The 144179-nt window shown below is 38.8% G+C and overlaps 1 protein-coding gene across 1 annotated transcript; it reads right to left on the bottom strand.

Annotated features, from left to right (window-relative positions):
- Window positions 1-37299: 37299 nt before the first annotated feature.
- On the bottom strand, window positions 37300-124537 carry LOC126183275 (protein BCL9 homolog). Its single transcript, XM_049925098.1, has 9 exons — window positions 124437-124537; window positions 116320-116656; window positions 103294-103461; window positions 102947-103209; window positions 95532-95669; window positions 72105-72543; window positions 57537-58259; window positions 49308-49542; window positions 37300-40838 (listed from the first exon to the last, which is right to left on the bottom strand). The coding sequence occupies exons 2-9, from the start codon at window positions 116615-116617 to the stop codon at window positions 39155-39157; spliced, it is 3948 nt and encodes a 1315-aa protein (XP_049781055.1). The 5' UTR covers window positions 116618-116656; window positions 124437-124537; the 3' UTR covers window positions 37300-39154.
- Between the last annotated feature and the right edge of the window lie 19642 nt (window positions 124538-144179).

The raw sequence follows: 144179 nt of genomic DNA, 5'->3' as shown, positions 1-144179 counted from the left end.
ACACGAAAGAATACATCGCAAAATGTTTATATTCGTATCATTCTTATGGCGAGGAGAATACTGCATGTGATTCACAATTCATAAAAGTTCCTATTAGCAACCATCTCTTCTCACAGGTAGAAAAAATTCAGAACATAGAGTTAGCCATATTGACAAAAAACCCAAACAGTCTTGCCAGTCGGATTTTCGTAGTACATTGGAATGCTGCTACATTTGGAGATGAACAATACGGAATTTGTATTTACTTCGTTGTTTCGTTGGATAATGTATGAAAATGCAGTGGTCGAATCTGTTTTTTTTTTTTTTTTTTTTTTTTTTTTTTTTTACGCAGAGGTTTTGGCACCAGTATTTATCTTTGTGCCTGCAAAGCAAGCCTGTGTAGCGCTACATATTTTTGATGGCAGAAGCTAGTTGTGGCGGCACCTACCAACATTTTTCAGAACTTCCGCTTACTTTGCACTCGATTCTAAGCCGCAGGCGGTTTTTTGGATTACAAAAATCGGAAAAAAAGTGCGGCTTAGATTCGAGTAAATATGGTAAAAAGTTGTGCAGAAATACAGGAGCACTTGAATATGATATGACTGCTTCTGCAGGCAGACACGCTCCTAATAGGATAGAGTAAGTTAGTGATGGAACTGGAGTAGGATGTACTGGATGGGTGCAGTGGACAGGTCTTGTACCTAGGTCTCCCATGGGTGTATGGCCCATGTGGCAAGGGTTTATGAGCAGATGTAGTGTAAGGATGAACTAAAGACAACTATATTGAAAAACAACATCTGCAATATTAAATGCATGGAAGTACAGTAGAAATCTGCAATGGAAGCTGCCCTGGCCATTTTCCTCACATCTGAAGGAAGAACGGTAGGTAGGTGATTGCTGTGCTGGGGGAGGGGGGGCACTTGTGCTAGTTGCTCCAAAATAGATCATTTTGTGTCTTTTAGCTCAATATGTTGCTGCAGATGCAGCTGCCATAGTGTCTAAAATTCTGGCACTAGGTGTCAACAGGCAGAGTCCAGAGCTCAAGTTTAGTCAATGCACTAAATAGAGTCCTTGTCACCACAGAGTATTTGGAACAGAAACGGATGAACATACTGATTTACTAAACACAGTAACAGGACAAAAAGTGAAATATTTTGTACTTGTCTGTGGACAGTTATCATCCATTAGGGCCCAAAACAAAACAAGATGGCTACCCCTAATGTCCAATGGCACAAAATCCAAGTTGTCACATGCAATAACAAAGTCCTCCAGTGTAGTAATACAGTATATATCAATGTACACAGGCAACAGCACCTTTCCCCGACCAATTTGGGTGATGTCACTAGTTGCTTGATGAACCAAAGTGATTTTGCATAGACAATTCTGGTTCCTGTAAACTAATCAAGTGCCATAGTTGAGGACACCAATTGTGTTGTGAGAGTCCCCTAGTGCACCCACAGTGTCTAGTAAGAGCCTCCTAGTCTGGGCCACTTATTGATGTCTGAGTCAGAGTCTGAGTTTCTGATAGTCTGGCATTAGTATGGTATATAAGAGCTATGACTTCCTACACTTGCACTTATGACTGAGAACTGTAGGATCTCCCTAAGGTCAGGTGAACATTATGCAGAGACATTGGGGTGCATACAATGGTTTGTTTCAGATGGTTCAGATGGCTCTGAGCACTATGGGACTTAATATCCGAGGTCATCAGTCCCCTAGAACTTAGAACTACTTAAATCTAATTAACCTATGGACATCACACACATCCATGCCCGAGGCAGGATTTGAACCTGCGACCGTAGCTGTCGCGCGGTTCCAGACTGAAGCGCCTAGAACTGCTCGGCCACAGCGGCCATCCGGGTTTGTTTCCCCTCCGGATGAATCAGAGTGGTGTGTTCATAGGTTTACTCCTGGAGATGCCAAGATGATACTTCAACATTGAAAATATTAGATCACTTTATTACAACTTGGACAAAATGAAATACTTAACTTTTTCACAGTCCATGTTCAGAAATATCTCAAGAGTATTTATTACTGTCATTGAATATTACCATATCACTTGATCCAGACAAAAGTCTAGTCTCTTCTCACAGAATCCAACTGACAATAGCCTTTTATGCAGAGTCCTGTATAACATAATTGTCACTCTGCTGGCTCAATAGAGAGACAATGCTGTCATCTTTAGTGATGATTGTTGACTGGCTGAGCAGTACTGTATTCATTCATAAGTAATTGAGCTTACATAGTGCTGTATGGAAACTCTTCTGGACATGTCAATGCCACCATCTCTCAGGCATCATTGTCTCTGGCAGTTACTATATTTACTTTCGGTTTCCTCATGAGGCCCCAACATTGCCTTTGCATTTTTCTTTTCAGATGACCTGCTAGCCTCCATACCACTATTGTGAAGTGCTGTGTCATGTGACTACAGTGGGGCAGAGGGCAGAATGCAGATGAAGATGAGGTGACAGGGAGTGGAACTATACCCAGTTGTAGCTCCTTGTCCATGCCCCAGTATCCACTTTGTGAGTGACTGGGAACACCAGCTGAAAAGCCAGTCATTGAATGCATGCCCGTGTCCAGTGACTTAGACACTGTGATCAAGCTGACAGCAAGGGGACATTCTGGGGTGGTGCGATGGCTGTCTGGGGCAGCACCCCATAGACATTAGCACTGGATGCAGAACGGGTGCTGATGTCAGTGACATCAGTGATGTTAGGTACACCACTCTGGACAGTGCTGGCCATGACTGATGGAGAAACGGAGATAACCACTGCAACAGTGGCATGACACAACAGTCATGGGCACTGCTCTGGATGGGCGGTTTGTAGAGAGGTGGAGGTAACTGCTGTTGCAGACCCCAGTGGCATACTGGGTCTGTGGGCAAAAAATCTGCAGCATATTTGTAAGAGTGCCACAGCTGGTTCTGGTGATGCTGATGCAGCCCAGCAGGACCTTGTATGTGATGTAAGAAGAATGTCTTAAGGCTCCTGTTATGACACCATGCTCCCAACACTGTTTCTCGAGAAAAACTTTAAAGAAAACTTCACCTTATGGTTGACACTTCATCTGACCTAGCAGAATGTATCGATTCTGCTGTGGCTGCAAAGGATGCAACAGGGTATGGTAGCGATGACTGTGTAACAATTCTGCTGACAACTTCCCATCACATGGCAAGGAATGGTAGAAGGAAAGAAAAATCTTTAAGGCTTGATCCCATGTGTTGGAGGAACAGAATTTCTCCATGTGACTTTTGAATGTTCGAACAAGCCAGTCAGCTTCACCATTAGACTCAAGGCGAAAAGGTGAAGTAGTCACATGGTGTATGCCACTGGCAGCACAAAACTGTTGAAAATCGACTGATATGAATTGCAGTCTGTTACCCAAGACAAGGACATCAGGAAGACCTTTGAGACAAAAAATAGAATACAAAGGTCATACCGTACTTGCAGAAGTGGTGGATGTCTTGGGGACAACAAAATGAAGTCTACCACCAACAACCATCATGTGTTCCAGAATGGACCCGTAAAATCAATATGAATCCACTGTCATGGTCCAGACAGGCGTGGCCACTCAAAAAAGCGCTGTGTCAGAGCTAGCTGATGTTCTGCACAAACAATGGAAAGAGAGGTCTTTTGCTCTGTCTGAGCATTCTGAGTCTATTTGAAAATAAAATTTCTACAAATTGCTAACAATTTTGTGACACGCCATCAGCTATTATCTTAAACAGGAAAAAAGAAATAATTCATAGTAATCTTCTTGTGAAAGTTGTCTGTAACACTGTTTATACTGGTCAAAAATATCTATATTTAAAAGTTTCAAATATAACAGAGTCCTAATTACTGAATATGCCTTGTAACTGCCCCATCATTGTGTCACATACAGGATGTTTAGTTACTGGTTCATCCATATGTTGGTCATGAATGAGTCTTTTCCAATTTATTTCAAATCTGTCATGTTTAGTTTTCTACATGTTAGAATTTATTGATTTTTGTTACACATTAGTGAATGTAGTAAGCTCTGGCTTGCCTTATATCAACTATTTCCAAGTATACATTTTGAAGGGACTTGTTTGAAATGCATACTTGCAACTATGCATCTTACAAAAGGCCATTGCTCACAGCAACATTTAAAGCCTGTGTATCTTCAAATCTTCAATAGTCCACACAACACAAAATGGACAGTGGCAGACTAGAGGCAGGTAATATTGTCCGATCAGTCACAATTGTCCCTATATTTGAATGATGCAATTGATGGAGTTTGTCAATAGCCCAACAAGAAATTTAATACACAGTGTGTGGAGGATGTAGTCCAGGACAGAACTGGTTCTATAATGATTTCATATGATGATTTTGGCCCACTCATTCAGATTACCACAAACATGAATCAGGATATTTATTTTCTACTTCTTCATGAAGAGTCTGTTGTGCTCCCATCTTTCAAGACAACAACCATAGTGTTTAGTGTTCACAGAGCTGCATATAAAGGTTCATGGTTTTGCCATCACTCACTTCTCAACTGCCACACTAATTTACTAGACCTTAATCCCATATAAAATGTCTGGAATTATTTGGAACAGCTGGTATTATGTCTCACGAAGTGAAACAGTAGTGTTTTGTAAACACTCGAAAATGTGTGTGGGGAACAATGACGTGTGGCGCCCATGAACAAACACTAAGTGTCAACCCAATCTGCTATCAGAGAGTCTGGGAACATGGCCAGGGACAAACATGGAAGTAAGAAAGCTTGACAGTTTGAAGAGTTCACACACGAAAAGCCACCAAGTTGAAGCCAAGTAAAAGAGAAGAAAGGCTGATGCTAGCAAGCGACTAATACCAAACTTGGCATGGCCGAACCAGGAAAGTTACAATTCCAAAGGCACTGCCCACTCTATGACACCCATGCTGCTCACAGTGCAGTAACACATCACTCAGACTTTTGAATCTGAATAATTCCTCATCTGACATGCCTGTGTCTGGCGAGGGTACGAAATCCCCTCCAGCTTTAAAAGGCATGCAGGACCCAAAATGCCTGGGTCTGGACCAGAGTTGTTGAGTCAAGGGACAACAGATGATGAAGACCTCTGCCATAGGGTCTGTTTGGGCAGTTTCACATGGAACATCAAGGGTGATGCTCAGGGTGGCAATGGGCTGATGCTCCATCTGAGGCTGGTGGTTGAGGAGCAATGAAGACTTTGTGGCAACCTCTGCCAACTGCTCTGATGACGGTGAGAGGTACTCCAACTCCATCTGCTCCCCCTCCCCCCCAACCAAAGCAAATCATTCTCCTGGGTGGCAGGTTTCACAGGGAAAGGGTGTTAACTATATGGCAAGTTGTGTACAGGTAATGGGAATTCTGGAAAGTGCCACTCATTGCTTGGAGCAAGGTGTGGATTTCACTGGCATGACTGTGTTGTGGCACCTGTTGCTCAGTGTGACGGAGACGTAGGTGGTTAGCATGGTGCGTCAAGTGCTGCTTTGACCCACTACCTAGATAGAACTTAGAACTACTTAAACCTAACTAACCTAAGGACATCACACACATCCATGCCCGAGGCAGTATTCGAACCTGTGACCGTAGCAGGCGCGCGGTTCCTGACTGAAATACCTAGAACCGCTCGGCCACCGCGGCTGGCTGTGAGAGAGAATAGCACAGAGTCCCATGTTGGGACACATCAGCAACCAGAGTCAAAGTTTTACTGGGTGTGAGCAGGACCAAAGATGGAATGGAGCAGAAATGTTACTTTAGTTTCTGCAGTATTGACTGACATGCCTCCAACCACATAAACTTCACTCCTTTCCTACAAAACTGATTCAACTTATGACAAATGTGAGCAGTCTCTGGAATGAATTTTACATAGTAATTTACCTTCCCTGAAAATAACTAGTACTCTCTAATGTTCTTAGGAACTGGTAATTTGTCAATAGCTGCAAACATGCTCTGCCAAATGTCATCCAGATAGTTGATGTTACATGGAATGCCACTGATAAGTTGCTCATGAAAATAGTGAAATATTCTAGGAGCTGAGGCTATTCCAAACAGCAACTGGTTAAACTGGTACAGCCCAAAGGGGTGTATTTAAAGTCAAAATTCACCAAGAGTCAGTGTTCAATGTCAATTGCAAGTATGCATCACAGAAGTCAATCTTGAAAAAATGCTGACCATTGGCCAATTCAGCCGACAACTCCTTGGGACATGGTAGGGGATAAACACCTGTTTCACATTGGTGCACTGATTGTGTGTGTGAAATTGCCATTACATGTGAGAGCAAGTTCACTTTATCGACTACTTCAAATCAAAAAATAGTGAATGTATAAAGTCGGAAAACATTTTCTGCTAACTGAAAATTCATGACCACATGCAAGAGTTGGCATTCCACATTTTTGTATTTTCCCATGACTAGAAGTTGTACTCACAATGGAATCTGCTGGCCACTGTACGATACTACTTAGAGTTGAGAGAGCTGTAGGAGGAGGGGGGGGGGGGGGGGAGGGGTGAGGGGAGACACCCCAGCAGGTGGTAAGTATCCACACTGCTCGTTGGATTGCACAAAGCTCCTGTGTCTAATCAAAACTTTTTACAACATGGAGCTGTCTCTCAATCTACCATCACAATATAGTATGGGTGTTGACACGCCTGTGGACTTATGTGCGAACACTGAGATGTTGTGCCAAGGTGCAGCTTTACCGTACACAGCCACTAAGTGTCCTGCATACGGCAGGTGCAACAGGTTTCAAAGAAATAAGGACATTGTCTTCTCTCATGTAATGAGCAGCAATCTGGGCAAGACTGCTTCATCTGTGGGTGCAAGTCCAGGACTATTGAAGTGCACGACACTGCACCCACCGTGAAGTCAGTAAAAGACTCATGCACCAGAGACTGAGGGTGGTCCAGTGCGGCCACCGCCCTTGTAGCAGACCTCCACTGGGACACTGGAGACCCCATCCCCACACTATGCCCATATGACCAACTCAACAACATGGTCACTAAAGACATCAAGCTTCTCCACCTACCAATTATCTGAAAATACTGTTTGCCCTGAAGATATCAACTCCAGCGACTCTGCAATTTATACTACCTTGTGTGATACTGGATCAGAATGCAGTAATGTTTCAGACTGTACAGACCTGTTGTGCAGCAGCCACATCACTATATCATAATTAACAGTCTACATAGGAAATTCGGTAATACCTACATGCTAACTCCACAAGTCCGCTGTCCATACCACATTTGATTGCCTGGGATGCAGGTGGGCAGCTACCATGTGGACTGCTGGTCACAGTAGTGCACTAGTAATTGACACAACACTGAAAATTGGGGTTTTTCAGGGTCTTTAAGGGACTGCAGTTTCTGCACCACCTCATACAGACTACTGCCACTCAACAGGAACAGAGCACTCTGATCTACACACTTGCTGATGTGCCTCACTGGCAGTACAGCTTAAAGTGGCATCCATATTTTCCCATCTTTCTGTGGTCTCATCAAAACCTGCAAATGGGGCTAGTGGCATTGGCAATGGTGGCTGCTCCACCTGTTCTCACTGGTTGTGTGGCCAGCAATCGAATGAGCTGCTGCATTTGCTCCTAATGCTGCTTTAACTGGTGTCAGTGCAACTGTTACTGCTGCTCTTGCAACTGTTATTGTTGTTGTTTCAGCTGCTCCTCCTGCAGCTGCATCTGTTGCTGCAAACATTCCAATAATACTGGGTCCATTATGGCCACAACAAACACAATATTGCGAAAATGAACATACATCTACATCTACATCATACTCTGCAAGCCACCTAATGGTGTGTGGCGGAGGGTACTTTTGGTACCACTATCTTATCCCTCCAAACCTCTTCCACTCGTGAATAGTGCGTAGGAAGAATGACTGTCAGTAAGCCTCTGTATTGGCTCTAATTTCTCTAAATTTCTCCTCGTGGTCAATACACAAGATGTATGTGGGGGGAAATAATATGTTGTCAGACTCCTCCTGAAAAGTGCTGTCCCGAAATTTCAATAGTAAATCTATCCATGATGCACAATGTCTCTCTTGTAACGTCTGCCAGTGGAGTTTGTTTAGCATCTCCATAACGCTCTCTTGCCAGCTGAACGATCCCGTGACGAAACGCCCGCACTTTGTTGGAACTTCTCTCTCTCTTCTACCAGTCCTACCTGATAAGGGTCCCAGATAAATGAACAATACTCAAGAAACTGGCAAACAAGAGCCTTATAACTCACTTCTTTCATGGATGAGTTACATTTCCTTAAGATTCTTCTGATGAATCTGAGTCTGCTTTTCCCACTATCTGTTTTACATGATCATTCCACTTAAGGTCACTCTGGATAATTACTCCTAGATATTTTATGGCAGAAATTGTCTCCAGCTGTTTGTCATCAATAGTGAAGCTGTACAGTAGTGGATTTCTTTCCCTATGTATGTGCAATATGTTACATTTATTTACGTTCAGGGTCAACTGCCAGAGTTGTTCTGCAAATTCTTACTATCTTCTGGCATTGCTACTTTGGTATATACAACTGCGTCATCTGTGAATAGCCTTAAAGAGTATTTGATGCTTTCTACTATATCATTTATATATATTGTGAACAGCAATGGTCCTATCACACTTCCCTGTGGTACTGCGGATATTACCTTTACATCTGTCCATTTAGTTCTGTTAAGAGTGACGTGTTGAGTTTTATCTGTGAGAAAGTCTTGAATCCACTCGCAGCTCTGCTCCAATACTCTGTAAGCTTGTATTTCCCCCCCCCCCCCCATTAAACAGCAATACGGGATGGTGTCAAATGCCTTACTGAAATCAAGGAACATGGCATCAACCTGAGCACTGTTGTCCACTGCGCTGTGGATCTCATGGAGGAACAGAGTGAGCTGAGTTTCACAGGATCTCTGTTTGCAGAATCCATGTTGATTTTTATAGAGAAGCTGTTCATTTTCCAAGAACGTCATAATTCTTGAACATAAAACATGTTCCATAATTCTACAACAGATTGATGTCAACGATATAAGTCTATAATTGTGTGGATCTGTGTTATAGCCTTTCTTAAAAATGGGAATGACCTGGGCTGTTTCCAGTCATTAGGTACCTTTTGTAGCTCAAGCGATCTATGATAAATTACTGCCAGAAATGGAGAAAGTTCTTTTGCATACCCTCCATAGAACAGGCATCTCATCTGGTCCTGAAGCCTTTCCGCTACTAAGCAATTGTAACTGATTTTCAATTCGGTGGTCGGTTATCTCAATATCTGCCATTTCGACGTTCGCACAATGGTCAAAAGGAGGGACAGTGTTACGATCTTCTGCAGTGAAACAACTCCAGAAGACCGAATTCAGTATTTTGGGCTTCTCTCTGTTATCTTCCGTTTTGGTGCCAGTGAGAGCAAGTTATCATTGCCAACAGCTACATTTGTAGCATTTCATAACGCCTGAAAATGAGTGCATGGAATCATGACATGTGGTGCCTGTGAACAAACACCAAGTGTCAACTTACTCACAAGCAGAGAGTCTAAAAGTGTGACCAGGGACAAACAAGGAAGTAAGAAAGAGTAACAGCTCAAAGAATTCACCCATGAAAGTCAGCAAGTGTAAGCTGAGTAAACAAGAACACAGGCTGAAGCTAGAAAGTGACTAATACCAGATTTGATGTGGCCAAAGCAGGAAAGTAATGATGCCAGAAGCACTGCCCAATGTATACGACACTCACACTGCTCATAACAGAGTCACAAATGATTCCTTGTCTGACATGCCTGAGTCTGGTGGGGATACCAAAGCAGGTGAAATGGAGCGATCAATATTCCCACACCGAGACTTGAACTCGGGACCTTTGCCTTTCGCGGGCAAGTGCTCTACCATCTGAGCTACCGAAGCACGACTCACGCCCGGTACTCACAGCTTTACTTCTGCCAGTACCTCGCCTCCTACCTTCCAAACTTTTAATCTGCCAGGAAGTTTCATATCAGCGCACACTCCGCTGCAGAGTGAAAATCTCATTCTGGAAAATTCCCACAATTTGGTGACTCTACAAGATATAATCATCAGTGGGTGGCTTCAGCTGGATATAACATACTTGATGCAGCTCTTCCTGCTAGAGGTGGTGTTATGCCATATTATTGCAGTGTATCCTAGCAGTGATTAATTTTTGTCTAGTGTCCTTATATAAACTGAACTCAACAAGGAATTTTCTACTGATCTGCAAAAGATTCAGTAGTCACCCTTCAAGCAAAAATGTGTACTCTGCTTTTGTATCAGAATAAATGATGTGCAGTAATTTACTGGTTGAGGACAATCAACTTAGAAAGAGTGTTTACAGTATCTGAGACTCACAAACATAGCAAGTTGTGCTTACTTAATATGATTTTAAATGAACAGCAACATGGGTACAGCAAATTATACCCTTTTAAGAAAATAACCTATCAGTCTGCTCCAGAAGTTGGAAACAAGGTGTATGTACTATGAACTATATCACAATTTGGCCCATACCACATATAACCCAAATAGGCCGACAGATAAAATATGATGACTTATTGTTATACTGTGAGAGCTATACCTGAACGTACATTATGTACATATCCATTAAATATAAATATTATTACTATGTGAAACAATGGCTAAAGTGAATGTCAATTTAATATTATACAGCAACACATTATTTCTGAACTGCTGAGCAATTCGTTGGAAAGTGTACTAATGTAACCCCAGTGAATAAAACATTTCTTCTTCGTCATCTTCTTCTTGTTTTCCTTGTTCCTTTGTCCAACTGTTTTGCAGGTCGGCACAGTTAAGGTCAGATTTGGCAGGGTTAATTTAACGAGTGGCCGGATGCCCTTCCTGTCGCCAGCCCATGACGCAAATGATGAGGATGATGATGAAACGATCAGGACAACACAAACACCCAGTCCCCGGGCACAGAAAATCCCCAACCTCGCCGGGAATCAAACCCGGGATCCACAGGTAGCAATGATAGCCGCTAGACAACAAGCTGTGGATGCAGTGAATAAAATATTTCTCACATGAATAATGTTTCACAACAAAGTAGCCCATGTGGAAGAAGTATTTGGAGATGGAATCAATAGGATTCTGCACTGACACATATCTTTGCCACAGCAAGTGTATATCACATTGGCTGAATATATTTCTGAGTCACAAGTTAAGAAAAACTGTCCCGAATGCCAGCAGCCTGATGGTTGAACTCTGTTGGGGGGAGGGGAGAAACATGAGAACAAAACAGATGCTGATGCTGAATAAGTGTTTAAGGAGACAAAACCAGTGAATTGAATGTGAATGTCATCAGTCTGTCTACTGCTCACCCCCCCCCCCCCCCCCCACACACACACACACAAGAGAAGCAGTGTGCCCCCTCTGTCTGGGTGCAGGGTAAATTCTGTGTGCAAGTGTGAGAAGTCTTATGAATTTTTGTATAGCATGTATCTGAGGTGGAACATTGGAGAGCGAGTGTGTGTGTGTGTGTGCGCAGTTGGAGTTTACAGGCACTCATCAGTAAGGTTATCAGTACCCTGGAACCAGTTCACTCCTTTCCTACAAAACTGATTCAACTTATGACAAATGTGAGCAGTCTCTGGAATGAATTTTACATAGTAATTTACCTTCCCTGAAAATAACTAGTACTCTCTAATGTTCTTAGGAACTGGTAATTTGTCAATAGCTGCAAACATGCTCTGCCAAATGTCATCCAGATAGTTGATGTTACATGGAATGCCACTGATAAGTTGCTCATGAAAATAGTGAAATATTCTAGGAGCTGAGGCTATTCCAAACAGCAACTGGTTAAACTGGTACAGCCCAAAGGGGTGTATTTAAAGTCAAAATTCACCAAGAGTCAGTGTTCAATGTCAATTGCAAGTATGCATCACAGAAGTCAATCTTGAAAAAATGCTGACCATTGGCCAATTCAGCCGACAACTCCTTGGGACATGGTAGGGGATAAACACCTGTTTCACATTGGTGCACTGATTGTGTGTGTGAAATTGCCATTACATGTGAGAGCAAGTTCACTTTATCGACTACTTCAAATCAAAAAATAGTGAATGTATAAAGTCGGAAAACATTTTCTGCTAACTGAAAATTCATGACCACATGCAAGAGTTGGCATTCCACATTTTTGTATTTTCCCATGACTAGAAGTTGTACTCACAATGGAATCTGCTGGCCACTGTACGATACTACTTAGAGTTGAGAGAGCTGTAGGAGGAGGGGGGGGGGGGGGGAGGGGTGAGGGGAGACACCCCAGCAGGTGGTAAGTATCCACACTGCTCGTTGGATTGCACAAAGCTCCTGTGTCTAATCAAAACTTTTTACAACATGGAGCTGTCTCTCAATCTACCATCACAATATAGTATGGGTGTTGACACGCCTGTGGACTTATGTGCGAACACTGAGATGTTGTGCCAAGGTGCAGCTTTACCGTACACAGCCACTAAGTGTCCTGCATACGGCAGGTGCAACAGGTTTCAAAGAAATAAGGACATTGTCTTCTCTCATGTAATGAGCAGCAATCTGGGCAAGACTGCTTCATCTGTGGGTGCAAGTCCAGGACTATTGAAGTGCACGACACTGCACCCACCGTGAAGTCAGTAAAAGACTCATGCACCAGAGACTGAGGGTGGTCCAGTGCGGCCACCGCCCTTGTAGCAGACCTCCACTGGGACACTGGAGACCCCATCCCCACACTATGCCCATATGACCAACTCAACAACATGGTCACTAAAGACATCAAGCTTCTCCACCTACCAATTATCTGAAAATACTGTTTGCCCTGAAGATATCAACTCCAGCGACTCTGCAATTTATACTACCTTGTGTGATACTGGATCAGAATGCAGTAATGTTTCAGACTGTACAGACCTGTTGTGCAGCAGCCACATCACTATATCATAATTAACAGTCTACATAGGAAATTCGGTAATACCTACATGCTAACTCCACAAGTCCGCTGTCCATACCACATTTGATTGCCTGGGATGCAGGTGGGCAGCTACCATGTGGACTGCTGGTCACAGTAGTGCACTAGTAATTGACACAACACTGAAAATTGGGGTTTTTCAGGGTCTTTAAGGGACTGCAGTTTCTGCACCACCTCATACAGACTACTGCCACTCAACAGGAACAGAGCACTCTGATCTACACACTTGCTGATGTGCCTCACTGGCAGTACAGCTTAAAGTGGCATCCATATTTTCCCATCTTTCTGTGGTCTCATCAAAACCTGCAAATGGGGCTAGTGGCATTGGCAATGGTGGCTGCTCCACCTGTTCTCACTGGTTGTGTGGCCAGCAATCGAATGAGCTGCTGCATTTGCTCCTAATGCTGCTTTAACTGGTGTCAGTGCAACTGTTACTGCTGCTCTTGCAACTGTTATTGTTGTTGTTTCAGCTGCTCCTCCTGCAGCTGCATCTGTTGCTGCAAACATTCCAATAATACTGGGTCCATTATGGCCACAACAAACACAATATTGCGAAAATGAACATACATCTACATCTACATCATACTCTGCAAGCCACCTAATGGTGTGTGGCGGAGGGTACTTTTGGTACCACTATCTTATCCCTCCAAACCTCTTCCACTCGTGAATAGTGCGTAGGAAGAATGACTGTCAGTAAGCCTCTGTATTGGCTCTAATTTCTCTAAATTTCTCCTCGTGGTCAATACACAAGATGTATGTGGGGGGAAATAATATGTTGTCAGACTCCTCCTGAAAAGTGCTGTCCCGAAATTTCAATAGTAAATCTATCCATGATGCACAATGTCTCTCTTGTAACGTCTGCCAGTGGAGTTTGTTTAGCATCTCCATAACGCTCTCTTGCCAGCTGAACGATCCCGTGACGAAACGCCCGCACTTTGTTGGAACTTCTCTCTCTCTTCTACCAGTCCTACCTGATAAGGGTCCCAGATAAATGAACAATACTCAAGAAACTGGCAAACAAGAGCCTTATAACTCACTTCTTTCATGGATGAGTTACATTTCCTTAAGATTCTTCTGATGAATCTGAGTCTGCTTTTCCCACTATCTGTTTTACATGATCATTCCACTTAAGGTCACTCTGGATAATTACTCCTAGATATTTTATGGCAGAAATTGTCTCCAGCTGTTTGTCATCAATAGTGAAGCTGTACAGTAGTGGATTTCTTTCCCTATGTATGTGCAATATGTTACATTTATTTACGTTCAGGGTCAACTGCCAGAGTTGTTCTGCAAATTCTTACTATCTTCTGGCATTGCTACTTTGGTATATACAACTGCGTCATCTGTGAATAGCCTTAAAGAGTATTTGATGCTTTCTACTATATCATTTATATATATTGTGAACAGCAATGGTCCTATCACACTTCCCTGTGGTACTGCGGATATTACCTTTACATCTGTCCATTTAGTTCTGTTAAGAGTGACGTGTTGAGTTTTATCTGTGAGAAAGTCTTGAATCCACTCGCAGCTCTGCTCCAATACTCTGTAAGCTTGTATTTCCCCCCCCCCCCCATTAAACAGCAATACGGGATGGTGTCAAATGCCTTACTGAAATCAAGGAACATGGCATCAACCTGAGCACTGTTGTCCACTGCGCTGTGGATCTCATGGAGGAACAGAGTGAGCTGAGTTTCACAGGATCTCTGTTTGCAGAATCCATGTTGATTTTTATAGAGAAGCTGTTCATTTTCCAAGAACGTCATAATTCTTGAACATAAAACATGTTCCATAATTCTACAACAGATTGATGTCAACGATATAAGTCTATAATTGTGTGGATCTGTGTTATAGCCTTTCTTAAAAATGGGAATGACCTGGGCTGTTTCCAGTCATTAGGTACCTTTTGTAGCTCAAGCGATCTATGATAAATTACTGCCAGAAATGGAGAAAGTTCTTTTGCATACCCTCCATAGAACAGGCATCTCATCTGGTCCTGAAGCCTTTCCGCTACTAAGCAATTGTAACTGATTTTCAATTCGGTGGTCGGTTATCTCAATATCTGCCATTTCGACGTTCGCACAATGGTCAAAAGGAGGGACAGTGTTACGATCTTCTGCAGTGAAACAACTCCAGAAGACCGAATTCAGTATTTTGGGCTTCTCTCTGTTATCTTCCGTTTTGGTGCCAGTGAGAGCAAGTTATCATTGCCAACAGCTACATTTGTAGCATTTCATAACGCCTGAAAATGAGTGCATGGAATCATGACATGTGGTGCCTGTGAACAAACACCAAGTGTCAACTTACTCACAAGCAGAGAGTCTAAAAGTGTGACCAGGGACAAACAAGGAAGTAAGAAAGAGTAACAGCTCAAAGAATTCACCCATGAAAGTCAGCAAGTGTAAGCTGAGTAAACAAGAACACAGGCTGAAGCTAGAAAGTGACTAATACCAGATTTGATGTGGCCAAAGCAGGAAAGTAATGATGCCAGAAGCACTGCCCAATGTATACGACACTCACACTGCTCATAACAGAGTCACAAATGATTCCTTGTCTGACATGCCTGAGTCTGGTGGGGATACCAAAGCAGGTGAAATGGAGCGATCAATATTCCCACACCGAGACTCGAACTCGGGACCTTTGCCTTTCGCGGGCAAGTGCTCTACCATCTGAGCTACCGAAGCACGACTCACGCCCGGTACTCACAGCTTTACTTCTGCCAGTACCTCGCCTCCTACCTTCCAAACTTTTAATCTGCCAGGAAGTTTCATATCAGCGCACACTCCGCTGCAGAGTGAAAATCTCATTCTGGAATATTCCCACAATTTGGTGGCTCTACAAGATATAATCATCAGTGGGTGGCTTCAGCTGGATATAACATACTTGATGCAGCTCTTCCTGCTAGAGGTGGTGTTATGCCATATTATTGCAGTGTATCCTAGCAGTGATTAATTTTTGTCTAGTGTCCTTATATAAACTGAACTCAACAAGGAATTTTCTACTGATCTGCAAAAGATTCAGTAGTCACCCTTCAAGCAAAAATGTGTACTCTGCTTTTGTATCAGAATAAATGATGTGCAGTAATTTACTGGTTGAGGACACTCAACTTAGAAAGAGTGTTTACAGTATCTGAGACTCACAAACATAGCAAGTTGTGCTTACTTAATATGATTTTAAATGAACAGCAACATGGGTACAGCAAATTATACCCTTTTAAGAAAATAACCTATCAGTCTGCTCCAGAAGTTGGAAACAAGGTGTATGTACTATGAACTATATCACAATTTGGCCCATACCACATATAACCCAAATAGGCCGACAGATAAAATATGATGACTTATTGTTATACTGTGAGAGCTATACCTGAACGTACATTATGTACATATCCATTAAATATAAATATTATTACTATGTGAAACAATGGCTAAAGTGAATGTCAATTTAATATTATACAGCAACACATTATTTCTGAACTGCTGAGCAATTCGTTGGAAAGTGTACTAATGTAACCCCAGTGAATAAAACATTTCTTCTTCGTCGTCTTCTTCTTGTTTTCCTTGTTCCTTTGTCCAACTGTTTTGCAGGTCGGCACAGTTAAGGTCAGATTTGGCAGGGTTAATTTAACGAGTGGCCGGATGCCCTTCCTGTCGCCAGCCCATGACGCAAATGATGAGGATGATGATGAAACGATCAGGACAACACAAACACCCAGTCCCCGGGCACAGAAAATCCCCAACCTCGCCGGGAATCAAACCCGGGATCCACAGGTAGCAATGATAGCCGCTAGACAACAAGCTGTGGATGCAGTGAATAAAATATTTCTCACATGAATAATGTTTCACAACAAAGTAGCCCATGTGGAAGAAGTATTTGGAGATGGAATCAATAGGATTCTGCACTGACACATATCTTTGCCACAGCAAGTGTATATCACATTGGCTGAATATATTTCTGAGTCACAAGTTAAGAAAAACTGTCCCGAATGCCAGCAGCCTGATGGTTGAACTCTGTTGGGGGGAGGGGAGAAACATGAGAACAAAACAGATGCTGATGCTGAATAAGTGTTTAAGGAGACAAAACCAGTGAATTGAATGTGAATGTCATCAGTCTGTCTACTGCTCACCCCCCCCCCCCCCCCCACACACACACACACACAAGAGAAGCAGTGTGCCCCCTCTGTCTGGGTGCAGGGTAAATTCTGTGTGCAAGTGTGAGAAGTCTTATGAATTTTTGTATAGCATGTATCTGAGGTGGAACATTGGAGAGCGAGTGTGTGTGTGTGTGCGCAGTTGGAGTTTACAGGCACTCATCAGTAAGGTTATCAGTACCCTGGAACCAGTTCTGTATTCACCCAATGGGATGTGGGGAAACTGCCTAAAAAAACACAACCAGGCTTGCCAGCATACCGACCCCTTGTCACTAATCTGTCAGGTGGATTTGGCCTGGGGACAGCATACCTCCTCATCCCCTAAGCAGTCTCATTAACATATGTGGCTAGGGGAGGAAAAAAGTGTTTTAGAGTACACAGTGAACCTAGGTTGACTCTCTGGCCCAACACACCAATGATACAGTAGTCAGCATCTCACCAGTGCTTAACTTGTAAAATAAGAGGTTCTGGTACTGTGACCTATCAGGGGGTTGTTTTTTAAATTTAGACTTCTTCTGGGGTTCTGAATTTTTTCGTCAAGCTTCAGATATGGGGTACTGGAGCATACTGTCACAAATTGAGCACTGTGCCTCTGCTAATCAATAATGCAGATTCCATTATTTCACCATGTAGAAATCAAGCTGGGAATCTATTTCTCACCCTTCCCCCATTTTGCAAAATTATACAAAAATATCTACCTGTTCTCAACAAAAAGAGCCTTTTGGTACATATTCATAATGGACTGCTCTTTGCTTCAAGTTGCTTTTGGCTATAACCTAGGGAACATAACTCACTAAATGTATACCGATCACAAGTGAACACAAATATTGTGTTACTAATCAACAAAGCTTTATTTTTCTTATGTTTGTTGAAATTGTACCACACAAGCCAAGTGCATACTTGACTTACAGTATAGTTTCGTTTATAATACTTTCTAAAGTCATCATAAAATTTAGACAGATCATTTTTACAAGAAGTTATCCATCATGATGAAGTGGCCATGACAATCTGAACTCCAGCCCTGGATTCAGTCGCGGGTAGGAGCGGCGACTTTTTGTTGTTTCTGAGCCAATAGGGCACTCCCAGATACACCCAACCTGTTGGGGATCATTACCAGGGGTTAAAAAGTGGCCAGAGCAATGAGCCCACCACATTCCCCTCCTAGTTCTGTGGCAAAGAAAGTCTATACTCATCCTACAGTGAGTCCAGTGGGCCTGTCACGGGCTGTGCACCAAAAACTTGACTAATTTTTTTTCATGACAAAAGGAGACTGATGCCTACTTTAAATAGTTAAGAAATGGGAAACTGAATTTAAACATGGTGGGCTCGAGCTGGTCGCCTTGCACCAAAATGGCTAAGTCAATTACATCTGTGAGAATGGTTACCGGCCAGTGTTTTCTGAATGTTCATTTCTGCCAGCTTCTTGTTTTTTAGTTTTCCTATAAAATCGAATGCTTTGTTTCCAATTCCCTCACAATGTTTCTTAATTTTAGTAAGTAGGTGTTAATAAAATTTGGCAGTTTGAGTGACTAGTCATTTTTCTGTTGATGCACTAAGCAATTTTAAGATGGTCTAGCTTCAATGTTCTCATTTCCCTCGATTTCAGCTCACATCACTGTGCCATATCTAACTCATTTTGTTGGCCTGAAGTTCTATTTGTCAATAACTATAAAACATAGTTTACCTGATATGTGCACAAGGTTTTGTGATATTTGCTCTATGAACCCATCATTACTTTTTAACCTTCCGTCAGGTGCGGGTGTTCAAATTGATACACGTTGATATTTGCTGTAAATTATTTGTCAGTAATTGGCAGCACTGGTGCTTTCTCGCTAGTAGCTTCCCTTCTCTGAACACTTTCCATTGTTGTGTACTTCAGTATCAACGTGACTGCTCTGTTGTTGAGATATTTGCTGATTGCTCAGTTTGATACTCCATGCCCATTCCCATTACATTTCAACAGGTAATTTCTTTGATTATCAACATAACTTAGTAAGTAGTACAAAGCTAATTTAGAATGCAAAATGCACTTATATTCTTTTTGGAACATTTAGTCGTCTTTTACAGTGGTCTGAATATCAGGTATCAAATTCATACACCGCGCCTGATTGTGTTTTTAATACGAATTTTATGTTTTTAGGTGGGATATACTTCATGGTGGCAGGCGACAGTAAGACATATAACCTCCTTGATCCAAATCGTGTTGCAGAAATCCAAAAGATGCTATTCAAAGAGGATAATAATGAATTTCAAGAGAATTTTGAAGACGAAGTGGACACAGATGGTGATGACATAGTTGAAGTCCAGCTGGAAGATTCAGTGAAGATAACGAGGAAGTACTTGAGGAAAACAGCCATTACTATATTGGAAGTGACAAAGAGACAAAATGGAACAAAGTTCCATCATCGCAAAAAGTACAATTTAGGGCTCTCAGTATTATTTGGAAGTTACCTGGACCTATAGGTGTGGCAAAAGCAACAAGAACACCTTTGGAATGCTGGAATTGCCTCATAGATGGCGAAATTTTGTCTATTATAGATTTGTGTACAAATCAGTATACTGAGAGCATCAAACCTTCATTCCATCATGAGAGAGAGACATAAAACACATAGACATTATTGAACTGAAAGCCTTCTCGGTCTCTCTAGTTTTAGCTGGAGTAAACAAAAGTAACAGACAAAGCTTAGAGAAACTATGGGGAACTGATGGGGACGGCATTGAGAAATTTCACCTTGTAATGAACATAAAACGTTTCAAATTCATTATGCAGCGTCTTAGATTTGACAATCATGCAACTCGTGGTGAAAGGAGATGATTAGAAAAGATAACAACGATTTGGGAAATATTTTCCATATTTGTACAGAACTGTCAGACATCCTATACCCTTGGAGAAAATGTTACAGTGGATGAGAAACTGCAATAATTCTGTGGAAGGTGCAGTTTTCGCGAATATATACTTAGTAAACCAAATAAATATGGGATTAAGATATATGCTCTTGTGGATTCCAAAATATTTTACCAGTATAAGTTGGAAATATAGGCTGGGTTGCAACCAGAAGGATTATATCACATAATCAATAAACTTCTGATGTTGTTCTGTGACTACGTGAACCTATTTATCAGTCAGGTCAAAATGTGACCGCAGACAACTGGTTTACTAGTATTGGCTTGATAGAAGAGTTATGAAGGAAAAATCTTTCTTTTGTTGGAACTATGCAGAAAAACAAGTGTGAGATGCCTCCAGAGTTTGCTACCAGTAAAGGAAGGGCTACCAACAGTTCATTTTTTGGCTTCAAGGAAGGATGTACGCTAGTTTCCTATGTTCCTAGAAAGGGGAAGTGTGTGATCCTAGTATCAAGTTCGCATGATGATAATTCAATAGATGCTAACACTGGAGATAAACTAAAGCCCTTGATTGTAACATTTTATAATAGCACCAAAGGTGCAGTCGACACTACGGACAAATTGACCTCTTCATACAATGTTCAAAGGGATCTTCATCTGAGGCTACAACATTATAGAAGATGAAGCAGAAGATGAAAGCAGGAAAAACAACTGCAAGCAAGAGGAAAAGGTGTAATAACTACACAGTAAAGAAAAGACTGACAAAATATTGTTGCAAAATGTGACAAAGCCAATCTGTTTGATGCACATCGAACCTTTTTGTTCTGGCTGTGGTAATGCTCCTCAAATGTTACCGCAGTCCAAAAGTGACACTGATACAACTGAATAAGCAATTTTGCCATTGTTTTTATGCTATAATGTCATCTTTGCCGTTCTGTAAAGATATTTGTCATTTATAATTAGTTTAATTAGTGAAATGTAATAAAGAAGCAAGCAAAAAAAGGCAAAAGGCAATGTTATCATTTATTACCACACTCCAACACTGACGAAAATAAATCTGCATGAATAATATTTCTATTGCTGTTGTCCTCTTATGTCTTCCTTTAAACATATTTTTAATTTATTGTGTGTTTTGTTAATGAAATGTAATAAATAATCACGTGAATAAGCGATATGATCAATTTGATACACTGCACCCAATCTCATTGCGAAGAACACAGTGCCTGACAGAAGGTTAAAGGGATTGTCTACTTTGTTTCCTTAATATTGGATAAAAAATTGAAAAGCGACATTTTTATTTTATTTTTTATTTTTGTGACCATGCCATCAACAAAGGTGCCATGAATGGGAGATCAAAACGGAACATGAACTTTATCATCATTAGGATACAAAAAATGTTCCTGAAAGACAACTTTCATTATCCATGTTATGTGTCACACTTGCACTTTTATGGATTCCAAACACTGTTTGGCAGATTTCTTGCACCAATTACAGTTCATGGGAGTTGACCAAATCATCAAATAAACTGTTTACTTAATTACTTAATGTACTTATTTATCAAGTTACCAAATTACACGAGGTGATATTTTGTGTCATGATATGTTATTTGTCAATAACCCAACACATTGTTGTGGTCAGCTGTCCAAAGACTTAGTGCGACACAGCTCTAAAACTAGTCTGTCTTGTGCAATTCTGTTCATATCTGCATAACCACTGTACCCTACAGCCAGTTGACTCTGTTTACTGTAGTCAATCTTTGGTGTTCCCATACAATTTTTAACCGCACACTTCCGTCCATTACAAAATTTTCAGGTTGGGTCATTTTCAACCTATTCCTTCTTTTAGTCAAAGTTGTGCCACAAAGCTCTTTCTCTCCAATTTGATTCAGAATCTCCTTTTTAGTTACTTGATCTAACCACCTAATATTCAGTATTTTTCTGTAGTACCACATTTCACAAACGTCTACTCTCTTTTTGTCTGAAATGTTTAAAACGCTCGTTCCACTTTCGTGCCAGGCTACAGTCCACACAGACACCTTCAGAAGAGACTTCCTAACAGCTTTCTCTTCTCAGCAACATTTTCTTGTTATTGCCAGTCTGAATTTTATATCTTCTCTACTTTGGCCATCATCCATTATTTCACTGGTGAAATACCATAACTCACCTACTTCTTCTAGAGTATCTTAGATAATTTATTTTTTCTTTTAGAACAGTAATTTCCTTTACAAATATTTGCATAGCTTTATTTATGTAGAGTCTGATTAATATGGGGGGATAGGCCACAATTCTATGTTGCACTCTTCTCGGTTACTGCCACTCCTTCATATCCTTTCACTCACGTTAACTGCAGTCTGGTTTCTGTATGCGTTAACATAACCTTTTGCTCTACGTATTTCACAACTGATAACTACAGAATTCCAATGAGTGTGTTCCACTCAACATAAGCCTTTTATAAATCTACAAATGAGGGTTCCCTTTTCTTCACCTTTAGCTAGAGATGGTACTTTTTTAATGAACTTGATTTAACTCAGTGTGTGTGCATTCTTTTATCAGACATTATCAGAACCACTTTTGCCAACAAACACAGGGTCAAAAAAGTTGTCTCTGTAGAAGTCATACTTGGACAAACCTAAGATGGATGCAAATTGTAAATGGCCCAAAGAGCCAAATCTTTCCTCTGTTTGTTAACTACCTTATTATAACGAGCTGTCTTTAAAAGGGCAGGTTCAGATTCATGTCAACATTTTTATTTAGTATGCGCAGTCTTCCATAATTGTGAAATTCCAGAGTCAGTCTCCAAGTTAAATCTCACTGTTCCCTCAGGTACCATATTTTTTGTGTAGAAAAGTGAATCAAGTATCTGCGGACGAGTACATTTGTCTCTAAATTCATTACATTTTATGGACTACAGCTCTTTTCCTTCCTTCCTGCTAAACAGTACAAATGACTTCAGAACATAACATGTGAACTTATGAGATGTGCAGTTAACTGCTGGCTACCTGGACATTGTCCAGTCTGTGTGTTGTCGTAGTCTTTGGTCTGAAGACTGGTTTCATGCAATTCTCCATGCTACTCTATCCTGTGCAAGCCTCATCCTCTCCGAGTAACTGCTGTAACATACATACATTTAAACCTGCTTACTGTATCCATCTATTGGTCTCCCTGTACGATTTTTACCTCTCCCCAACACACTTGCCTCCAGTACTAAAGTGATGATTCCTTGATGTCTCAAAATGTGTCCAATCATCTGATCCTTTCTTTTGGGACAAGCTGAGCCACAAATTTCTTTTCTCCCCAATTCTATTCAGTACTTCCTCATTTTTTTATTTGATGTACCCATCTAATCTTCAGCATTCTTCTGAAGCACCGCATTCCAAACGCTTCTATTCTCCTTGTCTGAATTGCTTATCATTCACATTTCACTTCTGTACAAGGCTACACTCCAGTCACATACCTTCAGAAAAGACTTCCTAACACTTAAATCTGTATTCACTGTTAATGAATTTATCTTCTTCAGAAGTGCTTTTATTAACATTGCCACTCTACATTTTATATCCACTCTAGTTCAGCTATCATCAGTTATTCCACTGGCCCAAATAGTAAAAATCATCTACCATTTTTAATGTCTTGTTTCCTCATCTAATTCACCCTGCTCTGCCTATTTAATTTGACTACATTTTAATACCCTTGTTTATCTTTTGTTGATGTTCATTTTATAGCCTCCTTTCAGTACATTGTCCACTCCAGTCAACTGCTCTTCCACGTCCTTTGCTGTCTCTGACAGGTGTGATGTCATTGGCAAAGTTCAAAGTTTTTATTTCTTCTCCCTGAACTATAATACCTTTTCCAAAATTTTCTGTAGGTTGTTCAGTGGAGATATGGATTAACAAGGGTGATAACACAATTCTGTCTCTCACTGTCCTCAGTTACTGCCACCCTTCATGTCCTTTGACTTTTATAACTGTCGTCTGGTCTCTTTAAAAGAAGTAAATAACCTTTCTTCCTCGTACTTTATCCCTAACAATGTGTGTATTCCAGTCTACACTGTCAAATGCTTTCTCAAAGTCTACAAAGGCTATAAATATACATTTGCCTTTCTTCAACCTATTTTATAAGGTAAGTCATAGTCACAATTTTTGTACGTCTCCAGAGGCCAAACTGATCTTCCCTAAGATCAGCTTCTACTAGATGTTTCTTCTTCCATAAGTAATTCTTCTCATTATTTTTGTAACCATGACTTATTAAACTGACAGTTCAGTGTAATATTTACATTCTTCTTTAAGTCTGAGGGTATTTCACCTGTCTCATACAACTTTCGCACCAGGTGGAATAGTTTTGTCACGGTTGGCTCTCCCAGGAAATTGATAGTTTTGAGGGAATGTTGTCTGCTCCAGATATAGTGCTTTGACTTAGGTCTTTCACTGCTCCATCTACTTGTCCTCATACTCATATTTCCCATCTAATCTTCATACAGTTTCACTTACTTTTCCAAAATATTGTCTTCAAGTATGTTCCCCCTGCACAGTACTTCTTTAAATTTATTCACTCTTTCATCTTTCCCTTCTCTGCTTAATACTGGCTTACATCTGAGATTGATATCCTTAAACCTCATTCTCTTTCCTCCAAACGCCTCTTTAATTTAACTATGGGCAGTATCTATCTTTCCTCTAGTTATACATGGTTCTGCAGCCTTGCATTTGTTCTCCAGGCATTTCTATTTAGAAAATTTGCACTTAATGTCAATCTAATTTTTTTAGACACCTTTATTCCCTTTTGCCTGTTTAATATTTTTTCTTTCATCAATTAGTTTCAATGTGGCCCACAATATCCAAGGATTTCTACTAGGCCTTCTCTTTTTACCTATTTGATCCATTCCCTTTTCTTTCTTGTTAATAGCTGTAGGTGAGTGTGTGTTGACATTAAATTGTTTACAAACTCTGGATGTGCTCAACAGTAAAAAATATACACATGTATAACTTGCTGGCACAGACAGGCTGTAGAGTTTGACTGAGGGCCATTGACAGCTGAATAACAAATTATGAGGATCCACACATGTATTCTCTATTACAAATAGCTATGTTACACAGGGCAGTACAGATGCCATACACATCCAGCAAAAGTGTTTATGACAGTGTGATATTTCTTGTGATGGAAGGGAGGAATCTAAACAAAATATGATAAAAAGGACAGGCAAAGGAAAACATTGTGACATTTTCTGTCCTAAGGTCTCATATTCCAGGCACTGGCACTCTGTTTTCATCTCCCCGATCTTTGCCATTTGCCATGCTGATTTCTATGTCTGAGTATGATACTTATAATGTGTCATACATTAGTCTATTTACAGTTAATTTCTCTTGTTGAAAGTAAACTGAAGTGCTGTACAAGCAAGAATTAAGATACATGCATTTAAGTACCACTTCCGTTCCAGCTGAAATGTGCACAATATTACTATCACTGTTAATAGAATGCTAAAAAGAAATATGCCTCCAAACATACTTTTTCATTCCCTTTTCTTTCTTGTTAATAGCTGTAGGTGAGTGTGTGTTGACATTAAATTGTTTACAAACTCTGGATGTGCTCAACAGTAAAAAATATATTAGAAAATCACTTGCCTCCTGAGATTCAGTCATTTGTTAATGTTGACAGTGGTCTACAGCAGATACAAGGGATATCATGAAGTTTTAATTATCACCTCAGTAAAAATGTTACATTACTATTTTTTTAAACAGTGGAAAGTGCAAGATGGAACAACAACAATATGGAAAAGATTCATTGCAACTTACCACACAGAGGAGGCATTGAGTAGAACGCATGAAAAGACTGCTAAACATTTAAGCTTTTGGACAAAAAAAGTCCTTCTTATGAAATAGAAAATGTGTGTGGTTTTCTATTTGTCCAAAAGCTTGGCATTTAGCAGTCTTTTCATTGTGCCTGTCTGTGACTCGGTGCCTCCGCTATGCAATGAGTAGCAAACTATGCTTTTCATATTGTTGTTAATCCATCTCCCACTTCCCTTTCTTTGTTACAATTCTCTAATGCATTACATTAGTCGATGTCAGTCCTTTCCTTTCCCTTCTTTCCTGTTTTACTGCCGCCTTCACGTTGTGAATGTGTGCATGTTTCTATTTCAGAAGATGGACATTTTTGTCCGAAAGCTTAAATGTTTAGCAGTCTTTTCATTGTGTATGTCTGCGGCTCAGTGCCTCCTCTATGTGGCGAGTAACAATCTGTCCTTTTCACATTGTTGTTATTACTATTTTGTTTATTTGCCTGCAGGTGCATGGCTCCAGTCCTGGCACACATTGAAATCCGTGCGTCACAATACTGTAGCATGCCACTAGAGGAGCCAAAATAAAGTAGTGCAGAATGTTGATAAAGTAAAGTATCATGTGGTAATACATTTTTGGCACCAGCAGAAATTTAGCAACTGTGTCAGGCTAGTTCTTTAGTAGTTTGGACTCGGCTGACACAGCTGCAACAGTTGTGGTGCTGCAAAATACAAATCACTGCACAACACTCCAGTTTATAATGGGCTGCACCATTCTGTTTAGGCTTATCTTGCTCTGTGCTACAGTACTGTGGCAGGGGACTTTCTATCTGTACCAAGAGCGCAGACGTGTACCTGCAAACAAACAAAAAATAAATTACAAAATTTTATAGGTATCTCTTGTGTCTGCAAGTCAGATATATACATGGTCCAGTCACATTAATGTGACTACCACTTACATTTCGCATCAGTGTGAAACAACCCCATACATATGGCAGCACTAGCAGTGGAGGTTATATAAAGTGCATCAGGAGCATGTGGTTATTGTTGTAATGTGGAAATGGAGAAACTATCTGACATCCAAAAGGGCAAGATCATTGGCTTTCAGGCCAAGGGTGGAAGCATTTCCAAAACGCCTATGTTGATAAACTATTCGAATGCTGCCGTGGTTGAACTATATCGTGCATGGCACAATGGAGCTATCCAAAACCGGTGCGAGGCAACTGTGGTGCACCATAGGCCATACATGACATGGGTGAATGACAGATTTCGAGATATACAAGGACAAACAGAGATGCAACTGTTGAGCAACTGAGCACCCAGATGACCCAAAGGGCTACCAACAGTGTCTCCTCAGTGACCATTCAGCAAACATTGCTATGTATGGGCCTCCGCAGCAGGTACCTGGTTCATGCTCCCATACTGACTGCTGTTTGTCAGTGATGGTAACAGGAATTTGCAAGCCAATAACACAACAGGACAATTCACTGAGCGGCAACAGGAGGCCTTTTCAGATGAATCACGTTTTATGCTCCATCAGACAGATGGTCATTAGCATGCACAGCGTGAAACATTTGAAAGGAAACAGAAGATGGAGTGTTATGGTCTGGGGAATGTTTTTGTGGAATTCCCTGGGGTGATCTCGTCATTCTGAAAGGCACAGTGGATCAACACTAGTATGCATATATCTTTGGGGACCACGTCCATTCCTACATGCTGTTTGTTTTTCCTCGGTATGATGGCATTTACCAACAAGACAATCCAACCTGTCACATGGATCAGAGTGTACATGTGTGGTTTGAAGACCACCAGGATGAGTTTACCATACTACCCTGGCCAAACTCACCGAATTTAAACTCAATTGAGAATCTGTGGGACCACCTCAATTGGGCTTCTTGCGCCATGGAGTCTTAAACGAGAAACGTAGCGCAGCTGGCCACAGAACAGGATTCGACAAGGCTCCACATCCCTGTCAGTACCTTCCACAACCTTACTGACACTCTTTCCACACATCTCACAGTGGTCTCCGCTGCAAAACTTGCGTTATTCAGGCTTGTTATAGCTGCTCACATTAATGTGTCTCAACAGTGTCAAACAAAAAGAGCACGGCAAAAACCAACAGTAAAAATTTCATGGCATTTTTAAAATTACAATTAAATGTCACACAATTTGTAGAATTCAAAATCCACTAATGGTGAGTGTCTTGAGCATACCCAGGTAAGAATATCACTGATCAAACCTCATAAAGATTGAAAAATTTAACTTAAAATGTCAATATGTATTTAACACTCAAAAAGAAAACTGGGACAGATAGCAACAGCAATGAATTAGATGATAAAACAGTTATATTCATTACATATACACAATGCATTTCACTTCAAATACACTCATCTCATTTTGCAATATTTATTTAGTATTTACATACATAGTCAAGTATTTCTGTTTTCATTTGTACACTATTAAAATAGCTGTATTAAAAATAATCTCAATTGTATTCTGAAAATTTGTACATAAAATTTTTTTCCAATGCTTTGCACTGTCATTTTTGAACAACAAATCTAAACATCATAATATTGAAAGCGCAACATCAAAATCAGTTCACAAATTTTAAGTACTTAAGCAGTACAAATTACTGCTTTGTTTCAAACATTACTTCAAATATAACACTTTGTTTTCATCAAAGAAATCAAACCACAGTTGAATAAGGAAGAGAGAGGAGTTCATCATGTGCCCTATATTGTTTGAACAATTACTTACATGAAGTGTAAATGGGTGTTTCGACAGTATAGCTATATTACAAAGCTTTCTCAAGTTTTAAGTCTTGTAGTGTTGATGATGAAACTGCCAACAAAAAATTGCACTTTTTTTAGCAAATATTAGTGGCATGAGTCATCTTAAAAAACCTGGGACAGTTTTGTTACATTACTCTCACAAATCTACCAAGATGACACCAAGATGTGGTATGTTCCCTTGTTCCTTCTTGTCTGACTAGATAAAATTTAAGTATTACAACATACAGCACCAGAGTTGCAGTAAAATGAAATAAGGAATAAAAGGAGCACATCTCAAATGGCAACACAGAGGTAGAGAACAGTCAGTATGTGCAGTTGTAACAGAAATAACATCCACATATCACAAATATACTGAATTTTTTTACATTTTTTGCAATTTATAATTATTGCTTATGTCATTTAATGTATATTAATGAGCAGCATTCATATTCCACCATCAAGTTGTCTCTAAGCATTTCAGAGCCACATAAAAAAGAACTAATATAAAAATAAATTGTGTTAGCATTTCTTATGGACTTGCATAACACTGTACATATATGACAAAACATTGTTCCTACTGTGCATATTTCAAGCAGAAATTCCTATACATGAGTAACAAGATAAATGAAGTTAATATTGGTAATAACAGTGCCCTACCAATGAAGAATATATGTGCAATGAATCAAATATTTGGAAAATGGAAGTTTTGTTTCTCATGTTCCTCATTTTGTGCAATGATAGCAATTTTGTCACAATGTATAAATAATCTTGAAGATCAAATTTAACATCTATTACACTCTTACTGAAACATGGTTCTCTAAAGCAAGCTTGAATCACATGTTTACTTTTGTAGAAGGCTGACAAAAATATATGTTGGTAGGTAAACTTGGGTCATGAGGTTCTCTATCAAGAACCTAGAGAAAATACCAAGAATCTAAGAATCAGTATTAACAGAATACCTGTAAGGGAAACAACCCTGGCTCCGTAAAAGAACCATTACAAATTTTCCAGTAATAACTTGGCATAAGTTCATATGTTAAAAGCGTAACCAATTTTGTCAAACTGATTATCAAAGAACTAATTTTGAACACAAGGCATGCTGCCATAATTTTACATCACAGAGCATTTATCTTGAAATTCTAGGAATAACATTACATAAATATCAAAACAAAAAGCTGACAATACACTGAGGTTCTCCTCAAGTTTACAAAATATATTTTTAGGCAATGTGTGCATGAAATAGAAATTTTAGTTAAGTATGTTTTGAATATACCTTACATTAAAGGGACCGAGACTATGCACTGGAGAATGGATTATGCATATAAAAATGCCAACGTCAGGTAATGTAACAATGACTGCTGAGAAAATGTAGACAATGAGAAAAATAGTTCAAAGTACACACTACTACAGGAGAGGAGAATGGATGGAGGGTGGAAAGGGAGGGAGGAAGGAAGGAAGGAAGAGAGAATAGCATCTACAGCAAGGAAGCTGGGCAGGAGAGCAGGATGTTGTAACAGAGGCAGTGTCGGAGTGTATGAGGAATGGTGAGATGGAGATCAGGGGAGGGGGGGGGGGGGTGAAGAAGTGGAGAGGGAGAAGCAATGAGAGGGAGGGATAAAGTTACAGAGAAGGAAGGATTGAGAGGGAGAAGTGGAGAAGAAAGGGATACAGGAAGAGAGTAGAAGGGATAGTGGAAGAGGAAGTGAATGTTACAGAAGAAGAGAGGGAGGGTGAAAAAGAGGAGAGATGAAATGGGGTGGGACAACAAACATGTCTATTATGGAGAATTTACAAGTCTGAAATTCAGTAACAAGAAAATTTAATTTCTTGAATGATATGAGATTAATGTACATACACATATTTATGTATGCAGGGAAACATTCTCATGTTATCGACTTAGTTTCTGTACATAAAATTCAAAATGCAATATGTATATAGGAATGCCACACAGTCGGCCATAAAAAAATAATTTTTTTCAATGTAACATATGAAAACACTTGTTCTAGATCCCATGTAGTGCACTATAATAAACTCCAGTTGTTGGGCCTATATGTACAAACCCGTCAAATTTCCCATAAATTTGGACAATTTGTAACGGTGATAGTAACATGAAAAATCCAATAGGGAGCTCTGTACATTTTAGAGCAGAGTACAAATATTTTTTGTAGCTAGATCTGTATTTATATATGTTGTAATCTGTGTATGATCAATTCCATTAATGCCAGTATATGAACCTATTCTCATTATCTATCAACATGAGATTATCACTAACAAGTTTCCTCATCTGAATAGCTGTAATGGAATACATGACACTGCCATCGAGTGGAGACAAAGCTTCTACAGATCACATTTGTAGATTCTTCCCACTTTGCACTGATAGGCAAATATTTGCCTTATATCAAAAAGTTGGTACACTAGAGAGTTTGAACTATTTCATAAATATCATGTTTTGTCTAACAGTAGAGTTCACAATTGTGTTAATGTCAATGAGCTGGAGGCCAGCTGGTCTGTGGAAAAACACAGGCAAAACTATGCTAGTCAGGAAACAAAGTAAGGTTAATCATTTTAACTCATAGTGCAGTTAAAAAATGCACGGCAATAGAATGTAGTACTCAGCATCGCTTGCTCACTCAAATTTGCTAAAAACTGGTATTGGTTGGCAAACATCCATTATAAAATTTCAAATAGCTACAAAGTGGTGATTTCATCTCTCTTTAAAGCTTCATAATGGATGCTTGCAATCCAAAAACCAGACATTAATCAATTTTAATGCGTAACTGAGAGTGAGTAGTGCAAACTATATTCTGATCGCTTGTTGTTGCTCTTTACCACCAATACAAAAAACAACTCAGCTTGGAAACTAACAATTCCAAACATTACATCAAAGAGCTTCAGTTGATACACACAGATATTTATTTAATATTGTGTCATTTTTTATGTGCAGCCTTTCACTGTCAATCAACAGGTACAACTGCTCACACAGTATGTTTTGAGTCATACGACTTTCTCCAGTGCAGTTAAATACTCTACAAAACTCATTTTCTGGTAATTAAATTTTAATTAACTTGTAAGTAAGAAATCTGACCTACACAATAACAGAAATCTGTTTCAGAATTGCACACTGAAAACTTTTACGTACAGGGGAAGAGGAAATGTCCACTTACACAATAATGGTGCTGGATTCCCTGCCTACCTACAATAACAGCTTCTGTAGGCCCTATGGTCATACAAAGTTATGCAGATGTAATCCAAGACACTCATAGAGCCCACAAAATTTTTGGGGCAAACCACAACAGTGTATCAGCAGTTCCATAAAAGTGGAACCTTTTAAATAAATTCAAAGAATTGTGTAACTTTTGGGATTACAATTAACAATATGTTCCTAATATACACACATTTCACATCAGTGACCAAAGTTGGACAAGCGAAAGGACACGAATTATTTTTCTGACTGATCCACATAATTAATGTAATTGTGGCAGAATAATGTTTGTATTTTACTTTATTTTTCTTTTTTGAAGAATTTCTTTGCTACAAAACAGATTCAAATTCACACTTCTTGTCTCTTTCTATGTTCATAACGATACCACAGCGCTCTAACCAATCAGCAAACCATCATGCTCCCAGGTCCTAAGCACCTTCATGTAACTGATAACCAGCTGGATCATACCAGTATCAGTTCTCATAAAAGAGTTCATCTCAAAGATAAACTAAAATTGTTACAATCTGAATGGAAACATTAACGTAATTATTATAAATAGTAACAGTCTCTGAATTAATCCTACCATAAAATTTTCCACTTCATATGTTTTTTTAGGGTACAATTATTAGGCTGTGATTGACTACTTTATTTCCCCTCCCCTGCAGATCTAGTGACAGTTCAAGAATTTAGAGAGAAAGAGCATCACTTTTCTTTTTACCTCTCACAAACTTCAGCATTATTCATAATATAATGCACAACACTACACAAAAACCACTAATAATTACTATTTCTTCTACACACCCTCTACGTCATTAGATAAAATCGACAAACAGGGAGGATATACAATGGAAAGAAAGATATTTTCCCACTGCAATTTCAACAGTATTTTACAGCTCTGATATTTCACATATTGGTTTTTAATGCGTGGTACCAAACAGGAAAAATTAGAAAACGTGAAAGCCGAAGTTTGCTATATATTCTTCATGGTTACTATTCATGATACAATATACAATCTAGAATATGTATAACACATTTTGTTTTCTTCTATGTTAGACATTTCATTAAAGGTGATGATGTCACTGTTGTTTTGTATAACAAGAATCTGGACAAAAATTTCCTCTTATCTTATGCAAAATGGCATGCTGTTGGGAAACGTTACATGTCATTTGTCTTTAAGTTTAACATAAATAAAGATTACAAAAGAACAGAAATGTTTAATCACCACCTAAAGGACTAACTGTTATGTCACTGTTCATCAATCAGCTTCAGTTCCTGATGTTGACAATTTTCATTTTCCTTGTCACTGAATCCACATGAATTATGAAGGAATGAGGAACATATCGTAGTGCATTGTTCCAAAGCCTATTCCTTTGTACATGGAATCCATCAAAAATTTGACAGACACAAAAAGTTACACCAAAAGCCATAAATATCCTCTCCCTTGTATGAGTTACATATTTCAAATTACATGATACCAATTTTACTCAAATATAGCCAAAATATCGTAATCCAACATGCAATGCGAATACTGTCCAGAAACACAAAACTGCCACATAATATTCAGAGGGTACATTAATCAGCTTCCATATTCCTGAGAAACAGTCTCAACTGAAAGCAGATTTTGTTGCATAAGTTTTCACTTATAAAGACAAAACATACAAAAAATCATTATTAAATACACAAAATCCTTATCAAACTGAACTACATTAACTGTTATGGTACGAATTGAGGCACTGAGGCTCAACACGACTGTATTTGTATTCAAAATGTGCATCACAAATGAAATTGAAAACAAGTAACTGACAACACTGTTACATTAATTTTCCTGTGTCTAAGGTCATTTTCTCAGTATGTTAGGTTTTATGGAACAAAATATTAAGGACATAATAAGCCTAGTAAATTCCAGAACATTCTCCTCATGTAATTAATTACCCCTTGCTGTTAAAAGAATAAGTCAAAAATATCAATTAAAATTTCAAGGAATTTTTAATGACTGACGATTCTTGAAAATTTCAGCATAAAATCATATTTTCTCAAGTGAAATCACAGAATGATGTGATCACTGAGTGCATGGAAGTAAAACTATCCAGAGCTTTACGTACAATTATAAAAATCAACTTTCCTTTTGTATGAATCCAGTACAACATTGAATCCAAACACATTTCATCATATCACTTTCAAAAAAGATAAAGACAACCAAAAGCAAGCAAGCCATTTGGATGGGTTGTTTCAAAGCACATTTAATAGTTCTTTTGTCATGTGTGTGTGAACAACTTCAGTATCTTTACCACACTCGTTTTTCTTTTTTGTTCATAAATGAAGGGGACAAATACCCAACATCTTACTGACAGTGAGATTACTACAACCTGAATAAATGATCAGATCCAGTCAGAAATGAAAAGAAATGGATAATCCTCCACAAGAAATTCTTCACTCACTTCACAAAATTCTTTGAAAATTCAAATCAAAATGGCTGATCTGTAAAATTGCATTGTGGTTCTGCTCATTACATTACTACTGTTCCACCCCACTCATTATTAGCTGTCTAACCATGTTCTTTAAGTGCTACACATAAGTTTGTTTAATGTAAACTGCCTATCCATTAATTATTTACTCAACAACGTTGTTTTGAAGTTAAAAATTTTTTACAGAAGACTGAATTGTGTGTGTGTGTTTTGTAAAATTATTGAAGCATCATAAAAGTAACCACAGGGAAAGTGGAAAGCTTCACCAAACATCTGGAAAATTATTAAAAAGCACATAGTTTGTTCATGTAGGTACATGAAGTCTGTCTCAAATATTTCTTAGTCATAGTTCTAAAAATAACACCTAGTAAATTAATTGCTTTTTTTTTACAAATAAAATAACTGCTCTTTAAAAATATTTCCTACATCAGTTGTGAAGACATGCACCGAGAGTATAAGCTTTGTTTCACAATGAAACAGCTGTTTACGATTTATTAGAAAATGCTCAAAACACTAGTGACACATAGGAAAAGGGAAAGTAACAAATCATGTTACGAGCAAATTTCTTACTTAAGAGGGACAAACATTCGATGAAGGCATTTTTTCACTTAGTAAAAGAAGAAACAGCTTCTTAGCGATTGAATATTGTGTTCTTTGAGTGAAAAAGAAACCGTGTTGTGAGAATAAGAAAAATCTGGAAAGAATTGTGGAGCATCTCTAAATCTTCAAGATCAAATTAGGATATTTATTCGGGTTCCCACAGGTCAAGCATAACTGATCCTTAATGTCAATATATAAATATCTAAAATAAAAAATAGAAAGTATGGCCAAATAACTACCACCGTTAAGCAGATGTTTATTTTACTGGTCACTTAACACTCTTTACAGAAGCTGGCAGAAAATTCCTCTACAATAACGATCTAGTGAATCATAAAATCATCCTCACTTCTACAAATTAGGTATTTTTCCCCCCCTTCTTCCGTGTTTTACTGACAGTCATACCCAAGAACATCCTCATAGTCATAAGGTTGCACGTATAAAAAAAAAAAACACTTTTCATAGTGTGTTAAAGTGAATAACATTACTATCCAAAAATAATACACAAGGAAATGGCCTATTAGAAAAAGTTTTATCATATGCAAAAAATTTTGATAAGCAATTTCTGTAATTTGTTCGATTTTCTGGGTTAGTTGCACTCTTAAAACAAATTTTCACATGGGGTAAAAAAGTTGAAACACACTGACTCAACCCATTACGTAAAGTTGTGCAGCAAAAATAAAGGAGAGAGAAGAACTGGTAATTACTGCAGCAGCTGTCTTTGTTATGAAATATTGATATTCTGCATTGAAACTGCATCACATGTTTTCTGTGTTGACAAGAGAATCATTATTGCCAGAATTTTCTTAACCACAGCTGAAGAAATTAACAAAATGAGCTGGATAGAAAATAAGCCACCTCAGGAGATTTTAAAGTAAAACAAGATGTAGAAGAAACTTGAGCAACATTTACTGTACCAAAATAATCATCTCAAGTAAGTTTACATCAAACTTACAGTGTTCATAAAAAAAACTTACACGAACTTTCAAATAGGCCACTGTGTTGGAATATTGTTACTCAGATCATATGATATTAAAGTGGTAGCAAAGATGTTATAACAGTGGCCATGTTCACATCCCCTTGAAGATAAGACAATGTATAGTGAAATTTTTGTTAGAAGAGAAAGAACAAGAACAAAGGAACTTCCACCTGTTTAAGAACCACTTAAGAAATATAGGGCAGAAAGAAATACAGGAAATGAGGAGGAGGTATGAATGTAACAAATAACAGCTCAACAAATGCAACTATTTTACTGAAAACAGATGTGCTTAATGATTAACTACAAGAAAAGGCTAACTGGTACATTTACTGCTAGACCTGTCCATATTCTCTAACGATGTACTCTCATGGACAAAATACAATGTCTCATTCTTATCATTCAGAAAGAGCTGTAGCAATACATTACACTTTCTATGCATGTGTGAATTTTATAAGATGGAAATGGCTGAAGATGTGAACATGCAATGGAAATAATAACATAGGTGACAACAGCATCATGAGAGATGAGAGGAAATTTACGGAGTATACCCAAAGGAAATGTTTGATAATTTCCACAACTTATTAGACACAAATAGAAAATAATTGGAGTAAATGAACACAAAATGAAATCATACATAAACACAAAAAAGGACCAGCTTGAATAACAATAAAAAGGAATCTCACACAAAACAGAAATAACATGGCATCTGGGCAACCAAAAAGGAGCTCAGAGGGCAAAATCTGATCACAGATAACAAAGAGGTAGTGACAGGATGAAACACAAAAACATGTACTGTTATAATGAAGAAAGGTAGGCAGACAGAAAGGAAAATGGACAAAAAGTGAAGAAGAGAAAAACACCAAAACCTAGAGGAAGATGAGAGCATGAATGTGGATGGGTACACGGCTCAACAATTGAACATTGAGAATAAATCATGTCAAACTGACTGACAAGAGTGACTGACAAGAGGCTAGATGGGAGAAGAGCCTTGAAACAAATTATATGAATGCTATAGGGTTTAAAAGAATAATGAAGGATGAAAGGGGCTGATGATACTAATGTTAAAGTTATGGTCATGGAGCCTATAAGATACAAGTAGGACCTGCAAGACAATTTCCAATAGTTTATATTCTGTGGTTGGCAGCATATGATTCTTGACCCCCTTTTTCTTCTCTCTACCTTCTTTTCTTCATTTTCTTTCTGAAGCTATAGTCATTCTCTTGTTGCAATTAACTGTCTCATTATTCACTTTTTCCATTTTTTGTCCATCATTGTAATTTTTTATACATTTTGTTCAACTATTTATTTTCTTTGCAAATTCTCATTTTTTAAAATAATAATCAATACCTGGAACTGTACTGTTATTTCTTTACTATCCCCCATCTTCCCAAATTTCATTCATCACCTAAGTTTTTGCATGAAATTTGCCTTGTAATGGGTACTCCATGACTAAACAGTTAAGTTCCTAAGCACTGAATTTTCACATATTATTACATCTGTTACCTGACAACCAATATTTTATCAAGGTCTCCCACCAGTGACCCACTGTTTGAGTTTTCTCTATTTGGAGTCTGTCCTGCTATTTTGTTACTTACTGCCCCCCCCCCCCCCCCTCTCTCTCTCTCTGTTACTCTCAGCATAATTCTAGTTCCTTCTAAGGGTCATGCATAACTGCTGAACTGAAATAACCACATTCAATTGTGCTGTAGCCCATTATAGTCTACTTGGAGAATATTGTGCACTCTCAACATGCAGTTTTTGTGACTTGATATAGTCAACATTTAAAGATTTTTTATTTATATCGTGGTAACAAACTATTTTTAACATAATTAAAATTTGAACAATATATGAAAAGGATTGCTACCAATTCCATATTTTTTAATGGGAACAGAGCAGATAGTAGCTGCAACGAAACTGTTAGCCTATGTAAGCTTAAAAGTATCAAAATAAATGTGTGAAATTAAACTGTTACCAAAATAAATGAGAAAAATGTCTAAAAAACCAAATACAAATTCTATATTCAAATCTATAAATATTCTGCCATGTTTCAACTATAGGTTGTACAACTTAGGCTGAAATTTTCTTCATCCTGTCCACCACTAATGTCCACTTGAATTAAAAGTCACTATTTCATCCAGAAGAGACTTTTTGTAACATTCATCATTTTTGTTCAGATGAAGCAAAGTGAAAGTACAATGGACAGAAGTCTAAATTAATATTGTCAAATAGACTATAATGATAGTCACAAGTATAAGAATCTTTTTACATTATACATCCAAGTAACTGGTTCCTTCATGACATAATTTATACATATATACAAAAACCACATATCATCCATGTCACATAGCCACTAACATTCCCTGAGAAGTGAGAAGCGATAGATGCCTTTCAAAAGCCAGCTGCACTTATGAAAGTATGTCATAAATGGTTTGTTACCATATTACAAACATTCAAAGTCATCAGTCTTCATTACTAAAAAGAAAGATACAACTGCTAAATCATACTTTTGATGTAACAGTCACAGCTTAGGACGCAAATGGGAGCCATAAAATTAAAAACAAAATGGAAGACACTCAATCACAAATGATTTTTTTCCCATTTTAAGTACAATGAGTGGTGCAATTCCTTCAGTGTCTCTTTTTCTTTCCCACGAAGTTTCAGTCCCCAAACTTCGTAGTTACCACAACCATTCTCTGTGGCAATAATCTCTATAGTGAACTACACTGTGCAACTCACTAAACTGCTACCACAGTTCAAATAGGAAGGAACACAAAAAGATATGTAGTGGAGTGCAAAAACACTATTAAAAGACTGGGTGGAATATGAATGACAAACTGCATGTACTGGTTTACAAATCTGGTATTTACAAGACACAAAAACATTAACTCTTGATTTATGGAACAACACGGAAATCATTTAATTTACACATGAAGTTCATGTGTTTGAAGATAAATGTATGAAATACAATTGATATGACAGTTTTCAAGATACGTATCTAGTGTTTCACAAAACTGCTAAGTAAAACAAACCAGTTGTTTTCAAATACATTCTCAAACTTTAAACAAAAATAAAGAGATTTTCACCATCTTTTTTCAAAGAGAACTGCAAATGTCTAAGCTCAACACGGTTAGTGATTTTGCCCTCTGTAAATAAACAAAGATACAACTGTGACATACTGTAAATCAGTACGAATATTCTGTAAAACACCAGACAAAATTTACGGACAGACATCATGTTCTAATTTTTACAATGTTTAAATTAATATGATAAGTTGTTTAACATGGCAATTAAACAAATATTAATATCACTTTTACAGACCAATGGGATCCATATTGCTTTCGTTGATCACTGTTCCAGGTTGAAACAGTGAGATTATCTTTCTTACACCACACACGCATATTCACAACGGATGTGCTGGTATTTTTATCATTCAAATACACAATCCAAAATGGCAACACACTGTGAATTACTTCACACAATCCAAACGCTCATTTTGGAACAAAAAATGATTGATTTGGACCAAGAGTCTGATTGCTCATCTGACTTCTAGTGTTGGTAGCATACAACTGTTGCTGAAAATTATGGAACTGTTGGGCATAATTAGGGTCAGCTGTTGTAGGACCCATGAATGGAGAATTCTTGAAATTGTTTGCTTGTCCCATTGAAGGTGGTAATGGCTGACTTGCATCTGGTGCACCACCTAATCCCATAGGTGAGGACTTTGGTCCAGGAACAAATACCTGTGAGCCAGGGCCCGGACCCGGCACAAATGGATGTTCACCACCGGGACAAGGCCCAACTCCCAGCATTCCACCACTCATCCTCATCATTCCACTTGGACGCAGGCCTCCACGCAGTGGGACTGCTCCCATTCCTGGCCCTCCAGGGCCCACAACCATTCCACCTGACATTGGTAGATTCACACCAACAACAGGACTACTGGGACCGACTACTGGGCCACCTACATTTCCACAGCCAGGGCCAGAATGGGGCACATTGCCCATTCGCACTCCATTACCATTTGGCTGACCAGTTCCAGGAAAATACTGCAGGTTATGGACAGGAACACTGCCATCTAAGCTGGATAGAGGATTGGCAAATCGCTGCAGGAAGTCAAGACTCGGTGGTCCTCTCGGCCCTGGGGCTCCTGTCTGTGGCTTTGCTGGTAAGTACTGTATTGTATTAGGGGTACTTGCTTTTACCTGAACATTTGTGTGACCATACGTTCCTGGAGCTGGGGGTCTTCCAGGAGCACGTTGTGGGCAGGGATTTCCCATGTAAGGAGAAGGTCCCCTTGGTGGACCTAACCCCAACATGTTGCCAGACTTGGGAGAACCAACAGTTCCAGGATGCTGCACACTGCACGGAACTGCTCCTCCTTGCCCTGAAACACCACTGGGGCTATATGAGTGTGGTGGCACACCTTGCACTTGGAGACTCACGAAACCCCCACCAGGTCCACCATCCTGGCAAGGTCCCACATCTCCAGGATGGGCCGGTGACTGCTGAAAACCCATCACACCCGGTCCGCCTACCATTACAGGATTCTGTGGATTTGGTGAGTTTGACACACTGCTCGTCAACTGCTGACTCATTTGCGCCATTGATGTGATAGGGTCAAAGTGAGCCATCTTACCATCACAAGAAACACTGCCACTCACATTTGGATTCAGAGGCACATTTTCTGATCGCAGACATGGGAAGTTGCCTCCAGTTGTTGGTGAAATGTCAACAGGTGGTCCTCCACCAGATGGCGAAACATCTAAAAAGTGAGATGTCACTTTTACACCACCCACACCCGGCTGTGCCTGTTGTGGTACAAATCCTGGTACCTGGCTACACATTGATGGAGAACTTCCTGGTGGTCCATTGGGATTCTGAAACCTTAGCGCACCCATTCCATCATTCAATGGACTGGAGCTAAGGAAATGTGCTCCATCCTCAGGTCGCGGTGCTTTCACAGGTCCATCCATTCCTGGTGTTCGACGTGGAGCCTTGTTATCAGATCCTGGCGTGTGTGGACTTGGTAAAGGAAATCTAGTATCACCAGAACCACTTGGGTACCTTAACTCCACAGACGTTGGTGTAAGAGGAGTGGCAGGCCCAGACATACGAGTGTTCATATCTGAGGACGAGCCTTGTAAGTTTCCATCCAAATTTGGTGGAGGTAAGCTGCCAAAATAAAAAAAACACAGGTAATTAATGAAAATAGAGAACAATAGGAGAAACACATACTAAAAACTAAACAATTGTGTCCCACATACTGAGAACGAAGTACAATAACAGAAATAATTTGTATTTTTCTTAATGTGGGGAAAAGGATTTAGGCAAGCAATTCTGAGTAAAATCCCATAGACCCTATTCATATATTACTTGTCAATGGTTTGGTACATTTATACTCTGCAGTCTATTCAGAATAAATTTCAGTTTATTCTAATACATAATCTATTAAATTACGATTTTCTGCTACATCGATAATACATCAAAAGTGTGCAACTCTGACATGCTTACATGACACTAAAACACAATGAACCACTTGTGAAAACTAATGGTAATTCTCATCCAAGTGGTAGCGAGTTAGAAAAACCAAGCTGAGAAACATCTGCAGTTTGGTGAGTTACAGCGTATCTCTCATTTTTTTAAATCAAATTCTAATTTCAATGAAGTTATTCTTGCTATTAAAATAGTAACTAGTCTCTCTGCACGAGATTTTGCTCTTACTATCATTATTCTTTGGTCTGATCATCCAGTATCATATTTTTCAACTTTTGCAATTTCTTTAATACTTTAATGAATACTATAGTCCTCCTTACATAGAGCAGATGATGAAGTATCTATTCCGCATTACATTATTGCTTCCTCCCATTCCTCCCTAGTTTTATTTCTCCTGAAGTTACTTCACTTCTACAAAAATGTTAAATTTCAGATGTTCGTAGCTGCAGAGTGAAGCAAAAAAGGGGCAAACAGCTTCCTGATGCTTAGTAACTATAAACTCTTGTTCAGATAAAAAGCTTTAACACTACTGTGTTTACAAACATTTGATCCCTTAGTGAGTCATGTCACACATCAGAAGTGTGACAACCTATGAAGAGAATTGGAAAGCTTAAGAAAACAGTCGGACACACAATATTTATCAGCCACATAATGTACCATTTTTAAGTTGCATGGTAGCCTCCCTGGTAATCACTGATTTATACTGTGATTAAATTCCTAAACTCCATAAGGTATTTTGCAGTAACTCAAAATTTAATTTCAGCAGTGATGGACATGTCAACAAAATCCCCCCCCCCCCCCCCCCCCGATATACTGAGAGTAGCTCTTGCTGTCTGCAGATGCTTTTTTTCTTCATTTAATGGTAGCTCTTTATGGATGGAATGTTGGTAACCACCATGGGAATATTCTTCTCTCATCTTAGTTGATATGTTCAGACACTCTTGAAGATTCTTCACCCACAAAACTCTTCTCCATCCACAAACACTTCAATTACAAGTTGCTTGAATGTTTACTTTTCACTTAAAAAATGTATATGAAACATGCTGTTTCTCTATGCGTGATAATACACACATGAAAAAAAGTTTTTGCTTTACCCCGTTTCCCAGAACTCCTGAAGACACACATTGACTGTGGATATTGTAGCACAGATACAGTCCCTTTGAGTGTTCAGAAATGTCACTAAACCCGCCCAAAGATGTAAACAACAATGTGTGAGCAGTGCCTATTAAACGGAGGAGGTCCGACAGCCCATCAGTTCCAGTCATTCCAGAAGGAAGGAGGTGCATGGCTTGTGTTGTTTGTAGTTCAAATATGCCTGGACAGTCAGTACCACGGTTTGATTGCGTCCGCATTGTTACTTTGTGCCAGGAAGGACTCTCAACAAGGGAAGTATCCAGACGTTTTGGAGGGAACCAAAGCAATGTTGTTCGGACATGGAGGAGATACAGAGAGAAAGGAACTGTCGATGACATGCCTCGTTCACGCCGCCCAGGGGCTACTACTTGAGTGGATAACCACTACCTATGGATTATGGCTCCGAGGAACCCTGACAGCACTGCCACGATATTGAATAATGCTTTTCATGTAGCCACAGGACATGTGTTACGACTTAAACTGTGTGCAATAGGCTGCATAATGCGCAACTTCACTCCCAATATCCACGGTGAGGTCCAACAACATGCTGAATGGACCGCTCAGGATTGGCGCGAGTGTCGCATGTACCTTCAACCAGACAATCATCAGAGACATGTTTGGAGGCACCCCAGCCAGGCTGAACACCTTAGACACACTGAGCAGTGAGTGCAGCAAGGTGGAGGTTCCCTGCTGTTTTGGGGTGGCATTATGTGGGGCCGACGTATACCATTGGTGGTCATGGAAGGTGCCGTAACAGCTGTACAATACATTAATGCCATCCTCTGACCGATAGTGCAACCATATCGGCAGCATATTGTCGAGGCATTGTTCTTCATGGACGACAATTCGCACCCCCATTGTGCATGTCTTGTGAAGGACTTCCTCCAGGATAATGATATCGCTCGACTAGTGGCCAGTGTGTTCTCCAGACATGAACCCTATCGAACAAGCCTGGGATAGATTGAAAAAGGCTGTTTATGGACAACGTGACCCATCAACCACTCTGAGAGATCTGCACCAAAGCGCCATTGAGGATTGGGACAATCTGGACCAACAGTGCCTTGATGAACTTGTGGATAGTATGCCACGACGAATACAGGCATGCATCAATGCAAGAGGATGTGCTTCTGGGAATTAGAGCTACCAGTGTACAGCAATCTGGACCACCACCTCTGAAGGTCTCACTGTGTGGTGGTACAACACGCTATGTGTGGTTTTAAAGAGCAATAAAAAGGGCAGAAATTATGTTTATGTTGATCTCTAATCCAATTTTCTGTATAGGTTCAGGAACTCTCGGAACTGATGTGATGCAAAACTTTTTTTGATGTGTGTAGTTAATACTTTTCCACATTTATGAGGAGATTGCTTCATTATGGTGGAAAAATGAATTTTGGTGATTAAACAAGCACACTTTTGAGAGCATGAAAAGATTAATACTTAGCGTAGAGGTGACAGGAACACTAAATATACTGGGTTGCACTTCCAAATTAGGATAACAGCTCTTATGGTTTCAGATCAATGTACATCAGTGTCCACAGCTCTAGGCTCTTGTTTTAAGCATGGGATGATAATATTTAACAGTATTAATGCTGACATGAAAAAGGGGTCTGTTATGTGCATCTGGAAAGACAGGTCTTAGCTGCGGTAAGATATTCTGAGCGAAATCGGGAAATCAGTTGCCTCATAATTTACTGGAAATTATTCTGCTTTTCGTGGCAGCAGAATAGGAGGAATTTCAGTTTCTCCCAGTGTATAAAATGTTCAAACAACATTCAGGAAGCAGCGGGTTGGTATCTTGTGATTTTTAAAAAAATTTAATTCATCAAAAAAATTAAAAACCTGTAATCATAGACTGCTGAAAGTTTTTCCAAATTAAATCATCATCATCAGTTCAAAGATCTCGAGACATTATGTTATCGATCTGACAACACTTCACTCTGCGCACGGTTGGTTGATAGTGCAATGCCTGTCTGATTTGTCTTTCACTAGAACCATTCTGCTGAAAGGTTACTTCAAGGTGGGCTAACTCAACTGACAAACTTTTAGGGAGTGAGATGACATGTGTCCTTATGAACCATGGTACGAAGTATCTCTTCACGCTCAGTGAGATGGTGACAACTATCAGCCTGAAGATACAAAACAGTGAGACTTGGCTTCCCACAAATGGCAAGCCCCAGCATACCATCAAACCCCTTTTTGACCAACACATCACAAAGTCCTATTAACAAAGAAAACTCGGTCGTAAATTTTTGCACAGTGGTAGGAGTGTGTGTCATGAACAACATACTAAAAATCCTAATTGGTGAGATGTGATAATTTGGGTGAGGGGCATTAAAAGATCAATTTTTTGTGTGTTTCTCAAATAACTTGAGAACAGACTTCTAGCAGAATTTTTTCCAAATTTTTTCCAGTACAAAATTAAACTGCATTAAAGTTTCTACAAGAACAACCATATTTATTTTTTCTCTAGAATTAACAGTCTCTGTGTTACAGGGGATGAGAAAGTTACAGATTATTAAAATAATTGTTCTACCAGTAAAAACTTAATGTTTGTCTTTAAATGAAGTGGGTTAAAAACAAATATTAAATTCATGAACTTCTCTTCTCCATAAGTCTGCAAACAAAGATGAGCATGTGATTTCCTACTCTATCTACACCAATATATCACAACTGAAACAACTACAGGATGTTTCACAAAGTTATATGGACCCACCATAGCATGCCTTATGAATCACTGGTGACACAGTGTGCAGACGTGCCTGGGAAGCGTGTGTAGATGGTCAGTCAGTCAAATTTCAGTAGACATGGGAGTGGCAATCAGCCTAATAACCTTTGATATATACACACTCTGCCGGAGTTGCAATAGTTGCTCCATCAGGGTGTGTCTTATAGTACACAGTGCATTCCTTTGCGGGGACGGGGCTGTTTTCCATCTCCTTGTGGAACGACAACTTACCTTTTTAATGGTCAATTCACCATGGGCGCAAGATATCTTTGGATTTGACGCTTTTCCTCTTTTTGGCTCCCTAGGTGGTTGGTGAAGTGCATTTAGTGTCTCAATCTGTCCCTTTTCATCATTGGGACTCCTTACTGCAGTCTCACAGCCCATTGTTTGAGAAAACCTTGGGCTGGTGAGAAAATTTTGACGCATGTTTCTTTTAAGCTGTCGTAGTACCAAAATCTGTCGCCCCTGCGCCATTCCCTTGTCATGCGTGACAAGGTAAAGGCTGAGTTGCAGCATTGGCAGGATCAAGGCATCATTGCTCTTATTTTATTGAGTCAGTGGGCCACCAGTTTAGTGGTACTTCAGAAGCCCAATGGTGCCACATGCTCTTGTGGTGATTTTAAACAGATGGTCAAAGTGCAATGTGTCGCAAATTCGTATCCCATTCCTCGGCAGACAGAGTTGCTGACAAAGCTGCTGGGAGGGAGAGGGTGGGGAGCTGTATTTTCCTGCCACTGAAATGTGGGATGATTACCGACAGTAGCCCCCGAACATGGTTTCTTGGACATCCCTCGTCAATAACACCCCCTTTGGGCTTTACCAGTTTAAAGCTTTCCTTTTGGGATCTCGTCTGTACCGGGAATTTACAAACAGTATTTGGAACAGCTGATTCAGAATATACCCTACTGCATCAAGTACCTTGATGACATCTGAGTCACAGGCCCTACTCGAGAGGAGAATTTAGGAAACCTTCTGTCAATTTTCCAAAACCTCCTGGAGAATGGCCTTCATTGCAAACTGGTAAAATGCAGCATTTACTCCCTGAAGATGCATTTTTCGGGTCATGTGCTTCGTAAAGATGGTCTTGTCCCCAAGGATGACCACATCAAAGCCACTGTCAACATAAAAGCACCCAAAAACCTGAAAGACATTCAGTCTTTTTTTGGGTAAAATTTCATTCCTGAGGCTGTACACATCTGCCAGCCTCTTAACCAGCTTTGCCACAAGAGCATTAAGTTTGTCTGGTCTGCAGAATGTCAAAGGTCTTTTCAGTCTCTCAGGCAGTGCTTGTGGTGCTGCCTGCTTGGCTTTCTTTATGCTGGGTAAACCTTTCACCCTGGCCTGTGCCGCATCCCAGTACAGCACTAGTGCCATCCTGTCCCATTTAAACATGGATGGCATTGAACAGCCCTTCACTTACGCATCAAAGATGCTGCACAAAGTAATGATTAGCAGGTGGAAAAGGTGGCACTAGCTATTATTTTCGGGGTTAAAAAGTTCCATGTCTTACTGTATAGCGCAAGTTTCCGCCTCATAATCAACCAAAAGCCACTTATTTCCTTACTTGGCCCTCATTTCAAGTTGCACACCAGTTGCAGCAGTGGGTCCTCTTTCTCAGTAACTACTGTTATGACATTGGTTACTGCTCCACCATCCAGTACGCCAATGCTGATGTGCTTTTGTAGTTACCGGTGGGGCATGATCTGGAATTCAATCGGCAGGAGACTCTTGTAATGGTGTTGCATGATGTCTTGCCGCAAACCTTGTTGGACTTCCTGCTGACGGCAGGCAAAGTCACAACTGCCATGGTCACTGACCCACTTTTCTCGAATATTGTTTCAAAAGTCCAGCAGGGTTGGCTGGAGCCCATCTCTTCGGGTGCAGATCAAGTGTAGTGTACATTCTTCCTCCTTCGTGATCAACTTAACATTGTCCAGGAGGGTTCTCATTCTTGCCACAGAGGAGCAATTCGGTCATGTGGCCATTCTCACAGAATTGTGTCCTCGTAAACTCCAGTTGCCGCACTATGACTCATATGAAGGCATCAGCGCAACGTCACATCTACTGGCTGGTGATCGAGCATGACATGGCGATCGAGCATGACATGGAATATCCAGTGTGTTCCTGCAAGGCACCTGCACAGAACTAGGCGACCCCAAAGCACCAGTTCTTTATCCTTGGCCAATCCTGGAGCACCCTTGGGACAGTGTGCATGTCAACTACACTGCCCCTTTTCGGCAGCATGTGGTTGATGGTGGTCAGTGCATTGTTCCAGTTTCCTGTATGTTGCCAAGCTGTCCTCCGTGTTGTCAACTGCCACAGTTTGCAGGTTGCCAATAATTTTTGTCTTTGTGGCTTCCCCCAAAACCCAGATATCTGACAATGATCAGCAATTGAGGTCACGGCAGTTTTAGCGCCTTTGCATCCACAACGGTATCCAGTATCTGGCTACCGCTCTGTTTCATCTGCCTTCAAATTCGGAGGTGGAGAGTTTCATGTATACATTTAAGACCCAAAAGAAGTAGTCTGTGTCCGTCCCTTCCCGTGATGGGTGCGGTCTGGCAAAACATTTGAACAGGCACCATCCCCGGGTCTCCTGGATTTGCTTCACCATGAGTTGCATGCTATGGACTACCAAGGACTGCTGTTTTTTTTCCTCCTGGGTCTTCTACTTTGGCCAGCTACTTCGGCCAGTGGCATGAGTGACTGCAGGATGTCATAGTGGGCCACGAAGCTCAACAGTAGTTTGTGGTGGATGTTGGCAGGGAGCAGCTGGCCCGCCAAGCACATCAGCTACACTCGCGCCCTCTTGGGACATCACTGCTACAATCTGCAAGACTGCCAGGCAGTAGTTTGGGTCACGATGTTGTTCCAGATGAGGGCTTCCATTTGTAGTGGGCTGCTTCCCTGTTGCAGCCCCCTCCACACACCTACTGCCCTCCTATGGCCTGCAGCAGCAGCCCCCAGTAGAACCCCACCACCTGCTTCTGTCACTGTGGAGCCCATAGATTTTGAGGTCCACCCCCCTCCCTACTCCTCTGCCACCTCCCTCCCCCCAACCCTTTTCATTTATGGAGGTGCCATCCTCTCCACTGTGACTGCCACTGCCGCAGAATCTATGCCCTTCCGCCCTTCCAGCAGAGCCAGTGGTGCTGGTGTGATAGTGCGGAAACCTGGCGATATGTAGTATGAGCCGACTCGCTGGCATAGGTGTTTACCTGCAAGAGGCACTAGGTCAGGCAGGTCAGTGCTTGCTCAAAGTTTGACCACCTACCATATTGTCATGTCTTGTGCCAAGTGCTGTCTGCACCATGCCCGAGGTGAGTTCTTTCCATGCTCGGCTCTATGTGGGTTCGGACTCTCTGCTTCCTGTAGATCAACTCTCATGGCGAGTTTGTATCCCTCTCGAGGGGTGCACATACTAAGGATACCTTCCTAAAAATTACCATCATCAGGCCGAGCAGATAAAAGGAATGATTAAAACATTGGTGGGCCTTGCTAAAATAATTTGTGAACCACAGTACTTGGAGGAAAAGCTCGATCATTTATGAATTACTTTTGGATGAAATGGTCGCTGTGGCAAAAAATAAATCGGGCTCAATATCCTCAAAGATCTGAAGCTTCTAGTGGAAAAGAGCCAGCGAAAGGGAAAGTTTTCCTATAATTCGTCAAAACAGTCAGTCACATATTGTATCAGATTCCATGTTTAAAATGCCAAAAATGTGTGTGAATATTAGAAGATTGCAAAGGACTGACACTCGCTGCTTACTATAGCAGAAATATGCAAAATCGCTTTCACGTGCAGTGAAACGTACATAGGAAATATCAAAAGCAGCACATCACTTAAAGAAAACAGAAGTAATTGTCGTCTGGGAAACACAGATGAATCAGCAGTGGCAGATCAGGGACTGTGACCAGGGGACCACCAAATTGTTTCCACAACACTATAGTCGTATGAAGTTCCAATCATTACTATACTAGGATGTACAGAGGAGCCATAAAAATTCAAACTAAAAAAAATTTTTTTTAGTAAACTTGGAGTCAAAACATTAATCACAATAACAGGCCTTGGCCCATGGCTGAATGCCCACGTAACAGAAATTGTACCAACACCACCATTTCTGTAATCTTCTGAAAACTAATCTCTCTCTCTCTCTCTCTCTCTCTCTCTCTCTCTCACACACACACACACACACACACACACACACACACACACACACACACAGTGTCCAAACAGCACTTTTTCAATATACACGTAAAATTAGCTATAACAATATTTTAACACTTACGAAGGAGAACTGATGTTGCTTTCCTTCAAGCTTGTGTTTGGTTGCTTCTGAATAGTTAACTCTTGCCCTTCAAAAGTATTGAGGTACTGTATCTGCTGTGGGGATGGTACTGGCATAAGATTTGGCTCCTTAGATGGCACTGAAATAAGGCTTGAATCCTTAGGAGGTTGAGTTGGAATTTGCTGCTGCTTCTGCTGGGCAAGTGTTTGAAGTGTTCTGCAGAACATAGTGTCAACTGCAACATACAGACAAGAGATGTCACTGAAAGATTTAATTAGCACTAAATGTAAACAGTTATAAAGAACATTATTTTTAGTGCCCCCCCACCGCCACAAAAAAAAAAGCTTCACAGGATCAGTGGCTGGCAAACTGGGCTCTCACCCTCAAGTTTTAAGAATAGTTTTCTATTCCTCCTTAAAATTTATCTCTCAATGCATACAGCAAGAGGCTCCTACTAATCCCTACACACTAGCAACACTAAGCTCAGATTCATCAGCCATAGAATTTTCTGAACACTGCATGAATGTGCATATCAACTGGAGCTTTTCACAGCAGTGGATAGTCTCACATTAAATACATGTACTTCCGATAAGAAATATGTTAGCTGTTTACCTTATTAATACTTTGAACTCAATAAAAATGCCTGTTTTTCAAAATGAGTAGAGAATGAAGAAGTTACTATAGGGGAAAAGAAAGGAAAATAGACACAATGTACAAGATAACGTAGGTGAAGTAACTATCAGAGCTACAAGCTGACAAGCACATGTGAAGCATAATCTTCTGTCAGTGGGAACCTAGATCATAGCAAAATCTTTATATAGAAGTTAGTTGATGGATTCCATACCAGGACAATAATTTACCACAGAGTACAGACTGATCCACCATGTAGGCAAAAATTCAATCTGCAGTGCATTCAGAAAGATGTAATAAATCTGAAGATAAAATCATCTAGGTCATTATGCCTCATCATGTTCCTCTTCAAATTTCTTTCTTTCAACTGACATTTCGACCCCTCTGCTAGGATGATCTTCAGGATGTTCTGGTGGTCCCAGTTAGGTGATTATGAAAAAGAAATTTAAAGTGGAACATAATGTGGCCTACCAACCTAGAAGGTTTTACCTTCAGTGACAACAGCTGTGAAAGTCTGCAGACTTACATGTAATAAATCTGTTTGCAAGACAGCTTTGGACATAATTAGAGAGTGTAAAGGCAACAGAATGTTATAATTTAATGTTTCATAAACCGACACAATCAGAGACATCTGTGATGTACCTGGTGAACACACATGATAAAGTGTACTTGCTACAAAAATCTACATGTTGGGAGCAGACAATCACTCAATATACAGGAACTGCTTAAGATATGCAGGAGGTTCAAGAAAATTTTGAATCTGCACAATAGTTGGTAGTATAGAATAGTAAAATAGTAAAGAGTGTTTTGGTTCTCAATGGCATTCACTTCATGTGCCTGATAGGTTCTCAAAAAAAATTCTTGTGAACCTACATTGTCTAAGGCAAAAGGTAATACTGTTTAACACTGAAAATCAGTTGGGTGGTAGATAAAGCTCATATGAGCAAATTAGTTTTAGATAAAGATGGAATGAATAGTGTGAACAAAAATGAATGTACGTAGAAATGCAAATTTAACACAGAAAATGTGCTCCATTCCCTTCACACGAGATTGTAAGCAGTGGATTTTACACTGAATATGTTTGCAGTGTAAGAACACTGACATAATTGTTTGCCCTATACATATTAATTTCGTATTCATGGCCAGTTATGGGGATACATTACGTTCACATTACATTTTTAATTATTATTAGCCACACAGACACCAGGGAGTTACATCAACAATACAGCAATTGTAGCTCACTTAAAGAGCAGCACCTAGCTGCAAGTGCTGATTAGTGTGGTAAAAACAAGACTCGGTTTGAAGCTCATCATGAGCGGTTGACCAAACTTTTTTACTGTTACTGAATCATAAGAATGTAGTATGTTAATGCACAAGGAACTTCAACAAGAAGTAAACATCTGTAAAGCACAATGAGTCAATGTGTGTTGCTCACAGTCAGAAATGTAATGTTCTTCACAACTTTCGAACAGTATGAATTTCTTGAACATTTATATGAGCTTTTCAATCCTCATCCAGTTCTTGGGATTGGAAACTGCCTATTACATGTGAATTTCTCAAGCACTGAGAAAGATCTGATCTGTTTCCAGAATGTTTTGTTTGAAAAGTAGTTAGAAAAGAAGTCCTGGACACCCGATGCCAAGACTGAGGGCAAAATTATGGAAAATCCTTAGGCCAATAGCAATGGGAACAAAGAAAATTTCTTATCAAAAAGTTTCAAACAGTAAAGTAAAATCTCTTAAAATCCTTATCAATAATCCAAGTAAATTTGTTAAATTAAATATCAAAACCTGTAGTCAAAAAGTGTCCAAATCACCCACTGGGTCTCTTGAAATTAGCACCATGTCTAGATGTGTCAAAATTGTTGAAAGAAATGCATGACAGAATGCACTTTTAATGGTAAAAGGATAACTGAATAGAATGACATATGTTTTGTAAATAATTTTAGTCTACCTAGCTGTTAACATATTTAAAATTTACAGTGCCTATGATAACATGCAGAGTACAATATAGTTTGAAGAAACCGCTTTAGTGGCTTTAATACACTCACAATTTACAGCATGTTGGAAATATTTACCATTAGCTGCGCAAAAGTTGGCCATCTGCAATTATAGTTCAAGATAAAAGACCTGTACAGCACTGGTGTGTATGAAATGCAACAAGCCAATTTTCCCATTTGCATAAGGAACAGACATAATAGGAAATATTACTTCAAAAATTAGGCAAACCTGGTCCTGTTACTATTCTGAAGCTGTTCCAAGAAGATATGTATACTTTTCTCCAAACAGAATACATAGCTATATCAACAGTTATACTGCAGAGTAAATGAATACAGAACATAGCATTTGTAGCTGAACAGTCAATGTCCACACATTTCATGTACAGGGTACCTGGTCCAACATGAGGTTAGGTTGCTTATGGTGTCCCTGTGCAACAATGGATACAGCAACGACGAGGTGATGAAGAATCCAGCTAATGAGTGGGAACTGGACTTAGGCATAAAAAAACAATTACAAATGTCCTTTACTTTTATTAGTAGTACATAAAACAGACAAAAACGTATAAAATTGAGTGCATACATTCTACTGCTAATATCAACCCCTTACTCCTTGAGACAGACACACCAATCCAGCTGTTTCACTGTAATTGCTTAGACTAACTGCAGATTATAAACTCAGGCTGATTAAGTGTTCGTGGGCCTTCAGGCTCAAAATTTTTATAGATTCAAGTGTGGGTTCTTAGCAAGAACACAAAGATATCAGAAATGTTTGTCTGATATATGAGGTGATGGTCATGAGAGGAAGTTAACACATTGGTGTACTGAGATGTTAGCTGGTTCAACTGACCAGTTGCTTACACTCACCACTCTGGCAACATTGCAGTGTATACATATTCTTCTGATACAGTATGGGCAACTAGCTTTTGGTACTGACAGCTCAGTAGCATCATGTTTTTGCCTAACAGCTGCTGCATGCCAGCCAATGGAGGAGGGTGCTTGAGCAGGTAAAATGAACTACTTGCACTGTAAAATAGATGCTAACGTTTGTGAAACATAACAGTGAATTTCTTGTCTGTAATTGGTGCTGCCATTTTGCTTTGGTTAACTTGAAATATAGTTGGTAATTTATTTTGTTTATGGATGTTTGGTATTTATTCACTTCTATTTCATTTGAAATGACATGAAGAGTGATGAGCAGCTAAATGAGTGAAGTGAAACAGAGGAAGAAAGTGTGCTACACAGCGAAGTCTACAAATCTGTGGGCTCAGTGAAGGAACACTTTGAGAAAGAGAAGGAAATGGGCAAACCATCATTTCCTGTTGCTCGGGTTATAAAGAGAGCTAGAATGGCCTGGAAAATAAGCAAAACCATTGTTGTAGATATAGAGAAAGGACAGAACAATACAGACTGAGATGAAACTGGCACAACATAGTTTTGGTCACCAGAAAAAAAGTGGCCGAGGAATAAGCAAGGGATAGCTTGGGATGATTTTCAGAAAGACATTATTTGTAATTATTCTGTTACAGAACCAATGATAACTATGTCAGAAACTATAGTAATGTGGAAGAAAGGATGGTTATACACTACCTGGACCAGAGTATCCGAACACCTCTATGTAATGCAGAATTGATCACTATATGTCAGTATAAAAGGAGGCAGAAAGTATTGTGTTGCCACTAGAGTAGCAGTAACAGCAGAATTGGTCAGTCAAGAGAGGTTAGTGACATCGAATGTGGACTAGTCATTGGATGTCACCTGAGTAACAAATCCATCAGGAACATTTCACCCCTTGTAAAGCTGACCTAGTCAACTGCTGGTGACGTGACTGTCAAATTGAAATGCAAAGGAAAAACCACTGCTAAATCAAGGCCATGCACACCAATGCACTGATGGAACAGGGGTCATTGAGGACTTGGGGGGGGGGGGTGGTCATAAAATATCAGGGGAAGGCATCACTTGTGATTTCTGAAGTGCTACCAGCAATGCAGCTAGCATAATGACTGAGCACTGAGAGTTAAAAATAATGGGATACAGTTGTAGAGTAGTTCCTCACAAGCCATACATCTCTGTAGTCAATGCTAAGTGATGCTTCAAGTGGTGTAAAGTGGGATGCCACTGGACAGTGGGCGATGGGAAATGAGTGATTTGGAGTGATGAATCACACTATACCCTCTGGTTACCTGGTAGAAGGGTTTGGGTTTGGCAAATAACTGGAGAGTGTTACCTGCCATCATATGTAGTGTAATCAGTGATGTACGGCTGTGGCGGTGTTACAGTTTGGGGGCATTTTCATGGTTAGGATGTGGTCTCCTAAATGCACTTGAGTAAATGCTAGATGTGGAAGGATATGGACAGATTTTACAGCATTGCATATCGTGTATCATACAGGAACACTATGGAGACGATGACTGTATCAGCATGACAATGCACCCTGTCATAAAGCAACATCTGTGAAGTAATGATTTGTGGACAATAACACTTCTGAAATATGCTGGCCACCCTAGAATCGTTACCTAAACCCACAGGAACTTCTTTTGGGCGAGTTAGAACGTCAGCTGTAGAGATGGGCAAAGTCGTTCATCCTTGGGAACTAGTTCACTGGTGATAACTCTTTTTTGGGAACCGTTCATTTTAACTTGTTCACCGTTCATTGTGCTTGGTATATGGTTCTCATGAAAAATTGAAAATTAGTAGCATGGGTGACTGAAGATGGAAGGCACCAAGAGGGGGTACTTGCCTCCCCCCTGGAGTACAGAGTTTTTATTCATAACAGAATTCTCACACACTTGTAATTTTCGTGATTCTGCAAAAATCTCATTTAGCCAACTACAGCGTTATGTGGCTATCACAGTGAAATAATATAAGGTGGCGCACTAAAAACCGGCCCCGAGTACAGACTGCTCACCAATTATGCACAATTTGTTGACTGCTATGAGCAGAATAGATAAACATGTAATAATTAGGCAGTGAAGCAATAACATATAAGCTAATGCAAACAACTTCGAAACAACAGATGATGATTGGTAAGTGAGAATGAGCAGTCTAGTACTCAGGGCCGATTTTTCATGATCCACCCTGTACCACTGAAATAATATTGTAAGAGTTATCATATTCTCTTAACAAAATGTGACACCATACACTTGATTATGAAGCGCGGGCTTCATTCGGATGTTAGTCGGTCTGCCTTCCATAACAATAAACATACTCTTTTATCTTGGATTTAAAAAAAGACGGAAAATGGCCACTCATGTACGCCGTGCTGACATCCTTTGCATGTGTAATAACAAAAAATCTTGCCTTTTCACAAGTATTTCTTCTGCTGCTTATCAAAATAGTGAAGTAAGCTGATACACTGTTTTGTTACATAAAAAGATGTATGCATTACATGCCATGTAATTTACGTAATTATAAAATACATTTTAATTACCGGTCATGGACGCTGAATAGAATACGAAAAGAAGCAGAAGTTCAGAGTTCAAAAAACGTTTGAAACATATCTAGAATTGACGTGCAAAGCAAACGAAATGAACAACAACAATTAAATATTGAACTAACTATGAGCAGTCAGCAGTGGAACTGTGACGAGTGGCCACGCGAAGAAGGATAAGTCCGGCCGAGCGAGACCAAGACTGAGCCAGACGGGAACAGGACCAAGGCTGGAATGAGACCGGCCGATGTGTCATTGTTGGAACAAGACCAGCCGATGTGCCGTTGCGGGAACGAGACCGATTGTTTCCTGTTCCTGGGAACTATAAGTAGAAAGCAGAGACCGAGACAGACGGGAACAGGACTTAGGCTGGAACGAGACTGGCCGATATGCCGTTGCGGGAACGAGACCGACCGTTTCCCATTCCTGGGAATATAAGTAGAAAGCCATGGCCAAAGAGAACTATGAAAGACCGTGCCTTAGAATTCGTTCCTCGCTTGTTCCATTCATCTTGGTGAACCATTCCTTTGGACCCGTTAGTTTGCGAACAACCCATCTCTAGTCGGCTGCCCTCTAGACTGCAGTGCCCAACATCAGTACCTTCTCTGGTTTCGGTTTTTGAAGAAGAATCGGCTGCCATTCCAACACAGACATTCAGCCACCTCATTGGAAGTGTCCCCTGCAGAGTTTACACCGTCATAAAGGTGAAGGGTAGACACATCCAATATTCCCAGAATGAGATTTTCACTCTGCAGCGGAGTGTGCGCTGATATGAAACTTCCTGGCGGATTAAAACTGTGTGCCCGACCGAGACTCAAACTCGGGACCTTTGCCTTTCGCGGGCAAGTGCTCTACCATCTGAGCTACCGAAGCACGACTCACACCCGGTCCTCACAGCTTTACTTCTGCCAGTATCTCGTCTCCTACCTTCCAAACTTTACAGAAGCTCTCCTGCAAACCTTGCAGAACTAGCACTCCAGAAAGAAAGGATACTGCGGAGAAGTTTCATATCAGCGCACACTCCATTGTAGAGTGAAAATCTCATTCTGGAAACATCCCCCAGGCTGTGGCTAAGCCATGTCTCCACAGTATCCTTTCTTTCAGGAGTGCTAGTTCTGCACGGTTCGCAGGAGAGCTTCTGTAAAGTTTGGAAGGTAGGAGACAAGATACTGGCAGAAGTAAAGCTGTGAGGACCGGGCGTGTGTCATGCTTCGGTTTCTCAGATGGTAGAGCACTTGCCCGAGAAAGGCAAAGGTCCCGAGTTCGAGTCTCGGTCGGACACACAGTTTTAATCTGCCAGGAAGTTTCATATCAGCGCACACTCCGCTGCAGAGTGAAAATCTCATTCTGGAAACATCCCCCAGGCTGTGGCTAAGCCATGTCTCTGCAGTATCCTTTCTTTCAGGTGTGCTAGTTCTGCAAGGTTAGCAGGAGAGCTTCTGTAAAGTTTGGAAGTTAGGAGACGAGATACTAGCAGAAGTAAAGCTGTGAGGACCGGGCGTGAGTCGTGCTTCGGTAGCGCAGATGGTAGAGCACTTGCCCGCGAAAGGCAAAGGTCCCGAGTTCAAGTCTTGGTCGGGCACACAGTTTTAATGTGCCAGGAAGTTTCACATCCAATATTAATGTTCACTAATAGATATCCAGATACTTCTGATCAGAGAGCGCAAATCACTGTCTTATAAACACTAAGGTCTTTACAATAGGACACCAATTCAGTTTGAGAGAGATTTGGGAAGACATTATGTTTGCCCATGTGTAAGGTCTATCACAGCATCTGCCTAACACAACTGTCATGTCTCAACCATATGGCTTAATAACATAGTTTGGTTATGTGGAAATATGAGAAAAAGTTAACAACACAAAGAGAAGAGCTTGGCATTAATGTGTCATTTTCCACACACACTAAGAATCTAGGCTTTGAAGGACAACAGATTGAGAACATGTAAGTTTGCTATTGTTTTGTTGCATCATGCAGATTCTAATGTAAATCACTTAATATATAGCTCTCAAGGAATTGCACTGACTATTCACTTACTTTGGTCAAAAATATATTATAGTATAGCATTTGAAAACATTATCACCATGGGCAATAAACAATACTTTATCTACAAGCACACTATTTAAATTACAGATATTATGAGTGTAAACATCTTTAAAAACAAGATATACAAACCAGGTTGCTGCTGTCCTGTAAAATCCGTGCCTTCTTTTCGAACTGCTGTCGGTGACAGATGAGTGGACAGTGGTGTCCCAGGATTGCTCGGATTAAGTGGACGACTTGGACCTGGCGAATCAAGAGGAGTGTTGTGAAGACCTGTTGGACTAGGTCCTGCTCCAGGAAGACGAGCTGATCCAGTACTGAACTGCTGCCGACTGTTCGAATCAGAAGGAGAGTTTATACCTGATGAGGCACGTGGCGATGGCAAAGACAAGTTTGATGTAGGGTTATTTGGCGAACCGGGGGTTGGAGAAGACAGGGCTGTTGGGACACTTGCAGACCTAGTCGTCGGATGATATGGTGGAGGTGGCCCCTGAGACCTCAACAGCGCAGGGCCCGAAGCTGCCCTAGCTGCACCTCCTGGGCTGCCAACACCAGTCATCACAGGCTTCTTCTTTCTCTCTTCATAAAACTGCTGCTGCAATTTATGCCATTCCAATTGTGCAGCGGCAGATGTCGGTGTAACGTGATTTGTAGCACCCATGTTCTTCTGTGGCATAAGCACCAAATTTTGCATTGCTACACTGTCTGCTGGCTGCCCTAACATGGATCCATCTGGCATTAGAGATTGATGCTCCCCAGGGAACAGCATTTCGTGCATCTTACGCAAGGTAGCTAGCTGCTCCTCCCTATGCTGCCTTTGCTGTGGGGTCAAATTTTCATCAGGAACTTTAACACCTGAAAAATTAAATACAAATACCATTACTATATATATATATATAGCTCTGCTACAAGGAGCACAAACAGGCAAACAAAATCAGTCCAAGCAAGTTGCAATAAAGAGTACAGATGTTGTTTGGTATGTTACACCACCTCATTTTCATTGAAGTGCTGATCACCAGAATATCTACTGTGTTGTTGAAATTTTCTTCACGTTAACTACATTGTTCAACTATGAAACTCTAACTTGAATATTATCTATCAACATTAGGTTCATTGCTAAAGCCACCATCTACATCATTAACTACATATAGTCACTCACTGTGAAGAATATCGAAAATATGGAATCAAAATATAACCTGACACTGTTTTAATAAGAATGACACAACACACAACCGAGGACTTCTGCACTGTGTAACAACAGTTACAGAAACGTACATGACATGTGACAATGAAACACACAAAAAAAAAAAAAAAATTAAATTTTTTATTCTTCATTGAGGTTCAATCAGTTATGATTTTTTTTTCTTTTTAGTTCCTTAACTCACATAAATAAAATTATTTTGACAGTTTTCAAAGCTATTTGTTTGAAGGTAATAGGCCTATTCAATTTTCCATAACCTTAGTCTCTTGGCATATTACAAGAGTATAGTCCTAACAGTTAACAGTGGGACAACAAAGAGTAAACATCAGCAAACGACTTACCAACTAGCACTGAGAAATGGGCATCATGTCAGAAGCACCAACATTAGTAAGACAGAATGAATTAGCTAAAGGAATTCTTGCAGTAAAAGGAAATGTCTTAAAATGCAGCCCCTCAACCTAGTCTCCGAACAATGCTTTTCAAAAAATTATTTAAATGTAAAATTTTCGTACACTCATGGAAGAGACATTTCAATACTCTGTTCTGATGCTGCCATATAATACTTTTTATCTGTCTGATGTAAATTACTTAATCCACTACAACCAATAGCAGCAAATGTAGTCACAGCTTTTAAAACCAAGGCAGGAGCGTATGTTATAATCCATCACAACTTCATCTGGTACTCGCCACTCAATTTCTTCAACATTCTTTTGGCTACTATAAGTCTGAAGTTTACTGATTGCCCCCCTTGATTATGGACAGCAATATAGGTGAATCAACTGTTTTCAAATCTTCAAATCTAAAAAGCCTAACAATTATCTCTCGGCAGTTTAGCAATAGGAAAATTGTCAGTGTGCTGCAACATTTAAGAGGACTGTCCTCAAGTTTCTGTACCTTTTTGCCAAGCACGATACTTAAGTCCCTAATACATCTTTTTCACCTTGTGATGCACTTTAGCTAATGCTATACAGGGTGTTACAAAAAGGTACGGCCAAACTTTCAGGAAACATTCCTCACACACAAATAAAGAAAATATGTTATGTGGACATGTGTCCGGAAACACTTACTTTCCATGTTAGAGCTCATTTTATTACTTCTCTTCAAATCACATTAATCATGGAATGGAAACATACAGCAACAGAACGTACCAGCGTGACCTCAAACACTTTGTTACAGGAAATGTTCAAAATGTCCTCCATTAGCGAGGATACATGCATCCACCCTCCGTCGCATGGAATCCCTGATGCGCTGATGCAGCCCTGGAGAATGGCGTATTGTATCACAGCCATCCACAATACGAGCACAAAGAGTCTCTACATTTGGTACCGGGGCTGCATAGACAAGAGCTTTCAAATGCCCCCATAAATGAAAGTCAAGAGGGTTGCGGTCAGGAGAGCGTGGAGGCCATGGAATTGGTCCGCCTCTACCAATCCATCGGTCACCGAATCTGTTGTTGAGAAGCGTACGAACACTTCGACTGAAATGTGCAGGAGCTCCATCGTGCATGAACCACATGTTGTGTCGTACTTGTAAAGGCACATGTTCTAGCAGTACGGGTAGAGTATCCTGTATGAAATCATGATAATGTGCTCCACTGAGCATAGGTGGAAGAACATGGGGCCCAATCAAGACATCATCAACAATGCCTGACCAAACGTTGACAGAAAATCTGTGTTGATGACGTGATTGCACAATTGCGTGCGGATTCTCATCAGCCCACACATTTTGACTGTGAAAATTTACAATTTGATCATGTTGGAATGAAACTAAAATGAGCTCTAACATGGAAATTAAGTGTTTCCGGACACATGTCCACATAACATCTTTTCTTTATTTGTGTGCGAGGAATGTTTCCTGAAAGTTTGGCCGTACATTTTTGTAACACCCTGTATATTCTCCAGTTTTGTCATTACTCTGAAGGACACAATTAGCATGTCTTACGCCCATTTTACACGAGCAACTTTATAGTCAAAAATCAACTACTCAAACTGCATGCACCTTTTGTACCTGTGTGTCAATTGGCAGCCAACCATATATCGTGTGTGTCTATGGTGTCAATGATCTATAGAATGTGCCAAGTGTGGAGTTCTAAATTTTCTAGTATGCTGCTCACTGCACATGCACAGAAACAGGGCAGTGTGGTGTTGTCTGCTAACACTGGAAGTGAATCTATTGTGGTTGAGATCACTTGTATCATAGAAACAGATTTTGTGCTCTCATGTCTTCTTAATTTTTATTGTGCTGTTTTCTTTGTTTTCGTGACACACTGAAAATGTTGTATGAGGTCCTCCTATTTTTCCTACTAGTGTTTTCCTACATGAGATGAAATGTCTGAAAGCAAAATGGTGTTTACGTTTTACAGAGAAAAGCCTACACTATACATCAATAGATAAAAATGTTTTAATGAAAATTATTTTGACAGTGGAAAAGTCAGAATTATTTGACAAGAAAAATTATTTTTGATGTTATTTTACACTTAGCAAGAATTAAGATACAAAGGATAAGGTGAAATTGCACTACTTACAGTGTTCTAGATATTGCTTTATATGTTTACAAGTAAGTATTTTCTCGAGTAAACAAATAAGTATCTTTTGAAATGTTTGGTCGACATTTTTCCTATTCTTCCAGTTCTCTGGAACATACAGAATTTCCCACACAACCTCTGACAGGAACATTCACAATGAATTTTCCTTTGCTCATTAATAAAGTTTATTATCATTGCTTGTTCCGACATTTTGTTACTATATTTCTATTTCTTTATAAAACGATAGTTCCTCAAAAATTCGCTGCAGCTGTACAGGTGCCAAACTGCACAGCAGGCAAGTCTCACAACATACACAACTTTGGCACTGACGTGTAAACATAATGAGCACTTGAGACAGACGAAACTTACTACAGGAATGAAACACCAGTGCCACTGCAGTAGACTCACTTGCCTCGAGTAGTCAGTTGGTACAAGAAAGTAAATTGTGCAGAAGGGCTTATTTTTAGCACACAAATTTAGTGTATATATGACATACTGAAAGACTGATGCTAACAGGATACAATGTCGTATGATATTTGCATTGTCACTGATCCGTAGATTCTCCAACATCTATAAATAACGATTTTCATCACAGTCACCAACATTATCTTCATCTTCAGTAGCCATGTCTGCCTCTTCCTCTTCCTCTGACACCACTGAAGTCACGGCTGTGTCAGCGAATTCTTAAATGCTTTCATAAAACTGCTTCTGCTACCAGTTACTGCAGCAGTAACTCTTTTAGCATTTGAACTGAATTCTCTACAAATTTCATCCAGCATAGTGGCTATACAATTGTAGCTATTAGATACAGAAAGTCTCCAACACGCTACCATTTTTGATTGTCTGTTGAGTTTTATTTCTGAAACTTAATCCTGGTGAAAGTAATTTTTCTTTTTCTCATAAGTGTATGTGATTAATTACATTTATACCATAATCATAAATGTTTAAACTGTTCAATACTTCAACAAAATCTGAGTTTTAAACAGAACTGAGCATGATAATGGACAGATGAGAAACTTAACATGATCACTCTCAAGTTTATCTTGTAAAAGATTCTTACACAATACACCATTATCTGTGGCTGTGACAGTTTTAAGTTTTCTTTGTCTTAGTTTAACTTGCTAAGTGTAAGCATGATATTCTTCAACAGCTTGCTCCCCATGTTTTTATTTTACATGACTCAAAAATTTCGGGGTAGAATTAACATTTGCATTAACTTCAACAACCTTAGGCGAGCAACTCACATACACGGCCACAATACATTTTTCCTTCAAACATATAGCATGAAGTCTGAAAAAAACATACTGTCAGGTAGGGCCTATGATGATGGTATATCTTTTTTGAGTGCCTTCATTTCAGCCACTTGATGTTAGCATTTTAGGAGATAGATTTAAAATCTGTTGATGTCCACTATTACAAATGACAGAATCCTTACTTTGTCCACACTTTTTTTAGTGCTATGAACATGAGACAACTACAGAATTATATCAAGACCAACATCCAATAGCGTTAGGAATATTTGTAGAACTGAGGAAGGTATTGCAGATTAGTGCCCTTCAGCTGCATTTTTATGTTCGTCTTGTAGCCTAACTGCTAAGGTCATTTGGCTAAGAAGCATTTTTATGTTACATTTGTTACACTATAAAGCTGTCGTGAATACAAAGGTTGGTTTGAACTGTGTAATGCTTTGCTGGACCTGATCCTATTGGAGGGTAAAGCCCCCATGATCTTTAAACTGACTTATCCAGCCAGTATAGAATAATATGGACTCAAAATCACTAGGTAGTTTTCTAATTAACAAATCACTGCTAGATGTGAAACGGGCAATAAATGAAACACAAAATCCTACAATCAGAGGTGCATCGAACCCCAGATCTTTAGATTTGTTGAATGGTACTTGCCTACTGAGCTACTGAGTTACACTCCTGTTCAAAGCATTAACAAATTCTTTTTCAAACAGGAACCACACTGAGACACAGGAACAAACACTGATTATATTTAAGAGAGCACTGATCAAGAAATACACAAGCTGTGGTGGTATTGTATTCTACTTGTTAGTAGAGTGACAAATAATAAACGGCAAATAATTATTTGTATTTGCGGAGACAATAAGTCCTTTATCAATGAATAATTTATTCGTGAATAAAACTTTTGAATTATCAATTTATTTGAATAATTTTCTACATTGTAAGTAATTTGAATAATTTGCATTATTGGTCATGTGTCCATAAAATGATTAAAATCTCATAAACAATAGTCATCTGTCTCACTAAGCATTCAGGATGCTATAGAAAGGCTGAAAGAAGCCTGAGAGAAACTGTACATAATACCTTTGGTATTGTTAACATTTAAAACCTTATTTCCCAGCCTCTTTTAATTTTGAACATTACTAGGTTTACAGATGAAGTCACTCTAAAAACGAATACATAAGGCATGGCGGGATAAATAACGAAATTATCCAGCTTCTAATATTCAAATGTAGGAGAAGTTAAAGGAAGGAGGAGGACTGTTTTTTAAATCTTGTTGATCTTCATGCCATTAGTGTTTTAAAGCATATTGTATTTACGTAATTTCAAAACTGTCAAATGCCCTATGAAATTCAAAAATATAAGTATCTACAGCTCAGTATTTTCAGTTGCTGATGATTCTGCCTGGTACGAATTCAATGTCACATTTGTAAGTATCAGAAAGGTACAAATCATTTTCAGAGGGTTGGGAAGAGGTTGGAAAGGATGAGCATTGCTGTCAACTAGTGACTGCTAGTGGTGATTAAACTTTTGGAGAAGTGATTAAACCATGTGAAGACACCAATGTTTGAGCATTATAATGATTACATACATGATGAACATCAATGAAGAGACAATAAGACAAATTTAACATGAAAAATTGAACATGGCTAAAGTATGATAGTAAAAATGGTCAAATGGTCACTCCATAACAAAAAGAGACAACTGGAGAAACTTATGCTCTGACATGATGAAATAACTAATAAAAGAGTCATACTTATTGCAAAATGAGATGATATAATGAAACATGGATTCTACAGTATGATCCAAAACACACAAAAAAATGCTCTGAAAGAGCCTCACACTGCCAAAATGAAACTCATGGCAATCCTAATCATTTGACATCTGCAGTGAATCATCTTACATAATGTTGTAAAGTGTATCAATGACAACATACAAAACTTATCTAACAGGCTGCACAAGTTTATCTAAAACTGGTTGCAAAGAAGTTACTCAACAACATGACTAGTCAGCTACAGGTTTTGAAGGCCAACTGAATTCAGTATAGTTGGGATATCGCACTGTAAATTTCAGCAACCATAAACTGTTATATTGAAAGCTCTCTTGTTTTTGCTGCAGAACTAAAATACAATTATAAGCAATTCGAATCTTATCTTGTCATTTTTGCATAACAATCACATTAACTAGGACATATAACAAAAAACTTTTGGAAAAGGAAGTAAAAAATTAACTATAAAAATGATAAAGTAGTCCAATATATTCATACCAACCATTATAAATAGCAAAGCTGCTACTGAAGTACAGGTGCACTACAGAAATGTCATATAGGGGTGCATGATCCTATTATCACTAAATATTATTGCGAATCTATTAAAAACATATGGACAGACAACTTAAGATCTCAGGACAAAGATAATGCTAATTAAAAGGTTCTTACTTTTTTGAACAACATTTTCACCAGCATACAAGATATTTAAAACTAAGGAAATGCATACATAACTGATTTAAAACTAATACTGTTATGGCAACATCTCTGACCTCAACATATTTTTAAATTATCATTCCAGTTTGTCAGTTTATAGCACATGTTTAAACAATAGTGACATCTATTTACCATTTACTCATCTTTTACAAAAGATTGCAATTTTCCAAGTGTTTCAATTCCAGTTTAAGACAGTCAAACTTTATTGTGTTCAATAAGGAAACACTACCTGAGCTCTATTCAATTGTTGATTTCAGTCAAAACACATCATTTCATGGAATAAAGATCTTCCATGCACACAGGTTTTTCAATCTGGTTTTGCTTTACCGAATGCAGTATTGTGTGAAAAACTTGCACATTTCATTACATTTTTAAGTTTTCAACTTATGGTCGAGGTAATACTGGCACAAACTGCAGTGCATGCAATGTGGCACAGTGATTCTCATCACTGGCTGGTGTGAGGATTGCCAGTTCAAACCCAACCACCAGCAACTGTGTTATTTAGTATTTATCATGTCTGGAAGGTTTTTAAAATATCTCACATTTGTAAATTCTGGGGTATTCAATGTTTATATAAGCACATGCTTTCTCTGTGCAGGAGTCCACTTCTGTTCTGGCTGTGTGCTGGTGTTTGTAATAAATGTGCTTTCAGATCTGGACTTCAGAGTCGTTACAATGTGACATCGGTTAGTGGAGATGCCGGCTACTTCAAAACTTTTACAACACTATCGTTCCAACTACGTAATGTGAAAGACATACACTACGTGATCAAAAGTATCTGGACACCTGGCTGTAAATGACTTACAAGTTCATGGTGCCCTCCACCAGTAATGCTGGAATTCAGTGTGGTGTTGGCCCAACCTTAGCCCTGATGACAGCTTCCACCCTCGCAGGCATATGTTAATCAGGTGCTGGAAGGTTTCTTGGGGAATGGCAGCCCATTCTTCAGGGAGTGCTGCACTGAGGAGAGGTATCTATGGCGGTCAGTGAAGCCTGGCACGAAGTCGGTGTTCCAGAACATCCCAAAGGTGTTCTATAGGTTTCAGGTCAGGACTCTGTGTAGGCCAGTCCATTACAGGGATGTTAGTGTCAAGTAACCACTCCGCAACAGGCCGTGCATTATGAACAGCTGATCAATCGTGTTGAAAGATGCAATTGCCATCCCTGAATTGCTCTTCAACGGTGGGAAGCAAAAAGGTGCTTAAAACATCAATGTAGGCCTGTGATGTGATAGTGCCATGCAAAACAACAAGGGGTGCAAGCCTGCTCCATGAAAAACACGACCACACCATTACACCACTGCCTCGGAATTTTACCGTTCGCACTGGCAGATGAAATTCACAGGCATTCGCCATACCCACACCCTGCCATCAGATCACCACATTGTGTACCGTGATTCGTCACTCCACACAACGTTTTCCCACAGTTCAATTGTCCAATGTTTACGCTCCTTACACCAAGCGAGGCGTCGTTTGGCATTTACCAGAGTGATGTTTGACTTATGAGCAGCCGCTCGACCAAGAAATCCAAGTTTTCTCACCTCCCGCCTAACTGTCATAGTACTTGCAGTGGATCCTAATGCAGTTAGGAATCCCTGTGTGATGGTCTGGATAGATATCCGAGTATTACACATTATGACCCCCTTCAACTGTCAGCAGTCTCCTGTCAGTCAGCAGACGAGGTCGGTCTGTACGTTTTTGAGCTGTACATGTCCCTTCATGTTTCCAATTAACTATCACATGGGAAACAAGAGTCCTAGGGGTATTTAGGAGTGTCTAAATCTTGCATACAGACATGTGACCCAACTGACACCCAATCACCTGACCACGTTCGAAGTCGGAGCACCCCATTCTGCTCCCTCACAAATGTCTAATGACTACTGAGGTCACTGATATTGAGTAACTGGCAGTAGGTGGCAGCACAATGCACATAATATGAAAAATGTATGTTTCTTGGGGTGTTCGGATACTTTTGATCACATAGTGCAGCTTACACATACAGAAACTGGAATACAAGCAGTACATTGTTCCCACAGTCTGTATATTCAGAAGACCAATGGATTTCAAGCCAGCAGTAAATCAAGTGCACACAGGCATCCATCATCAGTGTTCTCCTGAGATGCTGTGCTGAAAAGATTCAACTGAGACACCAAATACAACAGGTGGGAGGACATGACGTGTTTAACAAATGTGTAATTCAACAGCACAGCACAGCAGTGGTTTGAGCACACTGAAGAGAAGCTTAATAGCTGAAACTGAGCCCAAGCTGAGCTGAAGAGAACGTTTGGTGACAATCAGCAACACGTACACTTGGCACAAGAACTACTGAAGAGCACTTCACGGGAAAATAAATGTAGAATGTTTTGGCCCTATGGCAAACTGTGAAACCAGATATGACAGAAACTGGCAAAGTCTAACAATTAATGAAAGGAAATAGAGGAGACACGTACCAAGTTCTCCTGGTAAATTACTTCACAACTGAGGAATTCATCAAGTGGTGGCAGTGCATCCAGGAAATGAAACAGAAAAGAATTGGACAAAAGAAGTATGACTGGGTCCTGTAGGTGGTCTCTATGGTAGTTGTGCAAGATCACTATGACCTCACCCCCCTCACACGCCGAGTAGTGAGAAACGAAATACAGCATTTTATGGCAACCAGAACTACCGAATCGAGTAAGAAAGAGATAGCAGCCATTAATGTCAACCTGACCCACTAAGTGAATGTTGAAGAAGTGGTGTATAGATCCTTAGCACCAACATCTGCCACCAGCCAGGAAGAATGAACGCAGCCAACTCAGACTTATGCTGCAACCATTCAATGACAACCCAGCACCCGACCACAGCAGGTAAAATTACCTCCAATGCCAAGTGTAACATCCTGTAGAAGAACAGACATTTGGAGGACAGAGGATAACACACTGGTATGTTTCCACTGTGGACATACACACACTACTGCATAGAAAGAAGGCAAATTTTTGATGATTGCCATGCTGTCAGATGTCAACCGTCATAACAATTCTATTCATGACAGTCAACTGCAGATTATTATACATGATCTGTGGGATGAAACTCATTGATGTACCCTGGATGAGGTCACTCTCCGACTGTAGCTGTTCAATGTCCTCGTAAAGATGTACCACCCAAACACTTAGCTGCCACCTTCAGAAGACTAACTGATACAATCATCTATGGAGGTAAGGCTGCCACAGGTGCAACTCCCTCCATGTACGACTGTCACCAAGATTTGAGGAAATCTCACTGATGTCACCACGTAAGGCAACACTGTCTGGGCAGTAATTGACCCAGAGGCTTCCCAGTCTGATATGTTGGATGCTCATCATAGCTAGCTGAAGAAGACAATGTTCCTTGATATGACACCACTTGCGCAAAGTGTCACAAGCGGGAAATACATTCAGCTGAAAGGAACATGTATTGTACAAATATCTATCAATGACAGAACACAACCCTTAAAATTTGGTGTTTTAGCAGAATGTAGTCATAATGTTATTAACGGATGGAACTTCTGGCAATCATCATACACTGTCATAGACTGTGGAAGATCAGAGCTCCACACAAAGCTATTCCAACAAGCACACATGACAAATAATTGCTGGTGGTCACATTTGAACTGGTGATCCACAGCACGTCAGGAAATGAACCACTTAAACGCTTTTTGCTCACAATCATGATCCATTAATTTTGCATTGCACTGTAATTGTTTTGACTTCTACCAGCCACAGTTGTTTTGTTTTACTTTAATACCTTTTGACATGTTATGAGTGTGCACTGCTCATCATCAGGTATTTTATTGCATGCATGTGACTGCATGCATGCTCATCATCAGGTATTTTATTGCACGCATGTGAAAACTGAAATAATCCATAGCTAACTTGTGTTTTCAAATGCATCCAATTAAATGCCTGATGATGATGCTCAAAAATTATTGCAATTTATTAAATTAAAACAAAATAAATAATGTTACAGACAGCAATAGAAAAAAACCTTTTATTCACAAGTCACAGCATTTAAAATTAACCATTATGGCTACTGCTAATTTTCGTTATATTTAAGAACTCCTTCACAGAAATATGAAGCCTCAAACAATAAATAGAATTTTCATGAAATTATAATTGGTGTCTCCTCACAAGATTGTAGAATTCATTGATTTCATTATAGTTGTAATCATAACTGCTAACAATTCAGAATCTCATTCACTGAGGTGATAAATGAACTAGAGACCAGTTTAAAAATGGAAATAAATCAGACGTCTGCATACTACTTTAGATCTTATCCCACATCTCAGCTATTTGTACACATCCTCTCTGTAAGTTAATAAAAGGAAATATAATGAAAATGAACTGCAGTCTTTTAAAAATTTCTTTAATTAAAATTTGGTCTCACAACTGTTATGTTCAACACAACAGCATTATATGTAGTTCCTTCAGGATTGGCTTATTTACTTGGATGCACTTGTGGACTTACACGCAGCACTTCATGCTTCTGAGCAAGTTGCATTTTCCAGAGTGAATACATGCTATCTGTTTCATGACACAAATTTGTCTACTGATAACATGCAGGACCAGAGGAAAAATGGTCAGCTTTTTTCCATTCCTGATGCTGCAATAATGGGTCAATCACAAAACCTTTCATCTAATGAGTACCTTAATATGACCACGAATTGTTCAATACAATGAAGAGTGTACACTTTACTCTTACACTGTTCTTCAAAATAAGAGCCTGCTATTAAGATACAAGTTGCAATATAAAGAAATATATGTTGCATCAATATAAAGACATATATATGTTACAGAACTCTCCATCAGGTTTATACATTCTCGTTACATCAATAAAAGTGGAACTGGTGGCCTAGTGGAAAAGTGAATGCCTGGAAACTTAGAAGCACAGAAATTTTTGTCTGTCTTTAACCTAGCTTTCACATCTCAATGACGTGAAGACACATCAGGAAAGACACAAGGTTAAGATTCCAAGTTAAACTGTAGGTCTCCTTTTCTCAGTAGGATTACCAAGATAGGTTAGGGCCACCCAAGTCACTGGAGTAGCATCTAATTGAAAGACTTGCACCACACCATCGAGTTACATGAAAATTCTTTTCTTTATGCCAATAAACGTGATTATGGGCTACCCTCGTCGCAAAATGTAGAATATGAAATGTCTAAACATACTTTAAAATATGTGCCCACTAATCCATCAAAGTTACTACTCAGTTGCGGTTCAGTTGACAAGTGACATTTCATTTGTGTAATTAAATTCATGATAGAAAAATATTCACTATGAGGAATCAACTTCTGAACACATGCACAAAAACATGTTTTACCACACTACTTTCATATAAAAATTGCTCATCACTAACAAAAAGTATCACATAAACAGCCTAATAGACGTGCCCTTATTGGCAGTGTGTCAGAACATTGATCGTATTAACAGAGTTGGAATCTACTCCAGTTCACCTCCCACTTTCAGCCAAATGCTTAGCACAATGTACTCTCCTTGCATACAATTAAATTTAATGTTTCAACACTGTTAAAATTTTGTTCCTTTGTGGGCCCACAGCCTACAACAGACCATGTTTTCATTTGTTTAAAAATTGTGGTCTACTCGATTCCTTCATGGAAACACTGTTATAAATATTACATTATCTGCCTCATTTCCAATGTGTTCCATCTTTTATTATTGTTATTGTTATTCAAATGAGTGGCATGTCTAGAGGTGCCTTTAATTGGGCCATATTTTACAATGATATTTCACCACAATAGTTTTGCTGTCAACACTGCTGAAATAGATGGCAATTTTGCAGTATGGCTGGCAATATTGAAGACTTTGCAATCTGTTGCAGGTAGTTGCCGACATACTGCCAGCGTTGTTCACCAAGAACAGAGAATATCGCATACTGTCCTTGTCTGTAAACACTTCCCTCTCACTCTCACCTTTGTTTCATACTTATCTCACCGAGAGTGCCGCGGTCACGGGTCAGAGTGAAAAAAAACATCAATTCTCTTTTGTTCAAAAGTTTCCATTGTTTCTTGTTGTGAGTTTTTTATGTATGCACTGGAGAAGAGGACAAACAAGATAATTATGAACTTTATATAAATGCGATTCAGCTACGACCAGAGTTATGGGACATTGAAATTAATGTATACAAAGATCAAACACTCAAAAAAAAGAGAACAGTTGGCAACCTGTTGCTGCTGAACTCAGAACCGCACTTGATAAAGCACACAAAAACTTTCAAATCCTTCAAACCTATGCCAAATGCGAGGTAAAAATACTGGACAAGAAGAGGGGAATCACAGGTGATTCTTCATCCACAAGGTTTGCATTTCATACTACCTCACGATGTAACTGAAGCAGGAATTGATAATGTAAATAGTGATATGCGCTGGTATATAAATTTCCATATGAATCATCAATGGCAAAAAACTGAAGGTACAAACTCTAGTCTCGACTCTCGGTCCGGCACACAGTTTTAATCTGCCAGGAAGTTTCAAACTCTATCATATTTGTATCGGTTTTAGCAATTCTCTGACAGATTGCTTGTACAGGATATTCAAAACACAGTGTTTTGATAGTCTGGTAAAATTCTGGAACAGGCATGTATCCAGCATCAGTTCACTAGTCCAATTTTCTGAAGCATTCTGCTTATTTAAAAAGAATGTGTCCACAAATCCTAATTTCTCTTGTTCTTTCTAACTTCATTCCTTTTGCAGTGTGAAAATAGGAGAGTCGCACTTACTTCCTAAAGCTCATGCTCGTCCATTTTGTTGCAATAGTGTGGCCCCTTCTAAACACGTCTGGTGCAGCAATGTACTGCTGTGAACATTAATGGGCAAAAGTGGCTGGTAATGTTGCAGTACATGTGGCTGCAATTTGAGTGGCCACATTGTCGCTGGACAAAATTGTCAGAATATATTGTCAGCAATATGCACATCAAAGTACCTTAATAAATTAAGAGTAGATTCAGCAAGGTTCACACGCCAATCATGACTTCTATTTAGCTTTTACAGCATTCACTACTCTTAAACATTGTGTTTGGACAGTTTTCTCAGTCATTTTTTTAAATTTTATACTAACATATTATTAAAATTTCTTGGATATCCAGTACACCAATGACAACCTAGTACCTTTTTAGTAACACAAAAGACCTTTAAAGTAAATTATAAATAATAACTCTATATGAGGTAGCCTACATTTTGCTATGTACTTGATTTTGTGCCACAAAGTTACAATACCTGTCAGAGACGGTTGCTGTACATCACTTGGGCTGTGATGCATCATAGGATTTGCAGTTGGTGATCCTCCCATAAGACACGGTGTATCCTTTACTGGTCCGCTGCTGGGGCAAGGAGGGATCATTACATTATTGCCATTGTTACTCGCTACAGAAGTACTACAGCTACTAGGGGCAGCATTGGTAATGTTTGTATTTGTGCTGCTTGTTGCAGTATTGTTGTTACTTGTGCAGATGCCACTCGTACTGACAATTGGTGTACTGCTATTAGTGGGAGTAACACTGTTGTTGTTGCTTGTGGCATTACTGTTGTTAGCATTGTTGTTGTTGCTGGCCCCATTATTGCCACTGCTGCCACTGTTGGCACCACCCATTCCAGAGCCACTGGTAACACTGCTGTTGCCAACAGTACTACTCACAGTATTGCCAGCACATGTACTCTGTAAAAGACATAACAATTTATTTCACTAACATTACTTCAACAAATCACTCATATTCAGCTTAGAAATCAATATTTGTTCCGATTCTATTTTATTTATCTTTTGTTTGTTCTTCAAGATATTCATAAGAATGGAAATTAGCACAGTTATATTGCACTGGGTAAAAGAACTAAAGTGTATAACAATTAGGCTTGATGGGGTACAAATGTTAATAGCCAGTATCCATGCAAAATGACCTTTGCTACAACAATTGAAACAAGGGATTGAACATCATACAGAAATATAAATATTCCTTACACTTCTCTGCAATAACTTACATAAGCAACAGATCCACTGAGTCAAAGGCACATACATCTCACTTGATGGAATCACAGATTTGCTTAATTGGACTGAGGTCATGGGACCTGAGTGGGGCACACAAGCACCACCATGTCAATGGAACATTCCTCAAACAATTTTGACACTTTTCAGGACAGAGAGGGTGGTGCATTGTCTTGATCAAGGTACAGATAGACTACAAGAGCTGTACTCGAACAAAATGATGCAAATGATCCAACAGTAGGTTCCTCTGTCATTCCACGGTAGGACACGATGGTCGATATATAAGGGGCCTCTTTCACCCCCTGTAAATATCCCCCATATGAGACACCCACAAAGCCCCTCCTTGAATGGTGTCCTGTTGCTAACCAGGATGCATAGCCTTGCATGGTTTTTTATTTAATCATACTCCATTACCTGCATGTACCAACATGCACCCTCAGTCTAGCAACTTCTTCCCATATTTCGTGTTTTCAATGGCACTGTTCCCAAACTCATATTCTCTGTAGTAGGAGAATTCTTGTAGAATGTAAATACTTTTGGATTGAAGAAGACCACTCACTGAAAAGCAGAAGTGTTGAGTTGTCGATAGGCACACGTCAAAGAAAGAAAACTTCCTTTGATGAGCTAGAGTAACTAACTAACTAACCAACTCACACACAACTATGCACCTAAATGGTCCCAGCTGAAATAACAGTGGCAACGCTATTTTTCAGCACAGGGAGGCAATGTCAGGCGGAGCAGGTAGAGGGACAGGGAGGCACGAGGCAGGAAGAAGTACTAGGGGTGGGTGGCTAGCACTTCAGAGGCACGCCAGCTTGCCGGCTAGGAATGCAGGGGGGAGGGAGGGGTGGTGTGTATATGGACCGGCACAATTGTAGTGGCTGGTGGAATGCAGTACACGTTGAAGGTGACATGGGGACGTGAACTGGGAGGGGGTGAAAGGACAGAGGTAGGGCAACACGTTGGGTGGGTGACACAAGGATAATGGGTTATATGAGAGTGAGATCAATATGATTATGTAGTAGAGGGCATGTTGTAAGAATAACTTCCACCTGCGAATATCAGAGATGTTGGCAGTGGAGGGAAGGATCAGATGGCTCAGGTCGTGTAGCAGCCAATGAAACTGAGCATGTTATGCCACCAAGAGGTCAACTTTGTTCTTGACAACAGTTTGGCGGTAGCCATTCATCCTGGTTGACACATGGCTGGCAGTTATACCAGCATAAAAAGCTGTGCAGTGTTTGCAGCAGAGTTGATGTATAACATGGCTGCTTTCGCAGGTGGCCCGGCCTCTGACAGGGTGTGATAAGCCTGTGACAGTACTGGAGTAGGAGGTACTGGGTTGGTGGATTGAGCAGGTCTTGCACCTTGGTCTACCACAGGGATAATATCTCTGTGTCAAGGGGTTGGGAGTACAAGTGGAGTAGGAAGGGACTGGGATGCTGTATAGGATGGGTGGACGATGAAACATCACTTTAGGAGGGGTGGGAAGGATCTTGGGTTGGATGTTCATCATTTCGAGATCGGATGAGAGATAATCAAAGCACTGGCAAAGGATGTGGTTCAGTTGTTGCTGTCCAGGGTGATACTGGGTGACAAGGGGGCACTCTTTTGTAGCTGATTCTTGGGGATGGTGGGAGAACTGGGGGTGTGTTAGGATATGACACAGGAAGTCTGTTTGTGGACTAAGTTTGGAGGGCATTACCTGTCTGTGAAGAACTTTGCGAGGCCCTCAGCATACTGGGCAAGGGAGTTCTCGTCTCTACAGATACATTGTCCACAGATGGCTAAGTTCTATGGGAGTGTGGGAGCAATTTTTAGGTGTGGAAGGGATGGCAGTTGTCGAACTGCAGGTACCGGTGGTAGTTAGTGGGTTCAATGTGGACAGAGGTGTGGATGGAGAAGTAAAGGTCAATGTCCAGGAAGGTGGTGCATTAGGTAGAGGAGGATCCGGTGATGCAGGTGGTAGAAAAGGTGTTGAGTTTGTGAAACAAGATGGATAGCATGTCTTGGTCCTGAGTCCACATCATGAAGATATCATCAATGAACCTGAACCAAACTATATGTTGGGGAGTTTTGGTAGGCTAGGAAGGTTTCCTTTAGGTGGACCATAAACAGGTTGACATAAGAGGGCACCATGCAGGTATCCATGACTTACCATGGATTTGTTTGCACACATTCCCTTCACAGGAAAAGCAGTTGTGGATCAGGATATGTGGTAAGGTGTATAAGGAATGATATGGTGAGTTTGGAGTCTGAAGGACATAGGGAAAGGTAGTGTTCGATACCGGTGAGGCCATGCGCATGAGGGATATTGGTGTACATGGAGGTTAGTGGTGAGGTCATGGGCATGAGGGGTGTTGGTGTATATGGAGATATCAACACTGATGAGCAGGGATCCTGGAGGTAAAGGGGTGGGGATGGTGGAAACTCAGTGAAGGAAGTGCTTAGTATCTTTGATGTGAGAGGCTAAATTTTGGGCAATTGATTGGAGGTGTTGGTCAACAAGAGTGGAAATTCAGCTATGATGGGGCATCCAGTGTTGTTGGGGTAAGGAGGGAGATGGACTCAGGTGAGAGGTTCTGGGAAGGGTCTATAAATTTCAGCAGGGATTGAAGGTTATGTTGGACGCTTGAGATGGGATCACTCTGGCAGAGCTTGCGGGTGGAGTCGTCAAACAGTTGGCAGAGGCCTTCTGTCAGGTAGTCGCTGTGACTCATCACAACAGTGGTGGAGCCTTTGTCCGTAGGAAGGATGATTAGATCTGGATCTGTTTTCGAGTTGTTTATGGGTGTCTTTTCTTCTGCCAAAAGGTTAGTACTCTTAGGACCTGAGGAAGTATGGTGAGGCGAAGTTGGAGGTAAGGAACTCCTGGAAGCTGACCAGGGTTGGTTAGGCAGGAGAGGAACAATCATGATTGGCTGGTGGTATGAATTGGGAGAGGCAAGGTTCCATGTTGGCATTAGGTTGGCTTCAGTTGGAGGGATTGTGGCAAAGAAGAGTTTCCAATGTAGGGTTTGGGAGAAAGGGAGAATAGGTCTTTGGCAAGTCCAACATGGTTAAAACTGGGTGTAGGACTGAAGGTTCTGTGGGACTTGTTTTCAGTGGAGATGTCAACAATAATGTTTTTGGTTTGCTTGTTTTCTGGGTGTTGTGGTTGTTGGGAGGGAGATTTGGAAGATGTGGTACAATGATGAGGTCAAGCTAGGCAGGGTCTGGATGCTATGTGGGGTTGATGAGGGATTCATTGTATGTAGGATGGGTGTTGATGGACAGTGATGTCCCAAGGTGGGAGTAGAATGTCGACAGGTTGGACAGTTTATGGAGGTGGTGTACAGAATGCAACCCCAGGTGTTGGAGTGCAAAGATTTCCATTTCAGAGATTTTAATACAAAGTGAGAATTGCACAGTGACACTACCTTGTAGAGGAAATAGAGGTGGTTCTGGAATGCATGTGCCATGTAGACGTATTTTGCAGTACCTGGTTCCTGAGGGATAGGGACTGATGGAAACTGAAAAGGTGAAGGTTGTTGTGAAAGAAGGTGTGGGACACAGAGAAGGGGTTCTTTATGGTTAGGCCATTGGAGTGAGGTGGAGTGGGGACTGAAAGGTTGAGACAGCACTTAAAGAACACGATGTGGGACTGGGTTTTAGTTAGGGAAAGGGATACATATCTGAACTGGTGCAGAGAGACTGAACATAATACAGCCTAGCCATCCTTGGATGACGTATCTGCAGGGATGATAATTCCATTGCCCCACATATAAATGCTTCACAGAGGCAATACCCTCTAAACCTAGTCCACAAACAGATTTCCCTTGCCATATCCTAACACATCCCAAGTCCCTCAACCATACTCATGAAACAGCTACAAAAAAACTTCCCCCTCATCACACATCACCACCCTGGACAGGAACAACTGAACCACACCCTTTGACACATCTTTCACTATCTCTCATTCTGCCATGAAATGAGGGAACTCCTCCTAAAGTGATGTTCCATCACCCACCCAACCTACACAGCATCCTAGTCCATTTCTTTGCCTCTTCCACTCCCAATCCCTTGAACAGAGATAATATCCCTATAGCAGACAGAGGTGCAAGACCAGCCCAATCCATCCACCCAGCACCTCCTACTCCAGTTCTGTCACAGCCTATCGAACACTATCTCTCCCAGTGTCCTTCAGACTCCAAACTCACCAGGTCATTCCTTATACACCTTACCACATATCCTGACCCACAACTACTTTTCCTTTGAAGGGATGGTTTACAAACAAATAGGTGGCACAGCCATAGGCACCTGCTTGGTGCCCTTCTATGCCAAACTGTTTATGGTCCATCTAGAGGAAACCTACCTCCCAAAACTCCCCAACCCCTAGTCTGGTTCAGGTTCACTGATGATATCTCCATGGTGTGGACTTTGGGCCAAAACACACTATCCATATTCCTTCACAAACTCAATACCTTTTCTGTCACCCACTTCACCTGGGCCTCCTCTACCTAACGCACCAACTTCCTGGGCGTTGACTTCTACCTCTCTTATGGCGCCATCCACACCTCTGTCCACATTAAACCTCATAAAGGCCTTCCATTAAACCTCAAAGGCCATCACACACAGGCAATACCCTGCAAACATAGTCCACAAACAGATTTCCTGTTCCATATCCTAACACATTCCCAGTCCTCCCACCATCCCTAAGAGCCACCTACAAAAGAGCATCCCCATCACCCAATATCATCCCGGACAGGAACAGCTGAACCATATCCTTTGCCACGGCTTTGATTATGTGTCATTCTGTCCTGAAATGAAGGACAATCTCCCCAACATCCTTCCCACCCCTCCTAAGTTGATGTTACATCACCCACCCAACGTACACAGCATCCTAATCCATCCCTGTGCCACTCACACTCGCAACCCCTTGACAAGGGGTTGGGAGAGGCAGACCAAGGTGCAAGACCTGCTGAATCTACCCACCCAGCACCTGCTACTCCAGTCCTGTCACAGGTTTATCCTACCCCATCAGAGGCCAGGCCACCTGTGAAAGCAACTCTGTTGCAAACACTGCACAGTTTTTTGTGTTGGTATGACTACCACCCAGCTGTCCACCAGGATGAATGGGCACCACCCAATTGTTGTCAAGAACAAAGGTGACCACCCAGTGGCACAACACGCAGCTGAGCACAAAATGCTAAATTTCATAGGCTGCTACACAACCTGAGCTACCTGGATCCTTCCCTCCACCATCAGCTTCTCTGAACTACACAGGTGAAAATCTATGGCGACTCACTGAGCCTGCACCCTCCATCCAACAGTCTGCCCTTCCTTTATCCTGTCAAACACTCCCAATTCCCATCCCCATATTGCCCATGTGCCACTTCCCACTGGCCACTACAGTCGTGCCGGACCATACACCTGTCACACATCCCTCCTGCATTCCTAGCTGGCAAACCCTCGGCCTCTCTCTAAGCCACTAGCTGCCTGCCCCTAGTCCTCCTCCCGCCTCCCTCTACCCACCACATCTGACACTGCCTCCACAACAATCAGTCCATCTGCCAAAAAATAGCAGAAGCACTGTTAGCTCAGTTACCAAGATGTAGGGGCATAGGTGCGTGTATGCATGTGTATGATTGTGTACTTTAGTCTAGCTCATCAAAGGATAACTACAAAAGCTAACAAGTTTTCTTTCTTTTGTGTGTGCCTATCGACAACTCAACTCTTCTGCTTTTCAGTGAATGGTCTCCTTTAATCCAAAAGTATTTTCATTTTAGCATCTGTAACATGCAATGAGTAAAGTACACGTGTGGAGCAGTTGTATCTGTACCCCAGTGCAAGGAGGCAGATCTAAAAAGCATCTGCGTTCAGTGGTTGTTATTGCCCACCACTGTACTGATAAATGTTTTGTCTCTCTAATTTTTTCCTTTCCGCTACTGTGGCTCATCTACCATTGTCCATGACCCCTTCCCCCAGAATCAGGGCCCACACAGTACGCTCTTCAAACAGCACCATGTGAAAAGTCTAGTGGGTCAACAACCTAAGAGATATTGAGTGCTATGCATTATCATGTACCCCCTATATGGACACAATAAAATGCACTGCACATTGCGTGCATTGGCCACCCTACACTTCACTTTCATACTGACACACAAGACTAAGTCTGATCACATTCCAATCACTTGACACAACAAACTACACTAGACTATCACTAAGCTGACCAGCTGTCACACATATGGGTACTGGACTATCAAAAGAGCCAGATTATTGAGAGTGACTGAAATTTAGTTTGAAAACATTGGAACTATACTTTTTTAAATCCATCAATACATTAATTTTCACAGGAAACTTAGTCTGTGAGTGTGTACATATACTGTAGTATCACAGTATTATGAAACATGTCTCAAGATTTTAGTTCTTACACTGATGATAAGCGACGGAAGTACACTTTATCATGCAACTGCTTTATAAGCATTATATTGGTACTGCATATCCAGAATGAGATGTGCGCTGATATGAAACTTCCTGGCAGATTAAAACTGTGTGCCCGACCGAGACTCGAACTCGGGGACTTTGCCTTTCGCGGGCAACTGCTCTACCATCTGAGCTACCGAAGCACGACTCACGTCCGGTACTCACAGCCTTACTTCCGCCAGTACCTCGTCTCCTACCTTCCAAACTTTACAGAAGCTCTCCTGCGAACCTTGCAGAACTCATTCTGGAAACATCCCCCAGGCTGTGGCTAAGCCATGTCTCCGCAATATCCTTTCTTTCAGGAGTGCTAGTCACACTGATTATTAACGTACCAGCATTTCACATTTGCAATGGTTTACCTGGCACTTAGATTGAAATGTGGTCTTGCAATGTTGCAGCATTTCACATCTGCTATGGTTTAACTTGCACTTACATTACACTGTGGTCTTGCTATGTTAATCATTTACATACATTACCTATGCAAATGTATTACTGAAATTTTATTACTCTACATTAATTAGTTTTTGGTGTTGCAGTTTTTTCTGTCTGTGTATTAGATGACTAAATGTCCAGAGAGAGAGGAAGTTGCAGCTTTGATCATTTAGTAGTGTCGTCTAAATGGTGGAACTATTTTAACAACCACAGGCTGTCAGTTTTATTCCTTTAATGCATTGTGTACATGCATTACATTGCTGACCAGTTTCAGCCTACGTCCATTTTCAAAGGTATGATATTGATGATGTGTGTGTCACATTTAAAAAACTTGTTTTGTGTTAATGTTAAACAAGTTTTTAATGCCAATATCATGCATCTGAAAAAGGCCTCCGGCCAAAACTGACCAGTAATGTAATTTAAATCCATGGTGCATTAAAGGAATGAAACTGACAGCAAACGGTGGTTATAAGGGTTCCATCATTTAGATGACACACGGAGGTTGTGGACCCGTATATGAAGAAATTAATTTAGTAGTGCCATTTCCTAGTGTGTGAGATTTTTATTAACTTGACACAAAAATGAACATTTGTTCAACATGACATTGTATCTCAAAGACTGCTAATTATTTCTGGCAAAGAATAAAAATAACAATGAATGTCAGTAATAACATAGTAAAAGGCCTGAACAATAATTACTGTTTCTTGCATTATTCAAAGAGTTTTGCTGAAAAAGAAAAGGGAACCAAATTTTGACCATTTTCAAACCAAAACTCTGCACACACAGAATAATTATTTCATACCACATAACCAGAACCAGGGTAATGTAAAACCAGAAAATAATGCTGTGTAGTGTGACAAACTTTATACTTGTGCATACAGCGTACCTGGTAATCGATAAATCAGCAGGGTGATCTCTGTCTGTACATTTTGTTTCAATATTGGAACAGTTGTTGAATTAATGACAATACTGAACTAGTGTAGAGTTTTAGAGCAATAAAATTAACAGGCATATAACTCTGTAATGCACTTAAAGTCCAAATTATGTATGCATCAGCAAACAAATTTTTACAGATAACACAGTAATTTATACATAAAGTCCAAAGTGCGTATTGCACATTTATCAGCTACCCATACATATTCTGACATGTAAAAAATGGACTGAAACAGGTAATAAATTACTAATAATTCTTTAAAGGTTAAAAATTGCAATACAGTAATGAAATGCTAAGAAGGCAACATGATGCATCAGGCCATGTGTGGCGAAATTAGTGTCACAAATCCAAGCAAGTGCATAGAAGAAGAGGGAATAATTTGAGAAGATGAAATTAGTACAATATTCCAAAGGAAATGCAGGAAATAAAGTATATAAGACTGCATGCAAAGTTGGGAAGAAACATAATGAATGGCATACAGGATAAACATGAGACGCACAAATGTGGTAGGACACGATGAGACTCTCATGATTTACAACAAATTAACACAGAGGACGCATTTAGAGTGCACATGTTAGCTGAATGGTTTATGCACATTTATAACAATAATATGATGGAAAGTATTTTCATTTTCTTTTCTTTTCCTGTGAAGAGTTTACATGCCACTAACTAAATGCAATGAAGGACTTCTTGGTTAATTCCACTCATGAAATCTCTGGACTTCAACTGATAAGTAAACCTATCTAAGTGATATACTTCGATTTTGATCAAAAAAAAAAAAAAGATCATCAGTCCCCTAGAACTTAGAACTACTTAAACCTAACTAACCTAAGGACATCACACACATCCATGCTCGAGGCAGGATTCAAACCTGCGACCATAACGGCTGCTCAGTTCCTGACTGCAGCGCCTAGAACCGCTCAGCCACCCCAGCCAGCCGATTTTGATCAGCTCTGAATATGTTGTAGTGTAGAGCAAAATAAGGTACACTATTTTCTTTTTTTAATATGTGCCCATATGACTGTTAAGAGGTGAAACACCACATTGGAGAGAAAAAAAGTTTAATATTTTTGAGAGAATGCTATTGAAATGGTAACAGATATACAAAAATTTCAAATAAAAGTTTTATTACTTTTAATGTTTGTTACAACAGTGCACACAGATTTGCCAAACAAAGTCTTTTTTTCCATATCCCCTTTCCCCACCTCCAGTATTTTGTTTTTCATCTCGACACTTGACTAACAGCAAAACATGTAGGATTGTTAGTATCCAGTTCGATCATATACGATGAAGTGGTACTCCAAAGATACATTTGTCAGAAATAGGCTAGAAATATATCCATATCATTGTATGTACGCCCGATATGTATTGTCTTCAATGCCAATTCTCAAGTTGGGTTATTTAATAAGTCTTTCCACATAAATATATTCTAAACGTGTGTGTGTGTGTGTGTGTTTGTCAACTATGGACATCGGATCAGTTGTGGACCCATTTGGGAAACTTTATAGCATTTATAGTTGACGCAGATTTGGTGCACAATAGAGAATATAAATAAACATGGAAAGATCCCAAATCAATGTTCCATCTCATATAACAGAACAGAACTGTAGTAATAAAGACAAACTGTGCAGATAACAAGAACCACGGGAAACTCTCAGCTCCATAGGAAAGCACCTCCATGTTGTTACAGGCACTTGTCTCCCTTATTCACGAGCATGGAAATCATCCCACCATGTTAAGCTGTCAGTGGGAGAATGAAATGGCACAAAAAGAGCATGGAATAAAGTTAACTGTTCCTTCTATCACAATATGTCACAGTACATATTATTTCAACACAACAGCCACAAGATGAAAGAATTACAGGATTCACAAAAATTCACCTTACATTGCAAGAATTATCTCCCCTGAAATATTCTATTTACCATGTTTTGAATTCTTGTGAGGCACTTTTAACAAAAAAATACAATACTTAAACTGTAAATAAAATGAGGCAAAATGACCAACATCATTGATAAGAACCAACTTACGTCACAACTCCAAGAGAGAACATATTTAAATGACCTCTTAAAAATCTTGTGAAAAGAGAAGTTCACAAAAGTTCATTACTTCTAATGACTTATGAAATAGAAAAGAAAACTTTGAGTAGAGTTGCTAAAAAAAAAATTAATTTTGAGTGTAAATGAAAATACAGGCAAAAAGCTTTGTGCTTAATTCCCTGTTGATGAGGATAGGACAAGTATATTAGCTGTCAGTTTTGAAGAAATCATCCTACCATTTACTAAAGCTATTTAATGGAAACCAACGAAAAACTAAACCTGTAATTCGGATGGCCAGACAGTGATATGAAACTCGCTCCTTTCAAATCCTTTATCTTCATAGGCAACAGAAGTAGCACGTCTTAACAAAAATTACCTTGCAATATTACAGTGGAGGTCAAACGTACCAGCCATCCGGCAGTGATGACTACTACGAGGGTATTCCCAAAAGTAAGGTCTCCTATTTTTTTTTTATAAGTACATAGACCTATTTATTTCTATAACGGTTTACAGCATGAACATTTAGCTATTTTTTGACATAATCGCCATTTCTGTCGACGCATTTCTGTAGACTTTGTGGCAGTTTTTGTATGCCCATACCAGCTTGCCGCCATACTGTTCAGAAAGTTACGAACATCATCTTTCACCTCCTCGTTGGAGCTGAATTGCTGGGACCACAATTAACGCTGACAGGTACTGTGAGACTCTGTAAAAAACTCAAACGGGCATTCAGAACTGGAGAAGAGGAATGTTGAGCAAGGGCGTACACATTCTCCATGACAACGTTCGCCCACACATCGCTTGACAAACCGTTGCTCTCCCACAACAGTTTCAGTGGAACATAATTACCCACCAACCCTACAGTCCTGACTTGGCGCCCATTGACTATCACCTGTTCTCTAGGTTAAAAGAACATTTTTCCAGAAAGCGATTCAGCGCCAAAGAGGTAAAAGAGAGCAGCATGGCAGTGAGCTGGTACGACATGGGCATACAATAACTGCCACAGCGTCTACAAAAATGCATCGACAGAAATGGTGATTATGTCAAAAAATAGCTAAATGTTCAAGCTGTAAACTGATGTAAACCATTGTAGAAATAAACAGATCTATGTACTTATAAAAAAAGTAGGATACCTTACTTTTGGGATTACCCTTGTATATTCATACAAGTGCTTGGAGAACAGGCTATCTGCATCAAGCCAAGTGTATGCAACATTAGATTGCATCCAGTTAACCTATACTATGCAGATAAACAGATGCCCTACCAACTGTACTGTGTTACAACAAACTTCCTATCCATGGATAAATAAATGCAAACCATCATATATATGCCATAAACACATTTTCTGTCAGAAAGATTCAATGGAGAAATAAGAGTGTGTATGAAAAGGGTCTGATCATGTGGTGTCTCAAGGTCTAGAATTATGTTAGAGAGATTTCACTAAAGTAATATCCACCCACATCTTTTATGTTAAAAAAAGGGGTCAGGAAAGTAACACGACCAATAATCAGTTTGGCCTATTAAATTAACTGATATAGACTGTCAAAGACTAAAGAATACTTTCTGATACAACTGTCTGATACCTTTGTTAACTGAATAAACGTTCACTTTACAGCAGAGTGAGTACAAATTTGAAACTTCCTGGCAGATTAAAATTTTGTGCCAGACCAGGACTCGAACCTTTTTCGTGCATAACCTCTACCGACAGAGATATCCAAGTGTGGATAGCTCAGCTGGTAGAGTGTTTGCCCCCAAAAGGCAAAGGTTCTGGGTTCAAGCCACAGTAAAGCAGCCAGTTTTAATGAGCCAGAAAGGTTAGGCTTGGTTAACTACTGCAAAATGGATCAGTGGCAGAATACTCCACCAAGAGACAATAGATCTCTCTTTCTCATCATCTTTTCAGGAGACACTGATCACAAGATGAAATGCAGACATTGCTTAAAGAGGCGCCAACAACACATTACCCTTTGAAGCAATAGAGGATTTTAAAGAGAACTGAAGGAAGAAGTAGAAATATTAAGGTTCAATATCCCATCAATGATAAGGTAATTACACATCTTCAGTTTGGCAAAGTAAATAAGTGTATCTTTTCCAAAAGGAATCAATATGGTAAATACTGTCACACAATTATCTTAGGTGATTTAAGGATGCCAAAGAAAATCTGAATCTAGATTGCTGGTCATGTATTTGAACCTCAGTCCTAAATGTGTGTCCCTGGAGAACTGAGACACAATATATGATGTAGCATTCAAATGGGAGTGAGCAGATCCAGAGAATACCCAGTAAAAGGCATTTGCCAGAGCAGGTAGTAATAATAATGAAATTTGGTGAAGGAGATGTGATGGATTGGGGCTCTTTTTCCTACTTTGGGCTCTGACCTTTAGTTCTGATTTATATTAAAAAAAAAAAAAATTGCTAGATTGGCCTACCAGCAATAATTTTTCACCATACTTAGCAAAGTTTGGAAATAAACTTAGTCTACAGTGTTTCAGAACTAGCCACAAAGGTTTTGTCAAAGATTAAATACTGTAATAGTAAAAGGTCCTACACACTATTAACTACACATTGGCATCCTTGAAAGGAAAGTAATGTATGTATGAACACAGTTGCTCACATATGGATATCTACATGTGCAGCAAATAGAAAGCAAAATGAAGGTAACCTGTATGCCAGGAGACAGATCTCTCTCAATTAATAACCATATGCAGTGGCAGTCAGTCCTCAACAGATTTGCACATTCTAATCGGCAATTATTTACAACAGGAACATATTCAGTGTACTTACAACAGGTAAAATTCCAGAGTGAACCATGGAAATATTGCTGTATGTTATCGTTTAAGGATTCCAGTACAAGGCTGAAGTAATGCTTTTCTGGAGGGGAGACTTTCATCGACTTTTGAAAAGTTCTGTGTGTCCCCAAGAAACATCATGAAGACTAAGGAGCAAAAGTATGAGATCTCAGATCATTATCTGCACGAGAACAAGACAGCAAACTGTTTTTCATAACACAAAAATTTCTAACAACACAGAGAACGTTACTCAATCAACAGCTGATGAGATTTCAAATAATGTAGCTGTCAGCAAGATACTCTCATCTAAAACCTACCGAGCACAGAGGGGTGCTAATAATTGATACCTGTCTTTCAATAACCGACAAACTCTAAATGAATTCCAAATTGTTCTCTAAACGCAAATGCAGCACATGCCACATGGGCTGCTTCATATCCCTGGAACATTCTTGTCAGGCTTGAACTGTTGAATACCATGATTATGTTCTTTAATCAGAACCTGGTGAGATACGTTTTTCTCCATTTTCTGTACAGTCCCTTTAATTGTCCCTCAATTATTTGATTTCCAAGTTTGTCATCAATAAATAATGAATCTGTAATGTTCATTCAGGAATGAATAAACATCTCAATTGAGAATTTGCTTTTCCACACCTTTTTACAAATTCTTCTACAAAACAGAAGGAATTGTCAAGGGGAAATGATTCCAATTTATTTTCAAATTTTACTCTGCTGTTGGACATTTTATATCACTGAGTAAGTGAACAGAAATTTTGGTTACAGCATTGGGCACCCATAGTGCTAAAGACAACCTTACTGCGGTGTAATGAATGTAATTTTTTCTTCTGGTACTGTAATTATATACATCATTGTTCCTTTGGAAAGCAGTGGATTATTTACAACACATTTCATGAGGGAATAAGTATACTGACAAGCAGCAGTCAGAATGCCTAACTCATTAGACAGATGTCTACGTAATATTCTCACAGCACATTCTCGAGCAATGAAGACTTCCTTTCTTAAAGTGAGTTACCCCAGAACATTATTCCACATGAAAGTGAGTGAATATACATAAAATATGTCAACTTACTGGCTTGTCTTTCCTCAAGGTGTGCAATGATTCTAAATCCAAATGTGGCTGAACTAAGTTGTTTTAGGAGTTCCAAAATGTGTTTTTTCCAGTTTAAATTCTCACTGATATGGACACCTGTAGATTTTGAAGTTTCCACTCTATTTTCTCACCATGTGTTACACATATGAAGGGTGCAGAACCTCCAGATGTGCAGAACTGAATATATTGTGTCTTTTTATAATGTGCAGATGACTGAGACTTGGGGAACACCGTATACGATTTCCTCCAGTCAGCTAATGTCGCCCGACTACATTTGTTGACTTACTAAGTACAACTTTCTGCATTTTTTTGGTTTCATATGACATTATCCACTGGTTGGCTTTAGCATCTGTCCCATGAAACTAGTTTATCTAGGAGAATACTGTGATTCCCACAGTCAAACACCTTTGAAAATATCTACCAGTGCTATTTGTTATTTAATGCTTATAAAATGTAGTTAGTAAACATGTAGATAGCATTTTCAGTAGAGCAAACAGGAAGCAGATTGCCTACACAGCAGACAGAACCAAACACAGCCCACTGTGTCAGCAATTGACAAACAGTAAGGACTCGACATCTGTTAGTAAAAGACACTTGTCCAAGTGTATCAGCTGCTGAGCACTACCCAAATATAGCAAGTGAACTGACACTTTGTTGTGGCATTAGCAGAAAGTTCACATGCAATAATGAGAACTTTGACTGGAGGAACTCAGTTCCAAGATCAGTGTGTATATGCAGACGAGAAAAAACTAAAATCTGGATTCCTTAGATAAGAACATACTTTTTTTGTGTTAAGTGACAATACAATTTCCCTTGAAGCTGTAAAACTTATTAATCCTTTGAATGGTGAAGGTCTTATACACTGGTGTAGAATTTCCCAGCACTCCAGAAAATGAAACCCAGCAAAAAACAATGCATTTTGGAAAGATCTTTGATGTGCGGAAAATGTACACTGCACAGTTTTGCATTATGAAAGTATAAATATGAATTTCAGCTTCCAAAGCACTGAAATTCAGACTGCACTTTGTGATGCACTTTTGTCAGCCAATCATCATAGCTCACATCATCATGTGATCTCACAAGCCAATGACTGCAGATATTCAGAGCATAGGACATGTGACATTGTCAGCAAATAGCAACATCATTGTTAATTAGTGCAAATACACAAATAGGAAAAGTTAACAGTTTAAATTAATATATACAGGGTGAGTTGCGTAAGACATAACACCCCCTTTATTCCGGGGGCGATTGCACATATCGGCATGCAGTTTTCGGCGAATCATAGTGGACTATGGGGCACATACGTTGGTACATGCACAATAATCACAACGTTTATATTGACCGAGATAATGAGGCAAGTACATGATTTTCAAATGGGACGATATACTTTTTTGACCATCATTCGAACGCATATAGTGATGTAACGCATGTTGCTATTGTGATTCAAAATTTGCTTAAAAGAGGGTGGATGAGGATTTACCTACGTAGCTTAGGCCGTGCATGCTGCATAGAGCATGGCAACTCGGCCTGCGGGTCACGCGAGGCGTGTTTACAGTCTGCAGCCACTTCCGACCGCCTCGACCTTCAATTGTACAATATTTCCCAGCGTCTTTTAAGTGAAGTTTGAATCACAATAGCAAAATGCGTTACATCACTATACGCGTCTTTTCCAGAGCGTTTGAATAATGGTAAAAAAAGTATAGCGTCCCATTTAAAAAACATGTACTTGCCTCATCATCTCGGTCAATATAAACTCCTTTAAGATACATCAAATACGATTGTGTCAGTAAAATGGCTGGTCTTCTGGGCCTGAAATTTTTCTAAGTGGCTGGTCTCGCAAAATGTTAAGTTTTGAATGAGAGTCAAATGCTCTGTGATTTAAGAAAATCATCACATTTTCTCACATGTAATATAATTCACCTTGTGTAAAAGGAAATTTACTTTGAAGTAACATTCTCAAACCACCATTCACAATATTTTACCCCGACCTGTTAGAAATGTAAACAGTCATTACATCATGCTCCTCGAAAGCAGTTTATTGTTACTAAGTATTGCATAGTCTTCAACCTATAGCCATTGACAGATTTTGTGTCAGCAGACAATTGTGCGTGCACTGTGCTTTGTTGTTGTAAATGGCACATTTTCTTTGCAACTAAAGACTTATTTTGATGTTATTCTCTCATTTATGTTTTACTGCTGCAGTATTATTCTGCAGTAGTGGGCTAAAGTAAAATTCTTTGTTAGAGTATCAGTTCTTACCACTCAAAATTCTCAGAATTCTAAAAATTTCTTTGTTTTTCCTGGATGAAAAAATTTCCACATTTTTTCCCAATTTCCCAGGGCGTATACACCTTGAAGATGTAAAACTCAAAACTAAAACAATGAAAAATTCCAGGAATTATAAAAAATTTCTGGGTTTTCCCGTATTTATCTCAGATTTCCTGGGATGATCTCAAAGATGTAAAGTGTCAAGTAATACGTAACTTTCACCGAACTGCAGTATTGTTCAGCTGTGAGGGATAATGACATACAGATCAGAAGACCCATTATGCACATGGACAACCACCACTTGCTATTATTATTTTTATCCACAAAATGCATACTACCAAGGTGAGGTAATCGTAGCATCATATGTCTTTGACACAAATGTGGTCTGCCACTGACATGTACCAACATTTTTTTTTTTTTAACTTCCTTGAAAAGTACAAAGTATCTGTGACCTATGTCATGCTATTAGCAGAGGTACCCATGTGGAACAATGAAATTTGTACCCCACAGTGCCAACAGGGTTCTGGATTGTTGTTCTCCAGAGCTGAAATGGATGCAAACTGTTGAAGTGTGACCAGACACTGTCTTGCTCATTCTGTAAATGATTATGACACACACAGCCTACACAAGGTCTAACATCATCATGTGCCACATTCTTTTATATATCTGCACGTATACTCCTAAAGCCACCATATTCTGTGTGGCAGAGGGTAATTTGGACACCATTACCAATTATCTCACTCAACCACTCCATTCACAAATGGTAAGAGAGAAGCATGACTGTTTGTAAGTGTCCATATAAGCTGAATCATCCTCTTTAAGAATGACATGTACAGCTTTATTTGTTAGGAAATAATCAATACCGTCACTAAACTGATCTGATATTCTGTAAGTTCGTATTTTTTTCCCCTATGCAAAAGAGCAAAATTGTATCAGAACACTTTCTGGAAGACGGGGAACATGGCATCGGCTTGGGCGCAGTTTCCTGTTGACCTCTGGACCTCATGGTGCAAGTTGATGTTTACAAGATTGCTGTTTGCAGCACCCATGCTGATTACTACACAGGTTTTTGGTCTCTATATAAAGACCATAACATGCGTGCAAATTTTTCCATAATCCCGTAATCCTCCAACAGATGACATTTGTCTGATGACCCTTCTTGAGTACAAGAAAAACCTACACTTCTTTGAAGCTGTTCGGAAACCTTCACTGTTACAATGAACAATTGCTGTTAATGGAGAGCAAGTTCTTTTCCATAATACACATATAATCATGAAGGTATCTCATTATGTTCATCTTGTATGTGCAGGCGCACGCAGTACACAGCAATAACTACAGTGGGTATCACCAACCAGGCAGTCTCCATGCCAGCCACCTCCATGTTCTGATCAGTCACCACATAGATGGCGCTCATAAATGGCAATCTGTCTATGCTTCTGCCACAATACCTCCAGAGCCTGCTCCATGCACATATAATTGTTTCAGCTGACACAGAGGGCACTGACACCAGGAACTACTTTCTGCATTGCCAACTATATCACAGATTGACATCATTATGCTTGTAGCTAATAAATGGGAACACACAATCATATGCAGCCAGTTATCATCAGCAACAGTTCTGGATCACCACTTCCAACCTACAGTTATCATTTAATAAACAGCTCTTTCAGACAGGGGTCATTTCCTGACTTGTTAAAAGTCACTGAAATAAGACCAGTGCATAAAAAGGGAAAAACTACTGATGTACAAAATTATAGGCCTATTTCTTTGACATCAGAACTTAGTAAGATGTTGCAAAGGCTATTTCTTGATCAAATGGAATCATTTTTCTCTAAGTACTATATATTAAAAAGTTCTCAGCACGGTTTCAGGAAGGGCAAGTCTACAATAACAGTCATAGTCACATTTATTCAAGCAGTATTGAATAAGCTTGATGATGGAAACAAAGTTATTGGCACCTTTCTAGACCTATCTAAGGCTTTTGATACTGTAAATCACTGCATTCTTCTACATAAGTTAGAAACTTATGGGGTCAGAGGAGTGGCATTAGATTTGTTAAGATCGTACCTTGCTGACAGGAGACAATGTGTTAAGTTGTATCATACTACCGGGGACTTACACAAACAGTAAAATCATCTTATAAAATTCTTAACTGTGGAGTCCCTCAGGGAAGTATTATTGGGCCTTTTCTGTTCATTGTGTACATCAATGATATAATAATTCCAAAAAACGCAGACCTTGTGAATTATGCCGATGACACCTCCTTCATAAGCCGGGGCCCTACAGCTAGCAGTGCAAAATAATATGAAGAACACTAGCTTCACCACAGAATATATGACTAAAAATAAATTGGCATTAAATAAGGAAAAGACTATTCTAATGGAGTTTATGCTAAATTACAAATCAAGACAAGTGGATACTGAGCCAGAGTTATCAGTTGAAACAATTGATAAACATAAATTCCTGGGTATTATAGTTGATGAACATCTTACATGGAAGGAGCACATCAGCTACAAGTGTAAAACAATCTCGTGTAATACATACCTGTTAAAACGCCTTTCTAGTATAATAGCATAACAAGTCTTAAGAAAAATCTATTTTGGTATTATACACTCCCACCTACAATACGGTATTGAGATTTGGGGCGGGGCACCAATGGTATACATGGATAGGGCCTTTAGAGCCCAGAAGAGAGCAATTAGGATAATAGCGAATATTAGCAAATGTCAGTCCTGTAGAGAATACTTCATTAAGTATAATATACTAATAGTGTATTCATTATATGTTCTAAGGACTATACTGTTTGTAAAAGAAAATATGGAGCACAGTATAATAAATAGTGATATCCATAGTTATAACACAAGGAAGAAAGAGGATTACCACATAAAATTCAGAAATAAAAAAGCAACCGACCATAATCCATTTTCTGCTGTAAGATTTTTTTACAACAGACTGCCAAATACCATAAAAATGTTAAAAGGAAACATATTTTTAAAAAATTAAAGCAGCTGTTAATTGCTAAATGTTTGTACTCCATCAAGGATTTTTAATGTTGTATGTACTTTATTTCTACTACTAAACTATTATTATTGTTCATGTATGTACTGACTGACTATGTCCATGACTGTAAAAGTTATTATGGACAAATAAACCATTATTATTATTATTATTATTATTATTATTACTGGCCAACACAGGCCAACAGTTGCAGCCATTATACCCAGTCGTCATTCACAAGTGATCATCAGACGGTAAACATCTAGTGTCAAAATGTTACTCAAATTTGCATATGAACTAAATAACTTTTGTTACAGCAGCGAAGACTAAACTTTTACAGTTTAGATGACTGTGTTTCACTGTGATAGATTAGATTTGTGTGTAGGACTTTACCTACAGAGCCACGTATCATTCATTACTTAAAGCTGAGTATATCTGTGTATATTTTAATAAACACTTATTACTTGTTTCAATTTGTGTCACCCATATTACTTGTGTAATAGATATATAAGCTCTCTGAGCAGTCCCATTGCTTGCATGTATGCAAGCTACCTTTGTGCACCAACTCCTTTTCTGTACTAGGGGTTTGCTTCTTGCAAACATGTATATTGGGCACCAGACCTGTTTGGGTCAAGACAACAGGCTAGTAATCTTTCCTCTGTTGAGCAATTTTAGCTGATTTCCTATTCTGCAATCACATATCTTAATTTCTGTCATTGTGTCATTTTTGCAATGATGACAAAGATGAACCACAGGATGATCTTCCTCTTTAAAACAATTAGAGTAGACTGGAAACAGTATTTTGGCCTGCACTATGTCACCGTTGTCAGTATGATCAGTGAGTGGCTGTGAAGACGACTTTATCTATTTACTGACTTTACATATAACCAAAACTTCTTATGAATTTTCATTACATTAGCAGACAAAATTTTAATTCCAAATCCACTGGATACATTTCACTTTGCCCTGCTCACAGTCATTGTGGCTTTGCAAAGATTTTGCTTATCAACAAGACTTTCCCTTCATTTAAATCTGTATGAAGCACACTCACTTTCATAGTATGATCTGAACACTGGTTGTTAACCACGGCAGCTACTTCTCATTCTTCACAACCAATCTTGGTGCATACATGTCTAACACTTATTTCCTATGCTCTTGAATTTTGTCCATTGGTACTCTAAAAATTTTCATCCTAATGAACTGTTTCTTGTTACACTTGGTAAGAATCAATATTTTACCACTTTTCTTAAATTTCTTTTATTGATTTTTATATGTTTATGAAACTCTATGATTTCAAGTTTATCTTACTTTATTTTGCTGAGTACAATTCGCCCTGACAGACAATGAAACACCCTCAACAAAGCATGTTAACTGCGAAACTGTTAAACATTTACATGGCTGCCAACTATTATGGATTGTCCGTAATTGTTACGGATTGATCACCTTAATTACACAGTTATGGGAAGTTACTAAAATTTATGGAAATAGACATTTTACAACTTGATTTTTTTAAAAAAGAAAATGTTTACATTTTGCTTATCATATTGTCACTGAAACATTTTATAGATTGTAATAATTTCCTCCCAAGTACTCAGTAAAGCTGTCTATGAATAATTTCATCACCATGTCTTACCAAAAGCATGTTTACACAGAGTTTGAAACATGTTCGTGTCTAGTACTACCACTCTTTGCAACATGTTGTCAGCATCTTGGCAACACAAGTGTTCCGCAGCTGTGTCGATATAGACCAAAGGAACACTGTTCCTGGCCTGCTACCACTAAATGCCACTACGCAACACTAGTGTTTGTTTTTGCTCTGTCTGTAGTGTTTTGTGTTGTCTTTACATGTGTTCTTTTATGAAATGGAGGGGTTAAGCAGCAAATTTAACAACATGAAGCAGAGAAGTGCCTCTGTGATGGTTGAAGTTATAGTTACAAAAATATTCAACAGAAGCACAACTCCCAACAAAAAAATATTTCGTTGCTTCGCTCCAGCAACAGAGATGCAGATAAAGAAAAATTAAGGTCTTCATTTCTCAATACCACAGCAAGAACAGCATTCATTAACTCAATATCACAGCACAACAGTATTCGTTATCTGACTTTGGAAAAATTTATCATCAGCAAATTATATGAGTTGCTGCCATACGAAAAGATGGTGGGATGAGTGGGGGGGAGGGGGAGGGGAAGAGGGAGGGGGGAAGAGGGGGAGAGGTTTACAACACTTTCTATGAGTCAGAAATAAATGTATGCAAATGGCAGCAGTCAGTAATAAACAACATGGATGTGCCCAAGTGATCACCAACTGCAGATTACCCCATCAAATTCCCAGAAAGAGTGAGTGACATTGAGGCTGAAGAAGTTTTCTTCACTGAAAATGATAATTTGGATTAATTTTAATATGATACAATTAAATATATCTTCATTGTTTAAGGTTGGATAATATTTGATATATATTGTTTAAAGACCTAAATCTGGCTCCCATGTTTTAAAACCTTTCGGAAGGGTGGGGGGGGAGATATGGCCTTGACCCCCCCCTCCCTTCTCAGTATCTGCAATGTGATCACTGACAGCCTCTTCTCAAGGTTGGTAGCTATGCATTTACAATCATATTCTGTATAACATGTCCCCAAAAAATACATCACCCACAGCATAAACAACGATAACTTTCGGCACCAGTTACTTGGAAATAAGGAGGGATGATTATGGTATAATGCCGTTGATGATAAAACCATAAAAGGAGGAGAACATGCTCGAATTTGGAAGGTACAGGGCACGAAATCAATCACAGTTGCCTTAAGCAATTTAGGAAAACAACGGAAAACCTAAATCAGGATGGCAATTTGAACTGCCGTCCTCCCAAATGTGACTATACTTATTAACCATTGTGAATACCGAAAGTCACTACCATATACTTCCACACACATCACTTTATTTAATAAAAATAGGAACACATGTTACCATTTTGCATGGTCTAATCTGTTCTTTTTTTTTTCTTCATGTTTGAACATCTGAACAGTGAATATGTGACAAAGAGAAGGAGAAGCAGCCTAGAAACATATAAATCTACAGTACTACAAAAGTATTCTGAATTTGTATACAAACCTTTAGCAAGTATTTCTGCCTATTAAAAACAAATATGTACAAAAGGAGAACACGGTTGCTCCAACAAAACTCTGAAAGCTATGTCTCCATGAAACTGCTGTTATTTACAATCAATGATGAATGAGAATAGGATTCTCAGACATGAAGTGAGTGTCTCAATTTGTGACAATAAATTCGCTAAATTATCAACCGACAGATCTGTAATGAAACTACAACATAAAGTACACACGTGAAATGCAATAAATGACAAGATTAATATTCTTTACATACACATAATTAATTTGGTACTTCTAAAATGAAACACAAATATTCAATCACGATGGACAAACCACATATAATTGCCTAGCTACCTACAATTACGTGCATCAAACAAAAGCAAAAGTTAACTCAGAATTATCATAACAAACATTGTCCGTAGGTGAAGAGATGATAGGAATAACATTGCACACACAAAATCACATTGCTATTGAGTAAAAAAAAAAATAATGTAATTGGCGAATTTGCCTAGCAACTTGATTAGTTTGTGCTCTTACTTGCAGCCATGGATCAGGTAGTGGAGTGGTGCTTCCTTTCAAGCCCCCCGGCCCTCCTTTCTGCTTCATTTGTACCAGGTTATTGAGCCACTGCGCAGGGTTCTGGCGGCTGAACTGATTCATCTTCAGTGGGTGTTTCTGTGGACCAAGCAAGATGCACAAGCCCAATCAAGTTGCCAAACAGTAAATTGTCACGCTCTACACACTGCACCTGTGACAATACTCAAAGACACTGCAGAACAGATAAAGCATACACAAAAATGCCTGAATGCAAACAAACATGCAAGAGGAATAACACAATAAACAAACACACATAAAGTCACAGTTCAGTTGAGAACAAAAGAAGAACTGTAACACATCGACAGATAGGTACAAATCAAGCAAACAGGATCCCGCATGCTCCAACAAAATTTCAGTTTCGTGACACTATTTACGTTATAATAACACAAATTACCACCACTTTTGAAAATGATGTGCTACAATTAACTTCAAAACAAAATTTTAGCAATAAGATGGAACACAAAGAGTGAAAGCAAAGTTAAAATGGCAACAATGTCATTTTCCACAGACATACATTTTCATTCTCTTCAGCAAACAGACAAATATTTGAATAAACAGAATAAAAGGCAGTACTCACAGTATGTCATGATTGGTAATCTACAGGCATTACTGTGAGTTAGTCAACTGAGAACCTCAACAAACTATGTCGTAGCCTCAGCATATTTAATCCTGTCAACAACCGCTACATTTCTCAGCAATCTATGTAGCATTCAAAGTGAGTGATTTAACTAGAAAGTGATCTGCGCTTTACAAACTTAGAAAAAATTATTTTTAGACATCTGAAAAATCAATTCAAACACATAAATGTATCTTAAAAAATTATATCCGCAACAGCTCATATTTAATACAACCACAAGAACTGAGAATTGCTCAGATGTGATTATGTGAATATTGTCGTATATTCAGTACTTCGAGGACCTACATTTCAATTATATCTATTAGAGTCACACTAGGGTATCAGTCTTTGACTCTTCTTGAGAAAGACAAAGGCGCACAGCAGAAATGTCGGTCCCCAAAGTGCTGAATAACTGGCAATAGTACAAAAAACTTATCAAACCAAGACTTATGGAATAAACTTCAAGAGTCACTATTTAATGTTATTGCTCTAATTTTTCTGTAATCATACATCAAGCAATTTATCTAACAAACTTAACAGTATTGTGCAAAAATTTAGGCAAAAGCTGTGTTGTTTAAACACTGCAGCATCAAATTTTAAAGGTGGAGTGTAATCTGAACTGAAATATCTGGCAGATTAAAAGCTCTATGTTAGATCTGATTCAAATATGTATCTTCTAATTTCACAGACAATTCTATTAGTAACTTATCTATCCATGTTCCACTCATTTTATACCCCATTTACTTCTGTTGTCATTAGTTATTTTTCTGTGTAAATAGCACAACTTGTATAGCAAAATCTGTAGATGAGTTTCAGTGTCTCACTTCCTAACCTAATCCCCCTAAGCCTCAGCCAACGTAATTTGACTAAATTCAGTTAGCCTTCACTTTATTTTCTAGAACGTATCCCTTTGTATGGAGTCCACTGTTTTCATGATTGGTAAATTTTTATTATTTAACTTTGTGTCAAAATGCCCTTCTTTTCACAGCACAGCTGGGTAACCTAAAGCCCATCTCACACAGAATAATGTTCACTGTAAGTTTGCTAGCTGCCATGCATGACTGTCGGCTGGCAGGTGACAGTGATGGTTACTTCACATGCTGAACCTCTCATGCAAAGCTAGCTAGCTGGCTCAATTCCATGAATGGTAAGGCGCACAAGCTTGCCAAACTGCAACTTTCTCAAACAATTGTAAAGAAACTATTAAGTTAAAAAAAAAGTAAGTTGATTCTTCCTCATATCACAGCTTAATTCATCCGCTTCATGACTAACTGCCTGCTGTTTCATTAATGGTCATATCTATTGTGATATTTCAGGATTATGTAAACTACTGCAAGACTTTAGGAAAGTTTGCAATAAAAAATAGAGGTCACTATGAATTTGCATTTGGTGCATGTTATGTTAAATGTTGCTGCATATGAAATGCAGCTAATATACTGAATTATTCTTTTAACATGGAGCACACTGCTACCTATCACCATTCTCGAGAAAATGGAGTGTATGTAAAATGCATCATCCCGAAGTCGGGGTCCAGGGAATGAGCCAGAATGAAATATTCACAAAATTCCTCATATCTCGTAAATGGTTTCAGATATGGTAAATGATAGCACACAAAGAGGAGATTATTTTGCCATATGATTAATATGCAAGACTTCCATACCTATCATGATATTCAAGCAACTACAATTTTTTAAAATGAAATAATGTAATAATCAAGTGCCATCAATAGTTGGTGAAACGAGAATTGCTGTGGGTTTGAAATAATATATATGAAGAAATTACAGATTATTTTTATACTGAGGACGGGCATTTTCATAAACAGTTTACTTGTCTTTCCATCTGGCCAAAGAATTTTATTTCTGTATCTCAGTGATCTGAGACATATGGAAACATTTCAATTTGCAAAATCCTATCAGCTTCTCATCATGGTGTAAACAGATTACCAATATCTCTGAGGATCTAGAAGATGTTTGTAGTGAAAAAGTACAATCCTTCATTCTGTACATGAACAGGAAAGAAGAAATGACATACTATGTGCTGTTAATCGTTTTTGTATTTTTTAGATTACTGAGATATAGAAATAAAATCCGTTGGCCAGTTTCACTCCATATCATTTGTCTTTAAAAATACAATGGGACCTAGGATCCCAACGAAATTACAAGTAAGTGTTTTCTTTCCCCCAAAGTTATCATTACCTTCAGTTTTCTGCAGAGAAACGTTGTCAGTGACAAGTTTTCAGTAATACTCAAGTCCCCTTGTTGCCACATTAAAATCATTTCTTTTGGCAAAATACAGCAGAGTTTATATTCATCTCACTAACATTCTACAGCAGTTGAAATTGTGACAGATCATGAATGAGCAACTGATGGAAAGACTAATCAAGAGTTTATGAAAAGGCCCGTTCTCGGTACAAAAACAAACTGTTAATTTCTTACCATACACTGTTCCAAACCCACAGCAATCTCATTCATCAGCTCTGGTGGCACTTAAATATTACAAATTTCAAATTTGTGTGAAGTCTTATGGGACTTAACTGATCAGGTCATCAGTCCCTAAGCTTACACACTAATTAACCTAAATTATCCTAAGGACAAACACACACACACCCATGCCCTAGGGAGGACTCGAACCTCCGCCAGGACCAGCCACACAGTCCATGACTGCAGCGCCTAGACCACTCGGCTAACCCCCGCGCAGCTAAATATTACATTATTTCATTGAATAAAATCTACAATCGCTTGAATATCATGCTAGATATGGAAGTTCTTCATGTTAATCTGTTGTGGTATAATCTCCTCTTCGCACACTATCATTTGTGAAAATCTTGTTTCAATATCTGAAACCATTTACAATATACCATAAATTTTGTGAGTATTTCATTCTGGCTTTTATTTGCTGGTGCGTGAATTCAAGACGAAGCACTTTACGTGCGAACCCTTTTCTCAAGAATGGTGATGCATATTAATGTCCTTTCATGTTTAAAGAATAATTCAGTATGTTATCTATATTTCATATGCGGCACCATATGGCCTACCATGTACCAAACACAAATTCACAGCAACCTCTATTTTTCACTGGAAACTATCCAAAATTCTTGCACTAGTTTACTTAATCCTGATCATGATAAATATGACCATTAACAAAGTGATAGGCAGTTTGTCATGAAGCCGATGAATGAAGCTATGAACTTTTTACTGACTAGTTTCTTTATAATCATTTCATAAATATCAGAGATCAGCCAGCAGGCGGGTGACATTCTGTTTGGTACTGAAGGTTAACTGGCGCTGTCTGAGAGTTCCTCCTCTGAGGGCCGTGACGTCAAACACCAAACATGACTTCTGATAGGCCAATGCAAGCAGCATTCAGGGAGCCTTACTATGCCCCACAAGGAAAGTAGCACTGGATATACCACAGAAAAAATGCACAGCCAATGAAGCCCACAAGGGAGCCACCATGCGAGCTGGCAAGTAAGCTTGCAGCGACTCTTACTCTGTGTGAGATAGGATTAAGGGAGAGCAGCATTGTGCACCATCTGTCTATGAATTTTGTAAACTTTTTTCTGTGTGTAATAATATTTCAACTGTTTGCATATAGCATTTTCTGAGGTGGGGACTGGAGACCAGCTCAGCATTTCCCTAAATGAGTGTGTAAAACTATCTAAAAATCACAATCAGGCTGACCGGTTTACTATAGCAATGGGTATTAACCCATCAAGTAGATTTGATCCAGGTCTCAGTCGCCTCATTTGACTTGCAGGCAAATGTGCTGCATGTCACGCTATACAAGCAGGTAAAAAAATCAATCTTCTTGTTTTACTTTTATTTATGCTCATCTTAAAGTTTCATTTCAAGACATTATCCATTCTATTCTACAGATCTTCCAATTCCTTTGGCACCTCAGATAAAACCATAACAATGGCAAACACTACAGAGATTTTATTTCTTCTCCCTAAACTATAATTTTCATTCCAAATTTCTCCCATTTCCAAAGAGAGTATTCAGTCAATGTCAACAAACATGGTTTCCAAATAGAGTATTCATGTCAATGTTTACAAACTTTTTTCCCCTAAATCTAAAAATGTAAATGTGGATTTTTTCCTTCAATCTATCTTCGAAGATAAACTGCAAATTCACTTTTTACCTTCCATGTTCCAGCATTTACCAGGATAGATGGCACAGTGATAATACACTGGGCTTGTATTTCAGAAGATTGCAGTAAATGTCCCCATCTGGCCATCTAAATTTGGGTTTTCCATTAATTACCTGATTTGCTTTAAGTGAATGCTAGGATAATTCTTTTGTAGGCAGGCCCAAATTTCTTCCCCAATAAGAGCTTGTCCTCGGTCTCTAATGACCTCCTTAATATAACTTCTTGCTCTTACATTTCTGAGAAACCAAACTGATGTTAATGCGGATAGCCTTCTTCCTGTTGTTCCATTCTTCTGTAGATAATGATTCTGAGATACACTGTCAGCATCTGCCTTCTTTGGTATTGGGGTTATTACATTCATCTGAAGTCTGAGGGTATTCTACCTGCCTCCTATCTACCAGGTGGAACAGTTTTGCACAGTTGATTCAAGGATCTTAATAATTCTAAGGGAATGTTTATTATTTTAGGTGCCCTGTTTTGATTTGTGACTTTCAGAGCCCTGTCATTTTTTTCTCACAGTATCACATCAATGCCCCTTACCTTTTAATAATATATTTCAGTACCTTTCCTTTTTTATAGTTGTTCTATATATTTCATTCATCTTTCAGCCTTTGAAGAAAACTGGCCGTGACCTTTTCAGATTGACCGTCACAAAGTTTGCCTAAAGAGATTTAGAGAAACTGCAGAAAACATAAATCTCGATGGATGGATGGGGACTTGAACTGTTGCCTTCCCAAATGCAAATCCAGTGTCTTAAGCATTGTGACTGCATCCATTAAGCCAAATCCCCACCCACAGCATAATTAGAAATCCATGTACCATATATGGTTAAAGTCTCAGTCAACCACACTGAAGATGTTTTCTGTGATGTCAGGTTATGCATAAATGCTTATGTAAGTGCATACCCACATTCTACTTCTAAATACATTTTCAGTCAACGGAGAGAACTGAGTGAGTTTGGAGTGGGGAAGGCTATTGGGTCCTCAAAGCCACAGGCATTTCAGCAGAGATACGAGTCACAGCTGATCACGTCTACTGTTAGCAATGTTATTGTGCACATTAATTACCACATAAACAATGTGCTTTTTACAGGTTGTATGAAAATGGCAACAACCAGCCACACATATTGGAAGAACTTTATTTAAACTATGACTGGTTTCTAGCATTTATGATTCATTTTCAAATGCATTAGAATCAGTTTTTGTGTACACGCAGATGGTGTACACCCAGTGCGAAGAACCAAAACTGAATGTAAACCTTTTGAATATGATGTGAAAACAATCAAAATCAGTCATAGATTAGATACATAATTATGTTACAACAATTTTGACCAAGTACAGCCCTTCTAATAAAGCCCAAGTTGCAGTAAATTCCAGAATTTCTCCACCTACTATGGATATAATATTATTGCTGTAAAAATCTTGAATGCTTGGTGCTCCCTAGCTTTCAAATATTTATTAAAGGAAATCGTCTATACACCATGAGCTCCATTTGAAATGTTTTATTTGTCAATACTGTTTTCGGATTTATAACCCACCATAAGTGGCAGCTAATAGAGGAACAAACAACTGTATGTACAGCAATTTCTACAAAATGATAACTGCATGTACAATGGCAGAAACGTAAGTCTACTTACATTATGTATCTGTATAGCAATGACATGCATATCTGTTATCAAGAATTGTCATGGAAAACCCAAAAACTGATTTTGGCAAATAGAACAGTTCTAGTGCAGCTTATGATTTATAGAAAATTTCCTTTAATAATTATTGCTGTACTTTGAGGATACTCTTTAATTTCAAATGAACTCTTACAGAATGTTCCAATACAAAACAATACCTTTTATCTTTAATAAATTCACATGATTCACATTCAAAATTATGCAACATTCTTTGAGCCCCCCCCCCCCCCCCCCTCCTGGAGCCTCCACCCTCTGCTCTGCTAGTAAGCGGTTTCTTCCCTTTATGTCTTCCTTGAATATATATCATGGAAAGGAGGTTCTCATACTTAGTGAAGGAAATTATTATGATGCTGCAGTCACATGCAATGCAAGTATTATTGCCCACATGTAAAAAAAGAACTTGCACTTGAGGCACAACATTTGTGACCGAACGGAACAGTATCTAGTGTCGAATTAGTCTCAGCCATAAATAGAGCTGTCTTCATATATCAACAGAATGCAATTGCAGTAATGTAATACAACCTAGAAAACATGGAAAGGGGGAAATCTGGAGTTTTAGTACATTTCACAAATTCAAAATCAAAAATCATTAGTACAAAATACATTTTAAGGAAAGAAGTGGGAGTTATTAAGGCGGTTCTCAGTTACACATCACAAAATCTATAACAACAAGCTGTTTATTTTATTTACATTAGAAGAGTACTACCTGTTACTTGCTTAAAATCCATGCAGGTGCACCTAAGATAAAAACTAATCACTCATCAGAAACATGAGTTTTCACACACCCAATATCTGAAGTTTAAACAGTGCCATTTCACACACAGATTGAATAAAAAAATCATATTTAGCTATTCTGCATCAACTACAATTCAATAAACACAATACTGAACTTTATGGTAAACTACATACCTCTAAGTACTTCTTGGTTCCTGGCTGTGCACAATGAAAGGCAATGATGGATGGGTATTGACCTTGCAGAACAGCATCAGCAGATTTGTTGGCCAAGTTGGTGGAAAATACAAATATTTGGCTTTGCTGTTGCATATACTGTGCCTCCATACTGCCTGGCTGTTTGTTAATTACATTACTGGGCAGAGGTTGGACTCCATTTGGAGGTGGTCCAGTAGTTGTGGTGAGCCCCATGCTCATGGGTAATCCAGGTTCACAGTGATCTAGCATACGAACAATGGTTGCATTACCAGTATCTTACAATTATTTTTTATCACCTCATCAGTTAAAAGACAATAACATCTAACCTGTTGATGTCGGAGTGGACCCTCCGCCTGACGGAGGGGCTGTTGTCACAGGAAAATCATGGCTGCTGCTACTACTCCCACTGCCATTCAGCTCAGTTTTAATTGGAACTGTTGGTACAAGTTTTTCGGTAACTGGTGCTTCTTCAACTTTCACTGGGCAATCAGGAACTGAAGATAATTGCATGGTTGAATTAAACATTGTCAACATTTTGAAATTATTGTAAGACTAATAGCAAAATTATACACAAATCACTCAGGCTTTTTGAAATAGAACAAAACTGTGTAATGTCAATCTAAAGGAAGTAAACAGTAAGAAACACCTGAAAAATCTCTTTCAATGATTAGACTTTGCACATGACAGTACATAATAAAAAATCAGCACTGTTGATACAAGGGTATAAAATAAGTGCTTGTACTTAAGAGAACACTTAATTGAAATACACTCCTGGAAATGGAAAAAAGAACACATTGACACCGGTGTGTCAGACCCACCATACTTTCTCCGGACACTGCAAGAGGGCTGTACAAGCAATAATCACACGCACGGCACAGCGGACACACCAGGAACCGCGGTGTTGGCTGTCGAATGGCGCTAGCTGCGCAGCATTTGTGCACCGCCGCCGTCAGTGTCAGCCAGTTTGCTGTGGCATACGGAGCTCCATCGCAGTCTTTAACACTGGTAGCATGCCGCGACAGCGTGGACGTGAACCGTATGTGCAGTTGACGGACTTTGAGCGAGGGCGTATAGTGGGCATGCGGGAGGCCGGGTGGACGTACCGCCGAATTGCTCAACACGTGGGGCGTGAGGTCTCCACAGTACATCGATGTTGTCGCCAGTGGTCGGCGGAAGGTGCACGTGCCCGTCGACCTGGGACCGGACCGCAGCGACGCACGGATGCACGCCAAGACCGTAGGATCCTACGCAGTGCCGTAGGGGACCGCACCGCCACTTCCCAGCAAATTAGGGACACTGTTGCTCCTGGGGTATCGGCGAGGACCATTCGCAACCGTCTCCATGAAGCTGGGCTACGGTCCCGCACACCGTTAGGCCGTCTTCCGCTCACGCCCCAACATCGTGCAGCCTGCCTCCAGTGGTGTCGCGACAGGCGTGAATGGAGGGACGAATGGAGACATGTCGTCTTCAGCGACGAGAGTCGCTTCTGCCTTGGTGCCAATGATGGCCGTATGCGTGTTTGGCGCCGTGCAGGTGAGCGCCACAATCAGGACTGCATACGACCGAGGCACACAGGGCCAACACCCGGCATCATGGTGTGGGGAGCGATCTCCTATACTGGCCGTACACCACTGGTGATCGTCGAGGGGACACTGAATAGTGCACGGTACATCCAAACCGTCATCGAACCCATCGTTCTACCATTCCTAGACCGGCAAGGGAACTTGCTGTTCCAACAGGACAATGCACGTCCACATGTATCCGGTGCCACCCAACGTGCTCTAGAAGGTGTAAGTCAACTACCCTGGCCAGCAAGATCTCCGGATCTGTCCCCCATTGAGCATGTTTGGGACTGGATGAAGCGTCGTCTCACGCGGTCTGCACGTCCAGCACAAACGCTGGTCCAACTGAGGCGCCAGGTGGAAATGGCATGGCAAGCCGTTCCACAGGACTACATCCAGCATCTCTACGATCGTCTCCATGGGAGAATAGCAGCCTGCACTGCTGCGAAAGGTGGATATACACTGTACTAGTGCCGACATTGTGCATGCTCTGTTGCCTGTGTCTATGTGCCTGTGGTTCTGTCAGTGTGATCATGTGATGTATCTGACCCCAGGAATGTGTCAATAAAGTTTCCCCTTCCTGGGACAATGAATTCACGGTGTTCTTATTTCAATTTCCAGGAGTGTAGATTGACGCATGGTAATGAGTTATGATGAACAGATATCCTATTCCAGTGATGAAACACACTGAGCAAACAGAGTATATTATGTGAGGACACAGGAATGAATGTGTTCAGTTGATCCTAATAATGAATGCTGAGTTATTAATGGCATCAGACAGAGATGAATTTCATGTGTTAACAAGATTAGATCATGCAAGTGAACTCTGCCGTACGGCCCAACTCAAAAGAGTACAACCTTTGAAGTGATTACCAGTGTTTGGATAGACTGAGAAGGGCACTTGAGGAAACAGAATCATGCTACCAGTTCATGTACATTTACACTCTGTAAACCAGTAAACAGTGAGTGAAAGAGAATACAACAATCCCTTCAAAGGCATTCATGATTTTCATTTAAAATTGTCTTAAATAATAAAGCCTGTTGGAAGTCGAATAACCTTACATTGTTCTAGTTAGTAATTTCATTTTATTCAACAGTATAAAGAAGAAACTCCAATTTAGCATTGAAACACAATTACTATGCCACTTAGCATTTTTCACCAAGACAAAATATTTTGTAGTAGTGAAAGTCAGACAAAATCCAACGTCCTGTATATGTTTGATACTCAGAGCTACAAATTACTCACTAAAATTGAGAATTACCAATCTAATAACAAAAATCTCCTCTGGCCCACTATTTATTACTGCCTAATAATTTAAAGAACTTACGGCACATTATACAGTAAATAAACAATGTAAAAATGGTTGATAAAATATGTACTTTTAGAAAATAAGGGCTCCCGTCAACTCTACTGAGGATCTCATATACCACTTAAAGAAGAACTAAAAGGTTAAGTTTCATCTACATGGAGAAGTTCCTGCCTAAAAGTTTAGAGAATGATATGACAATTATGCAGTTCCCCACTGCTGATTGACAATGTCTATAACATATCATAATAATGTGGATAGAGGGGCTGTCTGAAATGAGAAAACAGAAAACTGTACTTTCAACCACAAAGAGAAAGGAATGAGATACGTTGTGGGAGTTGCTCCAGATATACAAGGGTGTGCTGAAAAGTAATGTCTCCAAATTTTTCATTTGAAAACTCTTAAATCTTTTTAAATAAAACAAATTTCATTAACAGTCTACATCTTTATTCTTCATGTCTACATATTAGCAGCCCTCTGCCAGTACAGGGCTTCGAATTGTAACACATAACATGGCGGTGTGCAACATAACTATGTCGGTGCTTGAGAAACAGCGTGCTGTAAGCAAATGTGAGGAGTTTGTCCACACATGAAGCACCCTCTCCTTCAGCATGATAATGCTAGATCACACTTCAGCACTGCGACATCTGCAACAATATGACACCTTGGGTTCACTGTCATTGGTCATCCTCCATACAGTTTTCATCTGTTTCCAAAACTTAAAGTTCACCTTCGAGAACTTCACTTTGAAAGTGATGAATCAGTGCAAGCAAAGGAGATGTTGTGGTTCCATCAATAAAGCCAAATATTCTACATTGACGCTATCAACAAATTGGTCTTTCATTGGGAGAAAAATGTTCTTCGCCAGGCTGACTATGTTGAGAAATAAATATGTAAATCTGAAGAACATAGGTATAGAATGTTAGTAACATTTGTTTCATTTAAAAATCTTTAAGAGTTTTCACATAAAAAATTCAGAGGAATTACTTTTCAGCATGCCCTTGTATAAGAGGCTGAAAGGATTAAAAAGATAAATCTTTCAAAAGAAAAGAGGATATGGTGAAAACAACGATGCAGACATACGAGTGAAAGAGAGAGAGAGAGAGAGAGAGAGAGAGAGAGAGAGAGAGAGAGACGTGGGGGGGGGGGGGGGATGGAGGGATAAGGGAGTTCTAAGAATATTGGATTATGAAAACAGGACTAAAAGCAGAGACAGCAAGAAAGATAAAGAAACAAAACAAAAAAAAAAAAAATTACAGATACGGAAGAAATTTTAAAAAGTAAGATAGTAATCATCTGGAACAATAGCTTTAACATTAAATATAACTTAACTAATGAGTTCAATAAACCTGAAGATATGTACATCTTCTCAACAAAACATACAGATATAAGAGAAATGGAAAATAACATGGAGGGATTATGATGCAGAAATTACAGTTTCTCACCAGCGTCATGAGACCCACACTTGAGAGCTGGTGCTTCCAACAAATTTGATGCACATGGCAAATTCAGCTACTTGATAATTCAACACAGTTCTAGATAGTGACATGGGCCAGGCAAATGCACAGTGGGCAGGACATTTATAAATGGGCATTTGCCTGGAAATTTGCCCAAAGCAATTTTAAGTGCCCAAAATATGGTCATTTACAAAAAAAAGTTTTTTTTAAAGTTTCACTGCTAGAATGTACAATTTACCAATTAAAGTAAGGGAATGGTATGACACTACCAATATAAACAGTTATTAAATGTTTCCGCTTTCCTTTATTACTAAGAGTGAAAGGACAGAAGAGCGAAGAATGCTTTTTATTTTATTTATTTATTTTACTAGCATTCCAACTTGCTGTACCATGGAAGGGCGCGTGTTGCTGGCAGCTACTTATCTTTATAATGTCCCTCTTCTTTTTACCAGTTATACTCTTTTCTCTCTCTCTCTCTCTCTCTCTCTCTCTCTCTCTCTCTCTCTCTCTGTTGCGCATGCGCGTGCACGCACACACGCATGCATGTACACACACACGCGCGCACGCCCCCCCCCCCCCCCCCACACACACACACAGTGTTGAACAGCTGTGTAGTGATAAGCCAGTATGAAAAACATTGTACTTAGATAATTGGTTGGTAACATAACCCACTTCATAATCTGTGTCAAATCTATGAATGTTATTCAAAAATAATTACTTGTAACAAAAGTATTACTGAATGTAGCAAACTGCTGGCATGCCTTTTACAATGTGACACACCCCTAAATAAAATAATTATGGATAAACATTTTTACACTAATTCTAGTTATTCTAATGAAATATTAGTGCTATTGTTGTTACTGTGAATAGGTAGTAGACGAATTTTTGGGCGAGTGGCTGTTAATTCAGCCAATTCATGCAATTCTGTGGGTTATTTAGTTAAATGGAACTGGCAATACTGGTCTGATCATCTGACTGTCATTCCTATCTGTGTGGTTGAGTGAAAAGCAACAAAACCTCCTCTCTGGGTTATTTACAGCATTAAAGACAACAGGCTACTGAACAGTTGCAAGATGGTTAAGAACAAACGACCTATTTTGAACTTTTTCAGTTCAAATGGGAAAGGAGTGTCTTGTAAATATTATTTTAATGAATACAGACAGTCATATACCAACAAAATGGAAAAGCACACCAAAAAGTGTTTCAAGTTCCCTAAGAGTTTGAAAAATGTGATTGAGAACAACTTTTTAATTTTTGTGCAGTAGTTTAGTGTAAGTAAAAATACTACCTACAGGCTAGCTGCTTAATATAAACTATACTTTGTTTCAAAAATTACTTTTAAAGTGCAGTGTCTTTCTTTTATTATTAAGAACTGACCTTATTAAAGATTTAAAAAGCTATGTTTACAGTCCAGTTTATTAACCCCCCTCCCCCCAATAACTCTCCCCTAGCTCTAAGGGGGCTTTGAACAAGTAGTGTTGCAAAACATCTTTCCCAATACAAAATATCAGCTTAAAATTTTTTATAAGTGTCATTTTTATAAACGCCACGGCATTTATGAATTTTGGACATTTGCCAAGGAATTTAAACTGGGCATTTGCCCCAACTTATAAATGCCCAGGCATTTTACACTACTAGTGCTAGATATTCCTTAGTGTTGATTATTCATGGGACAGAAACCTGATAAGAAGCAACTCTTATGTACAGCTTACAACTGTGGCTGAAACAGTTCATGTACATAATACCAACTCATGCTTACTATATCACAAGAATATAGACTTACAGTTAATTTTCACTCAATAAACCAAATGGGAATTCAGCCTACGTTACCCTGAATTTTCCTAGTGTTTCAAAAATCTTTTCCTTTACAGAACAACATGAGCCAGAAATACACCACTTATACCATAATGTTTCAGAAAATTGCAGACCAAGAAATAATGGGCCAAACATATACAAATTTGGAGCACAAAAGAGCCATCAAATGCAGTAAAAACTAAGAAGGAATGAAGTGCCATTACACCTTACCAACATCAAAGGATGTAATATTAGTACAATTGTGTATTGAACCGGCGACCTAGAAATGACGGAGAGGCTTCGTCCCACTGTAGCTCTCAGTGGTTGACAACCCCACAACAGGCCACAGCAGTTCACCCACCCCCACCGCCACCCCACACCGAGGGTTATTGTATGGTTCGGCCCCCAGTGGACCCCCCCCCCCCCCCAAGGAATGTCTCATTTCAGATGAGTATAACCTAATGTTTGCATGGTAGAGTAATTATGATGTACGCATATGTGGAGACAGTGTCTGCACAGCAATCGCCGACATAGTGTAACTGAGGTGGAATAAGGGGAACCAGCCCACATTTGCCGAGGCAGATGGAAAACCACCTTAAAAACCATCCACAGGCTGGCTGGCACACCAGACCTCAACACTAATCTGCCAGCGGATTTGTGTCGGGGACCGGCATGCCTTCTCGCTCGGAAAGCAGTGACCTGCTCGACTAGCTAGGCAGGCATATTAGTACAGTAGTTAAAAAAGAGCATACTGTCTGGTCTCTGGTAAGTGGGTTTGTCCTACTGCAAGATATTTCAGACCATATGAGACCTTTATTTTTTTTTTTGGGGGGGGGGGGGGGGGGGGGGCAATTGGGCAACATATAGAAGATACTAATACATAACAATGAGCAAATACTGAAGCTTGCAAATGACCACAGCACAAGAGGCTAATCTGAAAGCCAGCTACCGCAGGGAACTTTTACGGCCGAAGGCGTACCGTTGTCCCTCAACACAACTCAACATGCCATAACGCAGAATGACAGTCTTTCACCATATAAAGACTGTGCAAGCCTTCTTTGAATAATGACCGGTATCACACCTTCTCTGGCCCAGAATTCGCCTAACATTTCACCCCCTTAAACATAAGTGTGATTTCACTGGTTAGCAACTCCTACATCAGAGTTCTCCAGCAGCCTCTTTTGTTGCCCTGTAGACTGGCACGCAAACTACATGGAAGGAAATTCCCCATGAACTTACCAAGCCATTTTTAATTCTTTGCAACATTTAGAGGCTCTGATTACATGGTGTGGGAATAACATTTTGTCTGTAAAATGGAAGGCTTTTTCACAGCACAACATATATTTCTTCTTTCACAGGTCTGTCTGCTGCCCTAATATGTCATCAATTAAATTTTTGTGTCAAAATTACTTGCCAGGTGGCTCATCAGTATCCTTCAGAAATAAATAGCAATTAATTGTAGTCTTGGTTCAAAACAGTGTGGCAGGAATGCCTCAGAAACATACACCATCTTTCTGATTTGATGTCTTCATGAAAAGAATGCCTTGTTGCTCAATTTGTTATCACAATTTTTTTTGGCAGGTTTATTAGCCTGAAACGTAAAGCATGTGTTTCTATCATTATTAGACATATGTACGATAAATTTTGTTGTGCTCTGGTGATTCCTTCTTCCTGGAACTTTCTGCCCGATAGTGAATACTGAAAGTAAGAACTTACTCACTGAAAGGTTGATGTAACAGATTCAAAGCTCAAGTCCAAAATCAGAGGAATGGCTCCCACAACATGAGGCCAAGACTGATTTGAGTCCACTGTGCAAACACTAGAAGGGAAAGTACCAACGAAGTATGGACATGGTAAGCAACAGCTCAGAAATGAATGAAATCCTCATTTGGCTCAAGTTCATTACTTGACAAGTATTTATTTCTGCAATTTTCTAGTCAACTAAAGGTTAGTTTTTTTAAAAACTGATTAGAAGAAAAGATAATGATATATGATTGAAACTACACTAATCTACACTCCTCTTTACAGTGAAACCACAGCTGCTTGCAGTGTCAGTGTGCAAATATTAGCATGCAAACCATGCATTATGCCTTTCTTTAGTGTCTCATAAACTAAGGCTCAAACCTAGAACCACTTTTAACTTCTCTTCATAAGAATAATCTACAGCCAACTTCAATGTGATTCTAAACACTAGTTTACATGGTTGGCTTTTCCCGCCTCCAGTCACAATCCTATTTCAAAGTGCTTTCACGTAAGTCCAAAACGCAACCTTCTGTATATAGATCTGATTAATTTAGTCATGATTTTCCATGGAAATATTTGTTTTTCATTTCACAGATGGCAGCCAACAACATTCCAACAGAAACCAATCTCGATACAAACCTGAGCATCTCCAACCGCATCTAATTACACAGCAGTCACCTTAAAGAAAAGTCAACATATTCCACAGTATTGGCCATTTTTACTACACCGTGTATAACAAAATGACAATGACAAATTTCATGGGTTTGTAGCATGGCTTAATGAATAAACAGAGGGCAGGAACTACGAAGACATGTAGATATAGGTGTCTGAAAGAGTCATCCGTATATGTCACAGGGTATTAAAAATAAAGGGGAGGATGCCTGACATTAGGAAGGCATCACAGCAAACCCTGATGCAATGTTGCTAAGACAGGTGGAGAGATATTTGATGCCATCTAATATCAAAAATGTTGTTGAAATCATTACAAGATGTTCCTCTTATATTTTGTCATTGTACAAACATGTGTTTGCTGCCAAAGGGTGGCCTAGTAGCATGCACTGCCTCCTTTAGTTTCTACATCTTGTGGTGTCGCTGAATGACAATTCTGGACACGGGTTCCTATCCTCAATTTGTTCTTCGTACCACCCTCTACAAACTTCCTACTTTGTTCTATTGTTTTGTTGCACCTTGTACATATATTACACTAATGTAGACAAGGATGAAAAACATCTTGTTAAAAAAGAACACAGAACTGCAAACCCTTGTGCCAGAATAAAATGAGTATTGATATGAGGTTTGTTCAAAAAATTCCAGAACTTTGTCCACAAAATTTTTGTATGCCTACCTTTAACTTATTGTGCATGGTCTACTTTGAAATACTCTCCTCCACAATTGGTACACCACTTCCAATGCCGTTTCCACTTCTGGAAGCAGTCTTAATACGTCTCTTGCTGGATTGTGCAATGCACTGTGTGCGAATTTTCTTTGATCTCATCTATGGTTGCACGTCTTCATCCTTTCAATGGGGTTTTCAACTTTGGAAATAAAAAAAAGTCAGCAGGGGCCAGATCTGGAGAGTACGGAGGATGAAGCAGCACAGTGATTTCATTTTTGTGCAATAGTCATGTCGGAAGAGGGATGAATGTGCAGGTGCATTATCGTGATGCATGAGCCATAAATTATATCGCCACATTTTAGGCCATTTCCTTCTCACACATTCTTGCAGGCATCACAAAACATCCCAACAGTGCCATCAATTAACAGTTCGTCCTTGGGGCACGAATTCATGACGAACTAATCCTTCAAAGTCAAAGAAAACTATAAGCATGGATTTGATATTTGACCTGACCTGACGAGCTTTTTTTTGGTCTTGGAGAAACTTTACTGACCCATTGTGAAGATTGAACCTTGGTCTCAACATAATAACTGTAGACCCATGTCTCATCACCAGCTACGATTCTCTTAAAAAACATCTCATTCTCATTTGCGTGATCCTAAAGCTCTTCACAGATTGTGAGGCGAAGGCCTTTTCCGTCTCGACTCATGAGCCATGGGATGAACTTGGTGGCAATCCAAAGCATTCCTGCATGCTATGTCAGGATTTCAAGACATGATCCAACTGAAATGTTACATTCTTCTGCAATCTCTTGGGTGTCAGTCTTCGATTGGCACACACAATTTCGTTGACGTTCCTGACTTGAGCGCCACTGGTAGACGCTGCAGGACGTCCTGAATGAGGATCATCTTTAACTCCTGTCCAGCCATTTTTAAACCATGTGAACCATTTGTAACATCAAGTATGGCTTAAGCACCCATCACCATAGGCTTCCTGCATCATTTGGTGTGTCTCTGTAAAGGTTTTCTTGAGTTTCACACAAAATTTAATGCAGGTGGATTACTCCTCCAACTCTACCATCTCGAAATTCGCAAACTATGCAACACGTTCTACTCAATACGGCACTGAACAATAACTAACAGGCATACAACAATGAAACATCCGGCAGTTACACATTAAACACAGGTGTGTGCAAGAATGCCAACAGCATTTCACTCCACCACACCACTGGCACGAAGTTATGAATAATTTGGAATTTTTTGAAGACAACTTGTATGAGTTACCAATCTACTTGAGAGCTATCTTTACAATAATAATAATAATAATAATAATAATAATAATTAGTATTATTATTATTTCATGTTCATAATTCTCATTTTATCTTTCTTTATAATGTACCATCTGTCCTATTTTCATTCTTTGTCTTTCTGCTGCTTCTCCCTTCACATTCAAGTATTTAGTAAGGCTTTCTTTCATTTTGTGGTGAACACATTCCCAGCCATAATCTATCATTCCCAGCCATAATCTATCACTAGGTGCTTCTTCATTTTTATCATTCCACTAGAGATGAATTACTCACTTTAAAAACAACACTACCCTTACATTTATTTTATCATTCTTCCATCTTTCAGTCTGGATTTCTTTACATGTATATCAAAGAAAAGGAGATGCGGAATCAATGAAGACATCACAGACCAACCACACCATTCAAAGCACTATTCTCGGTTGAAATATGAACTGGGTTGCAATCCAGAGTAGCCCTTTGATATGCCATAGCTAATAATCAGGAGAAAAAAAAACTATGAATGTTCTGATCATATCCATACATGTTAAGACATGTAGGCCTATTGTCTTTGGAATTAAACTCATAACAAGTGCTCAAAATAAGTGCACAAACCTAGATAGCTATTCCGAAATGAGTAATACTACACAGTAATTACCAGAATTCTGCACAAAAAGACCATCAAACAAACACAATACATAATAATGTACCTAATTATGACAAGAAACATTCCTCCCCCCACTGCCCCCCAAAAAAATGTTGTATTGGTCAGTACTGATAGGTTGTAATTGAAAGATAATGAATGCAAAGTATTTGTCATACAGGATGCAGAGCAAAAAAGCAAAGGCCTGATAATGTCCTTGCATGAGAAACCGTGTGAGGGTTAACATCTATACATCTAAAGTATACATTGGTTGTAGTAACCACATAACTTTAAATTAGCATAGATGCACTGGAATCCACACTAAGGTTTTCCTGAGTATATTCACATGGCTCACACAGGCACATGGAAGGATTTATCTATTTCAGTAAAGTTAACACTTTATTGAAAGTGGAAATAAACATTACTTTTCTGAAATGTTTTATTAACAGCAAATGTCTCACAGCTATTAGCTACATATTTAGATATGCATACTACCTTTACATAGAATTTCATACAAGGATGATACAATGAACTTCCAAGCATCAAAAGTGATGCAGAGCACAAGATGAGGCTATTCCAATTCTCTTTCAATGGCCTCAGTTCTGATTATAGACCTTGCCAAAACAAGTATTTCAGGCTATATCACAATTCTAATGCATCTCTCTACTACTCAGTACAAAGTTACAAAGGTTTCTGAATTCATCCTTGATACATATCCTCAGACGTGCTCAGTATCTGTTATTACGTCTGGAAGAATAGCTCTCAAGGGGCCACAGAAGATTAGTACTTCCCTTGTCTTCTCCCATCAAGAGTGTTGTACTAGGGGAAACAGCAATCTCCTATGAAGGAAATGTGACATCTCAACTTTCCTTTTTACATTTCCTTCCTTCCTTCCATACTCTAACACAGCTGTTCAATTCAGAAGAGTTCCATTATGACCTACTACACCAGATCTGCTATCATGCCTTGCAGTTCATTAACCATACACACGAAGAATTCTTAGTACAATTGTTGCCATGTCAACAATACTTCACATATATTTCTGCTGTTAAATAAGAAAACCAGGTTTCAGTCACTTTTAGTGACAATTTTGTTCTTCATTTGACATCGCTTCAGTTTACTAAACTATTTATTACAGAGAATGTTTTGCATGTGACACATTACATTTTTACACACAGAGATCTGCCTAATAATTGACATTCTAGAGCATGAATTCTTGCGATGTTCTTTGTACACATTGACAATGTCAGGATAGGGTGGTAAAACACTCACCATGGTTTCTAACTCATAACCCAACACATTATTTGAAAGCAATTAACCACCTGTATGAAATACTTTAACTCATTTACTAAATATAAAATTTCTTCTCATTTCAATTTTTATTAATAAATTTCATCTGGCTTAGCAAAGCATGTGCCATGAGTGTCTTGCAAAAATGCTACAAAAAATACTACACTCAAATGTTATGAAGAATAGTGTTCAGGAATAGTAATATCAAAACTAAAACAAAAAGGTTGTAGGATGAGTAGACTGGTCAGCATGTTTAAGAGTTTTTTGTCGGTGCTATGTATCATTCCTGTCCAGTAAAGCTACAGTTTCTAACACAATAACATACAACGTTGTTTTATTAGTCATAGCCAAGCAACTTGCTACAACCAATCATACTGACAACACGGCGGTACACCTGGACAGCATAGATAGGTATCCTTTTTTACTTCACTGCAGACCTATGTTCGGTGCCTAATTCTTCATTATCTTCCAAAACCAGCTCCAATTAATATTTCAGAAATGAAGCACAGAAGTGTTTAAGCAAACACCAACAATTAACTATCTACTGCAAGAGGAAGAGATGGAGGCCATTAGTCAGAAAGAGGCACATAGTGAGAGAAAAGATCTATTTACTGGTGTCTCTGGGGCAGAATTTGAACTTGTATAGTCCCATTATTATTTTAGTCCTAATCCTACTCCATACAAAATATCGTAGAGTTTGGTAATCAGAATGCTAATATGTACATCATACTAATGTATATTGTCTGTCTGGTGTTTAATTGATCCAAATGCAATGGGTAAATTAAAGATAGGTGCTAGTATCTAAAAATTTTTGGTGCATTTATTGCAAACATGACTTCATATCCCACCTTATTACTGAAAAACTACACTGCATACAAGCCATCATGCTACCACTCCTCCTAAGCTTGCAAAACATGTAATACACTGTAAGTACTCACCTACAGGTGTTGTGGAATCAGGGACAGGAGCAGAGTTTGTTTCTGGTGTTGGCTGCTGGGAACTCGGTCCTGGCTCAGCAGGTTTCTCTACCACCTGCTCAGCCTCATCCACTCCTACACCATTGAGACAACCTTCGGCCTGTGCCTCTTCCTTCACTACAGCAGCCACTGCTGCAACAACAGCTGCTGCAGCTGCCGCTTCAGCCTCTGGCCCTCCACCAGTAGGAGTAGCCGCTTCTGTTTTCACAATTGGTGTACTTCCATTTTCCCGCTGCAAGTCTTTGCTCTCTTTTATCATTTTTCTTGGTTCACCTGACGTAAACCATTAGTAACAAATCTGAAAGAACACATGGAATAAACATGTGCCAAAGCAATGAGGCACAGAAATGAAAATGGCTAAAACTGTAACAAAGTATGGTTTAAGGTCTGCAATCCCAAATCCTTATTTGACTAGCAGGGAAACTGCCACTCATTTACAGCATAAAAAATGTAAAAGGTACAGTCACCCAGGGTAACTCTTTTCCAGTCAGTTTATCTTCGTACCACTTACTATTTTTGTTTCAAATGGCTGGTGTTTCATCTAACAGCAGTATTTTATTCTAAGAGTAACACAAGTAATGAAATTGGTACTTTTCAAAAAATAAATAAATAAAATCAGTAGATAGGCCAGGAACAATAGCCACTTGAAACTAAGTAGTAAATGATACAAAGATACCCTGACTGGTAAAGTTATCCTAATTCATCGTACACACACAGCATGTCCACAGCCAGTAATTGTTAGTTTCTGTCAAATAAATTAAATTTATGGAAATGAATCAATGAAAGCAATGGGGATGAAGTCAATGAATAGTAATAATATAAATGATATCAGTGAAACAACAAATGGAAATTTGTGACAGACTGGGACGTGAACCTGACCTCCTGCTTCTTATGAGCTATCACCTTCAAATTTTGGCCAACTGAGCGTGTCTCCAAGCCCATCTCAAATTAGTAATAGGATAGTGTTTCTCTTTGGTGGAGGACCATGGCTTACCATTTAATTTTAGTGAATTTATTTCGACTGATGGACATCCCTACGGCAATGCAAAGCCACATTCCTGGAGTGATGAAACTACCGATGCCACCCATGGGTTTTGAGAAATACGGTAATCAAAATTGTGGACATAAACCACTCATTACAATAAAATGTGTGTAAAACATATGCTGTAACAAGAATTACATTTATTCTCACGGTGTCACATTCATGGGCTTTGCCACTCAACCAGTCATCTTCCAAAGTATCTAGAGCTCAGGCTACTCTACAGACAAATATACCACCACAACTAAAATGTTTTCACATTTGTTGGCTACGGTAACTCACAAGGAAACTGTTACCTTTCAAACTAGTCTAGACATCAAGCTGCACAACAGAACAGCCTGTCACTACAACTTACACTATAAATATAATTTGATCACAGGTCAAAGTAACGTCTGGTATTGGTAGGCTCAAATGACTATTTAATTATTTTATTTACACGCCACGTTCTGTAGGACCAAATTGAGGAGAAAATCTCCAAGGTCATGGAACGAGTCAGTACATGAAATTACAACACAAAAGTAACAACAGTTGTCTCCCAAATTTATTCTCCCAGGACTGTTACCCACAAATAACCAGTGGGAGGACTGTTACCCACAAACACCCAGTGAGAGAACATCTGGTTGTAGTATTCAAAAGTAATAGAAGAGAAATATCACAGAGACAAAAAATTTGCAGCGGCTGCTTCACTGGCTATCTGATGTCTGGAGAGACATGTTGCATAAAAATGATCCTCAGTATACACTCATGCTGTTTAAGGATTGGAATGATGATGGTACGCAAAAGGGTCTCATAGCATTTACCAGGTAACATTATCCGCAGGACTCATCTCCTCAGAAAATATGGCTGTAAGATGCCGCATTAAGATAAATGATACCACCAACCTGCACCACAGTCACCTTTGGAGAATGAAGTGGCACCGGTTGATGTGCAAGCATATTCCAACACCTACAAGGTTGTTTTCTGCCCCCACCCCCTCCCACCACCCTCCGGATAGTTCTTCCTGTGTCAATAATATGCTGTTCACATTTGACATTTTTCTGAGAAGCGGTTCTCCTTCTACAGCATTTTGAAACTGGAACTTTAATTATGGATACCCTATAGTTGCTGGCGTCAACTGCAAATTAACTCATGCAAAAGTAGTTTCTACATAGTGTCAGATAAGAAAACACTTATAGCAAATATGTGTGAGTCACAGATAGATGTAGTAAACTGTTTTGGGATGAAGGAAGACGACTTTCATTTTCACACAGAATTGAGTAACTTAAAGCACACACAAAATTTCACACAAATAGTTAAGTTTTTGACATAAAACATATACACTGTATTGCAAACGATATTAGAAATTGAAGTTCATAATACTGGTGAAGATCCTGAAGCATTCTTCTACTAACAACTTACTCTGCTTCACAAGTCATACAACACTAGTGCAATTCACAATGTTTCTTCTGTTAAGGGTATACTTGGTGTGGTTTTATTGGTTACATTTTCTTATCAGTATAGCTAACTAATGAAAACTACCCCATGTTCCAGTCTTCTTTTGGGTGGAACATCCCCAATTAATGCCTGAATAAATGTTCCTCAAAAAGGGTGAGACCAAACAGATCTTCACTTTAAATGAATTCAAAACAAATGCATCTACATTTTCATAAGTGTAAAGCAATGTTGTATTCATTTAATAGTTTCCACAACACTGAATAATAGGAAAGCATTTAATCAAACTTATCAACACCTGACGTGCCACTGTTGTTTCCGACTACTGTCCAGTCACACTAATGTGACCTCCTGCCAAAAGCCTGCATAGCCACCTTTTGCATTACAGAGCACTGTGAGACATGCAGGAGGAGAGTCAATGAGATTCTGGAAGATATCAACAAAGATGTGGAGACATGCCAACTAAAGCACCGTAGCCAATTGCACTAGGTTTCTTGAATGAGGCTTCATGGTGCAAATAGCCTGATTGAGTTAGTCCCACAAATTCTCAGTTGGATTTCAATCCAGGGAGCTTGGTGACCAGGCAAGTGCGGTAAACTCACCCTAGTACTCTTCGAACCACGTACACACACTGTGAGCTGCGTGACACATTGCATTGTCCTGGTGGTAGATGCCATCGTGCCGAGGAAAAACAAACTGAACACAGGGGTGGACATGGTCCCTAATGATAGATGCACATTTCTGTTTATCCACTGTGATTCCCAGAATGATGAGATCGCCCAGGGAATGCCACAAGAACATTTCCCAAACAATGCTCCTTTCTCTGCCCTGGACCCTTCCAACAATTGTTGTAGGATGTCTGTTTTTCAGACGTTTCACACCATACATGTCAATGGCACAGTACATCTGGAAAGGCCTCTTTGGACTTCAGTTGTGGTATTTGGGTGCAAATTCCAGTCTTCGCCGTCAATGAACAGCAAGCAGCATGGATACATGAACCAGGCACCTGCTGCAGAGGCCCATACACAGTAACATTTGCTGAACAGACATGAAGGAGACACTGTTGGTAATCCCTTGGTTCATCTGGCCATTCAGTTGCACATCTACTCAGCTGTACACATCATTCACGCCTCTCACTTATGGCCCATGGTGCATCACAGGTGCCTCGGCACTGCTTTTGGTTAGCGCCATTTTGCCACACATGGTATACTTTAAATATGGTGGCACGTGAACAGTTTACAAACTTGGCCATTTCGGAAATGCTTCCGCCTTTGGCCCGAAAGCTAATGATCAGGCTTTTGGATGTCAGATAAATCACTCCATATATGTATTACCATAACAACTGCACTGTTTTCCACATCCCCCGACATGCTTTACATATCCTCCACTGCTAGTACTGCCACCTTCAGTCTTTGTGTGGTTATTGTTTGCTGATGTCGAAAATAGGTGGTGATCACATTCATGTGACTGGACCATGTAAAATTTCATGGAAACTGATTGCAAATTCCAATATTTCACCATTATGTGTATTAGTGATGAGGACCTCTCTTTTCTCTTCCCACTTAGAAACAACTACATTGGCATTTAACATTTCTTCAGCTTCATAAAAACTAATGATTTCAGGTTATTCTTTCTGTTGTTACATTATGTTCCACATACATAGGTTTTATAAGCAGACAACAGTTTTATCAGATCTAAAGAACTATATAAATTTTCCATATAAAGCACATATCAAGAGAGAGGGGGGGAATAGAAAAGAGAGAGAGAGAGATTGCACCACAAACCCACTGATTCATCAATGCAGAGCTTCTTGTCTGCAAAGCCACATGGGCAAATATTTGTAGATTTGGTCTTTGGATTGCAATGAGTTGTCTGGGAAGTGAAGACATCTCGGCAACAGCTAAAATCTATTCCTGCTCAGAACAGAGCAGCATAATCTGATAGTGTAGAGAGGGCTTGTATTACAGTACCGTTCTATCAGAAAACAACAAGATCACATCTGCTGCAACAGTCCCAGAAACTTTTATTTCAAAATCTGTATCCGTCCACGTTGAGGACCTACTCAATACTTTCATCCTACATTTTTCTGTTTCCTACCCAACATACATGTCTGTTTGTTCCACTAATAACATAAGGTATTCTTCTCAAAAAAAAGGTACACTAATGCCAAAATTTTACAAATCTAACTTCAACCTCACCCTCTCAATGAACACAAATACTGATGAATCATGAGCAATTTCACTCCACATCCCAAGTGTTTGTAATGCCTTCTATCGGACTAGCTTAATCACCTCCACTGAACTCACTGTTAACTGCGCCTAAATCTGCTCTAGAAGTAGTTTTGTTGACAGTTATACCTTCTAAGAATTCATCCACAAACTCATCCTACTAAGATTCTTTAATTCCTCAGGTAATGATAAACATCAGTGTACCAAATGCAACAAAGACCAAAAGAGTTACTGGCCTAAATAGAAAAAAGAAACTCTTAGAAACAAGTACATTAAAGACTTCCACATCATAATGTCTTATGAAAATGGTCTACAGAACCAATAACTAACTGTTGAGCAGTAAGTCACTGTTAGTGTATGAGTAAAACTTTACATTCTATATTCCATCTACGAGACAAGTGATAGGTTTAATTTTATCACTTTTTTTCCTTGGATGATGCAAACAAACTAAAGATGATACACTAAATCAAACTGACTCAATCATTTAGCAAACTGAATCAATAATTTAGTAGAATTTATAGAATCAATGGCAATAAATGAGCAGGAAGAGAATGCAGAGCATTAATTTTATGGTGGTCAATAGAGTAATCACAAAAGCTGACTTTATATTAGATTCAAAATTAGTCAAATGGATGAGTTACACAGTTCATTACACACAAAAAAATCTGTTTTATCATAAGTTATCCTGACAAACTGACAATTATATACAGCTCAGCTTTGCATTTGGAACTCTTCACTCCACTCCACTCCCCCCCCCCCCTCCACCCCACACACACACGAATAACAGCTCATTAGAATTATTAGACTTATTCACTTTCCATTAACGGTGCAGAGTAAGCTCCTTGGGTATTAAAATAGAGGAGGTTTGGGAAATTTTTCTATTTTCATATCCATAAACTAGCATTACTTACAACCGATCATTAAATGTCATCTTATAAAATTTCTCTTCACACGTCTTGGCTGGATAGTCCACTCACCACTTTCCCCCTTTGTGCTGTTTCAACATATGTACCTCAACTGCAAATATACATCATCTGAGGCAGAATTTATGTATATGTGCACTTTTCTGCAAATGCTCCCATTATGGCAACTGGGTATTTATACGATGATACTATTCTACACTTTTAGGAGGATATCTGGGTTATAAGCTCAACTAAAATACAATAAATTATTAGTGAGTATGATGAGTTTGAGTGCAATTGTGCCGGCCCCCCACCAAATCTTGGTTGTGGCAACAGAATGATTCGTAATACAACTCAAATGTCTATGCTTGCTCCATATTTAATACACTTTCATTAATTAATTGATTAACTAAACTGCAATGTAAATCCACAACAGCTGCATTAAACAACGGACCAATATTCAACAAGAATTTTGGTCCATATGACTTACATATTTCATTCACAGACGTCTCACATACGCACAGACAACATTCTACTGTCAGTGTGTAAGCCCTACGCATCTTATTTCTGGAGATCACATAAGTTGTCCAGTATTAACATATGCCTAGTCTCTGATAAATTAGTGCCTTAGCTAATGTCTTTCTATATAGACTCAAACATTGATTTAACCAAACATTTGGGTCAAATGAACTGACAAATGTAAGCTTCATTCTAAGATGACATTCGCACCAAAACTATTTTTCTTAAAATTAGTAAAAGTTGTATTTCACCTATGACTTCTATTCATACCTACACCAGTATCACCCAGTACGTGGCGTGAACTGGTCTGAGATACGTGTTGGGGAGTGAACTTAACATTTGCCTTGTCATTTCCTAATATGCACCAAAGCAAAAAAAAAAAAAAAAAAAAAAAAAAAAAAAAAAAGTTTGCTACCACTCCACTACATATTACAATATAATGACACATAACATTAAAATCAAATCATTCTGCAACTTACTATCAATTTAAATATTCAACAAATTATTGTGAGCACTAAATAAAACATGAATAGTACTGCACAATACCTATAGTTTCAACCAACTGGAAGCACAACGAAAGATACCCATGTTTTGACTGGAATAGAAATATGTCCATAAATAAATAAAACTCATTGTCACTGCATTGTAATTATGAATAAAAATAACATGTATTTTAATTTAATGTATCAACAGAAGACGACTAATTTAGAAAATCTCTGTGCAAACATGAAATAGGACACCCTTTTCTGCATAGCTTTTAGATGAACCTGGAATTCGACACACAGCGAGCCACATTACGTTTACTGTAGGCAGTGTGACATTTACCAATGGTCTTTTACATGTGCACATAATTTTTCTTTGTGCATCATTTATACACTTCCACAGAAGTACTCTGTATTTCACTATAGACCACAGTTTCTCAGATTATTACAGTAGTTGCATTTTTAGAGGTATTTGATAGTACAAACACTACAAATGCTCCAAAAAATTCGCAAATGACAGACCAAAAGTTCTAAGGAATAGCAGTTCGCTAAGACATAATACTGTGAAGGGCACTTTCCAAAGTCACTAACAAACTGCAATATAAACACAAACCCAAAGAAAGTATATTCCGCGAAAATAAAATGTTCTTAAGTTACCAAATACACAGAAAATAGTATCGGTTTCAGGAAGTAAAAGTTAATGCTCACAGCTATAGGTCAAGCACAGATGGTGAAGAAGAATAACAGTAATTGGTGTCCCCTCAATAGCAGTTCACAGTGAACTGAGCCAAAGTTTATTAACAACTTGAGCCCTTTCACAATTGCTACCACCATCCATTTCCACTATTTGGTAACAGTCAACACAGTAAAAGCTATGAACGAAGTGTAATACTCTGAGTGAAGAAATACATCAAATAATTAAAATCAATAAAATAATAAACTTACTTTGAAACATATACTAATAAAAATTTGTATATAAGGGAATCTGAGACAAGACATACAACATACTACAAAAGTTCTTTGCAGGAGAACAGGAAAACTTTTCAACGTTATAGCGTCAATGACAACTAAAATTTACTTAAAATAAAACAGCTGTACGAACCACATTAGCTCCGTCTTCCTGAATGCTTGGTAGCAACAATAAACTTAACAACAACAACAATCAAATTTCACTTCACATTTTATATACACCTTTCATTGTTTGGATTCAAAAAAACTACGGTAACCGAAACGAAGAAAAAAACTGTTCACTTTCTGCCATTACATGCGAAAACGGAACGTATTTTTTTGATTATATTTGTGATGCTTCTTTTCATATTTCTCAAACACCGTATCGTGTGTAAATAAACTCACTGCAGATCCGTTCTGAACTTTAAAAACACATGGCAATACACAAAACACAAGAAGTGCACTTTCAAATGTTTTCCTCTATAACGACAAACGACACCGGTGACTTCCATGTAAAACACCTTCTTACCTCCATATCTCTCATTCTCTGGCATTATACAAAAGGACTTCCCAAATTTGTTTACAATCACCGCCAGCGAAACACATCACCAAGCCATTTTGGAAGTTTTGATCACAATAAGTATACCAGAGATATTACAATTCTTAGAACAAGATATCAGAAAATATGTAGACAGAAGGAAATCATAGTTCTCAAAATGATGTAACTGTAACTTAAACAACATTAATAAAGAAGATAAAAAATCAACAATTAATTGCCAATGTCTGGTGTCCTTTTAAATTCTTTCGTTCGGCAGTTAAAAATGCACAGATTACATTTCATTGACGAAAAAACGATTGTGATCAGACGATTTAAAGAAATAACTTGGTACTTTAATTTTCTGCGTTCTTCCAATGATGAAATATGCTGTCAAACTACGCATTCATCTAATTTTACATGACACACATTTACACCTATAATTTACAAATCTCTGAAAAGTGCGTAGCGGAGGGGTAATTTTTTATGGTGCGATATATGTTGGTTCCTACTCCTTCAGTCACATAGGAAGCGCGGCACGAAAGAGTGACTGCATATGTGGCTTTGTGCGAAGTGTTAATAGTTTACCTTTTCCTCCATCAGGTGTACTGAAGCGGTTTGTAGGGACCACAAGCAGTGCAACTAAAACCTCCACAAGTAAAGACATCAATGGTCGGTGATCTGCAAATGGAAATCACACACGAGTTCAAACAACATTTTTGAGAAGTGTTTTGTTAAATATGCCTTCAGGAAAAACATCAACAGAGGTACAAAAGATCCTATCATTTGCTATATTACACCATAATGTCCAATCTCGATTACAAAAAAAATTTACCTAGCACACATGGGCGGATGTCAATATAACTTCGTACACATACGCACCATCACCGGGTATGTAATTGTTTATATAGTTGCAATTCCCTGTGAGCAGGTAGAATGGCCACACAGTGCATTATGTTGTGCACCAAGCACATCGTAACCTGCAAAACTCTGTACCTACCATTCGAGAAAAAGTAACAATAATCCTGCAGCAGTATGTGTCATCCTGCGCCATTGGATAGAGACTAGCAGCAGCCGGCTAGGGAATAATCATCCCTTTCATACGCTGCGATTAACACTACAGCAAAATCGGCTGTATTTAGATTAGTGCTGTGACTGGAAAGTATGAACTGCTTGTGAATGGCGTTACACGGTGTTCAGCGGTGAGTTGCATTTCTGCACTACACTCCAGTCTCCAATCTGGGGAGGGTCCCATTCTACCAACATTTTGAAGGGCCACAGCGGTATTACTCCTAATGTAATGGTGTGGGTGGCACCACATATGACTTTAGATCACGACATGCAGTGATTTGGAGGAGTGGAAGGGCTCTGGCGGCACAACAGGACGTCATGGACATCCTACAGCCTTATATGTTACTTATCATGTAGTGCCATTTTTCAGCAGGACAATACTCGTCCACACATGGCATGTGTGTCTGTGTACTGTCTATGTGATGTTGAGGAACTCACATAACAGGCAAGATCCCCAGATCTGTCCATGATAAACTACTTAGTGACAATATCTAGGATGTCAAGGAGAGGATACAATGGCTTTATGACTCCTTCCCCAACTGAATCAGTGAATACATTTACTCCACAGGGTGTGCAAGATTATACTGATAAGTGAGTTCACACTGTCAGGTTCTTTACAAATTTAAGTCAATGTTTTATTCACTGGAATAATATCATATACCATTTTAACCAGTTATCTTTCATTTCATTTCCTCCTCCCATTCTGGGCGCTTCACCTATTTTGTCGTGCAGTGCATATGGAGCACCAAGCAGTAATCTGTAAATTTTTGAACAAATTGGAGGTTCTGCTGAACAGGTTATTAGTGGACCGAAGAGAGTTTTATGCCACTGATTTATTGGTTTTATGACCTTTGATCATGAATATTACAGTTCAAGGTCACCCATGGGACTCATGCCTCTAGTGTAGTTATGTGATTTAAAATAGCAGGAAAGTCTAGGTCACATAAGACTGACCTGTATCGGGGTCGTCCATCATGACACTTATCCACCCACACCTCTAGGGCAGTTATATGATTAATAGATGACAAGAAAACAAAAAACAAATGGGTGACACATTGTCCTATTGATTGGGGGAGGGGGATGAGGACAGCCAGCTTTATTCTCTCCCACATCTCTGTACCAAATTTGTGGCTTAAAAATGGTGGGAAATGCTTCCTCCTGGCTGGGGGAACGAGAACAGCTAGATTTATCCTCTCCCTCCCCTCCCTCCCTTCTCTCTTTCTAGGACAATTGAGTGGGTCCTCTCACTCGCTTTATGTTTGCTGTCATGGAAAGATAAGCATCATGAAGCATCATCATGGATCAGCCACTGCCCCCTTGCTAAGTGTTTATCCACTCTTCTCTCTCTCTCTTTCCCTCCCTCCCTCCCTCTCTCTCTCTCTCTCTCTCTCTCTCTCTCTCTCTCTCTCTCTCTCTCCCTCTCTCTCCCCCCCCCTCTCTCTCTCTCTCTCTCTCTCTCTCTCATGTTTTGTGTGTGTGTGTGTGTGTGTGTGTGTGTGTGTGTGCGTGTAATTTCACAAATATTTAAGGTTTTTTAACAGCACAAAAGCCCTGTGATGCTGATGTGTTGGAGCAAGACATTCACCTGCTCACTTCACCATTGGGGGAGTAGCACACGCCGGCCGGAGTGGCTGAGCGGTTAAAAGCACTACAGTCTGGAACCGCACGACCGCTACGGTCGCAGGTTCGAATCCTGCCTCAGGCATGGATGTGTGTGATGTCCTTAGGTTAGTTAGGTTTAAGTAGTTCTAAGTTCTAGGGGACTTATGACCACCGCAGTTGAATCCCATAGTGCTCAGAGCCATTTGAACCATTTTTGAGTAGCACACAGGTTTCTTAACAGCACAACAGCCCTGTGATGCTGATGTGTTGGAGCGAGACATTCACCTGCTCACTTCACCATTGTGGGAGTAGCACCTGATTTATCAGTTTCTGGCATTGCATAGCATCCCACAGTAGGTTTACCTGAAATGTGGGATCAGGAGAAACAGTCAATCGAATTTCCTCAACCTGCCAAACCACAGCTAAGCAGTTCCAATGTGCTACTGTTCAGCAGTTCATATAATTTGACTGCCAGTGGATCCAAATGTGTCAACATAGGTATACAAGCTGCCATGTAGTAATGGAATTTGAGAATGTTAAACATGGTGTTCAGGTGTAGTTTACATACAAAAAGTGGAATGGGCTAAGCCATGTGATGTCGTACATTGATGTTTATATGACAACATAGTATTACCCAATTTGTCCTCTACCTGATATCTGCTTCTTTGGTGTGAAGCTGTCTGTCTATCCCCCCCCCCCCCCCACACACACACATACACGGGATGCAGCACTCAAGGTTACATCTGGAGACTGTCCCATTTATTTGTCACTCAAGTGTTATGAAGTTATGTGACTTAAGTGGTGCATTACGGCTTGTGTTTGATGAACTAAGTAGGTGGCAACCATATGTCAAAGCAGTATTCAATGACATTGGCTGTTAACTGTGTGGGCACTATGTACGTCTAGATGACTTACGAAAGTGCATATCTTCATTTATCCACACAATGTCAAGATCAGCTGCTACCACTCTTAAAGCCACACAAGCAGAACATACAGATTGAATACCTCAGATTTTTGTTGCATCTATCTGTCTGAATGCTTTTCAGTTCGAATTTAGGGTGAATAAGAAACAGTTATTTCTCAAATACTGGACAGCTTCTGATGTAGTAAGAAAAAAGAATCATTGAAAATTTTAAAGAGTATGATTTACTGCAGCAAATATACAATTACTGATGTATCAAAATATATGTAATAAATAATAATATTTTCATATAAAATTGTTTTTATTTTTTCCCTACCATATTCTACCATTAAGGTGATTTAAGAGTTTCTAATGCAGTCACTGCAATGAGTAAAGTATTTGTCTCTTAAACAGAAATTTATATAGAAACAGAGTCATCAGCACCCTCTCACCAACTTCCTAAACTACAATGACTGCACATTTCGTAGCCTATTTATTCTTTTACACCGAAAGCAAAGATTATCTTACACTTTTTGTGTTTCAAAGTTGCATACACTGCTGCTAATATTTGTATACTTACAGTGGTTGATAGATCACTCATCCAGTCATGTAAGAACTCTCAAAGGGTGAACATGTCGAAACATGTAGCACCATTCCTTGCCTCAAGACAGCTGACATCTAAGTGTTAATGATGTACAACAACCTAGTCAAACAAAAAAAATATGTGTAACTCATAATTTTATTTTGTGCAGGTGATAGAAAGTCATTGCAGCTGCCTGATGTGACCCTTGTGCTGTTTAATCCCACACAGTGGCATATCTAGAATGGGGGACTCCCAATGCAGATATCAGTGGTGTCACACCATGAATAAAAACTCTTAAATTCAAAAAAACCTGGATACATGTCAAGTAAGATTTGAAACAGTAAAAATGAAAGTCACTGGAGACATTAATCGTCAAATTGCGACATATAATGTAATAGTACTCTTTAATTGTGTATTATACAGTATTATACACAATAAATTAGTATACATTCTTCAGAAGACTAATTGGTAAAGTAAGACACAAACACTTAAATTTTCTTCCTAGCCTTAATAGCTGTGAACTCTGAAATTACATCTTCAGAATTAATATTTTGTGTTGTCTCATCTTCGATAGTTAATATGACAAGATTATTTAGCCTCATGTTGCTCATTGTCGACCATTAGTAGTTCTAACTTAATTTTGATTTGCTTAAGCTCCTCTCACACCAAACAACTGATATGCAAATTGTCATAAATAAGTTTGGAGGGAGCATAAGGCTTGGAAGAGAGTCTGTAAATCGCATTCCACAATGAATTTAAAGAAGTGTAGACATATCCAATCAGAAAATACGACATTTACCGCATTTAAATGTCTTCTTAGCTTTGGAATTTCAAAGATGCGTTCTGCTTCAGATGTCTTGAAACAATACGTTTCAACTCCTTATTGTCTGTCAAAAGCAAAATATTTGGATGCACAACCTCGAAGAAAAAGGCGATGTTTTGAATGGACTTTGATTTGGTTTGGAGTTCAATACTGAAAGGGTCAAGACATTTCAAAATATCATTTTCATGCTCTGTTCTCAGTGTGTGTCCTGCATCGGTGGCCATTTCACCAGTCATTCGTTTTTTACGACGAATTCATCGTTCTATTGGAATGTTGTAGTCCTCAGATTTTTTCGCAGCAATATCCATTGCCTTTTCTACAATATTAACTCGTTTTTGTGCAGTACAAAGATGAAGTGCCTCTATTTTTATAGCTAACTGATCAAGACTTTACTTTGTAATGCACCCTGAGTGCAATTTACTTCTCATAATGCGTCATTCCAAAAGTAAAGATGACAAAGAAATGTGAAATTACACACAATGGTCTAAATTTTCTTGTTGATCACATAATTCATCAATTACAGCTAGAACCCATCAAAATTTTCTATCAGCATTTACTTCTCCATAATGATCACCTCAACACATGGATGGGAATCTTTCAACAGATGATTTCCTGTGTTTAATAAGAATTTTGCAGCTGCAAGTGCAAGTAGAAAAAAATGGAGACATGGTCTCTGCTGTTATGAAAAATATAACACAAGGTACATTTTGTGCAAATGAGGATGAGATACATACATTAATTGATTGATCAATACATTTCAAAAAAACGGATTTATTGGTTTTTACTTTAATAATAGCTTATACTCTTGCATTGTTGATCATAACAGCTGCATTGTTATAACCTAGATTACAACACTTCGAAATGTCCCAACTCTCATTGTCAAGTTTCTTAAGAATTTCGTCGCTAAGATCAGTGGCTTACTGTTTTTGTAAAAGAAAAAATCCAGGTAATACTTCTTTTACGTTCTCTTTCCCATCATTAGTTTTCACATAACTAATCATTTCAGACATTTGATCAATTTGTGAAAAATCAGTTGTGATATCAACTGTAATACAAAACAATCAGCAATTCAGTTTCTCTGACATTTTTAGATTTTACATTGTTACCTACAACATTTAGAAGTTCATTCTGTATTTCAGACGACAAATATTATACTTTTTGTGATTTACCATGTTCCTTGTTCAAGATGTGGTCTTTCAACACTGCATCGTACTTGGACATTAATTTGACTAGTTCTAAGAAACTGCCTTTATTTTAGCTTTGTGCTTCATCATGTCCACGAAATGCTACGTTTTGTTTAGCAACAAACAAAGTTATATAAAGTAATCTAGACAAAACATGCTTCCACTACAGTTTTCCAGGTCCATTAATTGCAAGGCTGCGTCATCAATAGTTTTATGCCATTTTATGTTGATTTCCAACGTTTCCCACTTTTCAAGATTTTTTTATACATTCATTTGTAGTTTCTTGGTTGGCCACTTCAGGATTTAGTTTCCACCACTTCTGAAATCCACTTATAAATGTTGATCTTGCAGTATCACTACTGGTGATAGCAAATAAGAAGCAAAAGCAGTACTGGTTATTAGTTACAGGAGAGAAAACAGTTGAAGACTGCAGAATCATCTCATAAGACCATTCTTTTGAAAGATATTGCACATCGTCTTTCTTTTTAATCGGTGCTTAAATACAGTGTGAAACAGCCCCTTTCTGGTCTGTAAATATTCACTTCCTTTTTTATGATCACACTGCTAACATTACAGGTGTGCCTCAATGGGAAGAAACCTCTCAAGTACTGAAGTGAGTCATTCATATTATTACAGTCTTTGAGGGCAGTAACATTATCAGTATTATCACAGTCATTTTCAATATCTCTTTCTGATTCGTCTTAATCATGGGTTATCATCATTACTGTATTGTCATTGTTGCCTTCTGAAGACTATCTGATATTATCTGGATCATTCATTGCATCAACATGAGAATCACTTTCTTTCGCGAAACTTTGCTACCATCAGGTTTTGCAACGTATTTCTTGTTCTTTCTTAACAGACACTACATAAATACATAACTAAGGCAAGGTAGTCAATGATATCGTCAGTACAGATGCACACCAGGCTGAACTCTTACGGTAATCGCCGCATAATTAGGATAATAGGCAAGGGGCACTACATTAGCAGTGTGTGGGTAAGTTGAGAATTTGTGTCTGATGGGAGGCGTGTCATGGTAATCAGTGCAGTTGCCATGACCACTAGGCCTGGATGGCCTAGTGGCCAGAGCATCTGCCTAGTAAGCAAGAGACCTGGGCTAAAACTCCAGTCTGGCACAAATTTTCAACTTTCGGCATTGTCTGTTATTCCTTTGAGTCTTAATTCATAATGTTTGCTGGATCTTACATGCACTGATCAGCCAGAACATTATGATCATCTATGTAACAACCGATATGTCCGCCTTTGGCATGGATAACAGTGGCAATGTGCCATTGCATGAAAGCAATGAGGCCTTGGTATGTCGCTGGAGGGAGTTGGCACCACATCTGCACACACAAGTTACTTAATTTCCGTTAATTCCAGGAAAGGGGGCAATGAGCTCTGATGTCATGTTCAGTCACAACCCAGATGTGTTTGACCGAGTTCAGATCTGGCAAGTTGGGGGCCAACACATCAATTGGCACTCGACATTGCGTTCCTCTAACCACTCCACCACACTCTTGGCCTTATGACATGGCATATTATCTTGTTGAAAAATGCCACTGTCATAGGGAAACATGATCGTCATGAAGGGATGCATGTGGCTTGCAACCATCTTTGCCTATCTTGGTGCCTTGTACAAGCTTCACTGGACCTGTGGATGCCCATGTGAAGCATAATGGAGCCGCCACCAGCTTGTCACTGTAATGCAGTACAGGTGCCATGGAGCTGTTCCTCTGGAAGACGATGGATTCGTGCCTCCCTTTGGCATGATGAAGAAAGTACCAGGATTCATCAGACCTTGCAATGCTCTGCCAGTGCGCCAATATCCATTGCTGATGGTGATGTACCCATTTCAGTTGTAGTTGACATTGTCATGGTGTTAAAATTGCCATATGCATAGGCCGTCGACTGCGAAGGCCCATCAATATGTGTGTTCAGTGCTGCACTGTGTGTTCAGAGGCCCTTGTGCTCTGCTCAGCTAAAAAGTCTGACGTTATTTCCGCCACAGTTCACCGCCTGCCCTGTTTTACCAGTCTCCCCAACCTACAACATCTTACATCTATAATGAGGGGTGACTACTCAACCCCATGATATCTGGATGTGGCCTTATCTTGGTTTCGCCAGGTGATGAAGACACTCACCACAGCACTCCTTGAACACCCAACAAGTGGAGGAGTTCCCAAAATGTTCATGCCAAGCCTCCAGGCCATCGCAGTCTGCCCTCGGTGAAACTCAAAATGCCATGAGTAATGCAAATAATGGGCCTGTGGCACTAAATTAGTAGTTTGTGGATAAGTTGAGAATTTGAGTGTGATGGGAAACATGCAAGTGTAGTCTGTGCAGTTGCAATGGCCACTGTGTACACATCACTTAGTGATCAGAGAATGTGCCTAGTAAGGAGGAGCCACAGGTATCACATCCCAGTCAGAAATAATTGTTCAAATTTCCCCATTGATTTCAATCAATGTCTGCTTGCAGTCAATGTCTGTAATTCATTTGTGCTTTAATTCATAGTGGCTGCTGGATCAAAATGGTGTCTGTTCTTTCAGACATGTCTAAAGGAACAGACTCCACATATCTACATACAAAAAATATTTACTTGTATAATTAGAGGTGTACATTTTATAGTAAATATCCGTTTTAACGGATATATGCACTACCCATGTTAACGAATAAGGACAGTCACATTCTCTGTACATGTCAGTTCATATTTACTGTGAAAATGGTTTAAATTACATTGTGAAATGAATGTGATGAAAAGCAGTGTCAAACAGATAATTAATGTTTCCTTGTTACACCTGGTTATGAAGCCTAACCTCATATACCAAATATAAAACGGTAATGTTACTACCAGTTTTTAGTTAGCATAAGCCCTCCATTTTCTAAAGTTGAATGAGATGATTTTGATAGGTTTGTGCTTAGGTAATATAAGTCACATACACAAATCTTAACAGAAAAAGGTATTATTAGCAATTAAAAGCTGGGCACAGTGTGGTTAATTGACAAATGATTATTACCACTTCTGTTATGATTTATCTATGTGACTTACGCTGCCCACAAATAGACATCTCATAAATTTCTCTCATGTAAAGTTTGAAAATAGATAGCTTATGCTAACCAAAACCAGCCAAGAATAAGTTCCTTTCCATGTGTAGCTGGTGTCTGTACTTTTCATTCTGAATGATATCACAGTGTATATTATATTGATATATTTTGTGACAAATTATTAAGCTGTCGAGTCCACTTACCTTTGTTTTAGCTTTTTTACAAGATTTTGTTAGCTCTTTTATAACACACTATTGAAGTAACAACAATTAACTTCATGTGAATCACAGCTCACGATACAAAGGAAATGAGAAATAAAATAACAGATAAACAATGAAGATTTTGGAGGAACCATAACCAATCCACGAAGATATGAAAATAAAAACAACAGACAAAGTGTCCTTTACAGTCTGTCCAATTCATAGTGAGTTCAAATGTTGAAGTTCAACTCTACTTATGCCTTATATCACTTCTGCCAGTTCTAGCGATCCATTGTTTGGTACGAAGCACAAGTGCTAGAATGCATCCCAGTAACCATGGCATGAAATATTGCATATCAACTGCCTGTGTTGTTGTTGCTGCCATATTATAATGTATTTAATTGTGATCATCTTTAAACTGCTTTTTCACAGTTGTTCTAGTTCTATGAAATTTCCTACCATGGCAGATGATCAGCACAAAAACTGATTTGTTAGTATTGCACAAGATGTTGTCCCCTGCACCACCATTCCTGACTCGGAAGTAGAAGTAGTCTTTCCCCTCTCTGCAGAAACTCCAGTAAGATGAGCTCCCTAGAAACAGCCAGACCATATGTCTGTGTCTGTATTCTACCAATTCTCAGGGCTGTGAACAGAATGTAAATCAAAAGAAAAAAATGCTGCTTAGTTATTGTAGCAAAAAGAAAAAAATTACTTTCAGTCCTGTGTCACCCCAATTCGGGAGGCATCCAGGGTGGGCCATCCCCATTGTCCACCATTAGCTATACCACTGATTCTACATGTTGTTTAAATAGCAGTGGCAAAATAGAGCACCGTAGGAATGATGTCAGATCATAAGTTAGCTCCAGATGAGTGGATTCACCAATGTGACACATCAATGCAAATTTCTCCACGTTCCATAGAAATGCTCGCTCTCGCTCAGTGGTACTGGGTGATCATACAATAACTGTAGGGGACATCCCACGAACAGTTACACTGTTTAACGAGGGAGAATGCTTTCATCTACAACAGTATACATTTAAAAATCTAATATATACTAATTATGTGATGAAGTATGTTCTAGACAAGTGGCTAATCTGGCAACCATATGTACACAGATTCTAAGAGAAAATGAGGACTAATCTGTTGGAGTTAGAACACTAAACTCTTCATCGATAAGAAGAAACCATTGTGCAACATTATGATTCATGTTGTGCATCAGTACATCTAAATTTGTGTGAAACAACTGTGCCAGATATAGGCAAAAACAATACTGGTATTTATGTATGTACATATACTAAGCTATATGTAAGAGTTTATGAATAAACAAAAAAGTGTAAGAACTACATGTGTGTTTTCATTTCTCTATAATATCCCCTATACACTGATGTAAACAGATACTCATCACAATGGCTGAGTGGACAAAACAACCCCATCACAAGGACTCTGTAGTGACTGACTTGTCCTGCAATGCTACTGAAGAGCAGAAGAAGAAGAAGAAGTATGAATCACTCCTTCTCAATAACATATAAGCTAGAATTGTTGGTCGATTACACTGAAGGAAGATTAATGTTGTTATGACATTATTAACATGTCCGCATGGAATCTGCTTCAACCATGAGTATATATTTTCAGAAATATTATATCAACCCAGATACTAGCTATTACAAGAGATACTGGAGGTCATTGATGGTGTAACATACACTATATTCACCAAAAGTGATAGTATCCCACCACCAGAATAGTAAAGCGAAACACTATATTTCGATATAGCAATGGAAAAGCTCGATGAAATACATATATATTTCTGTTCTGGCAGCCATATGGAGGTTGACATTATTTATTCGACATAAACATATTCCAGAATTCCAAAACAGCTGGCACAGGATAATGCAACATTATTAATCCTTTCAAACAGGAAAATATGAATTTTTGACGCATTTGTCAAGCACATTAGGAACTAACATGACATTCAATTTTTTATAACCATATGTGGGGATTGCTGGAATCACGTACAGTACGGGTTTCTGGATTTTCATAAGACAAGAAAATTGAACGAAGAGTAATATAGACAAAATTTCCAAGAGAATCTGTTTAAAAGATAGCATATCGACACATAACTGTGTTAGTACTTTGGGTACTATGGATAAGTTTGATAGATGTTATGCACTCATTCTGAGGGGGTGGTGCACAGGCCTAATGTCCATTCATACATTGATACAAAATGGAAGTTTTAAAAGCTGTACAATGGAAAGTAATGATATCAATAAAGCTCTTAAACATCATGCTATGGAAATGCAAGCACAGGGAGATGATATGAAAACTGTAACTGCAATCATCCATAAAACTGAAAAAAGCATTAGAGGTTATAAAAAATGTAAACATTAATGAAACATATGCTCTGGAAGGAATCACTAAAGAGCTTCTGAAGTTCATAAATATAGCAAACGCAAAGATTGACAAGATTGAAAGAGGTTTACACATACAGAGAGAAGAACCTGTGTAAGTTTGCAAGAGACTATTATGTTGTATATATCTCAAACCCTGTTTGGTGTGCAACAGCATGTCGACGAAACACGAGGCCATTGAGGCACAGAAGGTGATATACTGGAAATCACAACTGCTAAAATTATTACAACTGGAATGAAGTTTTTCTTTACCAGAAACATACAAGCTAGTAACTGAAAGTATTAAACGGCGCTCACACATGATTAATGGTGGCAGACGAGGAGAATGAGGGGGAGGAGAAGAAGAAGAAGAACAAGACAAAGAAAAAGAAGGATTTACTATTGCCCATTACATCAACCATCACAGTGTTAACGACACAGATGTAACATACATAGTAGACAGCAGTAAACTGTATATGCTGGGAAAGCATCCTATATGTCTAAGCAAAAATGCAATGCAACTTGGGGGTAAAGAATATAAATAGAGTTGGTTTAGTGGATCTAATAGTGTTAGAGGTCCACCCCCATAGTCAAAGGTCAATGCAACAGACCCTCATTTGGGGTACCCACGTCGGATTCCTGGAACTGCCAGGGATTTTTCCTTGGTGGGATGACTGGTCTGGGATGCATTCAGCATTATGATGCCAAATGAGGAACAGTCTGACTGAGAGGTAGCGGATACGAAGTTAGAGCATCGACAACAGCTGGGAATGCAGTGTGGTGACCCTATCCCCCTCCACATAGCTCAAATCAGGAATGAGTGAGGATGATTGGCAGTTAGCCAACTATCAGTTGCTCTTCAGGGCCTGAGTGCAGGGTTTTCTTTCCTTTAACATGCTTAAAAACTTAGAGCCCTGACAAGAGATACAAACATGAGCTGAAATACTGCATGTGAGTGATGTACACACGCAGACTGATGAAGAAAAAGCCCAAACTGTAGCAAATACCAGAATATTATTAGACCTTTGTTACATAGTGTACATAAAGAAGGTCAATTAAGGTATTAACATTCAGCACAAAAAAATTTGTAGGCACAAGAATACCTCTTCAAATATTTGCGAAGGAATTATTAATGACTTACATAGACCAATGAGAAAATTTTAAATGAAGAAATGAGATTTCTCTCGGCATTGATGATTTATATCAAACTTTTTTAGTCGAAATGGATTCAGATAATCTGAAAAAGAACTCCAAAAATAAATAAAGGATATAAATATTTATTAACTGTTATTGATGTTTTTTCAAAATTTTCTTGGACTATTCCACTTAAAGATAAAATGGGTAAGAAAAATATACAATTCTAGGAAACTAAGAAATTTACAAACTGATAATGGTAAAGAATTTTATAATAAATAAGTTGAAGAACTGATGAAAAAATATAATATTAATCATTATTCAAGTTTTACTGAATTAAAAGCCTCTGTTGTTGAAAAATTTAACAGATCATTACAAGAAAATATGTGCAAAAAATCTGACTTACAAGGAATTTATAAATGGATTGACTTAGTTAAAAATTTAGTTGATGAATATAATAACACAAAACACTCAGCAATAAACATGAAGCCAACAGAAGTTAATGGAAAAAGTTCTAAACCAACTACTGTTGTATCTAATGCTAATGCTAAATTTGAAAAAGAACATAAAGTGGGAATTAGAAAACTTAATGTAATATTTGAGAAAGGTTACACTGCCAGTTGGTCAACCGAAATTTTTGAAATTAAATCTCTTATTCATTCTAATCCAATTGGGGAAATTTAAGAGATTTAAATGGTGAGGAAATAAAATATTCTGATGTATATCTTGTTAAAAAAGTATTGAAAAAGTAAGGAGATAAAGTGTATGTTAATTGGTTAGGATTTGAAAATTTACATAACAGTTGGATTGATAATAACAAAAATCTGTTACAAAAATTCTGTTTGATGAAGATTTATTATGTCATTAATCAATTGTTCTTGTGTATAGTCCTCCAAAATAATAAAATAGTTCAGATGACGTAAAAAGCCTCAACTTTTATTTCATGCTTTGATTTAAATTTATTGAGTTGGATCATACTCAAGTCGCAACATTTCTTCACAATTTGGCTATCTGTCTACAATTCCAAATACCTGTCTTTGTAAATTACTTGTTTGTATTCTAATTATATAATAATAATAATCACAATGATCATTAAATAATTTTAAAAGAATAAACATATGTCTCATATCAGTATTATCAGTTGGACCAACAAAATGAGACTGTATTATTCGGAGTATTTCATCTTTCATATTAATTTGTTCTTATAAGGTTTGAATTTCTTCACTTCTTTTCTTCAGAACACACATAGCCATTTCTTTATCAGTTTGTAAATCTTCAGTTTCTTCTTGTAAATTTTCAGTTGTTGATTATAGTTTGTATTGAGCATGTTTTTGAATTGATGGTAAAACTGTTTTAGTTACAGAATCTGTAAATTTTTCAGCTAAAGGTGTTTTAGATCTAATTATAAGTTTGTATAAAGCCAATTCGTTAAAAAAAGTTGTATTCAGTTTCATATTACAGTATAAAGTGTCAGCAACTGACATATGGTTAACTTCCTATATATTTCTGAGTACTTTTTATATGTATTATCATGAAATGCATCCATAGGTCTTTTATATTCTAAAATTCTGGCTCCATCTGATCCTTGAAACCATGAATTATTCTCATTATCAATTATCACATAATTTTCTTTATTGTTATAAACAAACCTGTTGTTAGTCTGGAAGATATTCATTTATGTGTGACAGCTAAAGCTGATGTATTGGAACTAGTGTCATTTATGAGAAACCTTTTTTATTAGATTTTGTTTAATTTTTTCAGCATCAAATTATCAACCCGTGAAATATCATATAAAACTGAATTAGTTTCTATATCTTTTAATTTTACAATTAGTGGGACACTACTCTCCGAATAAAACATAAACTTTTTCATTTGTTTAAAACTTTTACAGTAATAATTAGATACGTCTGGAATCCCATATAGAAAAGATAAGATAATATTTGTGATCGCTACATTTTTCTCCTCTTTTATGGTCATTAAAGTCAGTGTTTTTGTAGGTTATCAAACTCTTGACATAATGAAAATCTATATTATTCCAGGTATGTATATTCTTACCCACCTGAAAATCTACATAAATAAAGTCTAAGACATCATTAGTAATATATACAGAATTTTTTAAAACATATGACTAAACTTCTTTAATTCTAGGATAGTTTTCAGGCGCTAACTTCACATTGGTTGAAATTCAACAATAAACAACCTTTAAAATATTTAGACACTAGTTATTTAGTTAGCAGATGCTTTGGAAGGACTGGTTTCTGGGAGAAGACCGAGAGGAAGAAGAAGATACAAGATGATATATGACATAAAGGGAAGAGGAAGTTACGCAGACCTGAAGAGGGTTGCAGAAGACCGGACATCCTGGAGAACTACCATGTGAAAACCTGCCTTTTGGCAGAACATTAATATTGATGATGAATTATTTAGTGCCCAAACTCCCATATACCAAACAAAAAATATTATTTGTAATCAGTGCATCCTTCTGTTCAAACAAAAAACAGTTAATGAATAAGTGGTAATTGACATTGTGACTAAACAGATTTTATTTGAAATTGTGAATATTGTCTGTTTTTCATTATATGTTAGGAAGTCCAAATGTGAGGGTCTAAATATATTTTCATATTTTAGTTTTTCATACAGTCATTTCGAACTGGTTTTTTACAAATTTTTATGTTGTTTACAATTCTAATAATTGTTATTTCGAATAAATGTTGAGTCTCAATTGTCTAAAAGTGAATGAATAAAAACCTACAGCAAAAGAATTAGAACGTAAAAGGTCATTCAAAAGTGATAAGACAACACCTTATTAATCTCATTAATAATCATAATATTAATGAAGAAATGAACCTTAATATTAATCAACAAATGAACAATAACATTAATGATAAAGTGAATGAATCAAATGCTAAAAAATACCAATATATTCAAATGATTCATATTATGTGTAAAAATGAAGATTTTAATTAATTATACAAATTGTATTCAACAAACGAAATGTATGGAAAAATAGTTGTTGAGTGTATTAAAAAGGAAAATCCATTTCTGAATTTAAATAGAAATACCAAATATCAACCTTTTTCTGATTTATGTGAAAAATTTGTCAAAGAGTTTCCAAATAAATTAGATTGGAAATATACATCAAGTTATCACAAATTATCTGAAGATATTATAAGAGAATTCCAGATAAATTTGATTGGAGAATTATATCACGAAGAAGAAAAAAATTATCTGACAACTTGATACTGCAATTCAAAACCAAATTGGATTTTGTGTATATATTTGGAAAAAAATTATCTGTAGATATTATGAGAGAATTCCAAGACGAATTAGAGTGGTCTTTCATTTCAAGGGAAAAAATATTATCTGCTAATTTATAAGAGAATTTCAATATAAAGTAAATTGGGATAATGTAACATATAACAAAAATTATCTGAAGATTTTATACAAGAATTTAAAAATCAAGTTAGTTGGGAATATATTTTAAATTGTCAAAATTTATTAGAATATATCATAGAAAGAGTATTTAAAACTTATAAAGCACTAGAGTCTTCAGAATGTCTTAAAATTTTCTGTACACCTAAGTACTGAAAATCATCAATATGTAAATACAAATTGCAAACGTATTGTTCATAAAGAATGTGCTGATGAGTGGTTAAAAGAAAAATTTATTTGTTCCTTGTATAGAAATGTTATTAAAGCATTATAATTTTGGTGAAGATTTCATTTCACAATGTGAATTACTTGATTATTTGAAAGAAATACGATTTATTATATCATTAACCAATTGTCGTTCAAAATATAAAAATAGCTCTTGAAAGTATATAATTTTAATTTTGGTGAAGATTCATTATTTTGTTAATTAATTATTTTTGTATACAGTCGATCGAAATATTAAAGTACTTGAGCCAACAACAATTCTTAAAGTTTCTTTCATTCTTTGGTAGAAATTGACTGAGTTCTTAGTGTAATTAAATCTTAACATTTCTTCACAGTTAGGATGTCATACTTTGTTTCTGCGTAAATGTTTTCGTAAATTTTTTCCTTGTGCTCTAGTGACACAATAATTATATTCACAGACATGTTCGAATAATTTTAAAAGATTGAATGTTGGTCTTAAATTTGAGGAACAACTTGAGGTAATAAAGTAATCATTTCTGTGTTGATGAAATAGCCTAGAAATCACACAAAATTCACACTTCTGGCCTGAGGACACATTAATATGTCCATTTCGCTTCTTTCGATCCACAGGAAGAGTAACAAGAGAGGGTGTGGAATTACACTAAGCAAAGAAGAAAACAATCAAGGAACACCCCGAGAGAGAGCCCAGAAGACTATAAAAACAGACACACCACTGGCCAAGAATCTAAAATAACACAACAGACAACATAGAAGAAACGACAGTCAAGAGCATCAGACTAACAAGAAGCAATAATAACGAATTCATTGTAGAAACATTGAAGAGGCAAATGCTGAGAATCATAGAGAGAGAAGAAGAGCACGAAAATTCACTAAAAGAAATAAAATTCGATATACTCGGACTATGTGAAGTAAGGAAAACGGCGGAAGTCATCATAGAGAAATCAAATGGTAATCTGCTTTATTATAAGGGGTCAACCGCAGGACAAAGAGGGATAGGCTGCATCATGAAAAGCGACGTAAAACCATCCATACAAGAATTTGTGGGAGTATCAGAACGAATATCAGCTTTGAAACTTACCACACAAAGTCATCAAATAACAATCATACAAATATATTCCCCAACAGAAACGAGTACCAACGAAGAATTAGAAGATTACTATGAGAAACTAGATTACACCTTAGAGAGATATCGATCACCAATAAACCTAATAATTGGAGATTTCAACAGTAAAGTCGGCTCATACAGTAACGATGACAAAGAATGAGTCGGACCACATGTTTTTGGAATAAGGAACAAGAGAGGAGAAAAAATGGTACAATTTTCTCAAGGACATAAACTGAAAATAACCATTGCCTTCTTCAGGAAAAATCAAAACCAAAGATGGACTTGGTGCTCGCCAGATAGCAAGGTGAAAAACGAAATATATTGCATTCTAACAGACAGTCAAAACATAATAAAGAATATCCAAGTAATCTCACAATTAAAATTAAGCACATTCCATGGAATGGTGTGGGAAAAAATAAAAATTCCAAAGAAATGAAGAAATGTAGGAAAACCAAGCAAAACTGAACAGAGACAAATTTAAACAAGAACTACAGATGCAAGTACAACAAGCAGATATCAGCACAAAACAAAGCACTCAAGAAATGTAAAACACACTAGAAAAATGCATATATCAAGCTCACAAGAACACAAGCAAAGACGAGCAAATGAAGAAAAATCTAAGCAAATTAAGTCAGAGAGTGCCATACAGCTAATCGACCACAGACCGATAATCATAAAAAAATAGAGATATTTCAGACTGGAATAAAGAAGAATATGAAAAACTAGACAAAATAACGTAAAGGGAAATAATGAAGGATATCCGTGAACACCGATCAGTAACAATGAGACAAATACTAGAAATAAACAAATCAATTGGAAAAGTGAAGATAAACGCACAGGGCGGGAAACAATGTCTACTAGGACTGAAGAACCAGGTGGGAGAACATCTAAACATAAGAGAGGATATAACCAAATCAGCAACGGAATTCTACAAAGCAAGATACACAAGCTCTCTACCAAAGATAGCTACAAACCACAACCCTGTGTATCCAGACCCAACCGCCACTGAAATCATGGCTGCTACAACACACAGCAAGGTTACAACAACCATCACTGAATTATAAAATGGAAAGTCACCTGAAGAAGACAACATATACAATGAGCTCTTAAAAGAAGACCGAGATGTCCTAATACCAATCATCACAGAAGTGTTCAACAAATTCATACAAAAAGAAGACATTCCAGACCAGTGGAAAATTAGTACAATTGTGTTTTTGCACAAAAAAGTATGAAAGATGACATGAACAATTATAGACCCATAAGCGTTATGTCTAACCTATATAAACTGTTCGCAAAAATACTAACAAGGTGATTAACAAAAACACTAGACGAGATTCAACCTTCACAACATGCATAATTCCACGAAGGATTTAGCACAGTGGACCATATTAAAATCCTTCATCAGATAATAGAAAAATTGGAGGATTGCCACCTCAAAATATACCTTACTTTTGTTGATTACAGCAAAGCATTCAATATCATCGAACTCCCAAACATACTTCAGTCACTAAGAAATCAAGGAGTAGAACCAAAATACATCAAATTACTAAGAAACATTCAAAACAACAGCTTCGCTAGAGATAAAACCCAAAAGACAGGCCAATCTTTCTGTGTGGAAAGAGGAGTTAGACAAGGGATCCCATTTCCCCAAAACTATTTAACTGCATACTCGAGGACATAATCAGGAAACTAAAATGGAAATAGATTATCGGAATATGCCTCAATGGCAAGAGACTAACAAAATTGAGGTTCGCTGACGACATAGTCCTCTTCGCCATAACTGCAAGGGAACTGCAATCAGTGCTGCAGGAGCTTGACACAGAAAACAGGATGGCAAGACTCACAATGAGCAAATCTAAAACTCAAGTAATGACAAATGGATTAAAAACCCCAATACATCTTGTAGGAATGGAACTAATGTATGCATCACAATGCATATGCCTAGGACAAATAACTTCCTTTAACAACAAAATGGAAAAAGAAATGAAACGAAGAGTTTCCTTAGCTTGGAAAGCCTTCTGGGCCATAAAGTTCATATGGCTAAACAAAACCCCAAATAAGAG

The sequence above is a fragment of the Schistocerca cancellata genome, chromosome 4 (genome assembly GCF_023864275.1).
Source record: "Schistocerca cancellata isolate TAMUIC-IGC-003103 chromosome 4, iqSchCanc2.1, whole genome shotgun sequence".
NCBI lineage: Eukaryota > Metazoa > Arthropoda > Insecta > Orthoptera > Acrididae > Schistocerca > Schistocerca cancellata.
This window is presented reverse-complemented; position numbering and strand designations above follow the sequence as displayed.

What these genes read in the sequence shown, in the direction of transcription:
- LOC126183275 (XM_049925098.1), bottom strand. Translation starts at nt 116,617, where the DNA reads ATGATAAAAGAGAGCAAAGACTTGCAGCGGGAAAATGGAAGTACACCA. An exon ending in ACAGCAACCGTCTCTGACAG is followed by an intron (nt 58,260 to 72,104) that starts GTATTGTAACTT and finishes TTAATTTTTCAG; the next exon opens with GTGTTAAAGTTCCTGATGAA. An exon ending in AGCAACATCAGTTCTCCTTC is followed by an intron (nt 40,839 to 49,307) that starts GTAAGTGTTAAA and finishes TTATTTTGGCAG; the next exon opens with CTTACCTCCACCAAATTTGG.